Raw genomic sequence first — 117,359 nt, 5'->3', positions numbered from 1 at the left:
ATATATATAATTTACTGTTGCATCACTCATTCCGAGTCAGCAGAAGTAAAAATATTGTTGAAACCTCAAACTGCAGAAATAAGGTATTGGAGACTTTTGTTATTCTACCAACTGTCCACAAGAGGGCAGTACCGACCCATGAAAACACGAAGGGTAATCATTACACCTGTTTTACTCCCGAGCTCGGGTTCACCGCTTTCATTAAGCCTGATTTATGGTTCCGCGTTAAATCGACGGCGAAGCCTACGGCGTAGGGATGTGCGTCGACGCGCAGCCTACGCCGTATGCTCTGCGTTGGTGTAACGCGGAACCATAAATCATCTTCAGGAGTCCAGCATCCACCCCACATGAACGCGACTAATCTCATTTCTGTGGACTTTCTGGAGCGCTGGAAAAGCTTGATGTGCCACTGAAGCCGAGCACTTAACAATAGAGTCACGAGTTATTTGGCAGTCTCTGTAATCACCAGACTGCATGCCTTTGCAGGCCTAAATCTTCTGAGGAAAAGAGGTAATTATGGTTCAACGGAGAACGAGGCAGGATCCTCAATAATGTCCCACTTAAATAAATAAAAGGTGCCACACTCAACATGTCAGCCCAAGATCAGAGTAAGCAGCAAGGAAATGGCATGTGCAAATAACTGAAACATGTTCAGGTAGTCAGGATAACGAGCAATTTTGTTTTAGTGTTGAGGTATCTCATTCATCATGGAAACGCGTTAAGTTGAGGGTTGTTGGTTGCAGACGTCCTTAGCTAAGCCTCTGTCATGTGTGCAAACTGTGGTTTTGCATTGTCTTGTTGTACTTGAAGTGTTTACATGCAGCATTTGCAGCTGACGTGGTCTCGGCTACAAGCTCCCACTACTCCAACTGGAAGGCTAATCCCTGAACAATAACAGCATTGATGGGTGCAGACTCATGCTCGGGTCTTTCTAATAAGAGGAGTGGGGTTTGTGAGAATGTTTGCGCTTAACTCGAGCGTGAAAAGGATTGTCTGGGAGTATTTTTCTTGGCAGCCTCGTCTGGTCGAGATCAAGGCAGCTTTTGGCCGTATGAACTTGCTCAGCCGCTTTGGCTGGTGTCCGGACCTTGTGACTGGGCCTCAGCGACGAGCCGGTCTCACCAAAACTTTGAAATCAACCCAATAGGCAAGTTGTCTCCTGTTTCAATCAGTTTGGAATGTAAACTTTTCCCAGATCCTGGTGTTTCAGGATGTCATGGCTCAGTGATCCGCGTTGTGAAGTTCTCCCCCAGCGCTGCAGAGGGTCAGGAAATCATGACAGTGGTCTCAAGTGTCTCGCATCTACAGCCCCTTAACATTGAACTCTTGTACAAGTGCACTGCAACTGATTCTTTAACACACAACTGCTTCAGTCGTTCAGGCTTTTCATCCATGTTCTACACCCTCTTAATCCTACACAGGGTCATGGGTGGAGGAGCCCAGTGGCGTCAATTCAGTGGAAGCTAAGGTATGGCAAGGTTACGAGTCACAGAACTTAACTAGAGTATCAATCAACACGTCCAGCAAATACTCATCACACAAGTCTGCTATGGAGCTGATCTGTGTGGTCAAGAAAATTGGAACTTTTTCAAATGCAGTCTCGCTCACTGCAAAAACTCAAAATCTTACCAGGAATATTTGTCTTATTTCTAGTTAAAATGTCTCATTTTTAGTCAAAAAATCTCATTACACTTAAAACAAGAGTCATCACCAGAAAAAATAATTTGTTATTTGACCATTTTCACCTGTTTCAAGTAAATTTTCACTTGAAATAAGTAGAAAAATCTGCCAGTGGGACAAGATTTATCTTCTCATTACAAGCAAAACAATCTTGTTCCACTGGCAGATTTTTCTACTTATTTAAAGTGAAAATCTACTTGAAACAGGTGAAAATGGTTGTTTTTTGAGTCTTGTCTTAAATGTAATGAGATTTTTTTAACTAAAAATGAGACATTTTAACTAGAAATAAGACAAATATTCTTGTTAAGATGAGTTTTTGCAGTGTATAAGAACTAGTGAAATCAATCATGTTGTTCTGATTTGCATTTGTAGTTATTCTATATGTATTAAGTAATAGAATAATCAATACAAATAGACACAGAGTAATTCCATAAATGTATTTAAAAAACAAACATTTACATTTTCCCTTGAAGCCAAGGTGTGGCGGCTGCCGTACCTTGCCATACCCAATTAACGCCCCTGGAGGAGCCTATCCCGGCTCATCACAGGCCCACGTACGTAGACATGGAGGAATGGGAGGATGACGAGACGGCTCGGGAGTTGAACCGGGAACCATTTTTTTGCGTGTAGTTTCTGCTTCCAAAAACACCCTTTTTTTGGCTTCAGCTATAACAAACCTGAGGTTTTCCACATGGCCTGCTAATCATATCTTTTTATTACCATAATTACTGAAGATTGTTTGGTTTATTTAACCTCCGCCCTCCATGATTTCTAAAACCCACACACTTCATACAGTTTTTTTTATTTTAGGCTCTTGAATGTTTTTCAGTGTTTTTTTTTTTTATAGCTCCAAGTTGGGCGAAGGCTGTTTTCCATTGACGGAAGTGAGGAAGTGTTCTCTGACGTGTTTTCAGGACAAACATTCAGAGCTGCTGTGAGGAGGCCGCCACCTGCTCGGTCGCGTAGGGCAGGAGCGGTCGAACTGCCACACAAAGGATCTTTTGACCAGTCATGACTGAGCGAGGCCTCCTGCCAGAGACCAGTCGCCTTCTGACTCACTCGCCGGGTGTTGTAACCGGCGCTTACGCAGCCGTGTTGCTGAATGGCAGGCTGGGAGATTTACTAGCGGAGGGAAACTGCTCCGCGTCAGCTGACATTTCTGCAGCGACTACGTGATGGTTGGAGTGGATCGCTCACTGGGGGGTTCTCGCTCCAAACACAGCGCTGTTTGACAATGTCATTTCACCTCTCCAAAGACCATAACCAGACTTGTAACAACAACATGAACCCAACACAACACACACATTATATCAACAAATCTGCCCCCTCCCATACTCTTCCCCAGTCCCCCGCTCCACCGAGGCTTTCCATTAAGAAAGTTCTGTGTTAAAGAAGGAACCAGATGAAATGCAGAAGAGATTAAATAAAGACAAACAAGACCACGGTCTGGGAAAGCCATTAAGAGGCGTAAGTAAACGTCCAGCGGAAATAAAAGGTTGGTGGGGGTCAGGCGGAGCAATTTTGCACTCTAATACTTTGCAAATGCTGATGTGAGTATTTTTAAGTTCCCAGAGATTCCCTGAGTGCCTGTCGACTTCCGAAGCTCGACGGGCTCGGTGGGGCATGAGGGAAAGGAGTTAGGAGTTAACTGGGGAAAAAACCAACCCAGAGGGGAGAGGGTGGCGTGAGGGTGGCGTGAGGGAGGCAGGGCGGCACCTCCTCACGCTGGGCTCCACTGAAGTGACCCCCGGCTCTAATTCCACTCCTTCAAAAAGCTCTGCATGAGTGCCACTAAATCTGCATGAGAGAGTGTGGAAGGAGCTCTTCCTCATGGTTTTGTTTTCTATATTTGTCCAATCAAGCGCTTGTTTGCACGGTTCTGGCCACGCTCAGCTGTTGTGTGTTTGTCACATTACTGTTTAGAGCCAAGAGGTCGCTGCAGAGAGCCTCCTCCCAGATCAGACGTGTTGATTAGTGGGTGAAAGTCCTTCTAAAGCATGCCACTGTAATAGAAAGTGGGTGGCTTTGGCGCACTGAAAACGTTATTTTTAATCCCAGAGGGTGTGGGCAGAGCTGGCCTGTCTCTCCGCACCTTTGCCTCTGGCTGCCACCTGGCCCGGTTTTAACCGCGGAGACATAAAGAGGAGGAGATGACAGTGACACTGAGGGAGGGATGCTGTCGCATTCAAGTTTAGTGTGTTTGAAAGTTCATCATCGGGCGGTTACGTGTGACAAAACTATACTTTATTTTTCTGTAGTCTACATCGAAGAAAATGACCATTAGCCGGTAGACATACGTACGGAAGAGTATTAGGGTCAGGCAAGAGATAAAAAATTTTGAGTGGAAGATTTTTTTTTATTGTGCACTTCGAGAAAAAAGACGAAATGTCGAGATTAATGTTGAAATACAATTTCGAGAAAAAGTCGAAATTTCGTGAATAAAGTCGAAATTTCGCCTTTTTTCTCAACATTTCGTCTTTTTTTCCCGACATTTCGACTTTTTTCTCGAAATTATACTTCAACATTAATCTCAACTTTTTTCTCGACATTTCGACTTTTTTCTTAAAATCTCAACTTTTTTCTCGACATTTCGACTTTATTCAGGAAATTTCGACTTTTTTCTCAACATTTCGACTTTTTTCTCGAAATTCTACTTCAACATTAATCTCGACTTTTTGACTTTTTTCTCGACATTTCGACTTTTTTCTTGAAGTGCATAATGAAAAAAAAATCTTCCTCCTCTAAAATATTAATTTTTTTTTTTTCCTGCCTGGGCCTAATACTCCTCCGTACATACGCTAACATTTAAAAGAGAGAATTAAACTCCTTTTCTTAAAGGGCCAGGGTCACGATGAACCAAAATAAAGACGTCAAGTGCATCATGTTAAGTGAAATATAAGTATATGCCTTTTCTGTCATTGTGGGCCAGATTCCAACGCTATATTCCTGCAACATTAAATAACCTGGAACAGCTCGGAGGTTGCCTCCTCTCCCAGCCCAATGTCCTCCTTTGAACTTTTAAAGAAGGTGATCGGGATCCAAACCAAACTGAGCGGGACCTTCTTCTAATTAGCACTCAGACAGGAAAATGATAACATACCTGCATGAAGTGAGTGATGTGAAAATCATTTTGGTGTCTTTACAACAAATGATCCAAAAACTACAAATTCAAAAGCGCGGAGAAGAAAGTAAGAAAGGTTTCAATTCAATTCAACTCAATTTTATTTATATAGCATATATTACAACAGAAGTTGTCTCTATGGGCTTTCCAGAGACCCAGAACATGAGCAATTATTACATAAACATAAAATAAACACTGGCAGGTAAAAAAACTCCCCTAGTGGGAGAAAAACCTTAAGCCAAACAGTGGCAAGAAAAACTCCACTTTAGGAGGGAAGAAACCTTGAGCAGGACCTGGATCATAAGGGGGGACCCTCCTGCTGGAGCCCAGCTGGGCAGAGCAGGAAAAGAGAAAACAACAGACAGAGAGAATGAAGAACAGATAAAGGAGAGACACAGACACAATGGCTAACTGGTGCACTAAAGGGAAGACTACACAAGCAGATGTAGACAGCAGACACTGAGGCGGTCGACGGGGGGGCTGCAGGTCAGGATGCAGCTCCTGAAGCTCTGGCCTGCAAACATGCACAGAAGAGGGGGGGCAGACCAGCAAAACAAACTACAAGAACAATGGCCAACAATGATGGTTATGAGATACTTATATTAAATAACTGAAAAAGGAAAGAGAAGCAGGGGTGATGGGCACTGCTCAGTGGATCATGTTGGTGTCTTTGCTGCAGCGTAGGTTTATAGCAGCATATCTAGGATGACGCTCTGTTCTACTCTACTAGAGTTTACACTAGCTATAGGGTTTACTAAACACCAACTATAGGCTTTACTAAACAGAAAGGTTTTCAGTTTGGTTTTAAAGGAGGTGGTATCAGCCTCCTGAACTCAGATTGGAAGTTGGTTCCAAAGTAATGGTGCCTGATAGCAGAAGGTCCGTCCTCCAGATCTACATTTGTATAGCCTAGGAACTACAAATAAACCTGCACTCTGAGAACGGAGAGCTCTGTTAGGAACATATCAGGTCTTGCAAATATCGCGGCGCTAGGCCGTTTTGGGCTTTATATGCAAGTAATAAAATTTTGAATTGGATTCTGAGTTTTACGGGGAGCCAGTGAAGTGAGGCTAACACTGGAGAGACGTGGTCTCTCTTGCTGATTCCTGTCAGTACTCGTGCTGCTGCATTCTGGATCAGCTGGAGCCTATTATTGGGACATCCTGCTAATAACACATTGCAGTAATCTACAAACCGGATTTGGTTGAAGTTGGGAAATTGTGTAAAATGTAAATAAAAACAAAATACAACGATTTGAAAATCCTTCTCGACCTATATTCAATTGAATACACTACAAAGACAACATATTTAATGTTCAAACTGATAAACATCATTGTTTTTTGCCAAATAATAATTAACTTAGAATTTCATGGCTGCAACAAGTCCAGTAGAAGAATACTGAGAAAGCTGAGAAAATCTCATCAAACACCTATTTGGAACATCTCACATGTGATCAGGCTAATTGGGAACAGGTGGGTACCATGATTGGGTATAAAAGGAGCCTCCCCAAACATGCTCAGTCATTCACAAGCAAGAATGGGGCGAGGGTCACCACTTTGTCCACAACTGCGTGAGAAAAATAGTTGAGCAGTTTAAGAACAACATTTCTCAAAGCAAAATTGCAAGGAATTTAGGGATTTCAACATCTACGGTCCATTATATCATCAAAAGGTTCAGAGAATCTAGTGAAATCACTGCACGTAAGCGCCACGGCTGGAAACCAAAACTGAATGACCGTGACCTTCAATCCCTCAGACGGCATTGCCTTAAAAACCCACATGAGTGTGTAAAGGATATCACCAAATGGGCTCAGGAAAACTTCAGAAAACCACTGTCAGTAAATACAGTTCATCACTACATCAGTAAGTGCGGGTTAAAACTTTACCATGCAAAGCAAAAGCCGTTTATGAACAACATCCAGAAACGCTGCCGGGTTATCTGGGCCCGAGCTCATGTAAAATGGACTGATGCACAATGGAAAAGTGTTTTGTGGTCTGATGAGTCCACTTTTCAAATTGTTTTTGGAAACACTGGACTGGACAAAGAGGAAGCGGAACCATCCGGACTGTTATCAACGCAAAGTTCAAAAGCAGCATCTGTGATGGTTTGGGGGTGCATTAGTTCCCATGGCATGGGTGACTTACATTTCTGTGAAGGCAACATACCGTAAATGCTGAAAAGTACATACAGATTTTGGAGCAACATATGCTGCCATCCAAGCGACATCTTTTTCATGGACGCCGCTGCTTATTTCAGCAAGACAATGCCAAGCCACATTCTGCATTATGAAGCGTAAAATACGAGAGAGAAGACCCCGGACTGTTGAACAACTGAAGCGGCTCATCAAGCAAGAATGGGAAAGAATTCCACATGAGAAGCTAAGATAATTAGTCCCTTCTCTTCCAAAACATTTGAGTGTTATTAAAAGGAAAGGTGATGTAACGATGGCAAACATGCCCTTTGAAATTCTAAGTTAATTATTATTTAAAAAATAAAATAAAGTTTATGAGTTTGAGCATTAAATATGTTGTCTTTGTAGTGTATTCAATTGAATATGGGTTGAAAAGGATTGTCAAATCATTGTATTTTGTTTTTATTTACATTTTACACAATTTCCCAACTTCAACCAAATCCGGTTTGTAGCCTAGAAGATACAAATTCGTAAATTAGTTTTTCTGCATCACTCTGCAAGAGGATGTTCCTAATCTTTGCGAGATGGAAAACGCTGTTTTACAAAGCTGATTATTATACGGTTTAAACGACAAATCCTGATCGAAAAATAAACCCACGGTTGTACTGGAGGCAATTGCAACATCATCCAATCTCTTCCTAAAATGCTTGGGACAAAAGTAATAACCTCTGTTTTATTGAAATTTAGAAGCAAAAAATGTGCGGACATCCAGTCTATGATGTCCCTAAGACATGCCTGAAGTTCAGCTAACGTTTTTTTTTCATCTGGTTTCATAGACAATTAGAGCTGCGTATCATCAGCATAGTAATGAAAATATATGCCGTGATTGTGGATTATACTTCCCAAGGGCCGCGTGTACAAACTGAACAAGATTGGCCCTAGCACTGAACCCTGCGGAACACCATAACAGACCCTCGACTGTTCTGAAGAAACCTCATGTACATGAACAAACTGGAATCTGTCAGATAGATCTGATTTAAACCAATGTAGAGCTGTCCCTTTAATCCCAACATGCTCTAACCTGTGCAGTAAAATGCTGATCTACAGTGTCAAAAGCAGCACTGAGGTCCAGTAGAACCAGTATGGAAACTAATCCCTTATCTGAGGCCATAAGAAGGTCATTTGTGACTCGAACCAGTGCTGTCTCTGTGCTATGATGCATTCTGAACCCTGACTGAAAGACTTCAAACAGATCATTTCTATAAAAATGGTCACATAACTGGCTGCAACTACTTTTTCTAGAATTTTAGATACAAATGGAAGGTTGTAAATTGGTCTATAATTAGCTAAGATGTCTGGGTCAAGAGAAGGTTTTTTAAAGGGGACCTATTATGGCATCTAATACCTATTTTAAACAGGCCTTGAATGTATTAAAAACAAGCTTTTGATTGTTTTTGCTAAATAAATTAGACATTCTGCCTCTGAGCCATGTCTTTATCATCCGATTCTTTAACCTCATTATCTATGAGGGATTCTGAGTGGGCAGGGCTATGATAATGAGGCACTGTGCTGATTGGCTCGTAGAAGCCACATCACACTGGACGGATCATCCGGGCGGCTGTACAGACACTGCAGGATTTAGTTACTTTCCTCCTTCTCTGAGTTGTCAGGCTGAGGGGAGACCACTTTATATATGTTAAAACAAGAAAAAACCTGTTTTTCATAATAGGTCCCCTTTAAAGCAGCACAATGTGACTTTCAGCTTTTGTTGAGTTTGGCGGCTCCTTTGGACAAAAGCGGTAGTGCTTTACCAGAAAGAACACTTCATTTCCCATGAGCACCAGCGCGTACGGCCGGAAAACTCCTGTCCCCGTCACGTACATTTGTTTGATAGTGAATGAAATAAGACGGGAGAAGTTGTCTCTATGGGCTTTCCAGAGACCCAGAACATGAGCAATTATTACATAAACATAAAATAAACACTGGCAGGTAAAAAAACTCCCCTAGTGGGAGAAAAACCTTAAGCCAAACAGTGGCAAGAAAAACTCCACTTTAGGAGGGAAGAAACCTTGAGCAGGACCTGGATCATAAGGGGGGACCCTCCTGCTGGAGCCCAGCTGGGCAGAGCAGGAAAAGAGAAAACAACAGACAGAGAGAATGAAGAACAGATAAAGGAGAGACACAGACACAATGGCTAACTGGTGCACTAAAGGGAAGACTACACAAGCAGATGTAGACAGCAGACACTGAGGCGGTCGACGGGGGGGCTGCAGGTCAGGATGCAGCTCCTGAAGCTCTGGCCTGCAAACATGCACAGAAGAGGGGGGGCAGACCAGCAAAACAAACTACAAGAACAATGGCCAACAATGATGGTTATGAGATACTTATATTAAATAACTGAAAAAGGAAAGAGAAGCAGGGGTGATGGGCACTGCTCAGTGGATCATGTTGGTGTCTTTGCTGCAGCGTAGGTTTATAGCAGCATATCTAGGATGACGCTCTGTTCTACTCTACTAGAGTTTACACTAGCTATAGGGTTTACTAAACACCAACTATAGGCTTTACTAAACAGAAAGGTTTTCAGTTTGGTTTTAAAGGAGGTGGTATCAGCCTCCTGAACTCAGATTGGAAGTTGGTTCCAAAGTAATGGTGCCTGATAGCAGAAGGTCCGTCCTCCAGATCTACATTTGTATAGCCTAGGAACTACAAATAAACCTGCACTCTGAGAACGGAGAGCTCTGTTAGGAACATATCAGGTCTTGCAAATATCGCGGCGCTAGGCCGTTTTGGGCTTTATATGCAAGTAATAAAATTTTGAATTGGATTCTGAGTTTTACGGGGAGCCAGTGAAGTGAGGCTAACACTGGAGAGACGTGGTCTCTCTTGCTGATTCCTGTCAGTACTCGTGCTGCTGCATTCTGGATCAGCTGGAGCCTATTATTGGGACATCCTGCTAATAACACATTGCAGTAATCTACAAACCGGATTTGGTTGAAGTTGGGAAATTGTGTAAAATGTAAATAAAAACAAAATACAACGATTTGAAAATCCTTCTCGACCTATATTCAATTGAATACACTACAAAGACAACATATTTAATGTTCAAACTGATAAACATCATTGTTTTTTGCCAAATAATAATTAACTTAGAATTTCATGGCTGCAACAAGTCCAGTAGAAGAATACTGAGAAAGCTGAGAAAATCTCATCAAACACCTATTTGGAACATCTCACATGTGATCAGGCTAATTGGGAACAGGTGGGTACCATGATTGGGTATAAAAGGAGCCTCCCCAAACATGCTCAGTCATTCACAAGCAAGAATGGGGCGAGGGTCACCACTTTGTCCACAACTGCGTGAGAAAAATAGTTGAGCAGTTTAAGAACAACATTTCTCAAAGCAAAATTGCAAGGAATTTAGGGATTTCAACATCTACGGTCCATTATATCATCAAAAGGTTCAGAGAATCTAGTGAAATCACTGCACGTAAGCGCCACGGCTGGAAACCAAAACTGAATGACCGTGACCTTCAATCCCTCAGACGGCATTGCCTTAAAAACCCACATGAGTGTGTAAAGGATATCACCAAATGGGCTCAGGAAAACTTCAGAAAACCACTGTCAGTAAATACAGTTCATCACTACATCAGTAAGTGCGGGTTAAAACTTTACCATGCAAAGCAAAAGCCGTTTATGAACAACATCCAGAAACGCTGCCGGGTTATCTGGGCCCGAGCTCATGTAAAATGGACTGATGCACAATGGAAAAGTGTTTTGTGGTCTGATGAGTCCACTTTTCAAATTGTTTTTGGAAACACTGGACTGGACAAAGAGGAAGCGGAACCATCCGGACTGTTATCAACGCAAAGTTCAAAAGCAGCATCTGTGATGGTTTGGGGGTGCATTAGTTCCCATGGCATGGGTGACTTACATTTCTGTGAAGGCAACATACCGTAAATGCTGAAAAGTACATACAGATTTTGGAGCAACATATGCTGCCATCCAAGCGACATCTTTTTCATGGACGCCGCTGCTTATTTCAGCAAGACAATGCCAAGCCACATTCTGCATTATGAAGCGTAAAATACGAGAGAGAAGACCCCGGACTGTTGAACAACTGAAGCGGCTCATCAAGCAAGAATGGGAAAGAATTCCACATGAGAAGCTAAGATAATTAGTCCCTTCTCTTCCAAAACATTTGAGTGTTATTAAAAGGAAAGGTGATGTAACGATGGCAAACATGCCCTTTGAAATTCTAAGTTAATTATTATTTAAAAAATAAAATAAAGTTTATGAGTTTGAGCATTAAATATGTTGTCTTTGTAGTGTATTCAATTGAATATGGGTTGAAAAGGATTGTCAAATCATTGTATTTTGTTTTTATTTACATTTTACACAATTTCCCAACTTCAACCAAATCCGGTTTGTAGCCTAGAAGATACAAATTCGTAAATTAGTTTTTCTGCATCACTCTGCAAGAGGATGTTCCTAATCTTTGCGAGATGGAAAACGCTGTTTTACAAAGCTGATTATTATACGGTTTAAACGACAAATCCTGATCGAAAAATAAACCCACGGTTGTACTGGAGGCAATTGCAACATCATCCAATCTCTTCCTAAAATGCTTGGGACAAAAGTAATAACCTCTGTTTTATTGAAATTTAGAAGCAAAAAATGTGCGGACATCCAGTCTATGATGTCCCTAAGACATGCCTGAAGTTCAGCTAACGTTTTTTTTTCATCTGGTTTCATAGACAATTAGAGCTGCGTATCATCAGCATAGTAATGAAAATATATGCCGTGATTGTGGATTATACTTCCCAAGGGCCGCGTGTACAAACTGAACAAGATTGGCCCTAGCACTGAACCCTGCGGAACACCATAACAGACCCTCGACTGTTCTGAAGAAACCTCATGTACATGAACAAACTGGAATCTGTCAGATAGATCTGATTTAAACCAATGTAGAGCTGTCCCTTTAATCCCAACATGCTCTAACCTGTGCAGTAAAATGCTGATCTACAGTGTCAAAAGCAGCACTGAGGTCCAGTAGAACCAGTATGGAAACTAATCCCTTATCTGAGGCCATAAGAAGGTCATTTGTGACTCGAACCAGTGCTGTCTCTGTGCTATGATGCATTCTGAACCCTGACTGAAAGACTTCAAACAGATCATTTCTATAAAAATGGTCACATAACTGGCTGCAACTACTTTTTCTAGAATTTTAGATACAAATGGAAGGTTGTAAATTGGTCTATAATTAGCTAAGATGTCTGGGTCAAGAGAAGGTTTTTTAAAGGGGACCTATTATGGCATCTAATACCTATTTTAAACAGGCCTTGAATGTATTAAAAACAAGCTTTTGATTGTTTTTGCTAAATAAATTAGACATTCTGCCTCTGAGCCATGTCTTTATCATCCGATTCTTTAACCTCATTATCTATGAGGGATTCTGAGTGGGCAGGGCTATGATAATGAGGCACTGTGCTGATTGGCTCGTAGAAGCCACATCACACTGGACGGATCATCCGGGCGGCTGTACAGACACTGCAGGATTTAGTTACTTTCCTCCTTCTCTGAGTTGTCAGGCTGAGGGGAGACCACTTTATATATGTTAAAACAAGAAAAAACCTGTTTTTCATAATAGGTCCCCTTTAAAGCAGCACAATGTGACTTTCAGCTTTTGTTGAGTTTGGCGGCTCCTTTGGACAAAAGCGGTAGTGCTTTACCAGAAAGAACACTTCATTTCCCATGAGCACCAGCGCGTACGGCCGGAAAACTCCTGTCCCCGTCACGTACATTTGTTTGATAGTGAATGAAATAAGACGGGACGGACTTTCAAAACTACTTTTCTGTTTTCAGCGGTCGTTTGCAGGATGGATAGCGAAGAGGTAATGTATCTATTTTTGGCTAAACAATATAATATGACAATGTTGAAAATCACTAAGTTCAACTTGGTTTTATTAGTGAAGTCACCCCCGCCCCCCTGTCCTGTTTCAGCGAAATAATGCGCCCTACAAACTCATACGCTCTGGTTTTTTTAGAGGGACTTCATCATAAATTAGTAGTCCAACATACTTACTGACAAAATAAAAAAATACTTTATAACCTGTGAATAACTGAATGCCCATTCCTTATATTTTGCAGATCAGCCCTGCACAATTTTACAGTTCTCAGGAAAAATACTAGAAATTTTCTATACATTTTCTTTGCATTGCATTCTTTCCTCTAGTGCTGTAATTCTATTCAATTGTATTGTACATCCCTCCTCGTCTTTCAGCTCACGCCAGCGAGTGAACGCGGGGCCAATGTTTATTCTTGTCCGGGCATTTAGCTTGTTACTCTCCCGCTTTCTTTTTTTTGCTTCCTCCGATAAAACTTTTATTTTCTTCGGTTTTTTCGCTGCTTCGGCCATGATACCAGCTTCTGCTGAGCTCTGCGCTCCACGCCCCGCCCAGCTTTCGTCTCGACTACGAATGAAGGGAGGGGGAAGTGACATATGCCGTAAAGCAGTCAAAAGCCGTAAACATTTTTAGTTTTTTAGTTTGGAAGGGTTCCTACCATGCACCTCAAAGTTACATAGTGCCAGTGAAGGCGATACAGACCCCTCAGACCATGACAGAGGTGTCATTAAACCTGTTGTAAGTTGATGTACCATCACAATGACTCTGGAAATATTATATTAAGGTGGAAAAGTTACATAGTGCTGCTTTAAGTAAAGGTTTAATTACAGCAACTTTGAAAACCTGTTTTTATGATTTTACTGTTAATGAAGCTCATAAAGTCTTCACTACTGAGAGCTTCAGGAATGCACGGCTCAACAGAGTTGTGACTCTTTGTCAGCCTGGCTACAGCACTGAACAGAAAACGTGGGTTACTTTTGTTATCCTCTAAACTGTTGTAGCTTTACGAATGGCTTTTTTATATACTATTAGACTATCTTTCCATTCATGATAGGAGTCTACAGACTTACAAGAGTACCACTTCCTTTCCATTTTAAGCATTTTTTGTTTCAACATGCGGATATCTGAATTATACCAGGGAGTTAAGCTCCTATGGTACAATCAGAAGATGGAACGATGACAGGTGAAGATATCATAATAAAAAGAGCATGGAGCAACGCTTTGCTTTGTTCAGCGGGTACTCCATGGCGGAGGCCGTCCCCCCCGTGCAGTCAGCCTAGCCTCGACTCTCGAGCCGGGACCTTTTGTTGCATGATCCATTTCTCTCCGACCCGGTTTCCTGTCAATCTGCTTTCAATGAAGGCCATAAAAGACACAAAATATTAAAATGAAAACCTTTATAAATGTCAGGAGTCATTGTGAGCGACCCAAACAAAGTCATTGGACCGTTGGCTTGTCCGTCAAAATCTTTCTTTTTAGTTAAGTAGCTTTGTCCAATTGTGGGCTTTGGGGGTGTGGCTTCAGAGGCAGGAGGTTGTACTTTTAATTTTATGTCTTCAAACTCTTCAACTCTAACAGTTTTTCCAACATTTCAAACCGTTAAAAAGAGGAGACAGCTTACAGGTGTTTTAAGTTGTCTGGTCCCTGGAGACGCAACATAAACTGATCAAACTTTCCAACTTTTCAGAAAAGAGGGTTATTAATTCTTCCTCAGATTTTGGTGTTGGATAACCACATCCTGAGCAATCAATGTGTATTACTTGAAAATTATTTTTTTTAATTCATTTAAATCATTGATATCAACCATGCACCTGTGATGGACCGGCGACCTGCACAAGGTGTTCCTCCGCCTTTCACCCGAAATAAACTGGGACCGACTCCAGCACATCCCTGTGACCCTAAATAGGAATAAACAGGTATAAACTATGGATAGAAGCAAAAACAGACCATCAACATGTTAATCTGCTATAAAATGAATGACTTGAAAGACCACGTCTCAACGTACAGGGTGTGAAGCCACGCCAAGCGTTGAGGATTAGTGAGTGTTGCATCATGTAGTTGGGGAGGGACTGGGAATAATGTGTAGATTCTTTACTGGTGAAGGACTCCAGCTGCATTCCCACATGTCATTCCAGAGACGCCCCCGTCCATAAGTTGCTGCACAACAACTGACGGGAGAGCGCGTGGCTAACCCGACCAACCCTCTGCTAGTGGACAGTGTCAAACCTATGCATGTTTAACGGGGAAGGTCAGTTGTTTTAATACAGACACTCATAAACCTTTTTCCCTCCCCATGCACAAGATTGATTTATTTATGTTTTTGGAGGAAATGAGCAGATTTGTGCTTCTTCATTCACAAAAAAAAAACGCCAAACACTTCTAGTACCTCTAGTTTTAAATTCGGTGTTTAACTGAATAGAGCGATAGAAAACTCCTGTCATATTTTGGTTCAACTTTTGGTGGCTACATGGTGCAGCCGGCGGGAATCTGGGAACCCCCCCTCCCACACACACACACACACACATTCCTCAGTGGCCCGGGGACAGGTGACCCGCCACAGGTCACTTTACTCCATAACCCCAGGGAGAGTTATGTTTGTATCATAACCACAAGTATCTCTGTGTGTCACAGTCATAGATTTAGAAAGCAGTGTCCTCTGAAGAGGAGGAGGAGGAGGCTGTCACTTTTGCTGTGCCCCCCAGCACCTGTCTCTGCTGTCCCCAGCTCCCGTAGCCATGGGTTCAGTCCTCCTCCCACAATAAACACAACTGACATGTTCATTTTAAGAGTGTCAAGGCTAATTTCTAATAAGGATTGAAAAGTAGCCTTTTTTTTGCTGTTGTTGCCTGAGACAGAAACATTTTGAAAGTTCCAGCCCACACCCTCAGGATGGCATTCAACATTGAGGAGTATAATTATACATCCTGTGGGAAAGTTGGGGGCTCCGCTTGGCTCACTCAAGGCTGATTTATGGTTCCGCGTTACACCAACGCAGACCCTACGGCGTACAGTACGCGTCGCCCCGTACCCTACGGCGTAGGCTCTGCGTCGATTTGACGCAGAACCATAAATCAGGCTTCACTCCTCCCGGAAAGCTTCTTCAACAACAAATCCGTGTCTGTCTCCTTCGCCTGGACGCTGCAGCCTCCTCATCCCATCCTCATCCCATCCTCATCCCATCTTCATCCCATCCTCATCCCATCCTCATCCCATCTTCATCACATCCTCATCCCATCTTCATCCCATCCTCATCCCATCCTCATCCCATCCTCATCCCATCTTCATCCCATCCTCATCTCATCCTCATCCCATCCTCATCCCATCTTCATCCCATCCTCATCCCATCTTCATCCCATCTTCATCCCATCCTCATCCCATCCTCATCCCATCTTCATCCTATCTTTATCCCATCCTCATCCCATCCTCATCTCATCCTCATCCCATCCTCATCCCATCTTCATCCCATCCTCATCCCATCTTCATCCCATCTTTATCCCATCCTCATCCCATCCTCATCTCATCCTCATCTTCATCCCATCCTCATCCCATCTTCATCCCATCTTTATCCCATCCTCATCCCATCCTCATCTTCATCCCATCCTCATCCCATCCTCATCCCATCTTCATCCCATCCTCATCCCATCCTCATCCTATCTTCATCTCATCCTCATCTTCATCCCATCCTCATCCCATCTTCATCCCATCCTCATCCCATCCTCATCCCATCTTCATCCCATCTTCATCCAATCTTCATCCCATCTTTATCCCATCCTCATCTTCATCCCATCCTCATCCCATCTTCATCCCATCCTCATCCCATCTTCATCCCATCCTCATCCCATCCTCATCCTATCTTCATCTCATCCTCATCTTCATCCCATCCTCATCCCATCTTCATCTCATCCTCATCTCATCCTCATCTCATCCCATCCTCATCTTCATCCCATCCTCATCTTCATCCCATCCTCATCCCATCCTCATCTCATCCTCATCTCATCCTCATCTCATCCTCATCCCATCCTCATCCCATCTTCATCCCATCCTCATCCCATCTTCATCCCATCCTCATCCCATCTTCATTCCATCCTCATCCCATCCTCATCTCATCCTCATCTCATCCTCATCTCATCCCATCCTCATCCCATCCTCATCTTCATCCCATCCTCATCCCATCTTCATCCCATCCTCATCTCATCCTCATCTCATCCTCATCTTCATCCTCGTCCCGCACGCAGCGCGTCTAGCACGTCTCGCGCGTCACACCTCACCGGACGCACAGTTTAGATTTTTTTTTTTTTTTTTTCATTTTCATTTAAGTACCTTTGTGCGCACTTACAAAACAAGTCGCGGGCATCTTTTGTGCGCTTATTTGCGGAGTCTCGAGAGTGCTCGTCTTCGCGTGTTGACATACCGATGGTTGAGCGTCCTGCGCGCATTACATTACCCCGCCTGCCCGGAGCGGAGAGAGCTGGACCAGCCGGACTCCAGCAGGGGAGAGGGAGCTGATGTCAGCGGCGGTGGGAGGCTCAGTCTGCCTCCTCAATGAACAGAAACTCCCTGAAACAATTGCATTCTCGGATATAGATTTAAATACCACAGAATTAGTGCATGAGCATGACCCTAACGCGCGTTACAGTCTTGTTTAGTCCAGTTTCCTGCATGCTATGGTTTCCGCGAAGTGATATCAGGTCGTTATAGCTGCTTACTTTCAGTCTTCTTTGACTTCATGCATGTGTAATTATTAGTTGTTGACCACACCTGACTCTTATAGCGATGGTCACCGACGGACACGTTTCAGCGCGACGCACTTGTCCAACTATTGTGGAGTTTGTCTTTCGCGACTTGATTTACAGATAACTTTTCAAGCGTATATAGCCGATCAAGCACGACTGCAGAAACAGCAGAGATGGTGTAACCCCCACTCATCTCTTTTAGGTTGATTTTGACCAGTTTTAGTCCAAAATGAGCGCTCCCGGACTATGACTTGGTCAGGAGTAATAATAAGCGCTGCGCTCCCGCCGATGATCCAGTGAAAACAAAACGGAAAAAAAGTGGCACAACTGCATGTCACTGTAAGTCATCGGCAGCAGCCTGGAAATGCTGGGAAGTCCATCCAACAACGGCGGCATCAGAATGCTCGTGCCCCCGGCTCCCGACGACGAGCGGCGGGTGGAGTTCGTGGCTCTCACCGCCGTGCACACGGAGCGGAGCGAGCCGTCCACGCCGGAGCGCGGACTGCCGTCGCACCGCACGGGTCTGCTGGGCACCCCGCTGCAGGGGCCCCCGGGGCCCCGGGCCAACGCCTCCGCTTCCAGCAAGCGCTACAGAAAGTTGCAGAACTGTCTGTACAACGTGCTGGAAAGACCAAGAGGATGGGCGTTCATTTATCATGCATTCATGTAAGTGCAACATCTTGTTTCCCGTTTGACGCGCGTAAAACCAACGCTGTCTTTGTTTTCCAGTGTTTATTAGAAACTTTGTTAAAAGTTGCAGAACCCACGTGCTATGAAAGCCAAACTCTCAATCAACCTTTCTTTTCTTTTTTTTAAATAATCAAATCCAATAAGCTATAGTATTTGATGAATTTTCCAATTAACAAGCACAGTTGCTTATACTGCAATTAGGCAGAAAACATGCAATGCATCATCTCAGCATGGGGTCCGCTGTTCAATTTCCCCTTGTCTATGTCTCATTAGAGCATCAGGAGGACTTTGTATATTGGATTTAATTTACCAGCATCCACAGGGGGGAGAGGGGGGTGTTTTAAATGAAAGTCATTTTGTGAGCGCTTTATGTTTGTTGGAGTGCTTGATTACTGAGGTGTGACTGATGTCCTCAAAACGTTGTGACTACAGTGAATAAAAACACATGTCAGGGGGCACTAAGGGATCAGAAACTAAAACCAGTTTTATTACTATTGTTTTTACTCCAAAGGAACTAAAAAGGATGAGAATGTATTAAGCCAATGAAGGGAAGTCTGAATAATTACACACTTAAACCAAATATGCATCTCAGAGTAAAGCAGTTCCCCCACTAATGGTCGTACATGTCAGGGCTTTAACATACCCTTGTATCATGCACTCACATGTTTGTACGATATATAAACATTGGAAAATGATCTCACTGTTCTTGGTGGTGCTCGTTCCCCTCTGACACAGCGCCCAGGACTAGCATGTTCAATGTAAATCACTTGTTAGATCTGGATGCTGATCAAATGTCGCCCTCATGTAACAGAAATTGTAGGGTGAATTAGTGTATTGGGGCCTACGTAAAAGTTCCCTTAGTGCATATTTATCCTTGCTCAAGTGTTTCAGTCTCTTCTCAAGTGAAGAACACGACACTTGCGGACTAGCAGCTGTCCTCCAGCTGCATCTGGCAAGCAGTGAACAGTGTTATGTGTGGGAGCTCCTTGGACCGGCTCGTGCTTTCCCTATCATTGTTTGGACAAGCACAACTGTCTACCTGCCAATGCCATCGTGTGTTTGTAGCAGAGGGAAATCCCACTGCACGACCGCAACCCCTCGCGTGTGTCCCCCATCATCCCGCCGCTGCACTGGTGGGACCGGGCCGACAAACGCCCTGGAGCTTTCCCCTTCTCTTTGACTGTTTCTCCCTCTTTCCATTCCCACGGGGAGCTTGAACACGTCTCAGCGCTCGTCGTCCTCCTCTTCAACATGGTGTGTAATGAGAAATTCAGAGCTGTGGCCTTTTTTAAGGGTAGCTGCCTGCGACATTATCGCTGACATTACTGGGAGTGGATTTCAGTCCTCTCCTTTTGTTGTTATTTTTCTGTCAGGGAGGCACTTGGAGGTGTACAGATCATGTTTCAGATGCCACGGGCTCATGGACAGAGCTGGACTGGCCCTCGTGATGGCTTGTTTCATCTTAACAGACGAGAAAACCTGAGAGTCCTCGCAATTATGACACGACACATGTCTGATCCAGTGCGTCGTTCCCAGGATGCTGTATATGGGAGCTCTGCATTTGAGTTGATACACACTGGGCTGAGACCTTTGCCATGTCTGAGGAAGTAGCTGTACACAAAGTTCAATTAAGGTCCTGTTTATCTGTTGTAATTACAATAAAGCATATGCTCTGTAGGGTTCTTCACTAATGTTCTCTGATCCTCTAACCAGTCCGGCCTCGTTACAGGGGACCTGGTAAAACATCCTGAGCTCATGAAGAGCCTCTCTTTTATTTGGGTGTATATTAAAAAACGGATTCAACTCTTTTCTCACCATACTCCTTAAACCTTCTCACTTGTATCCGAGCTGCACATTCAATATCCTACTTTCTAAATGTTTTCCAATGCTTTATTGCAAACACATGTATCTTTACTGTCTCCTGTGGATAAAACACTGCCCGCACGTTCTCATCGCAGCTAATTCAGCGCTGGCACAAAAGGTCTCCTCTCTTCCTCCCTCCCTTCCTCCTGCTTAACTCGCTTACAAGAATTATTGCCTACCATGGAAGATAAGTAGATAAGAGTGTTAAAAAACAAATACCAGAAAAAAAAACAGACTTCCCAGGCAGTCCTGTAGAAAAAATCTGCAGCTATACAGAAGTGTGTTGCTCATGGACCTGATTGGTTTCTTCCAGCAGCGGATTCTTGTATTCGAAAAGGTGGATGGATTACCTGAAATGTTTATGTCTTGTAATGTTGACTCCAACCACTTCTTTCTTTCTTTAAATGTCTTCATTTGGCCTGGAGTGAACCAACGTCATCAGAAGGACAGTTGCTCCACTTGTCTGAGTCGGTTAAATCTATCCAAGTTTACAGAAACACCGAAGATGTCACGGATCAGTACGGAAGTTGAAAGTTAGATTTGAACACTTCCTCTGTTGCATCTTGGGTGTCTGCCTGCAAACTCATGTGTCGGAGAAATTTGAAAAACAATTTATGGAAACATTTAAGTGCATGAAAGGTAAAACTAGTGAGGATTTACCACATAATTTGCCCTCGGACCTTGGAGGTCTTATAAGGTTGAGAAAAGTGAGAAAACTCAGAATAAAACAATAAGAATCTTTTTTTATCTGACAGACATGAATGAATAATTCACCATTACGATTCTCACTGCTCCACTTTGCTGAGCCCTTAACTGATGAAACCCTTGGTTATACATTCAGGGCGCAGATATGTATGAACTTGACTTAAGACCTTGTCAGAGGGCCGGCAACATCCAAACATATCAGTTACAGTGTTTCCCCTCACCTTTAACCTTCCATCCTTTTTCAAGCATTGGCAGCACCACATATAGACCGCCGCATGAGGCCATCTGCTTTGCCCATATCAATTCATCCCAGGGGTGCTGTGGGAGCCCCAGTGTGTATGGAGGCCGATGGTCGGTAGTCGTGTTGTACTATCTACACAAAGCCAACTAAATCCAGCTCTGTTGAAATCCAGACGGTCATGTAATGTCTACATCTTTGCTTTGGCTGTATATACAGTATGTTAGCGTCTGGCTTAGTGCAACTTTCCACTGGACCCGTGTCTGGATACACAGCGAGACCGCGTGAGGGTGGACGGTAGAATGAGTGGAGAGTGAACACCGCCTCGCCACAGTGATTGATGGTTTGGAGGAGGGTGAAAATACACTAGTCATGTATTATTGATGACTCATAGAGGAGGTCCAGAGATGTGGTATAAAATTATAACGTGCAGATTTTAGACTTGAGCTTTTGCAGTTTCATCAGAATAAGTAAAATAGAGAGAAATATCTTTTAAAGTAGTTCTTGTGTGAGCTGGTCTGTGTTAATGCTCCTGACCTATTAGTATGTCCCTTTACTGCACCTCATAGTTTAGTTGTCTGAACCTAAATGAACGCTGATCCAGTGGAGATGAAATCGAACGTACACAGCTATAAAAAAGACAAGAATAAATAAAAACATAAAAGTAATTGGAAAATGAGGCTTTTAAAAGTATTTTAAAAGTAAATTAAGTTAAAAAAAATTAAAAAGTAATGTCAGCTGGATTTCATGCAAAAACAATGTTTGTGTCATAAAGTGTATAAGAAGAACTGGACAAACTCTCTGTGATGTCACCCATAGGTTTTCATAAATGGGTGAACCAAACTGCCCTGGGAACACACACTTTGTGTCAATCAACCCTGAGCTATTTTAACTTGGCTTAGTTTATGCTAAGCTATGATGCAAAATAATATTACTTTGCACTTATTCTAAACAAATCTGCCCAAACATTCTCATTTCAAGTATCGTTACTGAAATAACACGTGACAGGATCATCAATCACACATATATGTGTTGCTTTATGCCATTTTATAGGATGTGGCACATAAAAATCCACTCATTGTACGGTTGTCATGGATGTGAAATCCAGCTATGGCAACTAAAACCTTTTTTGAACCAGACTGTAAATACGTCTAATTCTGATGTGAAGTTAAACATTTAAACACGCAGGTCAAAGGAGGCGGTCATTTGAGGAATTGCAACATTTCTTACTTCCGTGTTGGACTCATTCAGGAAGCTGAGCAGGCATTTCATTGATTATACGTATATTTAAATTAAAATACTCCCAATTCTGTCTTTAACGGTTTTCTAATTAACATATTCTTTGTAGCTCTTTGAATACATTTGGTAAATGTATTTATTTTTTATTTGTTGTATCAATTTTTTTAGAAGTTTCTTTTAATTGTATAATCCGTATTTGTTATAGTTTTGATTTGGGGGCTGGTGCAGGGGTCTTAGACAGGTATGCATCAACAAGCAGCGTCGGGCATCAAGGGTTTTAAAATGTGTTTCCTGAATGCAGCCTCAGCCGTTCCATCCATGACGTTGTTTGTCAGATTCATTTGTACGGTTTAGTCGTGCCGTGGTTAAAGCTTGAATTGACTCCTTTATTTCTTTCATGTAGAAGAAATGGATTCATCAACTAAAGTATCAACTCACCCTTCTTTTCTTCGCTTCATTGAGATGTGCGGCGATCCATTTACGCACGACTCTTTAACAACTCTTCTGCAGCATTTCAGCCGGGCTGCTGTGGCAACACCTTCACTCTCTTCTTTCTGTCGTGGATCTGCTGCTGTACTTGGGATCCCCGTCCAGCTGCATGACCCGATTTCCCATATTTGAATCTGGTGGCTGCACATCAACCTTCCACCACCAGACTGGACCGTTGCTGTGTTTGTGCTGACAGAGAGTTTTTAACTCGCTCTCATCACATTAGATCAGTTTAAAAACAAAAAAAACAACATGTAATATGCTATGCGTTGTTGTCTGCAGTGATATTTGACTTTCAAGACCTGGTAAAGACCAGGTTATTTATTTGATCTCGCTCTGAGACAAACAAAAGGGGAATTGCCTTTCTGACATTATTAAACTGGTTCGGCTCAGACAGCTCGTCGATTGTTTTGCAGTTTTTCCTTCTTCTGAACCCGTTCAAGTTGGTTGATTCGGCTCTCTGACTGGTTCTTTGAAGCAGTTTCGTCTGCTTTTCTAAGTTTCTCAATCACGCAACATAAAATCCACCCAAGTCCACCACCCTCCCTCCGCCTTCCTCTCCAGAAACCATTGATGCGTTTGGTGTTAGACGTTCTTTATTATTAATACTTTGAGTAATGCCAGAAAATAGCTTTTTGTTTTTGTTGTCAGCACACAAATGTGTTTTTGTTGATGACTAAGAAAGTGAGAAAGGAAGGTGGGGTAGAGCGGGAAGTAGTCCCATAAAACCGTGCACTTTCGGAGGGTTTTGAACCTGCTCAAGCTCGGCACGCTGATTTTTTATCTGTTCACCTCAGCAGGATGTGTAAATTCTGCCTCATTAGTAATATTTTATAGCCCAAATGTCTTTCTCTCTCTGTCTTCTGTACCATCCCTCCTCAGAGGGTTTATCATCTCTCGTTTGCAGCAGTTCGCTGTCTGACTGACTCCCATCCTTCATCGCCTCGCGGCCTCTCTGCCTTTCTTCATCAACGTGTGAAAGATCTGCTAAAGCTCACACACGGAGGATAAATACTCAGCAAGTGGCCTAAAAGAGGGCTAATCATTACTCAGTTGGAAACCGTGTTCATTATTTGATCTTTTTATAAAGTATCATATATTTTCCAGTTTGAGCTTCTCACATGTGATCATTCACCGTTTTCTCATATTATACTTGTGTAATTGTCATGTTGTAATGAACTTTGCAAGGTTACAGACTATTCACACAAAAAACAGTCATCATATGCAGATGAAGGTCAGTAAAACAGTAAACATATTGACCCGCAGTCACGAGGAGGGGAAGCGGCGCTAGATGACAGGACTGGAACACGAGAATGTGGTCTCGCTCTAGTTTTAGGTCTCGCTACCGATCCATCATCTGAGGCTCGGTCTGAAGATCAGCCGCCAGTTTTGGTAAAGACTAAAAGAAGATTTTTGACCCATAAGAAGAATTATAAAATCTAATTTGGTGGAAAATCCAGCGTAGGAACCCTCTTGACCTGGTTCCTCTACCTTTTCCACAGTTTGGAGGTCCCCCCCACCTCGTTTACAAGCAGCCCCCGTGTGCCAGAGTCTGATGTCGCGTCACGTGTCCTGACGTCTTCTTCAGCGGCTTGTCTCAGTCTGCGGCGACGGCTTTGACCTTTTTGGCCGCTGCTTAGCTTTGTTTTTCCACGGACACGGACTTGACACCCCATCAAGACCTGAGTGTGACAAAGGACGAGCACAGGAAGGAGGAGAAGAGTGAGAGGCAGCTTGATTTTAGTTGCCGAGGATGAATGGTGATAATGATTACGTGATAGTACAGTATATTGATCTCCTCTGGAAAGATCTCTTTCCTCTCCTTCTACACTACAACAGCTGCAGCTGGCTGAGATCAACTGTCTTGCTCAAGGGCACAACAGATGCTTGCTAATGGTGACTTTGATATATATATATATGTATATATATATATATATATATATATATATATATATATATATATATATATACAAAGTGAGACGTGGTCTCTCTTTGAGAGGGACATATCAGGAGTAGACACAGTATCATCGACTTGGTCCAAAAACATCAAAATGAAAAGATTGAAATGTTCAAAACCAAATTGTCCTTCAAAGGAAGACGGGGCTTGTTACAGGAAAGGGGGAGTATATATAAAGGAGGAGCTGGGGGAGAGGAGAACGGGAGTGTGTCGGAGAGAGCAGCGAGTCGAGGTTAGCTGCTGTATTAATTTCTCCTTTCGGGGCAAAATATGTCTCCCCGGGGAGGGGACTGTCTGTCCTGGGACGGCCGACCAGGAATCAGGTTTCCCCCGATACCCAGGCCTCACTTTTATCCAGGAACAGGACAAATGCATGCACATATCTGTGCACAAAAAAAACATTTGCCATCAGGGAGAAGAGAGACTATTGTCTTCTTACATGACAGTCCAGAACATGCAGAGATAATGAAGACGACATTTTACACGTTCACCAACGGACAGCAGAGACAGCGGGCCACAGGTTACGCTTTTATTTTTACCCTTGCAGATAGCTGAGCGGTAAGGGTGCTGACATCCTTTAATTTGCAGTAATCCTGTGTTTGCTTGGTGTTATCGTTGCTGAAGTGGGTCAGGAATATTGTGGCGTTTAACAGAAATGCTGAGACTAAATGCGTTGTTTTGCTGCTAGAAAACCCAGGTAGACTCCCCCAGATTGACATTCCTGCACATCTTAGTGCTTTGTATCAATCCCTGCAGCGTGCATAAGCATCTCTTCAGTCTGCCCGGGTAATCTCGCCGCTCCAGTTTGTGCAAGCATGCAAACTTGACCATTTTATTGTGGCCATTATTCAGTGCAAAATGCTGCAGGTGGGGGATTTTCCTTTAATTTTCTGGGGTTTTTGCCAACGTATTCCCTTTGTTCTTTGGAGACGTTATTGTTCAAGTTTTGTTCAAGTTTTGTTTGGCTGCTGGCGCATTTCCTTGCACACAGTGATGCTGAGTGTGTGGGATAACTTCAGCTTTCTTCCCCCAATCCTCAACTCAGATATTACAAGTCATAAATTACAATCTTTATTGCAGCTATTAATAAATTAATTAAAATATACACTTTTAGCAAACCACAGCGCCTCCACTGAAACCCAAACCACACCCAAACCACACACGGATGATAAACCGCATGCACTCCTTCAAATTCGCTGAATGACTTTCCCTGTAGTCCTTCAGCCCTAACTTTTGTTTCGGTGGTTAATGCTAACTTCCCTTTATTTCACTCAAAGGTTTTGCCCGATACCCATGCTTGGCTCCTCTCGGCGCGTACTCCTTCTCTGACCCGTCGCTGCTTTGATTCTCAGATTACCCTGATCTGAATTAACCGGCCAGCCGAAACTCTGCAACCGAGCCGGTACTATGAGGAAAATGATGCAACACAGGCCTCCCAGTAAAGTCTGACCTCGGTCTGACTGGAAATCTGTCGCACACCACATGAAACCAGCTCTGCAGCATCAGCTCATGAAAGTGTTGCGCAGCTCCATTGAATATACTTCCATTTAAACCCGTTTGTAAACAAAGACAGAGCGCTGCCATGTGTTTGGGCACACTGTCACATTTTATACTGTTACCATCTCTAGCTGCTTGGTATCTGAGCCGCCAGAGACCCAGGATGCCGAGTTCGGAGGACAAAAGTGACAAAAAAGCACCAAATATTAGGATAAATTTGACTGATAAATTGCCATCAAGGTGTTTTCTGAGCGAGTGCTGAGGAAGAAGGAGCCTGCGTGTCGCCAGCAGCTGTGGAGACCATAAAGCAACAAGAAAATAAATCAATAACGTTAGCCATTATCTCGCAGCAGCACTCTTAAGCCCTGACCTTAATGGGTGGCTGCACCAGCGCAGATTATCTGCAGATGCTGAATAATGTGGAGACTAACTGCTGACATTAATTTAACATGTTGGTTTATACAAAAATGCAGTATAGGTAAATTCTTCTTATCTCATTCACTGTTTCAAATGTCAACACCACTGAAGCATTCAAGGATAAGCAATTAGAGAGGCGTTGAAGAGTGCCAGATGTTGTTTATAAGCATCATCCGACTTGATGTGTAAATTCTCTTATTTATTGTCAATTGCTGTGAGGCCACACAGAGAAAATTTAAGGTCATCCGTCCATTAACATGAACATATTTCATCTTGTGGACGGTCACCAGTTCATGAGGGAACACCTTCAGGTTGCTATTTTAACCCTCTGACAAGACTTAAACATGTAATTACACTTAATAGATATGTAGATCAGCTTCATACACACAAATCAAGATAAGTTTAACATTGTATCTATGTAGAAAGTGTTAAAAAAAAGGACACTTTCTGCTAAATTCTCCCTTATTTAAAAACCAGTACCAAAGAAACGTCAGTACGCGCAGAATGAGGAGTATGGAATGTCGTTCCATCTGTTTTTGGTGTAGGTAAATGGATGCAGATACATGATTTCATTCATTAAGTGCAGAGATGATTTTTTGAGAGAATATTCAGCTTTAAATGCAGCAATCATGCATCCAGTTCACTTTTAACAACATTGTGGATTGTCAACTGAAATCTGGTTGCAGTCCCTTTAAGAGAGAAGTCACTCTCAGTAACTGGTGAGTGAAAACCTTTGAACCTCAGATTCATTAGAAACATTTCCCAGGCCAGGGAAGGCTGGACTGGCTCTAACCTCGCTAGGGTCCTGCAGGACGCTCAGCTGGTTCATGTTCAGCTTTGTGGACTTGGAGGAAGGAGCTTGATCCTGTGGAGGCTACTCTGAACATGGGGCACTAGGTCTGTTGCTGCAGACCATTCAGTGCCTGTAAGAACTGGACGAGTCTTTGGTCTGCATTGCTGGAAGTAAGTCAGATTCGTTTCAAGAGGGATCAGCAACCCGCATCTTTTTCTTTTTTTTCCTTTTTTTCTCTTTTTTTTCTTTTTTCTTTTCTTTTTTCCTTTTCTTTTTTCTTTTTCCCTTTTTTTCTCTTTTTTTTTCCTTTTTCTTTTCTTTTTTTCTCTTCTTTTTTTCTTCTTTTTTTCCCTTTTTTTCTCTTTTTTTCTTCCTTTGTCCTTTCCTTTTTATTCTCGAGATTTTGACTTTTTTCTCGAAATTTTGACTTTTTTCTTGACATTTCAACTTTTTTCTCAACATTCAACTTTTTTCACAAAATTTTGACTATTTCCTCGACATTTCGACTTTTTTCTCAACATTTCGACTTTTTTCTCAACATTTCGACTTTTTTCTTGAAGTGCATAAGGAAAAACAAAAATCTTCCCCCAGTTCTAACTAATATAGAAACATGCAGCATGTGTTGCCTTCATTCTAAGGCTTATACAAGACTTTTCATTTTTTGCAGCTCCAGACATTTGTTTTTCGTGTTTTTGGTCCAATATGGCTCTTTCAACATTTTGGGTTGCCGACCCCTGGTATATACAATATAGTAGCCTATATATCTTGTCATTGACGTCAGTTGCCCACAACGTTAAAAACGTCACTATAGTCACACTAACGAGTGTCCTTGCAGAGGTGGGCCACTTCCATTGATGCAATTATTGATTGTAATTTCTTTGTCCGCAGAAAAAAAAAGATGTAACTTAAGCCACGTAAGCGGAGTTACCAGGCTGAGGGGACTGCATGACTGTGCAGCCTCGCCTGATGTGCGTTCACTGGTGTCGCGGATTGAAGGACACCACCAATAAAGTGGAGGTGCTCATGGAGGGGCGAGGCCTGAAATGGAAATGTCTCGTGAAGTTCAGATAGAAATGACAGAATCTAACTAATCTATAGCTCCTCCACAATGAGTCAAGTTCCTCATCACGTTGCCTAATTTATCGAAACACTTTACTTTACTTGCGCCTTTGCAAAATAAAGTTCTTAACGTACATGAACTCAGGATAATAAAGATAAATCCTACACAGAGGTTTCATTTAAGGTAGGGACGCCTAAATGTCATCCTTTTAGCTCAGATGTTATTCTCATAGTTTCAGAACAGATTAACCGAGAAAACAACTCGCAAACAACAACAAACCAAATTCATGTCGACGCACGGATGTGTGATGATATGAACGTAACAGTGTAAGAGTCAGAGCATGTAAAGGCATATTTGTAGAGGGTTGTCTTTCACTTACGTTCTGCTGACTGACACTACCACAGACTCAACTATCGGTGGACTCAAAACTGCTGAAAGAGGTCGTAGTAGCAGGGGGGATGTAATGTGATGTTTTTCATTAGGAGAATGATGCTGATACTGAATAAAGTGTTGAAAGCTGCTGCTGTTCCGCTGCCCTTTGAATGAGAGGATGAATGAACTGAAGGAAGTTTTGAGAGGCGTGATCGTTGCAGACGCCTGCCAGTCAGGGTAGGGCTGGGCGTTATGGACCAAAAGTCATATCTCGATATTTTCTAGCTGAATGGCGATACTCTATATATATCGATATTTTTTCTGTGACATAATTGGGGTTTCCCCCAAAGCATTATAGCATAGCATCTCTGTTAGCTTCATTTTTTTCTGAGGCAAACCCTTAAAAAAACAGTCAGTTTTAATACAAAGCCTCGTGCCAAATGTCACACAGGTTCCTTTATTAACAGAGGTCTGCACAATATCAAAATGTATAAAACAAATGAAATAAAAATAAACTGCCTGCATATATAGAATAAAAATGCTTCTTGAATAAAATAAAAAAAATATCCCTTTCCTGCATAACAATTAAATTAAAATACACTGTGCAATTAATACAATGTAGACAGTAACAGGCAGACTTTTCCACTGAGGTTGACAGTTGTGCAAATAACAAAACATTTGTGCAAATCTCAAATAAAACATTCAAGTCAATTTATCACAAAATAAGCTATATCAAAATCATAAAAAAAAAAAATAAAAAAAAAATTTAAATCGATATAAACGATATTGTCTCGTACCATATCGTTTGAAAATATATCGATATATATTAAAATCTCGATATATCGCCCAGCCCTAAGTCAGGGTCATGTGATGCAAAGAGGAGATGGGAAACTCTGCTTCCGACTTAATGAGGGGAAACATTATTTGACCAATCATGAAGTCTGAACGCTCCACCTGAAACCCATGAAGAGGGAGAAACACACTGCTTCTTAGTGTTTTCACTTCTCCTGTTTATCCTTTTGCAAAGCAGACGGGCAGGCCGCCCCAGACGCACAGAGAACCTCCAGCAGGACCCTCTCACGAGCCGCCGTGCTGTTTATGTTAGGGGCAAACCCGGTCCTCTCCTTCCTCTCCTTCCTCCCCTCTCCTCCTCGCCGTCAGTCCTCCCCCGCGGCGTCCAACGCCTCTGTCTCGCGTCTGTCTATATCCCGGGACGGGGCAGGGTTAGGGCGTCTCTGTCCCGTTGTCACTGCCTGCTTGCAGACGCGTGTGCAGCGCGGTTTAAGTGTTGTTAAGATGATTTTAATTTATAACGACAGCCGATATAAACATGTGAGGAAGCAGCACCATGGAGATGGAGCTCAAACAAAATCACAGTGTTGAAGAGTATTTACAAGGACTGCCTTGCCTGCGAAAAGCAATGTGAACACCTACAGTGTGTGTTTGTGTGTGTGTGTGTGTGTTTCTGCTGGTGTGTGCGTGTCATTGCTTATGGAGCTGCGTGTGTATGCTGTCAGAAAAGGTTTTAATTGGCATGAGCACCTTTACAAGATGTGTATACTTCCATGCGTGTGTGTACTTAAGGAGATAAGTGTGAGTGTGTGTGTGTGTGTGTGTGTGTGTTTGTGAACACGTGTCCACTGGCCCTGCAGGTGAAGCATAAACAATAATCAAATGCTGAAATAGAAAGCCATAATTATGAAAGCTGCCTGTTATTTCGTGAGATTTTGTTTTTTTGCTGCTTTGCATCCGGTCCTCCGAAAAGTCTTATTCTCATCCGCCTCTTCATGCTGCTGTTGGAGTCTTTATCATTCATTCTTCCCATTAATGACTGCATGAAATGTCAGGCGGCTTTTTAAGGAGAAAGGATGTGGAGGAAAGCCACGTTTCCCCCCCCTCCTAAACGTTCCCCCTTTCCAGCCCGTCGCTGATCTGGCCTCAAGTGCACTAATTCATCCCCCTTTATGCAGCGCCAGCTGAGTATAATGAATGGTTATTGGGGATCAAACGGTCTTGCTTGATGTCAAAACATGTTTTCTCAAAGAAAGCACACAAGATGTGTTTCAGGCAAAGTGTGAAATACAAATATATACATAAACCTGCCAAATTGAACAGTCCTCATTTTTGCAGAAGTCTTGGCTGCCACCGTATTTGCAAGAAACGGCAGCCAACGCTGCCTTGCACGCACGGTCACACACACACACACACACACACACACACACACACACACACACACACACACACACACACACACACACACACACACACACACACACACACACACACACACGCATACGCACACACACAATCCGTCCCTGCATGCCGGCAGCCACGCTGGCCCTGTAAACACGCGTGCACGTCTAAGTATGTGTACGGACCCTCTGGTCTTCTCTTGGCCCTGAGATTAAAGTAATGTCAGCAAGTGTGTGATGAGACCTCACAGACGATACCTTGCTTTTTTCCATCCTGGCTCTTCTTGTCTCGTTATCTCTCAGCTGTCCGATCCATTATTCAGCCACCTCTTTCTGTCTCTCGTCCACTATTTTTTCTCATTATCAATGTCTTTGTCAGACTGATACTAACTCCTCTGGGAGCTACTTTTTTCCTCCAGCCCGCACCCCGAATATTTCTGGCTGAATATTTATTACTGCACTTCTTTATCCATTCTTTTTTCTCTCTCTCTTACAAGGACTCTGAGCTCAATTGATCATTTTTGCCAGCAAACCCTAGCCGATCCCAGAGTGAACATGTATGTTTGATCACCTTCAGTCCTGTTAAGCCGTATACCTGTGTGTAATCCAAGCGTGACATGACCTGAGTAATGAGGGATGTCCGAATCTGCGACACCACCGACCATGAAGACCAAGGAGCTCTGCAGATCTAAAGATTAGTTTCAAGTTATTATTAGAAAATACAAAGAGCCTTGGGGGAAAAAAAGAAAGAGACTGAAAAACTGCGTCACCAAAAGTTACGGGCTGTGCGAGAAGTCAAAGGTGACTAAAGGGGCTTCAGATCTCCGCAGCGGTGGTTGGAGAGTCTGCCCTTTAGACCTGTTAAAGTGGTACACCCTCCAAAGATGGTCTTCGATATAAGACTACCCAGAATGAAATGCCCTCGCTTATTGAAAAAGCCACATTTGGACCTTGGGTGAGACGGCTGCGTGACCTCTCGACACCTCAGCGCCATCATCCACACAGTGAAACATAATGCTGGGGTGCGACAGGCACATGTTCTTGATCGGTACCATCTGGGAAACGGGTCAGAAATAGTGAAGGATGTTGCTAAATACAGAAAAATGCTTGAAGAAAAACACCTTCAGTCCTCCAGAGAACTGAGACCCGGAAGCAGGTTCAACTTTGGCTCCAAAACAAAGCGCGAGCGCACTCAGAGGAAACATTTCAATGTATTTGAATGGCCTCTTCACTACTTCATCATCAATAATGAATAAAAAACCAGAGTTCACTAATTAATAAAGCATATATTTTAATTTGCATTCAAAGATACAACTTTCTCTCTCTCATTTCCTCATGTCAAATAGAGTTCCATACAAGCGCTCAACATCACTGCCGTGCTAGAGTTGATCTAAGTCCAAACTTAGAGACTAAAGTGACTTAAAACATGTGCTGGTGCCGGCGTTATGGAGCAATAAATAATCGCCACGTGCAGAACTGCATAAAACCCGGTGGTTTAACTTCTCAAGTGGCTTTGTTTCATGTCTCTAATCTCGTCAGACGCAAAGAAATGGCAAGTTTAAATTGACAGTTTAATGTTTTTTCCAGGAAACGCTGAGGTTTAGGCCGAACAAAGGCTCTTGTCACCAGCTGGGAAAAGACCTCCTCTGTTGTGCAGGCCGGTCATCTTAATCTTGATTTGAGACATTCAGTTGGACTGGGATTACAAACGTTTTTATTCAAAGATAAAAGAAAGAGCGGGTGTGGCGATTGAGCGCTCCATCATGTCATATTGTTATATTTAGTCTTAAGATGATTTATTTTCATATATTAATATTTTAAGTGGCAGATTAAGGTAGAGTTTTGTCTAAATTGATGGTTTGATCCCTTATCACAGTCTAACATTAACTAGACAAGTTGAAATCACAGTTTTGTGGATGAGCTGAAGCGACAACAAGGAAAGAAGAGCAGCAGGAGGCGGAGCCGAGACGTCCGCAGCAACAGAGTATATCAGAGGTGGGGCGAGATCCAGATATGAGATGAATTATTGAGAAGAAAGTTATCTCGTCGTACTCGGCCGCCCGTCCCCTTCCTGGCCTATCACCTAATTGGCTGTTATGAGTTAAAGAGGAGAGTATGTGTGACTAAGTGGTCCACTCTCCTCTTGGCTCTGCTTCAGCAACACTGAAAGAGAGGTGGAGGAGGAGGAGAAGAAAGACGAATCGAACGCAGGGACAAATGTTAATCCTAATCCTTAGGATTTCTACATTACATGCATAACATAATTATATTGATATCTTTAAAGCAAATGCGGACTTCTCTGGCCGTTTCACATCTGGAACACGAAGTAGGAACTCGGCACCGGGACTGGAAGAATAAATGTGACGACTCCTCGCCATCCTGCCTCGTGTTTTTGGGCGTGTTAGAGGGGATGTGTGTCAGAGGGGAAAAAATAGCCCTATAGGCCTACTGTTCATGAATGAGATATTTATGACTCAAAATTTAGACAAACAGAAGAGCGATTTAGAGCATTGAAAGCACACTTCCTGTGCGCAGCTCGCTCTGTGAACCAATTTCAGACACGACTAGGACAGAGGTCAGAAAACGTCACAGCTCGTCTTGTCGTGCATCAATCCATTAATAAATGTTGCCTTAAGGGGTTTTAGCCCCCAGAAGAGTTTGCTAGGCACGTGTTTTCTGTGAATTTCGGAATATTCGGAAGTCGGCCTTTATCCCATTAAAAGTTCATCCAGCACTGGTGCCCTTTCACCCATTCTGCCGGTTTGTGTTATTGCTTTGTGCACACAAAGCACTTCAAACTCTCGACACTGGCCTCCGTATTGGCTGAGACATTTGTAGCTACGGGGATAATACAGGAACATGATACATGTGAGGTAGATTTATGAAGAAGGTGGACACCTCCAGGTAAATCTGTGATCTGGATGGTAACCACATCTGGATGACTCTTTATTTTTTTTATTATTCCCACTGGTAAAGGCTTGTTTTGATATTTTGATGATTGAATGAGTGACTGCTGTCCAGATCACCGAACATTTAAACTAATTAAACACCTTTTTCAGCGAGAACCGTTGTGGTCCATGCGTGTTTGGTGGAGTCTCGGCCTGACCGATACGCTGGAATAGTTTGTGCTTCGGGATTTCTAAGGTGCTCGGGCCGTCTGCTGCAGTTGATCTGCTCTCCTGCTTAAGTTTACTGAAATTTAGTGGCAAAACTTGAACTCTTGAGGTTGTCCATTGTGGATTCTGAGGTGTATCACAAAACCATCTTCCTTTCATCTTGAGCCTCTTGTTTGCTTCAGTAGTTTGCTGGTATTTGATTGAACATCCATCCGTCCGCCCGTCCGCCCGTCCGTCCGTCCGTCCGTCCGTCCGTCCATCCATCCATCCATCCATCCATCCATCCATCCATCCATCCATCCATCCATCCATCCATCCATCCCTCCCAGTTAGCTATTGTTAGTGTTAAAAAAAGAAAGGAAATCCCAAATCTCTATCCTTTGCTTTACCGTATTTACAGGTCAGAGTTTCTCCTCGCTGTAGTCCTCGCTCTCACAGTAAATCATCTTCCTGCCACTTGCTACAACACAAAAACTCTCTTTTTCACTCTTTTTTTTCTCCAGTGTGACCAAAACACAGATTTTCACAGTTTGTGATACTGTGAACAAGTGATATCTTCAACAAACTGCTTTGTGGTACAAATGGTCAAATCTCCTTTGGTACCCAAACATATACTTGGTCCTTCTTGCCTTTTTTCACTCTAAAGTTCAACAAAACAAACAAACAACAAAAAAGGCCCTAGTTACATTCAGGATAAAGTGAAGACAGTTTCATCCTTAACCTTTGGAGGTCATGTTAAACTGGTTTTTGCTCTTCAACATAAATGTAGCAGCCACTTGATCAGCGTGTGTAAATTCGACCGTCGTCCGGTGTGAGATCTGCTGACCACCGCGGGACCTCTGATCACTTTCTCACACCCTTTCCTTTAGACTTGTGGGCCAATCCTATTATTCCAGGTTCAAATGTTACAGTGGCCACTTTTTTTTGTGTGTCCCAGTCCACAGGAATTGCCCCCAACCTTAGATAATCCATCACTTGAGATCCCCGCTGCCATGGTAACAAGATTAGACATGTCACAGAGTAATGATGATTGGCCTCAAATTCAGTCTTAGCCTCAGTTGCGGGGGAAAGGGAATAATCAGAGAGTAGGTTGGGCATGTGTTTTGGGTCTGGTATGGGGGTGGGGGTTCGTTTCATATAAAGTCCTGAGAAGTTACACCGCTCTTTCCTGATTTCTGCTGGTACATCTCCTGGACAAAGTGTCATTCCCCCAAAGGAAAGCAGTTGTGTGGGCCTTTCCCTGTGGGGTTGCATTTGTAGCGCAGGTAGGAATGCTGAAGTGATGCAACAGCCAGCACATAGGTGGGAAATCAGGGAAATCAGGGAAATCAGGGACTCCTGGCACCATGAACGAGTGTTTATTTGGTCGTCTTTTCATCACTGTCCAGCTATGCCATCTAGATCAGTCGCCTTACAGTGTCAGAGATGGCTCACATCACTAAAAACACCCTATAAAAGAAATACCAGGAACTACACACAAAACAGGAGGGCAAGTTATATGGAGCCATTTTTAGTTTTCATTGATGACAACCCTGTAAGATCCGGAAGGAGGCCATGAACTTAATCGCATTTACAGACTGTATGTGTAAAGCCTGAATTATGGTTCTGCGTCAAACCAACGCAGAGCACACGCCGTCACGTGACGCCGTCGTGAACCTTCGGACTCCGTCACTCCATTTCGTCGCGGTGCAGTACCCTCCGTGACCGCTAATTCACGATCTTTTCCTGAATGGTTTATCCAACTTTTTCCGGTCACAGTGAATCAAAGAGATAAGGACAACTATTGTTCAAACCGGAAACCGGAAATGCGTTGCTACCAAGCGAACCAATCACAGCCCTCTCCGTCTGCGTGTGGTCTGGGTCGCCTCGACGCGTAGTTACAATTTTCGGGAGGTGCACGTCAGTGACGGCGTCAGTGACGGCGTATGGTCTACGGCGTCGTTTTGACGCAGAACCATAACTCAAGCTTAAGTGAGCACGAATCAGCATGTACACACGATTCTCAGCTCATTTAGCTCTTTATGATCAGCATTTATTCAGTATTCGTGGACAACTGCTGTCATTATTGTGGATATAAATTGCATCTGTTTCCACACTCACATAAATAGTTCTAATTAATGTGAATAATTAAGTTGTCCTGATCTTGTAAAATACCCATCTGATTCTGCCCCAGGTCAAAACACCCCCAATTACCAAGAAACTGCTATTAATGCAGTCCTGTTGGGTAAAACACACACAAACGCATACACTGAAACACTCACTTGAGCAGCAATCGTGAAACCAGTCATGAACCTATCCTCCCTCGGTGGTGGTTGGACTTTAATTTCAGCCAATTTACTGGTTAGATACGTCACGTCTGCAGACTCAAACCAGTCTCGCAGCATATTTGTACAGAATCAAAACAAACCATTTAAGTTGCAACATTTTCTGGATACTGGATCAATTGTATTCCAAGATAACAGTTATTCTTTTGTTTTCATCTCAGTAACATTTTCACACAAGCCGCTACCGTCAAGGACACAGTTGCCACAACGGTTTCATCACTTCTGTTGTGAAATACAAGTGAATTGAAAGTCACAACTGAAAAACACTAACATTTCCACGGAAATATGCATGCAATTATGATCTGGCCTTTTCTTTTTTAAAGATTTTTTTTATTGGAAGTAGTTTCACAACATAGAACAGTAGTACAGCAATATAACAGGAAATACTTCCCTTTTTCCCACTTTTGTTTTATCCCTCCCACATTCCCATCCCCACAACCGCACTCACAACAAACCCATAGACAATAAAAACAACCAAATATAAAGAGGAAAACAGAAACAAAAGCAAAACAAACAAAAAAAACAATAGTAATAATAAGAAAAAATAAAAATAAAAATATCAATAAAAAAAAAAAGATGAGGGGAAGGGGGGCTCAGTCAGCACATCACATCAGTCCAGTTTCTTTTAACAAAGTAACTGGACAGAAACTATTTCAGTTAGCAGCTTCAGTCCGAGGTCTCAGATTGGACAGGTGTTCCCTTTATCAAATGCATGCTGGGAAAGGCAGCAAAAAAAAAAGATTTAATAAAAATCAAATAGAGGTTGAGTGAAGTAATAGAGCCTGGAACAACTTCTGAAAGGATTAAAGGTAAACTCCAAGGTGGAGGTGAGACAGATCCCACCATCCATCTGCGTTTGAGCCAAAGTGCGGCTGAAGAAGACTCTGGACAGATGAGACACAACTGGAGATGTTTGGCAAGTCGCATCGGCTCCAAATACAAAAAAGAGGCATTAAAAACAAAACTAAACTAAAAGAAAAATAAAGAAGAGTGTAACTTCTGTGAAACACAGAGGAGGCTCAGTTATGCTCTGCAGGTGCCTGGCTGCGTTTGGTACTGGGTCTCATGAATCTGTGCAGGTGACAATGAAACTAAAAAAGAAAGTACAGCGAAAAATGCGCTGCCCAGTCCCAGAAAGCTTGGTCTCAGTTGAAGGTCATGGATGCTCCAACAGGATACAAATTTAACATTTAACACACTTTTAATTTATCATGATATATATATATATATATATATGGGTCAATGACGAATAAGGATTTTCAACAGGTCAATTTTAAAATAATAAAAAAAAGAATATCTATTGCAGTAGTTCAAACATTAAGAATGTTATGAATTGGCACTAGCCTTAAAAAAGGTCATGTGGTGCAACCATGATTCATATTAAAATTAATTAATTTCCTTAACATAACACAAGTTTTCAGTATTATACAAAAATGTTGTTTTTTTTTTAACGGTCGCGCCACATGATATTTCATAAAATGGACGTCAGTCAAACTTTGTTTGTATATTATGATGGAAATATAAATACAAATGTGTTCTAATCTTACACACTACAAGACATTTCTGAAAAATCATGCCAGATAGGGCAGAAGATTGATTTAAATACATTTACAGTGATTTCAAAAAAAGTTTTCAAAACAAGAGTCATGGTCGGACGGTCGCACCACATGACATTTTGACGCTTAAAACAACAACAAAATCCCAAATAACTAGTATTTTTTGTAAAATTGAAGTGAGTCCATATGTGGGACAGGTAGTTCATATATATGGTATTTTTTATCCATTTAAACCTTTTTTTAATTGAAAAAAAAAATCTGTTTTTCAGAAAATATACGCGTCACGTCATTGACCCATATATATATATATATATATATATATATTTATATATATATATATATATATAGTATTAGGTTACATATATATATATATATATATATATATATATATATATATATATATATATATATATATATATATATATATATATATATATATATATAGTATTAGGTTACATTTAGGCCATAAATGTAACAAGTCAGCATGATTGTTGTCTGTTTCCCAAAAGCATTTGGAGAAGTGGACTATAAATGTCTGGAAACGGTTTGAAAATAAACCATTAAAATGCTTTTAGAAGTTATGTTCTGTTGTCTTCATTTAATTAAGCCCCATACTCCAAAGAACGCGCATTTGAATTATTCTCTTTTTACTGGATGACTGAGCGCAGAGTGAAAACACTACAGTACCTTGACTCTCCTTCCTTCCCTCTTCCTCCATCATTTCATCACCTGAATGTAATCTCACCATGTGCAGCGTCATGACTAGTGTTTCCGTGAGAGTCGTGGATGAACGTCCAAGAGCATTGTTCATGATGCAAGTGGCCAGAGTTGCAAACCGCTGCTTCTCTCATGACCTCTCAAGATGTAAATAATTGATCCTATCATGTTATTTCCGAAGGTTGTGGCCTTCAGGAGAAAACAAACATGTTCCTCTTTTTATTTTTTTTTTGCACAGCACTTTCATGGCAGCCAACATCCCGCCCCCCCAGCACTCACTTCACCCTCGAATTATTCTTCCTGCGCTGGCGTCTTATGAGTCGCTCAGTCAGCTTCTTTCGCTCTGAAAAAGCACATTTAATCTCTTATTGGCTTTTCTCTGTGTGTGTTTTATTAATTCCTGCGTCTTGAAGTTTGCTGTCCCAGAAAGCGAGGGGAGGGCGGGTAAACGGAGCGCGCGGCCCGTTGTGAGGCGAGCAGCACTCGTGCTCGGCGGCCTACCTGGGCACATTTTTCTTGCAGTCACTATAGTGAGGAGAGTGAAATGCTATTTATATCTTTCTACAGTTTCCACCTTTCTCTGCTTTCCCTGCCTCTGCTGACAACGCTCGCCCTCTCCTTCCCCCTCCCCCTCGCTCACTGCTTCTTCACCTTTTTCCTTCACCTTTTTTATTTTTTTGCTCTCAATAGAGCTCATGTCCTAATACAGGTGTATTTGTTTAGGTGGGTCTATATGTTTACCCGTTCATGTCCTTGTCAGTGCACCTGTGTGTGTTCAATAACCGGACGGTGTTGTTGTTTGTGTTTACGCCCCACCAACACATTGTACACATTATTACGGACGACTCCTTCTCTCTCTTTGTGTCCGCTGCCATCCATCCTCACATTTTCCCACCACACTTATATCCGTTTCCCCACATCTTCCTCTTCGGCCTCCCTCTCTGTCCTCCCCTGTCTCCATCCTCCTCCTCCTCCTCCGTTGTGTGTAACTGATAGCTGCTTTATGCTCCGGTGGTGATTGAATAAAGCTGCATTTTCCCACAATACAGCAGGACCACTTTTCTCTTCTTTTGGTACGCTTGGAAAGTGCTGGCAGATACGTCTACACTCACACACACCAACACGCAGGCGGCGTAAAGCTGCAACAGACAATGTTTTATTCCCCTCTTATTCCCCCTTTTTTTAAGGTTTTACATGTAAGGAAATAATAAAAACAAGGAAGTCTTACAATCATGTAATAACAGTCTCAGAGGAAAAAGAATACACTCTTATATATTTATATATATATATTTATATATAATATATTTTATTTCTTTTCTATAGATATAATAAATATAAATAAATATATGTATGTATGTATGTATGTATGTATGTATGTATGTATGTATGTATGTATGTATGTATGTATGTATGTATGTATGTATGTATGTATGTATGTATGTATGTATGTATGTATGTATGTATATATATATATATATATATATATATATATATATATATATATATATATATATATATATATATATATATACATATATATATATACACAGGACTGTCTCATAAAATGTGAATATTGTGATAAAGTTCTTTATTTTCTGTAATGCAATTAAAAAAACAAAAATGTCATACATTCTGGATTCATTACAAATCAACTGAAATATTGCAAACCTTTTATTATTTTAATATTGCTGATTATGGTTTACAGTTTAAGATTAAGATTCCCAGAATATTCTAATTTTTTGAGATAGGATATTTGAGTTTTCTTAAGCTGTAAGCCATGATCAGCAATATTAAAATAATAAAAGGCTTGCAATATTTTAGTTGATTTGTAATGAATCCAGAATGTATCATATTTTTGCATTACAGAAAATAAAGGACTTTATCACAATATTCTAATTTTCTGAGACAGTTCTGTATATATATATATATATATATATATATATATATATATATATATATATATATATATATATATATATATATATATATATATGCAGATGCATATGTGTATGCATCTGTTTATATGAAGAGCAAACTCTGACTCAGCGATTACAACTCAGTGTGACGAGGCGAGCCCGTATTATCACCACTCCACCGCCGTGTTTGACGGTTGGTATGAGGCGTTTGTGGCGATTGGCTGTTTATAATTTCACGTATAATTTCTGCAGAAAGCCTTGTTATATTATCTATATATATATATATATATATATATAAACTTTATTACAGGCTCAAATGTCCCACAGGGTATAAAGACAACAACATACACTACATCAAATATAAAATATAAAATATATAGTTTTTTTTATTCTCTCAGGCAGCCAGAGTGATGGCAGATCTCCCTTTTCACTGATACATGGTTACAGGAAAACAGCAGTAAAAGCAGCCCTTTCGCAGCGTCCATTAAAAGCAATCTGGAGCGCTGATCTGCTCCTCCAGGAGTGCTTTGGCCCTCTGGAGTTTTGCAGGTCTGTGTGCGCTATAAACACGGCATCAGTTACATTTCTTTAACGTGAGTTCATATGAGGTGGTTATGCCTTCTTCCTGTCTTCCTATGTTGTTGTTGTTGTTTTTTCGCTGTGCTTGCATATTTCTTGATTCTCATGAGACAAATTACAATCAGCTGGATTTTGGAGTCACATGTGTCAAGATAAGACAAAAAGCAGGGTTTATTGGACAAAAACAAAACCAAAAGCGCTGCTTAGCAGGATCAAAAAAGGCAGAACAGAAAACAGGGAACCAGAGGAGAACATGGAGGGGCAGAACTGAAAACTGGGGGAAATGTCAAAACCCTGACATTACCCCCCCCCCTCAAGGGACAGATCCCAGATGTCCCAACAAACCCCCCAACCCAGGGTGGGCGGAGGGGGCCCGGAGGAGAGCCCAGGCCAACACACGGCCAAAGTTCCAGGGGCCGTCCTCGGGACCGGGCAGACAGTTCGGGGGGGAGCAGACGGGATGCGGGGAGCCGGTTTCGGGGAACCCGGGTCCTCGGCGCTGGCTGTGGGGGGTCCGGGACCATCACCGGAGCAGGGGCTGATGTGTCCAGGACCACCGCCGACACAGGAGCAAGCTGGGGCTGGCGCTAGGAATGGGCGATATTTTACCGTTCACGATATACCGTCAAAAAAATTCCCCACGGTAAGAATTTGTCATCTCGCGGTAAAAACGATAAATTCCTGTTGATGACGTTTTTGTGTAACAAACATGGCGGAAGGCGGATCTGAGAGCGAGGAGCTCATCGTTAAACGAGGCTCCAGCTCCGTTATCTGGAACTGGTTTGGATTTAAAAAGAGAGACGAGGAGCAAACATAATCTATTATATGCAGAATCTGCAAAAAACAGAAGGAAATGGTTGTTACATTTTGATATATATAACGTTTGACTATTACGAAAAAAAAATTGCAATAGTATCTAATTTGTGGCATGTTCCAACCACAGGTTAATTTGCACATTTTATTTATATTAGAAGAGGTCATCACTGATTGGATTTTATTTTCAGTGAACTTTTATTTATTTGTCCTGTTTCCTTATTTATCAAGTTGTATTTTTTTCTACTTTGTGATTTTATAAGCTAAGAAAACTTGTTTTGGGGGCTCCAAAGACTGAATGTGGTGATAGATTTATAGTTAAAAAGGTGGAGTTGAATTGGTATTTTTTTTAATCGTCATTTTTATCGTTATCGGGATAAATGCCAGAAATGATCGTGATACATTTTTTAGTCCATACCGCCCATCCCTAGCTGGCGCCGACGCCGTCGTCGTCGTCTCCCCTGAGCCTGACGGCTCCGGGGCCCACCCAGAGCCAGGCGTGTTCCCGGAAGTGGGGCTCCTCCTCCTCGACTCAGCGCATGTTCTTTGCCGATTCCCGGCAGAAGAACTCAAGCAGCGTGACCAGCTCTCCCGCTGGGTCCATTCTGGGTAGTCCGTTCTGTCAAGATGAGGTTTGTTGAGGACCCAAACGCAGGAGAGCAGGAGGCAGGAGTTCACAAAAAGCAGGGTTTATTGGACAAAAACAAAACCAAAAGCGCTGCTTAGCAGGATCAAAAAAGGCAGAACAGAAACAGGGATCCAAAACTAGAGGAGAACATGGAGGGGCAGAACTGAAAACTGGGGGAAATGTCAAAACCCTGACAGCATGCATTATTCTCTCAAAAAAATGTTCTGCCACATTTATTAAAACACAGACAGGGTTAAGGTAATCGTCCTGATTGCTTTCATTCATTTTATTTATACGTTTTAGGAAATCTGCGTTCTTGATTTATTTCAGGACACATGCACATGCTTCCCTCTTTTACCCTTCTTTGATTCATGTGTAGCCAGAAAACTGTGGAGTTTGTTTGAAACAATATCAAAGATGAAGGATCAGGACGGTGTCTCTTAACTCACACATGATTTAAATTTAAACTATTCTAATATCTACTTGCTCTCCGCTCTGATCTGAAGCATTTCTAAAGCCCTTCTTGAACTCAGAGGACAAGATCATATTTTGTTGGAGCAGGATTTTTTTGTAGAGTCAAGGCCAAGTCCATCTGATGAGCCATGAGACCAGTTAATCAGGTGGAAGTGATGCATTGATCTGACGTTTCCCTGAAAGGGAGGGGTTGATGGTGGGTGGTGGTCCTGTTGTGAAAGGAGGTGAAGAAAACAAGCCCTCGGCAGAAATCTGGCGCCAATGTGTCCACATTTATTTGATTTTACTCTATATTTATTCACGTACTTTATTGCATATGATTTCTTCAACATCTGACATCTCCTCTCTGTGGTTGAAGATACCACGGTGACTTATCTTTGGATACTAATTTCTCAGTGAACATTTGTCGTGATTCTTACACTTTTGTTGTATGCATGACAAAAGTGTACAATGTTTTTTTTTTATCTTCACTAGTTGAGGAAAAGGGAAACCAAGACTCGGTCGTGTGTAGATGTGTAAACTCTGGAAGAGTCCAAATTCCCAGATTGTGCTTCTTTTAAAGACGAGACGCTGACATTTACGCTGCGGTGACAGCTGATGTAAGTGGCCTTTTGGAGCCATTTGAGGTCTTTCTGCAGGTTGTGGACTGAACAAGATGCAGTTTCAGGGATTTCTCTCAAAGCACAAAAGCTTAGCAAGATTCATAAACTGACATGCCAATAAAAGGCTGCTTTATTGTTAAGCTTGTGCATATAACAGATTGTATTCAGGTAAAAACAGAGTTTCTTTCATAACTTGTTATTACAGGACTGTTAGGTCAGCATTTTCTAAAAGCCAAGCTGTCCGTCCAGCTATCGGTCCAGTTGGCCCGACTTGTTTGCCGTCGTAAAGCCCAAGTCAATGAAAGAAACCACCTGAGATGCCGGCCGGCCTAATCTCCTCCTTAAGGACGGGCACACATCGCCCAGAGTTAATTGAGGGGAAACAGACAGGCGCTTTACTCAGCACATTACTCAGCTGATGAATGACCAAAACGCATTGTTTGCACGGAGTCATCAGAGTGTATTTTTCAAAGTAACTCTTCCGTAGCTAAAGCACAAACTCTCCACTCCGCACGCGTCGCTGCGCTGGGAAATATATTGTGGTAATTGGGGGTGTTTACTCATGCTTGGGGTGATACGGTTCACGCTTGGTGTCTCCCTCACCGTCTGAGAGCGACTTTGTGCTTTTATTTGCGGCGTGTCACCAGTTGGAAACCGCCACCGGGCAGGCAGGCTACACAGCAACAGACTGGGGAAAAAAAAATAATGTAACTCTTCAAACCAGCGAACCGCGTAAACACTGATACGAAACGAGCCCACAACCCACACACGCCGCGCAGTATCGCTGCTCTTACCCACAGGACATTGACATTTTCTAATCAGCATCCTCTCTCATCTCTGCAGACTGCTGCTCACAAACACATGTTTGGGATGCATCTAAGAGTCTCTTGAACCCAGGAAACTACAAATGTGCATGCTGCTTTTGGTTGTCTCCTCCACCTTGTTTATAAAGCAGATTTTTATTGTGAGTTGCTCAAAATGCATTTCATTTTGCTGTCGTTAGTCTGCTGAGAGACCTGTTGATCGTATTACTAATGGAAGTGAAAGGGCACCATTGTGCGAGGCCGTGTAAACTGATTTTGTGTGCAACAAGTGTTCTCTAACTGTGACATGTAGTCCAGCTGGACCCTCAGCTGCCCCCTAATCCTGCCCCGCTGTTCTCACCCCAGGGCAGGGGTGGGGGGGCATGCACTGGTGTTTGCAATGCATGGACTTCTTCAAGGACATAAATATCTTACTATAATTAAGTTAATCACAAGAGAAGTCAGACAATGAAACGTTTTTTTGATTTTAATATCTGTTCAGGATTTTTTTTAATGTGGACTTGAAATCAGAGGATTACACACAGCTGGGGATCGATTCAAATGTCAAGAATCGATTCGATTTCGATTCTTAAGATTCAGAATCGATTATCAAGATTTGATTCGATCTGATTCGATTCGATTCCGATATTGATTTGGGTTAGCGTTATTAAAACTGTTTTTTGAGCTGTTGCATGAATTATATGACTGTAGTTCTGCAAAATATGAATACTAGTATTATATTGAGATTCAACAGCAAGTATTGGCAGCTAATGATGCTGTAAGGACCAATCAGCTCCCAGAATGCTGATAGAACTGCTTTCAGAAACATCATGTGGGTCAGAATTACCAAACAGATCCAGGGAGGAAACAGTCGGATGAAATCGGTTTTAATTTTTCCCACATTCCGTTTTTATTTGTTCCATTTTCGGTCTATTTTGGTTTTTCATTTTTGAGAATTTGGTTTTTAGCATTTTTTGCAAATGTAACCCTAAGACAGTATATAAAGTAATGAAATATAGACAATTTATGCAATTATAACTGAACACTTTAATGTTTTCATACCTTTAAACATATTTAAAGGCAAAAACATGGCACCAGTTATTCTCGTGTCCAACAAAACATTACTTTTTTGGGGATAAACAAAAAAATAACCAAAAGTTGTAATGTAATGATGAAAAAAAAATACATAAATGAATAAAAGAAAATTAACCCCCCCCCCCCCCAAAAAAAAAAAAAAAAAAAAAAAAAAATCGATCTTTAGACATATGAATCAATTTTTAGGAATTAATATGAGAATCGATTTAGAATTGGGAAATCGATTTTTTCAACACAGGCCTAACACACACGCCTGCAAACAGGCTGACTGCAACCCGTCAGCCTCAGAAAAGTCAGCCGTGAATCTGAAGACCAGCTGACAGAACTTTCACAAACTGGGCTTCATGCTTAAGATAATATGGAATAATGAGATGAAGGGAAATGTAGAACTTTTTGGGTGAGAAGTGGAAATGCTGCACCCAGGCGTAGAGAACCTGATTTATGCATTGAAGGACTTCTTGCCATGGCGGTTACGGGACTTCACGTGCAGGAGTACACTTGCGGTGTGTGGGTAACAAAATGTGCATTTATTCTAGAAGAGGCTATCGCCATTGTGCAGGCAGCGCAGGTCCGAATCCCTCCCTGTGCCCCTTTGCTGCAGGTCTTCCTCTTCTTTCTACCTCGGGTTTCACATCCAGCCACTTTCAAATAAATCCTGCTGGAGTCACAAAAAAATCTTAAAACAGGGGTGTAACATGTTTCAGTCAGTGCACTAAGGGGAACCTGCCCCCAGCATCTCCCAACAAACAGTATTGATAATTTTCCTTTGATTTTATTCATCAGTCATATTCGTCTGAGTTTAATCCCAGTTTCAAAAATAGGGGGGCATGTAAAATATAAATAAAAACAACATGCAATCAGTGCTAATCTCTCAAACCTATACACACGATTAAACTTGTTATATTAGCATGAACAAAAAAAAAGACGAGTGTGTTTCTAAGCAGACTGCTGGACTTGTTGGACATGAGATGTGTTTATACTAACATGGAACCACCGCCCACGTGAGAAGCAATCGATCAGGATTTATGTTGTGTTGTATTTTGTGGTTGCTCTGCAGCTGAAGCGTTCATTACTTCTGCGAGGCAGGAACTTCTGTCCCGGCCGAGCCGCGGGTTTCCACTCCTCTTTGGAAAGTGATGACAAACTGTAAAGAGCCTTTCAGCTGTTTATTCAAACACGCAATCACAAGATCGAGACCGACAGCGCTCGTCTTTACATTTTAGAAACATCGAGACTCTTGAAATCTCTTGGGTCAGGTAGTTTTTTTTTGTTTTTTTTTAAAGGGAACACGAGGGAGCAGTGGTCGCTTATTGTAAGCCAGATGTGCTGCTCCTGCTCGCATCCATGGCAGCAGGATGTTGTAAACAGGAACTGGCTCATAAATGTCGCTGCTACGCTGTCGGGGTTGTCGATGGTGAGGGAACATTTTCTCCAGTGCATCATGGGTAGAGTTTTTCTTCTGATTCTCTCACCATTTACATTAAATTATGACAAAATTATCAGTCTTTGTCATTTTATCTTGCGAAACATTCACAACTAAAGTCCCCTTAAGGCACTTTACATATTAAGTTAACAAGTTCATCACAGCCAAATTAAAAATAGTCCAATATCTTCTGTAGTTCCCCTGAAATAAAGTTTCCATTGCTCAGATTTTTTATCCTTCATCTGAATATCACTGTGCCGTGTTTGTATTGTGTCATGGATCAATGAATCTTTTACTGCCCATTTGCAATCTTGGTTATTCATGCAAAGAGTGAAGCGTGCATTTTTTAAATGAGCTTTCTTGAATCCCCTTGTGTCGAGGGGCGCAGTAAAAACCCAGAAGCTTTCTAATGTGTGAATATTTTGTAAATGCTTGTGACATGCGGGCGGTTCTGTGTGTTTCAGCTTTCTCCTGGTGTTCAGCTGCTTGGTGTTGTCCGTGTTCTCCACCATCCCCGACCACCAGAAGATGGCCAACCAAGGCCTATTCATCCTGGTAAGACCCCCCCCTCTCCTCTGCTGAAACGTGCACCTAAACAGCATCTCTCTTGCTGCGGTGCATCCCTACCAGCTCGCTGTTGCATAAACAGCCGTGTAAGCAGGTGTGAAGACTCAGGTGGTGTTGACGGTGCAGGAAATCACAGACATGATGCACTAATCCAAACAGCGACCCCTTCGTCTGCCCTCTTCCTCTACACCAGTGGTTCCGAAACTTTTTTCCATGGAGCCCCCCCTACTTGTGTCTAAGACCAGCCGGGCCCCCCGACCCGTACGTACTAGCAGCAAAAGAGTAAAGTTATTCGTTTCAATCCTTTAATTGAAAAAATGAACATTAATTATGTTTTTTTTATACATTTCTCTTTGGTTTACCCTGTATACATATGACTTTGTTTTTCTCACCTTCATTTTGTGTCACCAATGTATAAAATACGCACAAAAAATAATTGCAAGGACATAAAAATATTTCTGAAAACTGTCTCTTTTAATATGAGAGCAATTTTTCTTAAAACATTTTTCCTTTAACAACCTGTCGGAGTAGTATTATGATTAAATGTTGAATAATGATATAATAATATGTTTTTATACTGATAAATAACTTTATCCATACCAAAATATTTCTAAGTGGGTTTATACAGACTTGGATTACAGTATTCCATTAGGTGTGTTATTATGATTTTTTATCTATTTAATATGTGCAAATATAATTTTTACAACTGCATATCCTCAAAGCAGACAAAGTTTCGCGCCCCCCCCAGAGATCTCTGGCACCCCCCCAGGGGGGGCCCGGACCCCAGGTTGGGAGACACTGCTTTACACTTTAGCTCCTTCAGTGAAGAATAATGGACTCGTCCTCCTTTTCTCACCTGACCCGACCACCCTGGCGCCTCTGCGTGTTATTTAATGGCAACGCTGTTGACTTTCACATTCCCTCGGTTTACTCTTTCGATCAATCATCTACCCATTAGCATAGTTGGACTGGACTTACATTAACATTTGCTCTGAGCGCAGATTGGTTCAGTGAGTCTTAAGCTGCGTCTGCAGTGCAGAAACCAAGAAGTAGGACAAGCAAAGACAGCCTTTTGACTCGCGTTGTCAGTTTTTTTCAGAAATTGATTTTTTAATAGGTTTCAGTTGAAGTTGATTTATAAAAGAGAGGCGTGGCTCTCGTGTTGTCGGCCTCTGATTTTTGGGGAACCTTTTAGCCTAAAGTTAGTTTTTTTTCTGGAAAAAGAAAGATGTATTCATTTTCTTTTAGTTGCGTCGATTGCTACACTTGTGTTTATATATCTATATATATATACAGTATGTATATATATATATATACAGTATGTATATATATATATATATATATATATATATATATATATATATACAGTATGTATATATCTATATTATAACTATTCGTATTTCAAGCATTTAAAGCTCTTAACTAAAAAAAGGGAGATTGTCCAGTCTGCTCTGATCAGCTGACGCTGGAGGAGTAAGCAGGACTGCTCATTGTGCCACATCACAGGTACCAGTGTCTTTGCTTAGATAGTAGCTTTGCAGGAATAATATGAAGATTTAAGACAATGTTTTGGTTGCAAAATTAGTTTAGACCCCTGAGAGCTCAAGTTTCACCTGGAAACACCATCACAGGCTGTGCCTTTGATGTGCTGTATACCATGATATACATTGTGCTGCAAGTGCGTGTGTGTCTTTTGCAGGAGTTTGTCATGATTGTGGTGTTTGGCTTGGAGTACTTCATCAGGATCTGGGCAGCTGGCTGTTGTTGCAGATACCGTGGATGGCAGGGACGCCTGAGATTTGCTAGGAAGCCTTTCTGTGTCATAGGTCAGTGTCTGGATGATTGACAATACAACATATTCTCTTATTTTCCTGAGAAAAATATATGACTTCATATTACATTTTCCCATACCTTGTGTGTTTTCTATCTTCTTTTGGCTTGACGTTCTTTATCGTAGACTTCATAGTGTTTGTGGCTTCACTGGCGGTGATCGCTGCAGGGACGCAGGGCAACATCTTCGCCACTTCGGCGCTGCGCAGCATGCGCTTCCTGCAGATCTTGCGTATGGTTCGGATGGACCGGCGAGGAGGCACCTGGAAACTACTGGGCTCAGTTGTTTATGCTCACAGCAAGGTGGGAAACACGGCCTGTTATAGATGCTCTGCCACAAAACCATTTTTGATATATGTTGGGCACATTTAAAGTGACTAAGCTGTTGAATTAAAGCATATTTTTACACATTTGCCACATTAAGAATGATGTATTCTAAGATTAAAGAGGCTGAAGGCAGTCACTATATGGCTCATGGTGAAGGCCATGATGGCTACTCACTACAATCATGATGATGATGATGCATCAGCTGTCTGGTCAGAACAGTGCAGCCAAGTCAAAGTGCAAGCAAATATGATTATGCTGAAGACTTAGCCAGTGGGGATGATAGTTGTGTGATGATGACAGCGGGGGTTTCTGAATGTAAAGATGGTGCTGCTGACAGGCGTGATTATTAATAACCACCGTCTGCCTCTCAGGAGCTGATCACAGCCTGGTACATCGGTTTCCTCGTCCTCATCTTTGCCTCTTTCCTCGTCTACCTGGCTGAGAAAGACAACAACTCAGATTTTGGCACCTATGCAGACTCCCTCTGGTGGGGAACTGTGAGTACTGCACAACGCTGCACTAAGCCTATAACGGAGAGAATATTCTGTCTTTGGTCAACAGCTGTTTTGTCTTCTTTAGATTCAGCAGAGGTGTCAAAAGTATTCACATTCATTACTCAGGTAGAAGTATAGATACTAGAGTTTAAAAATACTCCTGTAGAAGTTGAAGTATCAACTCAAGTTTTTTACTCAAGTAAAAGTATAAAAGTACTGGTTTCAAAACTACTTAAAGTATAAAAGTAAAAGTAATGTAAGGGGGGGAAAAGCCATTAAGGACAAAAGCTATTGAAAATGAATGCATCTATATGTGTACTATTGAGCATCAACATTGTTTCAGAGAGCAGAAGATATGATGACTAGTTGCCTATAAGTATTGTAATGGTGCAAAAAGTCAAACTTCAGAGGCATGTTATCATTTATCCTAACCTTTATTGGAATGTACATCCAAGTTTAGTTGCAGGAATCTGAGGGAACAGATGTAAGAACAAAACTGGACAAGAACATCTGAAACAACCACAACCACATTCACTCTATCCGGATGGAGCAATTTAACTGGATAGTTGTTTTTTTAAAGGCCGAAATGAAATAGAGTAACGAGGCTGTTTTTAAAATGTAAGGAGTAAAAAGTACAGATAATTGCGTGAAAATGTAAGGAGTAAAAGTAAAAAGTGGTCTGAAAAATAATTACTCCAGTGAAGTATAGATAACCAAAATTTCTACTTAAGTAAGGTAACAAAGTATTTGTACTTTGTTACTTGACACCTCTGAGATTCAGGGGATTATTTTAAAGGGTTATTGCAGGTTAAGTGTAAAGAATGCTCCAAAGTTTCATTTTCCCCCTTATGAGCCATTAAAACTGCACCGGGGTTATAATAAACACCTGAATGATAAGGTTTGTGTGATGACGTGTAAATGTCTATTAAAACTTACACATATATCTGGACTGTGGTTTTATGCCAACTGTTTTGAAGGAAGTCAGCTTTCTGTGCTTGGTTTTAATATTTAAAAATAAAAGACAAAAGGCAACAGACAACATAATTTATTTTCTTGTTTTATTAGGATCCTGATCATATGCTCAGTGTGACATAGGGCTGGGCGATATGGACCAAAAGTCATATCTCGATATTCTCTAGCTGAATGGCGATACTCGATATATATCAATATTTTTTCTGTGACATAATTGGGGTTTCCCCCAAAGCATTATAGCATAGCATCTCTGTTAGCTTGCCTCTTGCCAGATGTCAGACTGGTACCTTTATTAACAGAGGTCTGCACAATATCAAAATGTATAAAACAAATGAAATAAAAATAAACTGCCTGCATATATAGAATAAAAATGATTCTTGAATAAAATAAAACAAATATCCCTTTCCTGCATAACAATTAAATTAAAATACACCTTGCAATTAATACAATGTAGACAGTAACAGGCAGACTTTTCCACTGAGGTTGACAGTTGTGCAAATAACAAAACATTTGTGCAAATCTCAAATAAAACATTCAAGTCAATTTGTCACAAAATAAGCTACCGTATATCAAAATCATAATTTTTTTTTTTTTTTTTTTTTTAAATTGATATAAACTATATTGTCTCGTACCATATCGCGTTTGAAAATATATCGATATATATTAAAATCTCGCTATATCGCCCAGCCCTAGTGTGACATCTGTTTTTCTTCATCCACCCAGATAACTTTGACTACTATTGGCTACGGTGACAAGACCCCCCGTACGTGGCAAGGGCGGCTCCTGGCCGCCGGCTTCGCTCTTCTGGGGGTCTCCTTCTTCGCCCTGCCCGCTGTAAGTCTCTCATCTCTCCTCGCGTCTCCGTCTGTGATTCCTCCAGCGCAGCCCCGAGTCTCCAGCCACATGCTTCTGACTCTGATCTTAACTTCCTCCCCTCAGGGAATTTTGGGTTCAGGCTTTGCCTTAAAGGTTCAAGAGCAGCACAGGCAGAAGCACTTTGAGAAGAGGAGGATGCCTGCTGCAAACCTCATACAAGTAATGGCCCCAGCTGAGCGCTCCTGGGGGGGTGGGGGGCTGATTTAATACTGAAACTCACCTGAGCGATGGTAACTTTCCCTGGACTATCTGTTTTTGTGTGTTTGTGTCGTTTGTCAAGGCTGCATGGCGTCTCTACTCCACAGATGCCAAACACTCATATCTAACAGCTACATGGTACTTCTACGACAGCATGCTGCCTTCCTTCAGGTAGGTGACCCCATCGGGAGTGGACTCAGCAGAATTACACATTTATCGTGGCCTTTACCGTTTAAAATCCAGGGATTTGACAATTGCTTCACAAAAGGCAGTTTGTAATTGTTTAAATGGTTTGAACCATCCATTTATTGTAGGCTGGGGGGTATCTGGGGTAGGATCGTAAGGATCACACATTGGTTCACATTGGTTTCTGCCACAACTGCTCAGTTACATCTTTGTTAATTTTGTCATTTGCGTTGGGGTTTTTGTGTCAATTCAGCCTTTTTTCTTTTTTTTAACATCTCCCCACTTCATGTGTTAATTTTCTGGTGGGGGGTCAATAACATCTTCTTTTTTTAAAGTCATTGTGGAAGTATTTATGAAGTAATAGCCACCATCACCCAGAGGAAGGTCAAAGGTGAATTTTCACTCAGAGTACAGAACAAGTTTGAAATGTCAAAAAGGCGTCTTGACAATCTTCACTTTTCTTTTTTCTTTTTTGTCAGATACAGGCACCTAAACATTTACCAAATGCTGAGGATGAAATTAAAACTGATTTTGTTTTAAAGCCTTTTTTCTTCTGATTTTAAAATTCTGCTGCTCAAGTCATAACAGCAACACCTACCTCACATTATTTATTTATTTATTATTTATTTAAGTCCAGATTTGCATTAAGTCTGTGCAGAGTGCCTTGCCTTTTTTGCAAGTGACGGGGCTGGGGTTCAATCTGGTGACCTTCTGCCTGTTTATAAAAGGGAAAGTTTGAACGTTTCAGGGGGAACTGTTTGTCTTGACATGCAATGCAACATTCATGTATTAATTTAACTAATTTTTATTTGCTTAAAAGGAGGGGGATGTGAGAAACACGCATCTGCTTTGTATAAACATCAAGTTAATGTTTCAACTCATAAGCTGGAGTTTTACTCTCCAGCACGTGCAACCAGGGTCCAAAATCAGCTCTGCAAAGGCCACATGTGGCTGTAAGACCGCTTGGGTTTTAAATTTAAAACTACAGAGCTGTTTGAACAGAAACTAGTTTGACCTTCGCTGCTCATCATCAGTCCAGCCCACTTCTAGGTGGAGCTTTTCACTCCACAGTTTTATGTGTTTTCAACATGTTTTTAAGATGAGAATAATTGTTTCAGCTGAGGAACAGAGATCTAATCCCGACACGGTGAGGAACTTCTCATCCCCTCAAAAATAAAAAACTCTGCAAACTTAACAACAAAATGCTATTACAACTGAGTTAAGAAAGGTCAATGTCTTCTGAATCCCATGAGGATAGTGGTGCACTTAGAGGAGAAATGTGGTCAGGTGATCAGAGGACACTCCAACATTCGATGAAATCTAAATGATAAAATCTGCTACGGAGTGGGTCGAGGGGTCAGTATTAGGGTCCGGGGATGCTTCAGTCGGTCCAGCTACAGCCACATGACTTTACCCCTAAAAAAGGTCAGCTGACTCCCTGAATATACGACAGAAACAGCTTTGTTTGGTGGCAGGATTAATCAGGTTTAAACCCGGGAGGAGTTGTGGTCCTGTGATAGGATCACACGGGTAGAGAACATGGATGGATGGATGGATGGATGGATGGATGGATGGATGGATGGATGGATGGATGGATGGATGGATGGATGGATGGATGGATGGATGGATGATGGATGGATGGATGGATGGATGGATGGATGGATGGATGGATGGATGGATGGATGGATGGATGATGGATGGATGGATGGATGGATGGATGGATGGATGATGGATGGATGGATGGATGGATGGATGGATGGATGGATGGATGGATAGATGGATGGATGGATGGATAGTCTGGGAGGCCCCAGGGACAAACTTTGGTGAAAACAATAAGGACAACAGTTTATTGGGCTCAGTTAAGCTCGAGTGAAACAATGCCACAACAAATTAAAGCTACATGCAGCGATGAACGGGCCCTCGCGTGTGCAATTTTCACCAATAAAAGTCAAGGACTCAAAATATGTCCGATGACACCACCCATGACTCTGTATGTCAAACCATTCAAAAGTTAAGATAAGATAAGATAAGATATCCTTTATTTTCTCCCTCAGTGGGGAAACTTATTTTTGTTTGGCAGAAAATAGGATCTATCAAATATCGACCAATCAGATGAAGGGGGGGGCGCGCTTTTTGGTGTCTAGCGTCGCCACGGTAACGCTTTTGACTGAGAAAAGTAATGCATGTCGTCGCAGGATGGAGACGCACATTTTGATGTATAACACACCTGGGAGCATGTTACGGTTCGGGCCGTATTAACGGCCAAAGAATGGGCATAAACTTCGCCAAAATTACACGATTAATTCAAAATGGCCGACTTCCTGTTTGGTTTCGGCCATGGCGCCAAGAGACATTTCTTTAAATTTTTCGCCAGGCCTGGCTTGCGTGCAAAATTTGGTGACTTTTGAGGCACGTTTAGGGGGGCAAAAAGGCCCTCCTTTCGTTGGAAAAATAAAAAGAACGAGAACTCCTACAGATAAAATAGGGCCTTCGCACTGTAAGTGCTCGGGCCCTAATTAATGCTAAACATGGTCCGACAAAATATTAGCACATGTTTTATTTTTTTTTGTTTTTATTCGTTTTTGGTCAGGCAGAATCATCCTATTTTGGACCCTGTGTACACCTTTTCTCTCAGGTATCCCTCTCCTTTTAAGTCTTTAATTTAGCCTTTTTGTGGCTTTTCCATTGTCTGTTTTTTTTCTTTTCGTTTCATCTGTCTTGTGTTTTTTTTTTGTTGTTGTTGTTTTTGTTTACTTTTGCACGTGGGTGTCAGAGAACTGACGCTACTGTTCAGTCACCTCCAGCGCCAGCGTAGCACCAAGAAGGTTCTCCAGAACTCCTACACGATGCTGTCTGGGCTGCGGCCCTGCAGCTCCCCCTACCTGTCGGGGGACAGGTACGCACCCCGCCACGTCTCACATCAGCACAGTTCACCCAGACAGGTGGCCCACAACGTTCCACAGGTGTTTACACAGAGAATTGAAGACTGACTGATCAGGGCCCGCTCCCTCTGCATGGAGGAGTTGATCTAACTGCACTAACATGACGGGAGACCGCCGTGTTGCAGGCCCTCCTGCGTCCGTGCACCTGTGTCTGCCACGCTCGTTCTCTCACCATCTTTCCCACCGTCTTGCTGTTCACTCACCAGTTTCCTCTTGCTCTCTTCCTTTTTTCTTTCCTTTTGTCCAATTGTGTCTTTTTTTTCACGGCATCCCATCACCCACCCTCCATCTATTCTCAGGAAGGCAGAAGTTCCATGCAGGTTTGTTCTTCATGTCATGAGCTATGCTTGTTAATGACAGGATATTAATAACTAGGACAGATTTGCACCAGCGCACTCCTGAGCATAAGTCTGAAATATTAACCAAGGTAACACGGGGCCCATGCTGACGTTGTTTGACACAGGCCTTGTGCATGCGTTAAGTAATAGAAGCATACTTGGTATTTGAAAGAGTTTTACTTGTAGAATGATCTTGTTTTTGAGGAGCCGCTGTCACATCATGATGGATATACTCCGGTGAAACATGATTTGCTACCTTGGCATGATGCTTCCCCACCCACTGATCCGATCCATCTCCTCACGTCTAACCGAGCGTGACGATGAAAGGGCTATTTGGACAGTTGAGACAGCACGCTTTACCCCCCTCCCCCACCCCGTTTTCACCTGACTCTTATCCTCCTGGGTTCATAAAGTACCCAGAACTTGTTCTCCTCCTCCACCCCCCCCACTTCCTCCACTCCTCTCCTCCCCTCACCCTGTCTCCCTCTGCCTTGTGTGTCTCCCCAGTCAGCTTCTTTCTAAAAAGAGGGGTCTCTTCCGGATTCATGCCGGCCGCAAGCAGAGGTATCCCCGGCCATCAGCCTGTGCACGGGGCACGCTGAGACGTTGCTGCTCGACGCACATTTTCAACATTTTAACTGCACCTTGCCTGAACTACTCAACGCCGTTGTGGACCAGTGTAACGGCTTGCTCAGGGATTATTATAATAATAATTATTATTATTTTCCTCTTAAAGCATAAAACGTGTGTATGTGGTTTCAAAAAGTAGTTAAAAGTTAAAACAATTGGCTGTAGTTATAACTTGAACAAAAGCTCTTTATCCTGGTCCACAAATGTTTGTGAAGATATATAGTATTTTTAGGTTGTTTAAAGTGAGAAACTAGAGTAAAGGGGGGGGTTGTGGTTGATTAGGCTTGAAGGTCCTGAAAAATGTCGTGCAGGAGTCACGTTAGAAGTCCCTGATGGTTGAAGACTGTGACAAGTGAAATGCATGTGATCACTCTCATCAGAGCTAAAATATTCCTTCCAAGACGAGAGGTTTGCAGATTTTAAAAGTCAGACGAGTCTTTTTAAGTATTGACGTTTTGTCTGTTTGTCTTTGGAGAAAAGAATCAAAACCTGAGCATGCGGCCTTGTTTCAGCCCGGCCGTGCAAACCTCCCCGCTGAATCGAGATGGTTGTGACATATTTTAACAAGTGCATCTGTTTGCATGCGATATTCTCCCCATGTTTTGCAAAGACTCAGTAAATTGTACAGTCCTGAATGGGTTTTCACTCGATCGCCCCCATTCCTTTCATTCCACCTGAAGCATTTCAGGATTGCTTGCATGAAATGCGTTTTCCGCTAACATTTCTTACCTATTTAAATTTTAATTTAAATGGCTGCCCGCTGCGTACGACACGCAACACGAAGAGTATATCATTGGGCGAGTGTGGGAGTGAACGACTGGGCCGGGATTGCTCTACGGTGCATGCCGTTTGCGTTGCCTTATGGATCCGTGACAGAATGAAACCCGTAAGTGGCTGCAGAGTGGGCGCTGTCCACGAGAGCATGTGATAACAGCAGCATTAGGACTCGGCCTTGTGTTCAGAGTGGCTGTATAGAGCTTTTTTTCTTTGTAAATGGAGGACCTCACATGTCTGCCTGACTTGGCTTGTGGTGAGTGCTTAACGAGACACCTTTTGTACGCCTGTACTTTGAAGCCAGTATTTTGATGCTTATACACTCTGCTGAAGGGATTAAGGTGGCTTCTCAGGTGGTGGGTGGAGCGTTTTCTGCTGTCCCAGCACTGCTGCAAATCTTGAAGCAGCTTTCAGGCTGATTTTGCTGATTCGGATACTAAGATAGCCACGTGAAATAAGCAAATCCGGAGTGCAGGATCAGTTTTTAGCAACGTTGAGTGGTGCGTTTGGTCAGACACTGCTATTAGTTTCTTACTCTCTTCTTCACTGAGATGAAATGTCAGCGTCTGTGTCCATGTTTTGTCTGTTTATGTCTTGGCTGTTATTCCAGTCAGGGGGGATATTTCTCTCTATAACTAACTAACTCCTCTTTAACAAGGTCAGGCTGCCATTCTGACTATATACTGATACTGATAACTGATTGTAATTGGACTAAAAGACCAAAAGTGGACAATGAGACAATTCAGTGCCTGTCATTACCCAAAAGTCGCACTACGTCTGCACGTATTTAACTGTTGAAACTTAACTGTCAGCAGTAAAATGGGCTTCAGGGATCGGATCAGGATGAACAATTCCCGTTCATCCCAAACCATTCGTAGCAAAGCGTCCCCGCTGCCTCCCGGCTCCGGCGTCCGCCGCTCCCCCAGCCAGGAGAACGTCCCAGAAGCCACCAGTCCCGGGAAGGTTCAAAAGAGCTGGAGTTTTAATGATCGCACACGCTTTCGCACCTCTCTTCGCCTCAAGCCACGCCCTCCTGTGGACGGTACGCCCCACGCACACTTCATCACTGACTCTGTGTAAAACCACCATGTGTCTGACGTATGTGCTTGCACTCTGGATTCAGTGGAGGGGGTTGGCGAGGAAAGCGTGGAAGACAAGCCATACTGTGACGTGGCCATGGAGGAGGTGATTCCAGCAGTGAAGACGCTTATACGGGCTGTGAGGTGAGTCCATCCATCAACAGGGTCGCTCGGCTCGGGACAGATCGTGATGCTCCTTTGTTTAGGCCAGGGGTCGGCAACCCGCTGCTCTTTAGCGCCGCCCTAGTGGCTCTCTGGAGCTTTTTTTTCCTTTTTTTCTTCTTTTTTTCCTGTTTTTTCTTTTTTCCTTTTCTTCTTTTTTCCCTTTTTTCTCTTTTTTTCTTCCTTTTTCCTTTCCTTTTTAATCTCAACATTTCAACTTTTTTCTCAAAATTTTGACTTTTTTCTCGACATTTCGACTTTTTTCTCGATATATCGACTTTTTTCTCGAGATTTTGAATTTTTTCTCAACATTTCGACTTTTTTCTCGAGATTGTACTTCAACATTAATCTCGACATTTTGACTTTTTTCTCAAAATTTAAACTTTTTTCTCGACATTTCAATTTTTTTCTCGACATTTCAATTTTTTTCTCGACATTTCAACTTTTTTCTCGAGATTGTACTTCAACATTAATCTCGACATTTCGACTTTTTTCTCAATATTTCAACTTTTTTCTCAACATTTCAACTTTTTTCTCGACATTTCAACTTTTTTCTCGAAGTGCATAATGAAAAAAAAATCTTCCCCCAGTTATAACTAATATAGCTACATGCAGCATGTGTTGCCTTCATTCTAAGGCTTATACAAGACTTTTCATTTTTAGCGGCTCCAGACATATTTGTTTTTTGTGTTTTTGGTCCAATATGGCTCTTTCAACATTTTGTGTTGCCGACCCCTGGTTTAGGCCTTCGCTCTGTCAGATTCAGCCGGCAGAGCAGAAATGTCCTCTTATGAGAGGTAACTGAGTCCTCCTGCAGACAGGGTTAGATATGTGACCTTGTCGCTCTGCAATCACACACATGCACACATGAACTCACAAGCACACGGTCCTGATGTCCAGAACGCAGCGAGAGGACCGGTGGGTACAAAATAGATATAAAATCATCTAGAGCTTTTACTCTTTTGCTCTTCTGTTTCTTGTGGAAATGCCCAAATATTTGTGGTATTGATATCAACTACAACAGTCATCTGGGGCCCTATGATGTATCGGTATTTTCCGTTAGATGACTGCCTGTCCTCTCCTGGATGCAGAAAAGAACAGGCTCAAATCATGACACTCCCACCTCCATGTGGGGTTCCTGTACTGGAATACAGTTCCTCCATTTCTGCAAAACATTATCCCTCTCATTTTAAACCAAAGGTTCCTGTTTGGTCAGATACTTTACACCCAGCAGCCATGTGACCTTCAGCAAACCGCAGACAGGAAGCTATGTTCTTTTTGAGGCAAAGTATCTTTTACCGTTCAGCCTGCCATGCACATCATTGCTTTTCTAATGGTAAACTATATGTATAAACATAAACAGTATCCACTGAATAAAAGCCTTTTAGTTGGAAGTTGTGACTTCCTGGTTGATTTTGCATACTGTCTAAATTCATTCTCCAATTCAGCACCAATCCTAGAGGTTTCCATAGTTTTGCCACACACACACATAAGCAATATCAACTAAAAAAAAGAGAAAAAAAAAGCCACACATGTGTGCAAACTTCCACAGAATAACTGTGGGGCTATTTTACTGATGGTGGCAGAAAAACTACAACTGCTAGCAAACAGCTGGTGTTGGGGCCGCCAGTCTCCTGGGGGGGTTTGATGAAAGTCGTTTATAATGATTCTGTTACGTGGTCCCTGAAGTCGGCGCTGCAACCACACATTTCTCAAGGTAACGTGACACTGTGGGGATTCAGATGGGCTCCGCCATGTTCCTAACGTTTACGGGCGTTATCAAGATAGTCCCTAAATGATTTAGAAAGCTTCTTTGATTTTGACTGCATAAAAAGAACTGGACAAACCCAATCTGATGTCACGCTTCCTGTCAAAATAATTGTGCATATATTTGTGGCCGTAAATAGTTTCATCTAATGAGCTACCACTGCTTCCTGTTATTTATTCAGCCGATTTCGTTGAACATAAAGGTGCGTTACCAATTACAGTGAAGTTTTCTCCCAAGATAGATGAATATGCAGCAAACATATGCTTACCATCTCAACAGTATGGCATGATATATTACTGTGTGACAACTTAATGCCACTGATAGGGTTTATACGGTATCCTCAGGTCTATGCTGACTCAGCGCGTAAGCGCTGACCGCGTGTGCTCCGTGCTGCAGACTCTGGAAGGGAGGGAGTTCCTATAGATAGCACAGGTGTGTCAACAGCAGGTGTTTTGTATTAACACACATACGTGTGTGTATGCATGCAGGGTTCCAGTAAGGCTGGTGATTGATGTCGCTGAAACGCAGAAAGGCATTAGTGCTGAGATTTCGCTTTGGGTGCATGTGGTTTTGTCAGTGCCTGCCGACCGGAATAAATGTGTACGGTCTCGTATTATGTTTTGAGGGATTGGTAGAGGGAGCAAGAGGTGCAGAAAAAGAGGATAAGAAATAAACCCTGTATTGTTTACTGTATCTCGTCCCACGCACAAATCCAATACTGCACAGAACACACTTTTTTCCTTTTCATTTTTCGCAAGTCTGCATTGTCCTAGGTGCTTACCTAAATAAATAAATAGGTTGGACATGCTTACCTTTTAGGGCCATTACCTTTTGTTGCTTTCATCTGTAACATTTTTAAGCATAATGTTAATCTATTATACTTTAGGTTATGTATTGTTATTGTTTTATCTCGCAAATAATCAGACCTGCCCCCCACAATGGCTCATCCTACTTGGCCCTACTTGGGTCCATGTCAGCAAAACAGTCATTTTCAATTTCCTGATAAAGCCGTGCCACTGGATACTTTCAGGAATCTCCCTTTGCAGACTTGCAAAAACGTTTGCATTGGCTTTGCAAGCACTTTGAGGCTGAGGCTGACACTTCCTGTCCCAACAATCGTGCATTTTTACATCTCAGCTTCCTGTTATGGAGAAGTTATAATATCTTTCACCGAGCTGTGCTAACTCTACTGCATAGTGACTGGGAGATGCCTAGAGGGAGAGGTGGGGGTCCATTCAAACCTGCCTCTGTGTTATTAAAGCCATTTTCAGTGACCATAAAGGAAAGTCAGCATTTCGAAGAAGCCCTTGGAGAATCCATATCTAAAGCAAGCCCCCCCCCCCCCCCCCCCCTTTCTCTTTCAACCTTTTCTTCAACCCACACCTGAGACCCGCCCTGGCAAAAAAGAAAAATCTGCATCCACCTGCAAAATAAGAAAAGACCGCCTGCAAAAATACTCCAAACGCAGAAGTCATCAAGAAACAGAGTGCTGCATGAAAGGAGCGGGGGGGGGACCAGCTATGGACCAGCTCTTCTCCTTCGCTTGCACCTTCTCTCCTTTATTTGTCACTACTGTGTGTGCTGTGTGCGGCAGATCTCAAAAGCTGTAGTGGTTTGGGGTGAAAATGAACCCTTCACGATCGCAGTTGTCACATTGAAGGGACTTTTCATTGGACAGGTTTTTAAAGACTATAATGAATATCGTTAAGTGTTCACCACAAAAATACACATAAAACAATTATGTTAAAACCCAAAGACACACACAAAAAAACCCATGATATGTGTTAAATATGCACCTATAAAAACTGCACGTGTGCAGTATTGCAATCTGATCATCAACTTACTCAGAATCGATTTCATGGTCTCAAATATCTGCTGCTCAAGAAGAGAATATCTGATACTCGAAGGCAGGAAACTGGATGATTCTGCGAAACTGGACATTTACTTCACGTCAAGATGCTTACAAGCTTTTAAAACCAGGATTGCAGTTGGGCTAATGCAGTGATTAGGGCTTTAGCCACATTAAGAAAAAGAAAGAAGCTTCTTTGGGTGGTTTGGCTTTTAAACACAGAGAAACATGCCAATGCGAACATGGCGTGTTTTATTCACAATCAGTGCGTGCACTTACACTTGATGTTGAGCGGTCGACATCTCCGGCGAGAAGGGAGTTGAAGTCCCAGTTGACGTAGAAGCTCCGGCACACACATCTTTAAACCCCCCCACTTCTCCACATCCAGCAGGAACGGCTCTGGTGGAGGATGTTGTCAGTGGTGTGTGTACTTTCTGCAGGAGTGATAGGTCAACAATCCTCGGAGGGGTTCCCCCACACTGGGCTGGTGGGAAGTGATTACGGACTGCGTGCAGTGGAGAGCAGGAACAGCTGGGGTCCACCGCTGGCCCGTCACAGCTGGCACGCTGACAAAAGAGCGGGAACGGCCTGGAACCGAAGCGTACGCGCTATCGTTTCTGAGGAAATGTGCTAATTGCTGAAACGGCATATAGTGATAAGAAAATGTCTGTAGGAGACGCTCTCCTTATCTCAGTGTATCCATGTGGTTTCATAGGTTTGTGAGAGCTCTCTTTATGGGCCCGTGAGTGAATAATGAGGTCACGCAGACGTTAATTAATTTTCTGTCATTCCCAGGATGGGCCGCAGTATTTGATAGCCTCCTGTCCTTGCAGTTTTACAAAGGTTCACTGTGCTTCCGTATGTGCTACTCTGCACGATGTAGGTCTTTAAGGGTTCACAAAATTGCAATAACAGAAGATGTCGTGTGTTTGTGTGTGTGTAGGATCTTGAAGTTCCTTGTGGCTAAGAGGAAGTTTAAGGAGACGCTACGTCCATACGATGTGAAAGACGTCATAGAGCAGTATTCTGCAGGGCACCTGGATATGCTGGGGCGCATCAAGAGCTTGCAGATGAGGTAGGTTTTCTGCAAATGATCCTCTCTATTTTTGAAACTAACCTTTTGTTTTGGAAGAGCCAAACAAAGATGTGCTTGCTATCCAGATGTGGTGAGTAGCTCTGCCCCTCTGGTGCTCAGTGTTCTTTAATCACACGCTGCCTTTCTTGATACCTAATTAGAAAATACATTTACAAACAACCTGTTATGGAAATGAATTCCCTTTGGTGTGGACTCAGGGGCGTCAATTGGGTATGGCAAGGTACGGCAGCCGCCACACCTTGGCTTCAAGGGAAAATGTAAATGTTTGTTTTTTAAATACATTTATGGAATTACTCTGTGTCTATTTGTATTGATTATTCTATTACTTAATACATATAGAATAACTAAAAATGCAAATCAGAACAACATGATCGATTTCACTAATTATTTTACACTGCAAAAACTCAAAATCTTAACAAGAATATTTGTCTTATTTCTAGTTAAAATGTCAAATCTTTAGTCAAAAAAAATCTCATTACATTTAAGACAAGACTCAAAAACAACCATTTTCACTTGTTTCAAGTATATTTTGACTTAAAATAAGTGGAAAAATCTGCCAGGGGAATAAGATTTTTTTGCTTGTAATGAGAAGATAAATCTTGTTCCACTGGCAGATTTTTCTACTTATTTCAAGTGAAAATTTACTTGAAACAGGTGAAAATGGTAAAATAACAAGGTTTTTTTCTGGTGATGACTCTTGTTTTAAGTGTAATGAATTTTTTTGACTAAAAAAGAGACATTTTAACTAGAAATAAGCCAAATATTCCTGGTAAGATTTTGAGTTTTTGCAGTGAGCGAGACTGCATTTGAAAAAGTTCCAATTTTCTTGACCACACAGATAAGCTACATAAACTTCTGTGATGAGTATTTGCTGGACGTGTTGATTGATACTCTAGTTAAGTTCTGTGACTCGTAACCTTGCCATACCTTAGCTTTGACTGAATTGATGCCACTGTGTACACTTTGTAACGTTCACACAAAGATCTATGACAAATTTAAGATCAGATAAAAAATGATCTGTACAGCACGATGGCTCTTAAATTCCCCCCCCGTGTCCCGCTCTGCTCGTGTGAAAGGGTGGACCAGATAATTGGGCGAGGGACCGTTCAGCCCGATAAGAAGGTGCGCCCCGAAAAGGGAGAGAAGACGCCGCCAGAACTGGACCCACTGGATGAGCTAAGCATGATGGGACGTGTAGTCAAAGTGGAGAAACAGGTAACGGAGAGGGAGAGAGTTTATGTGGGGCAGGTTCGATGGGCATGTTCAAAGCTACGCCTGAAACATTTCGCAGGTAAGATCTCACGGTCCGATGTTTGCTTGCATTTGTTCAGGTACAGTCCATAGAAAACAAGCTGGACCTTCTACTCAGCTTCTACTCCCAGTGCCTCAAGAAAGGCTCATCCCATGTCACCCTGTCCTCCCTCCTGGAGCCTGACCTGACATCTGACTACCACAGCCCCACGGACCAAAGAGACCTCTTCCCCTCCGCCAACACCCTCAACATCTCTCAGTCTGACAGCGGCAACTTGGAATGACAATAAGCCGAATGTTCGAAAACAGACATAAACACTTTAAAGTACGTCTTCCCTCGGGCTGAGTCCCCACCCTGACCAGCCCGACCTAACTGTCGTCACCTCATTTCGTATCCGTCTGCTATGATCGCCCCTCCCCATCTCAAATCTGCATCCTCAGCTCTTTTCATGGAGTGAATGTTTCCACGGCCGATACGGGGCCGAGGCCGCCTGATGCCTCAGCCCAAGCTGCTCACCGCGCACGCCTCTCAACTCACTGGATGAGCGTAGACGAAGGACGCGTGAAGAACTAGTTCTTAACTAGTTCTTAACTACTGAAACACTCTCACAAAAACTTTAGATCAATAGAAAGTGCAAAGAGGATGTTTTTTTTTAATCTTTGGAGCAATCTTGTAAATCTTGTCTTTTTTTTTTCTTACTTTTGGCCAGTTTGGTGTCGTCTGAATCTGGAGATGTCCCAGTCATTTCCTTAGCCAGACATACTTTGGGATATTATGAGTCTAACTGATCCCTTCAGCAGTTTCACGCTGGTACCAGGCAACCTGACAGACGCTGATGGAGTTATTGACACAGAAGAAGGTCCTTGCATGGGTCTGTATTGGCGGGCGGAGGTGTCGGCCACCACGGTACACAGCCCCACGCAAACAAGGGAATTTTTGATTCAATTAATTTAAATGCCCAGATTTGTCCCATGAAAACGGAGCGGAAAGCATGTGTTGGACTCACTGATGTGTGTTTTACGTTGTTGGTTTTGGTCTCCGACTTTGTTCTCCATCAAGCCCACTTGCAAAAAAAAAACAACAAAAAAACACAATGATCTCCCTTTAGCTGTTGTCCGTGAGAGGATATTGTTCCAAATTAGTTGGGATTTAATAGAGCCACGGTGTTCTTTCATAGGTGGGAAATCCCTGAGTTTCAATATTTTGAAGTTGACCTGAATGTCTGTTTTTAACTCGGCCTTTAAACCTCCCTGTCTTGCAGCCCCACCCCCTGCCTTGCATGCTCATCAGACCAGCCTGTTAGATTCAATCTTACAGACCAATCAACACTTTTTTTCTTGGCTTGGGACAGGTTTCCAGCACTGGCACCGTTGCTCAAGGCGCTAACAGTCCATCCAAACCTCTCCGACATGAGGCCAGTTCTCACGCCTCCTGTTGTCAGAAGGCACGTGGACTCGCATAAAAAGTTACGATCAGTCTTGTGCGACTCTAAGCGATTAATAATGCAATAAGGCGTGTGAGTGAAACGCATGGATCCAGATCGTTGTGGTCACGAATGCATGCTTCGGAGACTTGTGACTTTTACTCTTTGCTCCCTAAATGCCCCGCGCTGACGGGCAAAACTGGAGGGTTCACGAATGCAGACGAACACGTTAACGATGAAAGGATTTCCCTTTACTTAAATCCTTTGGCACTTGATAAATGTAACACTTTTTCATCTTGTGTAATCGTGTTATTCTTTTGTGTTGATTTCTTTACCGTTGCGCCATCCATGCACTTGATTTTTATGTAACGTGCAACTTATGTAACTGTAAGTTGTTGTTTTTTTTTTTTAAATGATTTTGGTTGTTAACATAAATGTAGGGTATAAGTTGATATATTTAAACATGATCTTTAGAAACGTGGCATTTATTTCTTCCTGCAAGGTAAATCGTGGAGAACACAACCTTGACATGTAGCCGATCAGGTTTCCTCGCTCACTTAGTCCAGATGTTCGTTTTTTTTTTTTTTTATGTCTCCACACGAATGGCAGTTACGGCGGAGTGGTGAAAACATTCATCACTGCGTTTTTTGGCCAGTGACAATTTCTTCTGTCCAAGTCAAGCCAGTTGACTCAGGTGCTCCACTTTTCCATTTAAGGGAGACTTTTGAACAGTGAATATACTTAATTGTCTGATCTGTTGAGATCTACGTATGGCCCAGCTATGGGCTCTTGCTATCGAGACAAGAAAAAAAATAAAATAAAACCCAACCCAGCCCTTTGAAGCTTGCTGTTGGCACCATGCACGTTTTGTGTTCAATCATTAGTAGCTTTATTCTTTAAGCTAGCTCGTTAGAAGCATCTTTGCACTTATCGGTGCTCATATTTAATCTTCACCTAGAATGTCGAGCTTCATGAAAATGTATCTGAATCACTGTAACGCATGTTGTAGATTTATGTTGGCCCCAGTCTTAGAAAAAAAAAACTCAAACAACAATGTCTCCTGTTAGATGTTGAGTGGAGACATGAAAGCGTACGACCTGTGCCTTCTAGCCTTCCTCCTGTCCACGACACGGTGCAGCTTTCTATCTCCGTCTTAAACATTTATCCAGCTATGACCAGGAATCTTTCGTAGAAATATGCCTTTTTTCTTGCAAAACCTTTAACTAACGAAAGAAACATTGTTTGAAAGATTTAGACCTTTGCTGCTGCTGTAAACTTTGATATTTTTTGAGGATATTACTGCACATTCAGCGTATCATTGTACCCCCTTCTCTTTGACACCCAGTACTTTACCTTAACACCCGTGATACATGGAGGTTGGAGGCATGGACATTTGCATCATCACAGGAAAGTCTGCAGGCATGTGCGCTTTCGTGAGCATGTCACGTAGATCAGAATGGCTTCAACACAACTACCTCTGAGGCCACTGGGGGCGCTAGTTTAGGAATCTTTTTAGGAGAATTTAGTAACTGATTGTCCAACTGACTAAATGCTATGCATGACTCGATTTGCACGTTCTTTTTATCGCTTCATGATGCCCTGTCATCCACCCATCCGTCACTGACTTGCAGATATTCGACATTCCAGCTCATCGCTCTTTACCGGCTCTCTTATATGTTTTGGAACTGTTGTTTAAAATGAAACATAAACCAATCAAGCAATAGGAAAAATGCTTTATCAACATAAAGTCTTCCAATTCTAATTGATAAGGCAACTGGTGAAAAAAAGAAAGAAGAGAATATGGCACTGATTTGTTTTCTAATCTCACCTATATTTGATCTATCAAAGAGGTACGAAGATACATTTCTGCTGAGGATATAATTAGATCAAGTAACTAACTTATTAATTTATTTGTTTCAATAAAGCTCTTTGGACTGTATGATGTTTTTGTGTTTTTATTGAAATAATAACATGAAACTTTAGCATATGATGTTCTGGATGATTGTCTTCTGTTGCAAATGATGCCACAACATTTAATTGCAGTGAACATTTTTACTCAGAGGCATTTATGAGCTGCGTTTTATGAATCAGGTGTGCTGATGGGATGAAACAGCTGCTTTTCATATGTGACTCAAGTCAGTGTTACATGGTGAACACTTCACATGGTAACAACTTCTGACCGAGCTTCTCTCGCCATTCTCATGACAAGAAAAATATCTCAACTTGATGAAAATCATTGCAAATAAACTTGCCTTGACTTGCCATTAGAAAAATACCTAAAATGTGATGTTCATTAACTGAAGCTCAGAATGTATTTCTGGGACAAGAGGTTGTGGTCCTATGTTTGTCACTGTCACTGTTTGAAGTCCCCCACACCGTAGAAGTGGTAGAACAAAGTCACGTGTCTTTTGAAAGGGTCGATAATCAGATAGGCAAACGTCTGCTCTTCCTCCCGTCTCCCGGGGTAACATTGACCAGACTCATCCTGCAGAAGATAAACAACACAGCGTGTTTAAGAGATCAATCCCTGTGTTTTCAGGAAGAGTTGGAAACAAAAAGAAATGTTGGTAAAAGCAAAACACTATGATTCGCAGGTGATTTCAAAGCGACGCAGACACACTGAACCAGGTACTTACAAAGGCGTACACTTTGAGCACTGTGGAGACGACACTGATCTTCTTTGTGTCTGGATCTTTCTGCATGCTACAAAAGAAAGTACTTCTCAGTCCACAAAACTCTTTTTTTTTTTAACTCATATATGACTTTTTTCCCCTCAATATGGAGTAGTGTGGGACACCAGCTGGCAGGTGCTGCTCACCTGATCAGGCCTTTGTACATTTGTGTTGTGGTGGTGAGGTAAGGACCAACCGTGTCCTCGTACTGACAGAGCTCTCCTCCAAGACAAAGGTGCTTGAAAATGCGAAACAGAAACTCTTCTCGCTCCTCTCTCCCAACTGCATAGTAGTGCTCTGAGTCCTCCTCCAGCAACATCTGGAGGAAGGGATGACGTTATGAAGTAATGACTCCACAGCAGGATTTATGGACATGAGCAATCCGCGGAGGAGAGGAAAGAGTCACCTGTCGGAGCTCATCAAAGTCAGGGTGGACGTCGTGAAAACATTTCACCACATGACCTGAGGGTCTCGTGATGCCGCAAGTAGAGATGGGATCAAACATCTCCATGGAGACCTTGGTGCATGGCACGGGCTCCACACGGACCGACATCACTGGCTTCTCTACAACACATGCACAAGTTAAAACAACAAAACATAATGAATACACTGCAAAAACTCAAAATCTTACCAGGAATATGTTCTTATTTTTTGTTAAAATGTCTCATTTTTAGTCAAAAAAATCTCACCTAAAACAAGAGACATTACCAGAAAAATAACTTGACAATTATCAATTATCATTAGTTATTTGACAATTTTCACCTGTTTCAAGTAAATTTTCACTTGAAATAAGTAGAAAAATCTGCCAGTGGGACAAGATTTATCTTCTCATTACAAGCAAAAAAAATCTTGTTCCACTGGCAGATTTTTCTACTTATTTTAAGTGAAAATCTACTTGAAACTGGTGAAAATTGTTGTTTTTTCCAGTGATGAGTCTTGTTTTAAGTGTAATGAGATTTTTTTTTACTAATAATGGGACATTTTAACTAGAAATAAGACATATTCTTGTTAAGATTTTGAGTTTTTGCAGTGTAGGTGTGACTGCAGAACATGTGCAGCAGATTTGATCAATACTATTGATGATAAAAGAGGAGGACTGCCATACCAAGCGGTACCCAGACCCCGGCCTGCAGGTTTCTTAGATTAGAAATCACCTCGGGGTCCCTGAAGAAACACTACAAAGTAATGAAGAGTACATTAGCATTAGTGCTAAATAAATAAGACTGAAACATTAAAAAAAACACAGAAGTAAGTAAGCCTTACCGATGCAAACCTTTCACTGTTGTAAGAACAGAAGTTGAGGTCAAAGCTGTAAAACTGAGCAGAGATCCTCCCCAGCATAGACCTGGATCCAACACAAACAAACATGTATTAATATAACAAACACACACATCGGCTGAAGACTGAGCTTCCCACGTCACCATTTCATCAACAGCGTCAGAGTGTCCTTGTCCTGGAGAAAAGGCAACTCTTTGGTAAGAAGACGACTGAAGGAGAAAGTCTGCTCAAACGGATGCTCATGTCCTGCCATCCTCAGAGATAACAAACAAACAAACACCGGTGATTACTGTTGATTTAAAAACGAAATAAAACCAAGCAAAAAACCAAGAGGTCTTATTTTAAGATACTTTTTATGACACTTTAAAACAAAGTGAACATTCGTGTGTGTCGTCTCCCCGGACTGGCCCTCGGGCTCTGTGGTGCCGTTACCATGGCAACAGACGCCATGGTAACAAACAGAGCTCATGCTGTAAAACTTTCTCTTTTAAACGAGAGAACACGAAGACTGTTGTCTTTCATTTATTGTTATATGTATTACATTATGTACTTCATACATTTGTTATTTACTTAATGTTTTCTGTTTTTTCTTTTAACTCAAAACGGAAAAAAAAAAATTGTAAAATGTATATAAACCTCCACAAGAGGGCGACCTTGTCCGCTTTAAAAGGAGGCTGTTTGAAAATAAAAGTGCAAAAAAACAAACATTTTTACCCCCCTTTTGGGATCAAATCCAATCAAATGCCTTTATTGTCATTGAATGAAATCTGAATGCATCTCCTACAGTGGAATGCAACAATGATAAAAGATAAGAAAACAATAAAAACAGACAAGAAACGAGAAGCAGACAGCTTGGTATCTTACAATACAAAAACAAAAACAAAAAAAAGTAGTCTAAAGCTGCAGGTGGAATAAATTTAGTCTAAAAACTATAACAGGATACTGTTAAAGTTAAAAATGTACAAAGATATTGCACAAACCATATTACATTGTGTTGCATTATTTGTATGAGAAGTGCTATATAAATAAAGTTTGATTTGATTTGATTTGATGATACATTATATATTATATTTGTCTACAGACTTTTCCCCAAATGCAATCTTAAGGCTTATTATTTATCTATTTATTAGATAGTTAAGACAAAAAAGAAAGGAAAAACAGCAGCCCATCTGTAGACCTTGTGTGGAGAAAATCCACACTTTAGCTGTTGAAGAAGACCTTGGTTTAATATATTTTTGACACATGAAATTGAACAGCTTTTCTCGTGCTTAAGATTGTTTCTCTGTTTATAGAGATTTCCTGTGTTTCTCCTAAATGAGCTTTGGTCGTGTGGTTCTCCTGAGCTCAAACTAGTAAAACACTAAAATTTCCTTTAAAACATGTTGCCGTGTGTAGGGGAAAAAAAAAAATGTATTGTTTTTGATAACTCGCCTGTGAAACACAGATTAGATCAAACGTTCTCTTGTAAAAGTTTCAATCTCCCAGCAGCACCTGGGGCACGGCCAGGAGGAGCGTCCTTTCATCTCAATCCTCACATCTGCAGATAAACCCGCTCCTGTTTTCATCTGTCTGTGCATCTTACTCCACAATACATGGACCAGCTCAAGTAAAACCCAGCCTTAACCTTAAAACTTATATTCAGAGTTTTGTTAAAAACGTTTGTAACCCGTCCTTTTGATATCCAATTACAGTCTCAATTACAGCACGTTAGTCCAGCCTCGTCGAGTAACATGCTAACACTCTGATGAAGGCTGCTCAAGTGCTTTCTGACAAGACCTAATGAATTGATGACAGGGAGGCCAGAAGCATGCATGTGCTACCTGTCTACTTTTGGAGACTCTACAAATATTTGAGTTGCACGTCCATAAATACTCTTACCATTCCCGCCATGCTCCACATTCCAGGATGAACCAGGATGTGGGATCCTTTAGATGCACATTCCAGACCTGGATACCCACACCCTGACATTCCTAACGAAGGGAGCCATTATTATCCGGGCAGAGCTCATCCTGAGGTGTGTTTTAACTTGGCTTTGGTCTCAGGTAGGTTTGCATGGGATGTTACAGAGACCCCACATAAAAAAGCACAGTATAGATGTAAAACCACCATCTCATCTTCCAGAGCATTGTACAAACTACACTGGATTATTGGACCATTTACATTGAGAAAAGTGCATAAAGTGTATATTTTTTAACAATCCTGACATACTTTTATTATATCTGCTTCAATGAGTGATGAAGATAATTACAATGGCAGTCATTCAAATCTTATCTGACAGTAAAATGACAGTAAAAATCAGTCCTGTTTTACTTACGGCGCCAAACCGAATTGAGAAAAAGCTCAAATGAATAAATTGCATGGTGATGTAATACTGATAAAAACATTATCTGCCATATACGTTCATCGTTGAAACAGTAATGATAATTGGACTGACAAATTTAAAATGTTAAGCTGTCAAAGATGACTCGATGTTTCGACGGTGAAGAACCGAGGGAAACAGATCCAGGGGTCCAAAATGCGACCAGATGTAAAGAACTGACTGGAGGAAGGAGAAAATTAATGTTTTGACACTCAACAGCCAGGGTATGACACCAGCCAGATTCAACACAATGAAAATATGCTCACTTTCTACTGATTGCTTCAAGGTAATAAGACTTGATTCCTGCTCATTAGAGCCGTCAGGATGAAAACAGGCAGAAACCCGAGACGGGTCTGAAGATGTAATGGCTGAGAAATGCTGGTTACGTGATTGTGGTCTGTGATCGTATCTGCCTCTGCCTCTATGCCTCTGAGGCATCTCTGCCCCCCGAGCAACCGACACCGGCGTCTTTCCAAATCCTTTCCCTGGAAGAGGTTGAGGAATGAACTTGTGCACAATCTTAGCGACTTCTGATGAGGCTGAAGCTTCGCTGTCTGTGTTCTCAACCGTCACGCTGAAAAGTATAAAACAACTACAACAAACAAACAGGAGATACAGTATATAGAGAAGTGCCGTGAACACAATCAAAATATGTAGCAGAATGCTCCAACTTGTTATGACTTTATTTAAATTTGTTATCACCTTAGCATCACAATGCATCACAGCTCACAGCGAGAGATAATAGTCTCAGAGGTTTTATGCACCTGATGCATACTCAACTGTGAAGAAGGGAGATAGCGAAAGCAGACACAATTAGAAAAGGGAAAAGTCAAGGTCTGCAGCGCAGAGGGATAAAATAATCAAGCAGAATCTCTGGGGCGTGGAAAAGGCCCGCAGCGGCAGAGCACTAAGTTGGGCAACTGAACCCATCCGACCTGGGCTCTGTCGGCGCAGGCTGTTCTCTCTCCACAAACGTCACTCAGAAGATTAAAAGTCTTAATAATGCTCCAGCTCGTATTTAAAATGAGGTAGATAATTAAAACATCAAGGAGGGATCTTACAGACCACAAAGCAAGGTAGGGTTTTCACACATACGCAACAGATTTGCTCTATTAGAGCGAATTGTGTTCAGACTTGACGAACAATGGAAACATCGTGCTCGAGTGTTTTGACAGAAGATGAATTGGTTTGTGAGACGTTTCCCGGTGACGACATGGTTGGAGAGAGCTGCTGCATGCTTGCGCCGGTCTTTTCTGCTGCAGGCCTCGTGGGAGCCTGCTCATTCTCAGTCCCTCTGCGGCCAGCTCCTGTTTCTGGATGTCATGTAGTAATGCGGAGCAGTGTGGGTCATGTCAACAATAATCGCATCACTGGAGCCAAACACTGCAATTCATCACAGGACTTATATTTGTGTATATTTCACTTACTTCACTTTTTTTTTTTTTTTTTTAAATAAACAGCAAAAGTTAACTAATGTAGTAAGTGTTAACGTGTCTGATAATATTATTCTGGATGTCTTTAAATATATTTATAGTTTCCTCATATTTGTGATAAAGAGAAAAAAGAAAGCCCGGCTTAGAGGGGTTCTTTAAAACGTAATATTTCTTTTAAAACGTATCATTTCACCTTATTATTTCCAGAAGACAATCTCTGATGTTTAGATGTGAGCGCGCCTCGCTAGCAAACACGGCACACAATGTTTTACTTAAAGCAGCACAACGTAACTTTCAGCTTTTCTGAGTTTGGCGGCATCTTTTGGACAAAAGCGGTAGTGCTTTACCAGAAAGAACACTACGTTTCCCATGAGCACCAGCGCGTACTGCCGGAAAGATCCTGTCCCGTCACTGCATTTGTTTTGATGAGAGAACACGGGACGCTTTTCTGTTTCACCAAGTGAACAGACGGAACGCAAAAAAAAAAGATGTTAAACTGCTCGAAAGGAACTGGAATTTACCGGGATACCTTAAACAAGAAAGCCAGGGAGCGGTATATGGAGAAAATAATGATTATTAACGGTCTGGATCCATATGAAATCACTACTGAAGACCCATGTGTTTCAATAAATTTGTATAATAGTACAACATACACTACATGTTTTGTATCCTTCTTACTTCTCTTTTCTTTTTTTTGACCGCTATATTATGTTTAAGAGGCTCCGAGGCGTGGTTATTTTTGTTTTCCTCGTGAGATTATTTTTTTCCTCTGCAGCTACAAATAAGAGTTAATATTTTTTCCTCAACAAACTAGTTTTATCTGAAGATTGGGGTTAATTGCACCGCAGAGAGCTGGCCAACAACTGCGTTTAGCTGGAGAAGTGGGGAATAAAACCCGTGTGAATGACCCGACGCCCGTCTGTGTGAGTGTTTGTGGTTTAAGGCTGTTTATGGTTCTGCGTTAAATCGACGCAGAGCCTACGGCGTAAGGTACGCGGCGACACGCACCGTACGTTGCGCTGCGCCACGTACCCTACGCCGTAAGTGTGCGTCGATTTAACGCAGAACCATAATTCAGGCTTTACTGTGTGGAAGCCGGTGTTTGGTCGTTACAGCCGCGATCCAAAGCGAGCCGACGACTCTTTCACTCTTTTACTTTGTTATATCAGATACTTGGCCTGCGTGGTTCTGCCTCCGAGCAGGAAACCGGTGAAAAGTTAAACCATTATGATCTTTTCCCCACGTCTGTTATGTGGAGCTGCTGCAGCTACAACGCAGCAACAGCTTCTGCAGAGCTCTGCGCTCCAAGCCCCGCCCATTTCCGTCTCGACTGCGAATCGGGAAGGAGGGGGAAGTGACGTATGCCGTAAAGCAGTCAAAGTCGTAACGATTTGTAGTTTTTTAGTGTGGCAGGGTTCCTACCATGCTCCTCAAAGTTACATAGTGCCAGTGAAGGAGATACAGACCCCTCAGACCATGACAGAGGTGTCATTAAACCTGTTGGAAGTTGATGTACCATCACAATGACTCTGGAAATATGATATTAAGGTGGAAAAGTTACGTAGTGTCGCTTTAAATGCCTAATGAATATATGACATGATGGACAAGAAACCCCGCAGGAGCCGCAGTTTGTCTTTACATGGGAAGAGTTAGGTTGCAAGTATAATTTCTGACATGTGGTCTCAATCAAGAAATGTCTCCCTGGCTGAACATGGGTATATAGATAGACTTAAATTAAATGACATTACTCACTGATTTGTGAACATCGGTTTTGGAAACAGATTTCTGGCAGTCACTGTTTCTGTCTTATATTTTTAGCCAGACGTGATAATATTTGGTGAAGAAAAAAGAGAAAGAGACACTTCAACTTGTAAACTATATAAAACTTTGTATTTCATGAGAAAATTTGACACTTTCTGAAGATTTTTTTTGAGGATATTGTAGTGCTTAGCATTAGCTGTGGGAGCTCTAATTAGTTTGATGTTATCACCGATACAGGATATATAAATAAACACAGTCCGCTTCCTTTCAGTTTGGGCGTTGGGAGGCGTTAGGTTAGTAGCTGATCAACAATCTCAGAAAAAGAAAACAACCTTTGGCGATCATTTATTGTTCTTGAAGACCAGGAACCAGAGGAACCTTGTCACGCCTCTAATTGAGGACATACAGTACAGTACTCTCACCTTATTTGTCATTGTTTATTGATTTCTTCCAATGCCCTGCGTGATTGTGTATCTAAAATATTCTGGGAATCTCGGAGGAGCCTTGCAGGGACACGCTAAGGAGGATGTCTAAGAGGGAGAACTGAAAAGGGGGATGGAGGTGGAATGGCAGGGAGCCACAGGCATGAACAGTCTGATGAGATAAGCCCCCCGGTCGTTACACATGTTTGTATGTTTAACATATGTGTGGCTGCCTGCTCGGAACCTCGTCATCACACGACGCCTTTTCAGTTGAACTCTGCTGACGACGTAACATAACACACTTCAGAGGATCAGGACCGGTGTCTGCAGATGGTGCTGGTCATTACTGACGAGTGTTGATGGTCTGACGGCAGTAGTGCTGAGGTCAGCGCTGTGGGGGTCAGAGGTCACAACCATTACAGGCAGTGGCTAATGCACACTTGTTCTGCGTGCTGAGGGGAGCATATTTCTCTCCTAGCGTTGCTGTTGTTTACTCACAACAAGTTTATTCCACAGTTTACAAATCTGGGCATTTCACATAATTCAGGTGTTTCAAATAAACATCCACTTGACTGCAACTTCTGGGGCTGGAAGCAAAAAAAAATCACATCCATCCATCCATCCATTATCTATACCCGCTTTAACCTTTGCAGGGTCACGGGGGTCTGCTGGAGCCTATCCCAGCTCATTAAAGGCGAGAGGCAGGGGTTACACCCTGGACAGGTCCCCAGTCTATCCTAGGGCCACATATACAGACAGACAACTTAGAATCACCAATTAACCTAGCATGCATGTTTTCGAACTGTGGGAGGAAGCTGGAGTACCTGGAAGGAACCCACGCAAAAAATCACAATAAAATGCATTTCTTTACGTGGCCCCCCTTCTGTACTGAAAGGACGTTAATGCTCATGTTTACCCCTAATTTTTAGTTGAAATCATATTGAACAATCTCATTTAACAGCTGGAGTGTAGTTAGAAAAAAAAGCTTGCTGAAGCACAATCTTGGAACCATCTGCTAATTTATTTTTTTAACAGCAATTTCTCTTTTAATAGATTTCTAGATAGATGTGAACTGAGTCAGCCAATGTCACCCGACTGATACAGGCCTTATACGGACAGATCCCTGGAGGCCTGCCAAAAAACCCAGCTTTATACCACCACCGTGGTAAGGATAATACTGGAGGATAACCACTCACAACTGTGGTCGCATCTTATGTCTGTAATACCAACTATTTTATACATGTACTTGACAAGTGTATAATTTTCAAAGTTTGACAGCAATGTCAAGGAAATGAGCAACTGCTTAATTCAAGATTGAAAAACAAACGTGAATTAGGACGAATACAAACCTCTACTACAGACATCGTCCGTGCAATTTGTACCGCTCACACGTATCACAGAATTTTGAATTGTGTTAGTTATGGTTGGGAATTTTAAAGGTAGGGTAAGCCGCCTGCTGTGTGCTTGGGTGAATCCTTGATGGGAAGTGTTTTCTCCCAGAGTGCTATGAGACGGGGAGGAGGAGCTACAGGTGTTTTGTCGATCTTTTTTCCGATCAGATTAATTGTGTAATTAAGATTATGATCAGGAGTACCACAGTAATTTGCTCAAAATATGGCAGCCGAGTCACCTGTTGATCCCAATCTGCGCAAGTCAGTCAACATCATAAAAACAGCGAGTACAACTTATGGAAACCTGATGTTTAATGGGAGCAGAGTTTCATGTAGTTCACTTGTTTCAATGGTGTGAATGCTTTAAATTGAGTACAATTAAGTTTGTGACTAGTTTGTAGTTATTGTGGCTTTTAGTATCCTTGGATTCTCAATGGGATGCATCACTGTCGTATCACCTCTGGTTTTATCAGATGCATCACTTGTGAATCACCTCTGGTTTTATCGGATGCATCACTTTCGTATCACTTCTGGTTTTATTGGATGCAAAAACACATCAATTACGAGCAACATTTTTTTTTAAAAAAAGCATCACTTTGGACAAAAGCTTTAAACTGATCAAGGGAAAAGTGTTAATGGATGATGATTTGTGAACATGAACACAGAAGCATCGGATGTAAGTTTGTATGTTTATCACATTTATGTCATTCTGGCTCCAAGCCGATAGCCGAATTTCTCGCACAAATCTCTCCCCCCCTCTTTTTCTTGACAATTGTCAGACAGTCCAAATGCTCCTTATCCTCCTTTGCAACACTTCAGTTAGGCCTGTTTTTGTCCCCGTCTCCGTGGTTACGGTCCACACAGTTGCCTGACATGGAACATGATGCTGGATGTTCCGCAGGCGTCCAGGAATGCACCGTCTCTGCCAGCTTGTTGCAGCCTCTGACAGAGACAATCTTCCTCCTGTGAGATGGCATCAAGAGCTCATACAACGCATCCTGCTGCATCTCTGCCTCAAACACATCATGTCTGATTATTTATTGTGCTCAAAGATACTTCCTGTAAGCAAATGTCCCGTCATGCTTGTGTACAAACCATTTGACAAGTCTCTAAACTAGGAAAGATTAATGGAAACAACCAGAGAATGTCTAATACTGGCCTAAAACAACATTCAGCATGTCCTTTAGTCTTAATTTAAATATAAAAACACAAATTGTTCCAAAGCATGTTATGTTTCTTAAGTCTAACATCCCTCTGGAGCTTGCTGGATCACTTGTGTCAGAGCCGTGGGAGTAAAACAGGATAAACAAAGGCTAAAAGCTGAGGTGGGTCTCTGATGCTGTAGCCCCCGGGGCTCCGTGCCGGCCCTCTGAACTCTACTCTGCTCCAAATAAAATAAAACTCCCCCTCAGGGCCATCCTACCTCCACTGTATTTATTAGTGGAGAAGAGGAGCTGCTTTTGTCCTCTCTTCTCGTCATTATCCGAACAGAGATCGAACAGTTTTAAAGGGGGGCATATTATAAAAACAAAAGTCTTTTTGAAGTGACCATCAACTTAAAAGCTCTGACGTAACGACATCACAGACCCAGATGGGACCAGAACTATCCAGCCTCTCCATTTTTTTCTTCAACATTATAAAACATTTCCTGTACTTTTGGCAGCATGGAAATGTGGGTAGCACAAAGCTTCAGGAACGATTTCAAAACAGGAATATCCTGCATAAAAGGAGGAGGAGTGGAAGAGAGCGTCTGACTCCAACCTCTGAGATGATCACCGGTCCTAACACTAAAACTCCCAGCATTCCTGAGTTCTACTCATCATAGACTGCATAGACATATATATCGAGTGTTCTTCAAAAAGCGCCTTTCTACAAAGAAATTTACATTTTACGTCTCTTTTATTCATTCACACACGCACTAATATAATTGGGAAACAGTTAGGCACCAAATATAATATATTTAATTTTCTCAGATGGCAAAAATAAGAACTTTATTGATCCCACATAGAAGTAATTCATGTTATCAGCTATAGAGAACAAGGTAGGTAGTGCCCAAAAACAATATATACCCCCCTCACAAAAATAAAAAAAATAGGGAAACATATTTTCTCATCAACAAAACATATTTAAACATTTTCAAGTAAAGAAATAACATATTTGAACCATTTTTCAGACAACAAAATAACATTTGAACCATTTTTCAGACAATAAAAGCTGTTCTGCTGCTCTGCTCTGTAGACACGTCGCGTTTTCCTCGTTACAGTATCAAATCAAATCAAATGGTTCAAATGTTATTTTGTCGTCTGAAAAATTGTTAAAATGTTATTTTATTGTCTGAAAAATCGTTCAAATATGTGATTTTTTTACTTGAAAATGTTAAAATATGTTTTGTTGATGAGAAAATATGTTTCTCTATTTTTCTTATTTTGTTAACTGTTTCCTAAGTATATAAGTGCGTGTGTGAATAAATAAATGAGACGTAAAACGTATATTTCTTTGTAGAAAGGCGCTTTATGAAAATAGGTCAATTTACTTGTATTAGTTTACAGCGCAGTCTTGCCACATCCAATATGGCGGCGACGTTGACGTATCGCAGCAGCGCTCGATTGGGCGTCTACGTATATATGTCTATGATGGACTGCACCTGTGCCCTCATCATCTTCATCCACTTCACCTGGTCTCATGCCTGCTTATACTCTGCACACTTCCCTGCTCTTTGTGTAGCATTGTTTGGTTCATGTGTCTTTGACTTCTGGATTAAATCCTACTTTAGTTAGCCTTTGCTTGTGCTACTTTAAACCCCTGACATTTTAAAAGAAGATTTAAAAGCAGGAAGTGAGTGTATGCTGTCTGATGTACAGAGGCAAGCTCGTCCCAAAGTGAAGAGATGAGCTGCAGCATTTTGAACCAGCTGTGATCGTGGAAATAACGTCTGACTCATCACGGTGGTCTAATCAAGCTGTGATGAAAGTATGGGTTCAAATCTAAAAAATGATCCAGAGAGAGAGATGGTCAGTTGTCTCAGATGACTTCACAACTGATTTAATCTGTGACTGGAGTGTTAGGTCACTGTCCAGTCTGACACCCAGGTTTCCTGCAGTTGGTGTCATAAGGGTTCAGAAGGCCCAGATCAGCCTCACTGGGCCCGAACAACATGACCCCTGTCTTGTCATTATTGAGGTGCAAGTGTGGCTAACATGCATTTAGAGAGGGTGTTAAAGGTATTGTGACATCATTTTTAACATGCTTTTAACACTATTTAAAGTCTTGGCCAACATCCCTCAAATGTGTCTAAAAGGGTGTAACAAGAAAAACTTCACTCCAGTACTCCATTCCTGGCTTTTTATGACGGTGTTTTTTTGCGCCGTGAAAAACGCTTCCTTTTCCCCCTTTCCTGTCAATCATTGCCCCGCTCCTCCTCCAAACCTCCTCCAACCCGTAGCTCCCTGCAAGCCATACGCTCACAGCGGCGTCGGAGAGTTAAGCCGGGAGCGACAGGCGAAGCATGCACGGAAAAGCAGCAGGGCGAAGCAGTCCACAGCAAACAATCATAAAAATAAAGGCATGCAAGCAGCAGTGTCCCCTTATCTTAAGTCCAGTCAGTGGCCGTGGGTCTTCTTGGCAGTTTTCCTCCGGTGATGAGAACAAAAGAGGCTCTAAACAGCTCTGTGTTAAGCCTGATTTATGGTTCCGCGTTAAATCGACGCAGAGTCTACGCCGTAGGGTTCAGCGTACGGTGCGCGTCGCCGCGTAACCCTACGCTGTAGGCTCTGCGTCGGTGTAACGCTGAACCATAAATCAGCCTTTATGGTGCGCTGGAGAGGAGAGGAGGCAGGGAGCTGGGTGGAGGGGGCGGTGATTTAGCGGGTCTATACGTAACGGCCCGCCACCAAACCACATGTGCCGTTTTTGCATAGTTATGCGGAAAATCCCAGAAAGCACACAATACACTGAATGTTAAAAGTTCGTTGTTTTTTGGGTGTAATTGATGTCAAGACACCCAACAAAACACAAAAAATCCAGAAAAATGTGTTTTTCATGTCACAATACCTTTAAGACTGCTTGCCCATGTCAGTCTCCATGGTGATACAGCAGCATGGGCGAGGGTGTAAATATACCATGTGAGGCCACTTTTCTTATGATTCTGAAGTGAGGTGGTAACATCATCAGTAAGAGAGAGTTGTGTGCATCAACAGCAGAGTCTACTCTACAATGTGCTTCCTCCTAGTGGATCTGAGATCTTGTCATCTGCTTATGTGTTGCCTTCACTGTCCAGTGTTTTGTTTCCAGTGTTTGGAAGTCTTCAAATCTGGTTTTTCAAAGCCACGTGTTTAAATTAAAGGGAACCTATTATGAAAAACACGTTTTTTCTTGCTTTAACATACGGTATATAAAGTGGTCTCCCCTCAGCCTGTCAAATCAGAGAAGGAGGAAAGCAACCAAATTCTGCAGTGTCTGTACAGCCACCCGGATGATCCATCCAGTCTGATGTGGCTTCTACGAGCCGTTCAGATTCTGCTCCCGTTGTTATGTAACGACAGGAGCGATGCGTGAAACCACACCCACAACTAACTCCGCCGGCCGGAGCTTCCACCATTTTTTCGTAATGGTGTATCGCGTCATTCAGGCAGCCAATCAGCACAGAGCCTCATTATCATAGCCGCCCGCCCACTCAGAATCCCGCATAGAGAAGGAGGTTAGAAACGGGGAAGATGTGAATTGTGAAAATTATTGTGAAATAAAAAGATATATATATATATATATATATATATATATATATATATATATATATATATATATATATATATATATATATATAAAAAAAAAGAAACGGGGAAGATAAAGACATTGCTTCAGAGCAATTGCTCATTGCTCTGAATTTCTAATTTATTTATCAAAAACAATCAAAAGCTTGTTTTTAAGACATTCAAGACCTGTTTAAAATAGGTAGTAGATGCCATAATAGGTCCCCTTTAAGTTTTGTTGTTATTATGGAAGGCGCAGTGTTTGCAACACAGTGAAAACACCCAGAAATGTTTTGGTGGCTCACGTCTTTCTCACATGGCGGATGTGCAGCTGAAATCCACAGAAGAAAAGAAGGTGACAGGTCTCTGCACGCCACACAGAGCAGCGCGCGCTCATGGTTTTTATTAGATAAAACAGAAATGCCCGCAGGTACTGACTTTGCTCCACTATTTGTGATCTTACGTTCAGAAGATACCACATCATTAAACTTTTAGTGATAAACATCATAGGGATTCGAGAAAAGCAAACACACACACACACACACACACACACACACACACACACACACACACACACACACACACACACACACACACACACACACACACACATGCTCTGTGGGAAATTAAGTTCCTGCATATTTCAGAAAGACCTCGCTGAACCACATCCTGCATCCATCGCAGCAGCATCGCTTCACAGGAGAAGAGTCTGGGTGCCGACCCGGCCCGTCTGCAGTGCAGGGCAGCACCAAAGGCCCAGGGCTGTGTAGCAGCTGAATCCTGCATCAGACAAAAATGGGACCACATCCAACGACTGCTCTCCTCACTTTCCAGAGGTTTACAGGCAGTCGTTAAAAAAAGTAAACTCAAAAGCAAACATCACCCAGTTCCAACTTTTTTGATTTCACTGAAAAGTTTTTTTTTGCTCCCATCAAATCTAAAATGAGTAATATTTTCCATGAAATACAAAAATATCTCAGCATCTGAGGTGTCGTTTATGTTCTTTTGGGAAAATGTGAGTTTTTTTGAGATTTCAGGGTCTTTATTTTTATTTTTACAGCACATTTGACACAGAGTTCCAGCTTTTCTGGTTGACTTTGTCCACATGTGGCGCTGCGATGGACCGGAGACCTGTCCATGGTGCATCCCTGCCTTCTGCTAGAAGCGTGATAGACTCCAGTGAACCTCCTTGATCCATAACTGAGTATAGATTATGGATAAATGATAATATCAGCGCTTTCTTGTAATAGCATGTTTGTGTGTTTTTTTAGCTTTCAAAACTGTAAGTGAGTTAATTATTTGTCATTTTATTTCACAAAAGTTGATACTGTTCCTCAAAATATTTAAAAAATCTTGTGGTTCTGTTATTTTCCTTGACATATCAACTGCTGATAAAAGTAGTTTGATGCCAAGTTTAGTACATTTGTTGCTGATGTCGGTGGAATCATCTTTTCCTGAGTCAGCGTACCTACATTCATTATCCGTGATTGGCACATTTCTGCTGTCTGTGTGGTCGCTAAGATTCCACTACGATAACAAAGGCCTCATACAGCATCCGCTGAACTGAGGAACCCGATCAAGCAGAACTTGTGATTGACTTTCACATGAACGGAGGTTTTAGAGGTTCAGTTCTCGTTACGCTTGAATGATTCAGAATCTGTCACTTCTCAGTCAGCAGTAATCAGTCTGAAAGTCAGTGGTTTCACAATCAATATGCAGCTGAGGTGACAGACGTATGGACTAGGGCAGGGGTGGCCAACCCGCGGCTCGCGAGCCGCATGCGGCTCTTTGGCCGGTGTCATGCGGCTCTTGCGACTTTATTTGAGAGGTGCAGGGAAAGACAGACACGTAGGTAGTGGGGGCAAAATATGCCGCGACTGGAATCCAACCCGCATCGCTGTACAGGGGAAGGTGTAGATAAGTCGCCTGCTCAACCCGTTGAGCTATACGGGCGCTAGCGCTCGTGTTTGTAACGGAAATAACTTGGAGGGAAAAAAATCCACTCTCAAAATGGCAGGGAAAAAAAGCACGGCCAAACAAAAATATGAAGATAAACACAGGACGTTTTTAACAGAGTGGGAGAGTTTAATATATATAATATAAATTAAATATTAATATTTCAGCAATACATCACGACAGACCATGGTATACAATCACACAGCTGAGGGCCGTCTCCAGCCCGACGGGAAGGGATGGATTGCTTTTATAAAACGGTTACCAATAATGTAAATATGAAAGAGGAATACACAATCTATTTTATGTAGTTTTTAATTAATCAGAAATACATATTATCCAGTAAAAATAGCCCCACTGTGGAAAAAAAAAAAGTCCCATCTCTCCAGATGTAGCTCCGCATGTCGTCTTTTGCTTGTCTTTTTTTTCGGAGACAAGCACTCGTCAGTCCATTCATCCATCGTTAGCTCCTCCCCGGTGATCAAAGTTTACCGTCAACATGCCAAATTAATGGTTAACGAAAATGAAAAAATAAACTTTAACACCAGCTACTTTTTGCTACCTGCTGTAACCATCAAAAAATATGTGACAGTTGGTTGTTGTCATGGATACATTGTTGCTTCCTTGATGTGGAATGATATGCTGTGATAAGGCTTTAGAATAGAAGTCGTGGTATATAAGATAAGATAAGATAAGATTGTCCTTTATTTCTCCCTCAATGAGGAAATTCACTTTGTGCAGCAGCAGTACACTCAACACACATGCAGGGAAAGAGTAAAAAAAAGTAAAAAATATATAATTACGAAATATAAACAGTATACTGTATACATTGGAATGAAAAATGATATGCTCATTATACCGCAGTTAACAACCAATCAGATTGCAGGATTTCACCTTTCCGTTTTATAATGGTATTTTTATGTCTCAGAGAGAGCAGGGAGTGAGGGATGGGGTAGTTGATGTGTGCATGTGGACGATGTGGCTCTTTGCAGTAACAGTAACCAATTGTGGCTGTTAGCCTCTGACTGGTTGGCCACCCCTGGACTAGGACATGCAAGGATGACAGAGGTGACAGATAAACTGACCTTTAACGTCCTCTGGATCTTATTGTTTGTTAGTTTTTTCCATTTTAAGCCCTAATGACCATCATTCATAGACACACTTTGACTTTGTTCCAAGTGCTCTAACTTGTTCCTCAATAAATCAGGAGAAATGAGGAGAAATAAAACATAATTGTGTTAGAGGCTCACAATGTGTTAAAATGATATCCTGCAACAGCAGAAACAAGGGCAGCTAGACTTACTCTTAACTGTTCTTATAGATCTAGTGTTGACCGAATGCATTCTTGTCTCAGTTGGCTGAAGGTGAATCATAGGTTATCTACCAGTTTATTATTATTTATTCGAAACATTATTCATAGCAGGCATCCCACTGCCTTCTCAAATCAGATTAGTTATAGTTCAGATGTTCATCATTACAGTACCAGAGCTTCAACTCAGTGTCAACTTACATTACCAAGACCAAGAACTAATTCAATGAAAAACACTCTTGTATATAGAGCAATTTCATCATGGAACACTCTTCCTTTAAATATTAGGAGCATTCCAAACAAGAAATCATTTAAAAAACATGTTAAGTCATTTTTTAGATTGGAGAGTTAATAGTTTATGTTATCATTTTGGGAACTGTGATTTATTCTTTTCTTTTTCTTCTTTTCTTCTCTTTTTAATTGCAATTGGATCTGTGTATGTTTTGTAACTGGAATTGTATGTTATTGTGTATTGTTGTTTATATTGTACTTTTTAAATAGGTCAGGGTCAGGGTGACAAATCCTGTCCTGGGCAACGGTGACCATCACTGCTTCTGGGCAGATGGATGTTCACAGGACTAAAAAGCTAGTTCAAGGTTCACAAGGGAGGGATTTGAAAGTATCTACAGATTTAAGGCATCTAATTTCAGTGGGCAGACAGGTAAATTTAAATAGAGTTTCAATGGCCTGATTTTTTTTGTTGCAAACTGTGACCTGGGAATCCAGTCTGTGAGTAAGGAAGATGCATAACCCGGTCAATCCATCTGAGATGAGCCGAGGGCCGAGGACTTTAAGGCTTTGAAGATGAACTGTGAGATTCAGAAATCAATATGAGATGTAATGTGAAGCCAGCGTTGAGGGGCTTGGGGTGGATGGGGTGTGGCTGGAGAAAGTCTCAGACCAGCATGGGGTGTATAAATAGTCCTGATTTTAGAATCAATATCAATAGTTGGAAACAACTATTATTACTAGACTATTAGCAGCCTGAATAAATGAATTTGACAGCCAGGATTAGTGACATTTGTCCTGCAGCTCCCAGTTGGGTTAACTCTTCATTCATTTGATATTTGTCATTATATTTAGTAAAACCGCTGCTGCAGTCCTGTGTGAACCTCTTTAAAGGTATTTAAAGGCCCATCTCGAAAGGAATTGGACGGATTTCAAGGAAATGTTGCAAGATAGCGTAAAGCTTACTGAGTTCGAGTCACTTCCTCCATGATTCATGACAGCGTTTAACATGGTGCAATATTTGTGGACACATACACACAAAGTGATTAACATTTGCAGAAAGTTCCATTTTAAAAAGCTTTTACATTCCAGGAACTAATCATGTGATGGCAAAAAGAGAGAACCGTGACAAGTGACATCACGGAGGTCTGTGCAAAGACATGAACAGACGTTAACTTTGAAACCTCACACTACAGACTCCATCAGAGATTTAATACAGACAATTTTTAACAATACAAAATGCGTTTCTTTAAATTATCGTGGGTGCACGCAAATATCTACGCTGGCCGACAAGGACAGACACACGGGATGTAGAGAGAGACCGAACAGCTGACTGTAACGTTACAATATAATAAAGAAACGTCTCGTAATGTACAGCGTTGTACAGTGATATAAACCACATTATATCACATTACCGTTCCCGCTGTATGTTTAAACCATGGATGTAAACATTGTGGTTCAGTCAGCTGTTCGGTCTCTCTCTACATGCTGTGTGTCTGTCCATTGAGCTGTTACGCTGAGAGCGCCCCCTGCAGGTTTGGTAACTGGTTATGAAGCGTTTTTCTTTTGAAGATGGTTTCTTGTTTTATATCGTTTTGTGTTTTGCATCGTTTCTCTATTTGCAGCGCGTTTGATGATGCTGCATTTGTCTTTGTTTTTTGCAGCACGTTTTTTCATTTGCACCACGTTCCTCTTTTTGTACCTCGTTTTGAGTTTGTGAATTTGAATCGTTTCTGTACTTGAAGCCGTTTTCCTTAACTGAGACGCATTAGGCCGTTGCAGTGCGTTTGGCCCTTATCGGCCACCGTAGATATCAGTCCTGACTTGCAACTTTTGTCTTATTTGCTTCTTACTCAGTCTTTTTAAGCAACTGATGTCCTTCCTCTCTGCACAGTTTCTCATCTTCTCAAAACAGCTGTGTCATTAGTGTGCTTGCCTTTGCCGTTCTTGTGAAGATTCGTCTTGTCAAGCCCTGCATCTCCTTGCAGGGGCAGTGCGGTATTTGGATGGGTGTGTCTCTCTTTCTTTTGTCCTTATTGTCTTCTTGTGCGTGTGCTTGGAAGAAAGGCCCACATGCTGGGTCTTTAAGGGGGTCCGCTTAGAAGTCCAATCATGGGTGTTTCATTTTGAGATTAATTAACTCCTGGGTGTGTTTGTTTTGCACTTTAGCTTGTGAGTATTGTGGTATGTTAAACCTGAGGGATAAGTATTGCATAGTTATTGCAAATATTCAAAGCTGTGTGAGTTATTTCCTTTGGGTCAAGGCGCCACGTCTCTCAAAAAACAAAACATCAAGTGTCACAAGTCCAGCTGCAGCGAAGGAGAACAAACAGTACAATGAAATCTTCATCAGCCCGAGCACGTGGGTGTTTTTTCTGCATACACCTGCTGCTGACGGCCTCCAAAACAGGGACAGCCGAAGCATCCCGCGCTCAGTCCAGATGTGTCCTGGCAGCACATGCCTTCTTATTTACTATCAGCAGCACACGTTCTGCAAGTTCCTGGAACAGAAAATACACCAGAGAGAGATGCTGATGGACGTGTGCCCGCTCCTCCTCAGGCCCCGGAGAGCAGACTTCCACCCTGACACCACGCAGCTGGGATTCCGCTCCTCGCAACGGCCGGGAAAAAGACGGGGATTGTTCTACATGACGACTCTGTGTGTATGTACGTGTGTGTGATTGGCCCACGCTGCCAATGCCAGTTGCAATGTTTCCTTGTTTTTCTTGAATCTTCCCGTAATAAACAAAGTTCAAGCACGTGTACGTGAATGCGTGCGCATGCGTGGCTTTTCCTGACAGCGCGGCCCCTGACAGCTCCTCTTGGATGTATGGGCTCTATTGTTGCAGCGTGTGTCCTCAGCCTCCGCAGTTCAATCTATTTTCAGGAAATTACCTCAGAAGAAGAAGAACCGCTCATCTGATAGCTTTTATGTTTCTGCCTTCTGTTCTTGTGAATCGAGCGTCGCGTATAAACATCTGCAGGGCTTGTTGGAGCTTGAGTCACGGCGGTGAGGGCCAGGCCAGTGTGTGAAATGTACACCCATACATGAGTGTTGCAACACACCGCCTACAGATGCTGTGGAGCACATCTCATAGGAGCATCCATCAATGATTCACGCTCCTTATCTTCACCGATGAACCGCGAGTGAATCACGCTCTCAGTCCTCCCTCGTCTGCTGACTCCTTCCCCTTATTCTCCGGTCTGTTAATCGTAGCGGCGGCCGCTCGCAGGCTCAAACAAACACCTTCTCATGTAGACGGCTACAATCAAGCTCTTGTGTGTTTATGGTCAACGGAGCGTCAGAGCCGTGCTCCTGCATGAATCACTGAAACACTCACTTCGTGCCAGCAGCTTCTCCGAATTCTTTACATGTTAGCACAACTGCATCCTGTACATTCAAGGTATAATAATGTTTGGGAGGGTGGTGAGAATCAAACACAGTAAACATACCTGCGGGCGCCTCGCTCCGGGAGGCACCAGGTTGTGTAAGAAGTGTTAAAACCATAATTACACCGTGGTCTCTGCTCACTTTACTGAAACAAACCGTCTGCCAGCTTCTCAAATCTGTTGTGTTTTTGAAACGCTTGAATCTTGCAGATGACTGGCACAAGATTGAATGCCAGAAATGGCATCTCCTAATAAAATGAAGCAGCCAAAGTGAAGCGGTTTCGTGCTCATCTTTGTATGGCTTTAGCCACATTTTAGTTGATCTATTAATCAATCTAACTGTTGTTTTTTTTTAATAACCTTAAATTAGCGGGTTTCGTAGTGGTTCCTGATTTCACTTCAGATTTGTTTTGCCACAGTCACATACCCAGAGATAATTACACAGGATAAAAAAGAAAAAACCCAGTGGTATTCCCTTTCCGAAGGTGTCTGAGGTCTACGCTGCTGAGCAGCACCAGATCCCGTTGAGATGTTTTTTCACTGCCCTCACTTTTCAGATTAAGGAGCTACATCCAGCTGTTGATGCAGGGTTTTGGTCGTGTACGATCTAAACGTGACGCGGTGTCTTAAAACAGCAAAAATGTCAAACAAGTCTGAATCGTTTCATGTCATTTATGACTAGGGATGAGAATTGATAAGATTTTTTCGATTCCGATTCCATTTTCGATTCTGCTTAACGATTCGATTCTTTATCGATTCTCTTATCGATTCTCATTTGGAAAAAAAGAGAACAAACAATTTTAGTATCAACTTTGTTTCATATCTTTGTACGGTGTATGGTGCGTGTCGCCGCGTACCCTACGCCGTGGCTCTGCGTTGGTGTAACGCGAACCATAAATCAGCCTTACCACACGCCGGCTGACTCCGCGCTCCCAGCGCATCAGCCGGCCGAGTCCTAACAGTTTCCCCCCTCTGTTGAAATGTCCACATTGCAAGTATTGTCGCCCTGTTGTTATTCTTTTTGGTAAAATGTAACCAAACTTTCAAGCGTTTATGCTGCTTTGTCCCCATGTTTTCCTGCTGGGCGCGAATGCGCACGTTGCGCAACGTGCTTGGTGACGTCATTCGCGCCGACTGGAATCGATAAGGGAATCGTTTGCAAAAAAGGCAAACGATTCCAAGGAATTGAAACACTGGGAACCGGTTCTCGATTCTCATCCCTATTTATGACTATTTTCCAATATCACAAAGTTGGAAAAAGGACATAGCATATTACACACACGATAGTGACACAGAAGTACCTCAGTGTGGTCCCTGTTGATTTCTTTTCTAATCCTTTACTCTTTCAGTCTAACACCCTGCTGTGTCCCACTTATTGATTCGGCCTTCACCGTATCGATCGAGTCAGAAAGCGGGTTGATGGCACAGCTGCGTCCTTCTGCACCACCAAGTCGCTTGCTTTAATTGAACAGTCATGTCCGGGAAAGCAGAAGACGTCTTTTCAGCACGCTGATCCCCGTGATTATGACAGGGTCAAGAGTTAGCTCCGACCCAGAGATGCTCTAAAAAGTAATTTTTTCTTATTTGTGTAACTCGTATTTGTCCCTTGTTTAACAAGTAAAACTGGCTCTAAATGTTTAAAGGAGCATGAGGCAAGAATAAGAAATGAGACTCATTAGCGCCCGACGACCGTTGGGGTTACTGCAAGCAACAGCGAAGCCGGCTCGGGAACGCGCACGGACTCCTCACAGCACTTTTAAAATCAAGCTCTAAATATGTAGGAAATGAGCCATTGCATCTGTTTTCCGTCCCAATTCAAGTTAAAGCTGCCGTTTTTGCTCGTAATTTCTTTTCGACTCGCGACTTGTCTCTGATAAAGGCTTCGTTTTCTTCTTGGTAGCACTTTTTAGTTGGCTTTGAGTGGTGCTGGGTCCTTTGCCGGCTGTGGAAGAATCCATGTCTACCCAAACAGAAGTTCGGATCCACCGATTCTTCGGGCCCAGAATTGCAGCACATTTTGCAGCACACAGCCTGTTCAAGGCAACGGAGAGATACACTAGAGGGCTCACTCTTTTTGGTTTGGAACGCTTCATCTGACATTATTACTAGAAAACTTAAAACGTATACGCATTTTTTTCATAAATCCTGCCTCATGCTTCTTTAACTTTCACTGTTTCCAAAGTTCGAAAAAGTTGTTGTTCAGCCCAGAAAACAGAGGCTGACGATTTAAACAGATTCAGAATATCGGATGGATTCTGCAGAAAACAAAAACATTCAGAAATGTTGCACATTCAGAGAATTTCGCCTCCCTCTAATTGCTGCCAAGACGACACCTCCAGGGGCTTGTTTGTACGTTTCTGGAAGCTGGGAGTTCTTCCACGAGCCTATCCCATAATTCACTGACTGACTGAGGTGAAGTTATGCAACCTGCGTCCAGGAGGAGGAGCAGGAGGTCAGTCGTGCTCGCCACCGTGTGCACCTCAAGTAGGTGTGACCCTGCAGGAGCAGAGCCACAGATAACTGAGGGCATCACCACGACTGTGTGTGTGTGTGTGTGTGAGAGAGAGAGAGAAACAGAGAGGGAGAGAGTGGCAGCAGAGAGATACTGTGGGAGAAACAGCAGCCTGAATATAGATGTGTCTGAGTGCATTCAACTCTGAAGGTTTCAGTCTGATAAGAAGAGGAAAAGCTTAAAGAGATAGCCAACCTGTGGGAGCGACAGGGAAAGTGTGTGTGAGACACAGAGGGAGGCAGTGAAGCAGGGGACAGGGGCTCAGCGTGTGTGTGTGTGTGTGTGTGTGTGTGTGTGTGTGTGTGTGTTGGGGGGGCTGGGGGAGTGGTTAGCCGTGCTGACTGCCTGTATATAGAGAAGGCAGACTCTGACAGAGCAGATCCTGTGAGAGCGTGAGGGACAGAGAAAAGTGAGGCTGACCTTTCAGACCTGTGAATTACTTCCAAGCAACGCGCCAGTTTTCTGTCGGATTACAGGACAAGTATTTCTCTGTCTCATCTTGAGGTAAACGCAGTTCTCCTTCTGGTCTCTTTTCAACAGCAGCTCTCTCTGTCGTGGGCCGATTGCGGGCAGGTGCAGCTCAAAAGTGAGCGATGATCATCTCCAGGAAACTCTTGCTTTCTCTGCATCGTTGTTTCAACACAGAGCTCTTTTTAGATCCTGACTGTAATGACATATTCCCCCTCGGGGGCGACACTTTTTTTTTATTAAGATTGAGTGTAGTGAGTGTGTGGCTCATTTTCCTGTGTAACTCAGCGAGACCACAGAGAGCGGTAGTCAGTCACCTGCAGGGCTGAAAGCCTTATCAGACACCTGAATTTGAAAATAAAAGCTCTGTCTGCCACACTAGCTGGTCTTTTAGAGCTTAACGGCAACTGAACAGGGAGGGAAAAGTAGCGGGAGGGACTTTTATGGGATAAATAAACTGAGCGTAGCAGGAATCATCTGCTGGGTGAAGCAGCGACATCTCAAAGTTCAAGTGGGACGAGGAAAATAGATCATGATAAATGTAAGCAGGGCAAGTGAAAAGTTCGAAGTACACAACATATATTATTAAGTTTATAGCCTTGGAGTAAAATGTATTGATTTGGTTTCAATATTTCCATGTGAATGGTTTTAAGTGTTATCACATATAGCTTTTAAAGACCTTTATATATTTTTCCTTTCGATGATTCCGTTCAGTTCACTTTCTTAAAGAGACCATTGTTGCTGAATTATATCCAAGACAAAACTAAAGGCATGGCTGATCGCTTCTGAATGGAGTTCATCTAGTGTGGACGCTGTGGTCCTGAAGCAGTGGTGAATCTGCCCGTCTGGAGAAGGGCCGTGTGATGTGTGCACACGCACAAGTGTGCGCTTGTCAGGGTGCATCTGTCCAGCGTCAGCTCCGCGGCCCGGCGGCAGCTGTCCTGAGCACCGGTGGCCCATATGGCAGCTTATGTGACCCCCGTGAGACTAAAATTCAGTGAGACGTCAGCCTTTCATGCTTTAAAAGCTCTGAGATCTTTTGCTCAGTAGCTTGTGATAGCCTTTATTTTCTGTTCACTTTGGATTTGTATTTTGCAAGGTATAATGGGACAGGATATGGACTGAAATGAAAACCAATATGTCGGGGAGGAAGCCGCCAAGCAGAAAAAAAAACCTCATGAATTTATCTCACCAGAAGTGAAGCATTTTAGGGCCTAAAACTACAGCGCCTGATCGCCAGCGACAGTTTGACGTGGAGACGTCAGCAGCAGCTCTGTGATCAGCCTGGTGGGTGTTTTATTGTAGCGCTGCTCTGAGTCTGACACAACAAAACACTTGTGTAGAGAAGGTGGCCTGCCCATCCCATGCTGCCATATGGCTTTGTGTGAGTGCATTTCAGCCGAAGGCCCAGTCATGCAGAAGTCAGTTGCAGCAAAGATCTTTCCTGGAACGTCGCTTTTATGCACAGAGCTTTCATCATAGCCGCAGATCTGATTGGATATTTTTTTTAATGATTGGAAAATTAATGATACTATTTATGTAAGCTCTCCTCTTGGCCCGGACCTGGTTCGACACACACGTTCAGAAACCTGAGACCGACCGTCAAACACACACACATCCAGGCAGTACACCATATGGACGACTGATTTCTGTTTAGCTTTGGTTAAGAATGACACACACACACACACACACACACACACAAACACACACACACACACACACACACACACACACACACACACACACACACACACACACACACACACTGAACAATAAAGTGAACATTTTAATAAAAACACTCCTTTACAGTATTAAGAGGAAGTAAAGAGTGAAACGACAGACCTGCGATGATAACCTCATTACCCACCATTCTTCCTTTTACAACAACTCTGTGGTTTAGTCCTTGAGAGGTTCTTTCCCCATCTTTCCTCCTGAGCGTATTTTCATATTTAACTGCTGTTTGTCTTGGCTGCTTGAAGGGAAAGTTGTAAAAAAAATGGTAGACGATAACCAAGGAGGGGTTTCTGTTTGGTTCATTAACTGCAGCCTCTGCTTGAACATATCTCCAGAGTAAATGTGTGTGTTGGTATGAGTTCTACTGAGGATTAAAGAGGACTTTGCATGGCATATCAGCAGGATTCATGCTAAATTCCTCTAACTTCTGCACTTGTTAATTACAGGTCACCAGGTCTTCCTGAATGAACTAATATCCACCTATAAACCTTTAATGTTTGATCCCCTTGCTGCTTCCTTGCACAGATAGATCATGAAGCTCCTCCTGTTGGCGCTGCTGCTCCTGGTGGTGGAAGAAGGTTCTGCAGGTAGAACCTCCTCCAGAAGAAGCAAGAGGGAGCTTGCCAGCCCGCTGCACGCCGGCGGCATCAGGGACCCATATGGGTCCTACTGCCAGAGGAGAGGAGGCTGCTGCCCCGGCAGAGACGACCTGTGCACGGTGCCCTACCTGGACACCATCTGCTACTGTGACTTGTTCTGCAACCGCACGGTTTCTGACTGCTGCCCTGACTTCTGGGGGCATTGCCTGGGCATCCAGCCACCGTTCATTGGTAGGTAAAGATGAAAATGTGTCTGTGAATCAGTGACTTTTGCAGGAATGTGTGGCTAAGCAGGGTAACAGTGGGGTGACCCCGCTGAACTCAATCGGTTACTCGCCGGTTTTGTTTTAACTGTCTTTTTAAACCTTTTGGGAACTTGGCTGTGCCAAAATCACTGTTTTCCATGAATATCTCCAAATAATATAGTGCAGTGCCAAAAAAGTGAAACTCCAAACACCCTCAGGGGGATGTGTGGGTGCCGTTGCTTCTCAAACACAGAATAAACTGAGCTTGCAGAAATGAATAACGAAGGAACAGCCGCTGATGCGCTGAAATGACACGCTGACACAACAGAATCAATAAAGAGAGAAATGTTTGTGCTCTCACCTGTTGCTCTGAGATTCTGGCATGTCACATTTATACATTATTATATAGTTATATTTGTATCAGACAAGCCTGCTGAATGAAAAAGATTTCAGTCTAATGAGGCAGTCGGATGGTAGAAAGGATATTAAAGCTTGTTAGCAGCTCCCCATTAAGTCAGAGTCTCTCTGATTTATTCAAGAAAGTAAAATGAAAGAAAAACATGTTTTTATGTACAACTAGTGCACCTTTGTGACCTTTGCTGCATTATAATGTGTATAGTTTTGATGGCATCTTCTGCAGAAAAACACTTCATTCAAGGCGGAGCCACCAGCGTGCGCCAAGGATTTGATTGAGTTAAATTATTCAGTCAGAACTCGTTTTTACAGCCTCCCTCAGTTAGATATTTGTAAAACCCAAAGGGTGACCAAAACCATTGGTTAATGAAATAAAGTGATCTGACAAGTGATGGCTTTAAAAAAAAAAAAAAGATATTTGTTATCGTATTCGTTATCTGGTGATCTTTGAAAAAAGAAAAGAAAAAAAGAACTGAATATGTTTTTCTGAGAACACACTGAAACCGGACTTTTCCTCTTTTATTCTCTTGAAAATCTCCACACAGTCCCTGCCGAGGGAAGCTTGAGCTCATTTCCCCGCAATTACATAACTGGTCACCTGACTGCAGTTGGACTCCATTCTCTCAGAGGTGTTAGACGTGCCAGGGGGCGCGAAGGCCTCCGGTACTCCGGTACCTGGGAACAAAGCAGGGAACAGTGGGCTTCTTATCAATCTAGACACAGACAAAGAGCGGGAGGTGGAAGGAGGGACTAATGGAGGTCAGGAGTAAGAATGTGGACTATGTGGAGGGTGGGAGAGGCGGTCAGTGGGAGGTACAGGGGTCTCTGCAGGTATGTGCTCCTTCAATGACAAGGTAGGGAACTTTTGAGGTGTGACACTACCTGAATCCGCCAACTGAATCCGTAACAAAAACACTTCAGAATGGAAAGAAGAAGAATCACTTCAACAATAATTTCTCCAAATCACAGATTGTTCATTAAACAGTTTGTTCTGCAGCTCATTCTTTTCTGTATTAATGTGTAACTGGTGACATGTTGACCGCCTGCAGTAAGTGAGTTATGAAGGGCCGAGTTAAACAGCTGTGACGTGGGAGACGGGAGTCTGGGGCCCCGATCGTAAATCACACCATCAGCTCGGGGCCTCACACGGAGCCACTGATAAATTCTCAGCCCGCCAAACCCGTCAGTTCCGCGTGAAAGCTGCACAAAAGCCCCATTTTACTGCAAATCAGGTGGTAGACAAACCTCTCAAACGTCAGTCTGCTGCAGAGTGCTCATGATGGCTGAGCGTCAACCCGGAAGCAGATACGTTTTTAAATGCCGTGATTTGATGGTTGGAGACGATGCTGAGAGGAATATACATCCTTGGAAACGTCAATGCCTCCTGGTTTAGGCAATAAGGAGGGCTTTCCCTTTCATCCCAGCAGAGGTGCTGAAGTGTACGCTGGGTAAAGCATGATGTGAGCCCAGGAGGCCTGGGAAGAGAGGAAAGAAGCTAAAACCACATTCCTACACTGGATTACGGGAGCTCAGAGCTCCTTACACATCACATAATCTGTGTGTATGTGTGCGTGTGTGTGTATGTGGGAACATACCCTACCCCCCGTACCACCACAACACACACACACACACACACACACACACACTAGTCAGTATTAACAGTACCTATTGTGACGTAAAGTGGGTGAATATGGCCACTGTGTTTACACTATATCAAGTGTGAGTGTGGTATGTAGTCTGTAAATCCTCGGCAGCTCCGGCTATATTTCTATAAGATTAGAGACTGGATTATTTGTGTTTAGCCATATCAAGGCCATGTATATTCAACCACCCCCCTTTTGTCTTTTCTCAGGCGTCTGTGAGAGAAACGGGCACAAGTTCCTAACAGGCCAAACGTACAAAGAGAGCTGCAACTTATGGTACGTCCTCTGCTTTCTTTTTCACTCACAAGCATCCCGGAATATCACTTTCTCTTATGTAGTTTATAATTTAAATATTGCCTCCCCCTCCGGCTGCTTTTTGTTTCATACCATATCTAACAAAATATGATGCACATCTTTGCTTTCCTATGAATGCTTTACTGTTTAACAGCCACACCCGGCACCTTTGTCTGATTTGCAAAGTTTGTAATGAAACTGTGCAGCTTGTGTTTCAAATAATAAATCCACCCGTAGAGTTATTGAGCAATTTTTCTACAGGAATCTTCCTCTAATCTCATGGCCTCTAAACACAAGCACACTCACAAAAACCCACTAACCCTCCGTTTACTTCCACTACTTCAACCTTCTTTCCATTTTTGATGAGTTTCATGTAAGTTGTCCTTTAAATGACTCGTCACCAGCATCAGATTCACAGCTTTGGTGGCACTGTCACAGTAGTTTAGCATGATGCTAATACATGATGAAAACTAAAAAAGAGATCGGACTAACTCCAAAACGTCAACTTTCTCATTCAGTTTGTTTCTGTACCAGCTTTTCACGGTTAGTGAACGGTTGTGTCGAACGTTGTAGGTGCTTTAGAGAACAGTCATGTTCACTCCATCATGTGTCAGCTGATCCAGACTGTAAAACCTCCGCCACTGAATATCATACAGGTGCTCATGCTCAGGCTGCTTCTTTGAAATAACGTAATATACTCAAAGAGTGACAGTTTAATCATAATTGAAGCAGTTTTCCTGTTTGAGTCCACTTTAATGAAGAAAAACGCGAGAGGATGTGTGTGACGGACACGAATGAAAGACGTGTTTTTGACCTTTTTGATTTTCCTTAGGTTCTTAGTACGTGTGCGAATGTGCACTGTGTTCGCACAGAAATGTAACTTGCCAGCTCATATTTGCTTCAATGCAACAAGAAAATGTCTCAACTAAACCATTCTGACCCCACTGGTCCCAACAGCATGTGTTCAACACAAACCATTATTCTCTGCTCATGCCATGAGTGTGAAGAGTCCTGTCAGGGCAGCAACAGAGGCGATAAAAGTCATTTTTTACATTGTAAATAGCCTGCATGTTCGAGACTGGTAAAGTAGAGACTTGTGAGGAAAATATGGGAACTTTTTTATTTTATTGCGTTTTTGTTTTACTGTTGTAGATCAAACTGATTAAAGTTGGGTTTAATTCCTAATTGGTGCATTTTCTGGAATCTTGATCCTTTGTTCTTTGCATATTTCCTAAAGTTTTCCTCAAAGAGACAAAAGTGAAATGTGCAGGAAAGACGGGTTGCGTGGAAATAAGAAACAACCTCTTAAAGCGTTTAAGGTGCCGTAAGAAAGCAGCGCTTGCATTGTGACTCCCCTGCTTTCACCAGAAAAGAAAAGACTCTTATGTACAGTACAAGTGCTCTCACACGTGCTTGTTGCAGCAGTGTGCATGGGCACATTGCGCCACAGCTTTGGCACAGACGAGGACAAACATTCCCTTTCCTTACTCCTACTCCCTCCACTTATTAACGTGCCTCCTCCATCTCCTTCGCAAGCGTCTCGTTAGCGCTGCCGAGCCTCTGCATACTCTAATCTGTTCCTCCGTTGTGCTGTTAACTATTTAAGCATTTCAACAAACTTGCAAGTGAAAACCCTGCGGAACAACTGGAGTCTATCGTAAGCGGATCGCAGCTGGACTGGATCCGATGAATTCGAGCGGGCCGTGTGTTTACTGCTGTGTGTTTATAGATGTACTGCGATATATTTGGCAGGCCTTTGTTGCCTTAATAGGATTACCAACGGAGGCCTTTTCCTCCCTGATAACACTATCTGCCCCAAACAATCTGAGATTTTGCACCTCCTCCTCACACTGATGATTTTGAACAGCCTAAAAGGACAATGAGCTGTACTTTGATACGGTAGCACCTTCTGTCATCAGCGTTTGTTTTCTCTGGAGACGTTAGTTCGGCCGTACGTCCTCCTGCTGTCCTTACAGCTCTTATATTTTATCATTGCCCATTTGCTGCTCTGCATCAGTCCGCCACTAATCATCCCTGTGCGTCTAGTGCTGTTACCCCGTGAAAATAAGGTGTTCTTTTGGGGAGGGGGTTTGGGACCTCCTGGCACTGGGCCGCACGCCCGTACTCCAGATCACACGAGCAAGAGGCAAAAGGTCATTTTTGCTTCCCTTTAATCAAAAGTCCAGAGAGCAGAAACGCTCGCTGGCTTTAAACAAACTATTGTGAATATATTTACGAGAAGCTGCACTTGAACCTTGTGTCCGTGCGCGTATCTGAGCAGGAAAGAGTGCCGTTTGAGATGTGAGGCGGTTCGTAGACTTCAGTGTGTGTCGCTGTGTGTATTTAATGATTGTCTTCGGCGGGTCTTCCTGTCAGAGGACAGCCAGTCCCAGTTATATTTATCGTTCTTGGCCCTTGAATACCTACAGTATATTGGAAATACACGTCACTGCATCTCACCATCAAGACACATCCTTATAACCGTCCTCTAAGCGCTGCTCCTTGTTACTCTCTAGTTTAAAGTTAGTGCATCATCTTAATAACTTATTTAACAAGGTCTTTTTCAATAAATGAGTAAAGGCTTAAAAAAAACAACCCTATCTAAATATTAACGTGGTATTTTCAATGTGTATATCTGAAAGCCGGACTGCCAAGATGTTCAAGTATTACATTTGGTAAATGTTTTTCTAGGTTTTAGTGAGAAATATAAAGTATTGTTTTGTGGATATTTGTATGAAGAGGCTGATCTATAATATCATTTCTGTATGCATATACATATATATACAGTATATATCTATATAGGAAGGTTTTGATGCAATCAGTTGTTTTTCTTAGCTTATTTATTATTATTATTATTATTATTATTATTATTTTTATTATTGGCTTTATATTAATTGAACTTATTTGTAGTTGGATTCTATTTTTGGGTGCCTTAAAGCTGAATTGAATTGAATTATCTGTTTCGTTGTGACACGTTTTAGAAAAGTGCTATACAAATATAGTTTATTATGATTGTGATTGTGATTATGATTATGATTATGATTATACTGCTAATTTGGTTTTTATAAACTATAACTGTATTGGCACAAGATTTGACTCGTTTTTCCTCTACTTGTATGACCGCACACTCACACACAGATACACTCTGAGTCATCAGAAAGTAAATTATTTCTGAGCTTCCACCAAAACAAACATCTGTGCGTCATCAATAATATCCTGCTGTCTCAAGACTAAAAATGGGTCGGCTTTCTGCAGCTGAACGTTCCCTTTAATGTTTCCAAGCTTGCCTCATTTGTACTTTTGTCCATTTTTCTTTTCTTTTTTTCCACTTATTGGCCTCCGTCTTTATTTTCTTATTTGGGCATACCAGGGAGCCTCCACATACTGTTCTCTGAAGGGGTCTCTCTGGTTTAGCTGCTGCCTTTCAATGCTTTCAGCATAATTACTCCAGTTTGGTGCAGCTGCCATTGAACTCGAATGACCTCTGCTCTCTGCCTTTTCTCTCTCTCGTAGCACATGCGGCTCCTTGGGACGCTGGGAGTGTGAGCAGAATGCTTGTCTGATAGAGCCCAACATTATCCAAGCTGTCAACAGAGGGAATTATGGGTAAGAAACAAACCTGCACCAAAGCAGCCGTTCACCTGGTACTATTTGAAGACTTATATTCATGCCTCGTGTACAAATGTGTGTTTTTTATTATTTGCCTTAAGGTGGAAAGCTGCTAATTACAGTCAGTTCTACGGCATGACTCTGGATGAAGGCATCCGGTACCGCCTGGGCACGCAGAGACCCTCCAGAACCATCATGAACATGAATGAGATTCAGGTACGGGGCAGTCTTTATTCTTCTGTTCGGGTCCAAACAGTGGATATCTCTTAAAAAAATAGAAAATATTAAAATACCAGTTAAAGAACAACCTGAAAACACAACATATGATCACATATTTTTACTGATTCTACTGACACTGGGGTGGTTGCAACTCGGGAGGTCAAAGTGTCCAGAGGGGAGACACTGAACTCCACATTGACCCAATGCTTTCTTTGGCAGCGAGAGCATGACAGAAAAATGTTCTTCGAAGGCCGTGACCTTATAAACCTTATAACCTGAGACGTGCCCGGCTTTGCGAGCTCAACTGTCCATTTCTCTGCCCAAACTCAGAAAAAGCCTCCACCGCCGTCAGGTGTTCACAGATGTTTTGAGAATGTGTTCTCAACGATAAAACACTTGAGTCAGTTTCCTACAAGTTAATTGGGATCAGGACCGGACTGACCTGAGGCCCCACTAAATAAAAACTACCTTGAGCCTGCGGACTGAGATGAAGTGTGAGGCAGGATTGTGGGAGGGGGCGCACATGGAAGATGGATGCAGGAAGTTTTCATGTCAGGTAGAGTATCCACACACAAAAGTGAGCTTGTTACGGCTCAGCTGCGTTCTTTTCAGTCCTTTACAAGCTTTTGCAGTCTTGCTGTGAATTTGATACCATGTGGTTTCAAAACCCCCCACGAAGGGCTGATCAAAACATCTTCCTCTTAACTATAGCGTCTTGGCGGTACGCGACAGCAGCCACGTCTGGGACAGCGGCCTGCATGGATCCGCTCAGTCTTTGTTTACATTTTAACCAGACAGATTACATAAGACGGAAGCAAAACACCGGACGAGAAGATACTGTAGGGGGAGGGATGAAGGCTGGCTGGAAAATAAAGAGCAACCTCCTTTTACTCTCTTCTTCTTCCACCCATCCACCGGTCCCCACCCAAAAAACAATAAAAAGGAAACTCCTCTGTTGGCAGTGTGTCTCTACCTGTGCACAGATATTGCAACTCATTCAGAAATCTCTCCTCCTTGCCCATTTCCATTCAGTTTCTACTGATTTCAAGGATTTAAATTCTTTTAGAGAGCCTCACACTCTCAGACACACCATGTCCTTGCAGCATTTCTTCACACAGGTGGCGCTTTTTTTTTTTTTTTTTCTTGGACTATGACCCCCTACAACTACAAATCTTGGACCCACAGCACATTCTTTAGTTGTGCATCAGGTGGCTGTCTGTGCTCTAAATACCTCCCCATTAATCAGAGGAATGCGGCGCTGGCAGCCGAGGCCTTTGTGTGCATGAGTGAAGTCAGCCGTACGGGTCTTTCCTCTGATATCACAAGTCGCTGGCTTCACCCAACCTCGAGTGCAGATTAATGTGGAGCACGTCTGGCCTCTGAAAATTACCTGAGAGTGAATGTGCGCTAGCCTGCCAAGAAAATGGATTCAAATGGACACTGATGTAACCGCCGAGCCGCATGGTCTTCACGGAGCGGGCCGGGATTAAAGGTTCCTGCCTGAACTTTGGCCAAATGGTCCTAATTGCCCATGAAGAAGTCCCTTCTTCTGGTGAGCTGATTAGGGGACTTATGTAATCCGCCTGTGATCAGGGGTAGAAATATCAGTTCTTGTTGGGGGAGGGGAGGAAAGAGAAAATACCGAGGATAGCTCATCAATGCTGAATGACCCGCGCTTTAAAATGTCTCTCACTCACAGTCGTAGAACAAGTTTGTTTTATATGCACTCTATGATACACAAGCACCTTGTTTCTAATGACCATATCGAGGGAAAATGTGGTGTTCAGCATCTTGGCCAACTGGGGGAGGACACTTCGGGGGACACCTAGACACCTGGATCCACTCTGAATCTAAATGAACATTATCTTAAAATGGATAGAATAATTTGAAGAAGAAAAATGATGATAAAAAAGTACATGCTCACAACTTGACTATTTATGAAGGGAAATAAAAGGAACGACGTCCACATATTTAGCCGATATTACATATTAAAGTCTGGCTCTTTCTTGCACAACAAAACACTTGATATTGGCAGAAAAGTTGTGTTTCGGTTATTTCCGTTGTGTCCACCAGTATGCTTCCTCACAAGTTCACGATGGAGCACGTTTCCTCCATGAGGGAGGGAGGACAAGGGAAGCGGTTCATCTCTCCGTGTTTTGTTTCACATCGACCGGCATGACTTTATCCAGAAATTGCTTAATATGCCTTTAATGTGATTTAGTCATTTTCAGCTGATATCGGTTCACTCAATGAAGGAAAGTGGGAAATGAAACGATGTCTCACTTACAGATGAACATGGATCCTGAGAAGGACCGTCTGCCACGCTACTTCAACTCCGTAGAGAAGTGGCCAGGCAAGATTCACGAACCCCTTGATCAGGGCAACTGTGCTGCATCCTGGGCTTTCTCAACTGCAGGTGGGTCCTAAAAGTATATATAACATTATCAGGGAAACGTGCAGGTATAACAACTGTCTGCATCTTTGGCCATGCCCCATTTCAATCCCAATCTGTCCATCTCTTTAGCTGTCGCATCAGACAGAATCTCCATCCAGTCCATGGGTCACATGACCCCTCAGCTGTCCCCCCAAAATCTCATCTCCTGTGACACGCGCAACCAGGGAGGTTGTGCTGGAGGTCGCGTTGATGGAGCGTGGTGGTACCTCCGGCGGCGCGGGTGAGCACTTTTTTTACTCTTTATTAGGCTCTAAATGAACAATGTTGCACCCAGGTAAATGTCTGAAGATTCATACCTTTTTCCACCCGGTTATCAGAGTGGTGACAGAGGACTGCTACCCGTACCGACTCCCGCAGCAAACACCAGTAGAAGTCGCCCGCTGCATGATGCAGAGTCGATCCGTTGGCCGGGGCAAGAGACAGGCCACACAGCGCTGCCCCAACACACACAACTACCACAACGACATCTACCAGTCCACACCACCTTACAGGCTCTCGTCCGATGTAAGCGCCGCACAAGCACCACAACATCTGCTGACAAACACCATTCACACGTATTGTTTTCTGTGCATTTAAATCCCCTGCCTCTTCTGCAAACACGACCTCCTTCACATGGCAATCGCACACTCAGCAAGCAAATGTCACGCTTGTGAAGAAACACGAGAAAGTGATGGATTAAGTTCAAATTTAGACTGTATGAAGGCAAGAAGATGGGCTTCAGGGCTGAGAAATTTACTGTTAACATAATTCATGCCAAACACCAATGAGATACTAATAATATATAAATCTATATAAACAATTTAGAAGCAATTGCTTTGAATTATAGTGGATAAACATATCAGATAGTACAATTAAGCCAATTTACGGACTATACTTTCAATTTCAGTTCCCATAATCATTACCTGATGTCTATGTACACTCAGAAGTGCATCTGGAATTAGATTTGTGTGTTTACCTCTCATCAAATGATTCTTGTGTTCCTGCTGGTCATCGACCGATGCTCAGCTACAATAACAGTCAACCAGAATCAGCTGAGCATGAAAGGAGAGCAGTTATTGACAATGAAGGAGAGGAAGCTTGAGGGGTAATAAAAGGTAGTTTACGACAAGAGAAAGACCTTCAAACTGGGGATAGAAGTCAAAGAAAATCTTAATTTTGAATGGATGAATCTAAAGTGTAAATAACTAAATCATTTTAGTCCAGTTCCCTTTGAAAACCCCATGCCCTCTTTTCATACAGTGTCTTGGGATGAGGGGGGAGAGGACCCAGGAGGCGATAGGAGTACCAAACAAAACTCTTATTTAAAACTAAAGTCACTACGCAGGCAGGAAGAGCAGAACTGAAACAAAAACCAATGATTGTATCTAACGACAGTCGAATACAGGAAACATCAAGAGATGGAAAACTGGCGGAGCAGCAGGGAAAGGTGTAAAGACAGGACTTTATATACCGGTACTCGCAGGGCCTGAGGGGACAGAGGTGTGAACAATCGGTAAGAGACTGGATCAAGTGACGCCAGGACTTAACACACCAAGAAACAAACTATCAACCCTAAACAGGAACTAGCAAAACTAAACCAGGAAACACCTTTTTTGACCAACGGTCAGAGGTGTCAAGTAACAAAGTACAAATACTTCGTTACCTTACTTAAGTAGAAATTTTGGTTATCTATACTTCACTGGAGTAATTATTTTACTTTTTACTTTTACTCCTTACGTTTTCACGCAATTATCTGTACTTTTTACTCCTTACATTTTAAAAACAGCCTCATTACTCTATTTCATTTCGGCCTTTAAAAAAAAACTATCCAGTTAAATTGCTCCATCCGGATAGAGTGAATTTGGTTGTGGTTGTTTCAGATGTTCTTGTCCAGTTTTGTTCTTACATCCGTTCCCTCAGATTCCTGCAACTAAACTTGGATGTACATTCCAATAAAGGTTAGGATAAATGATAACATGCCTCTGAAGTTTGACTTTTTGCACCATTACAATACTTATAGGCAACTAGTCATCATATCTCCTGCTCTCTGAAACACATGTTAATGCTCAATAGTACACATATGGTTCTTTCATATATTTGCATTATACTAAGATGCATTCATTTTCAATGGCTTTTGTCCTTAATGGCTTTTTTCCCCCTTACATTACTTTTACTTTTATACTTTAATTCGTTTTGAAACCAGTACTTTTATACTTTTACTTGAGTAAAAAACTTGAGTTGATACTTCAACTTCTACAGGAGTATTTTTAAACTCTAGTATCTATACTTCTACCTGAGTAATGAATGTGAATACTTTTGACACCTCTGCCAACGGTACAATTGTCATGTGATGCAAACTTAAACTGCCCCCAGTAGCCGTCTCTCTCTCTCTCTCTCTCTCTGCTGCTTGTGTTTCTAGCAGCAAACATCCATCAGCACTAAATGACAGCCAAAGCCTCTTAAAATCATTACAGTGTATTGTTTCTCCCTCCTGGTAGTATGTGAAGTCAATAAGGCCGACGTTTAGAGCAGCAGGCCCTGCTGAACTCAATCTTGTTATCTGACTTTTACCATCAGAGATGGGGGGGGTTGATTTCATCCTCTCTGTTTCACTGGCATGTACTGATCTGTCTGTCTCACTCTTCTTTGCTTATAAATTGTTGCCTATTTCTGCTCTCCCAGCAAAAGGAGATTATGAAGGAGATCATGGATAATGGCCCTGTGCAAGGTAAGACAATACCTTCATGTGTGTGTGTTTTCTTTGAAAAGCCGCGTGAATGACACTTGGAGGTCTATATCTCTTCCCTCAGTGAGTTTGATGTTTTTAAAGCTCAAATCACTTCATCAAACCTGCGGGACGCACAAATTTAAACCTGCGCACCTAGAAAGCAGTGTCTCAAGTGTCTGAGCTGATGATTTAAGGTTTCAATCCCGATGGCTTTGTCCGAGGTTTCAACTCTCACCCTGGTCACCAGATCACAAATGATGGACTTTCATGCCATTGAGGTTGAAGTAACTTTCCTGTAATAGCTCACCTCATTGTCCAGCGCTCGTTTGGACCCAGTTCATACACAACAGAACAGATGAGTGACATATGCATGCGTGTGTGTGTGTGTGTGTGTGTGTGTGTGTGTGTGTGTGTGTGTGTGTGTGTGTGTCCTCTGTGAGCCTTCGCCCGCTTTTTGTCTTATTGTTCAGAAGAGCAGGCAGGAAGACTAACTGGCTTTGAATCAAGTTGGCTTTTCCCCCCATTTGAGGCGTCTCTTTGACACACGCGTGTGAGCGAACCTGTTTCGGTTCTGGTGTGTGTTTTTTAACTTTGTCACTGCAAGCCGTTGATAAGAGTGGAGGTCCACGTGATGTTTTCAGACAGGAAAACCTGGACATTGTGCACATTAGTCTTCAGAAGTCTCCCCACGACAAGGGTTCGTGCAGCATCGGTGTGTGCACACAAACCAAAGCACGCACCCACACCGCTGGAATTTGCTTGAAAAAATTGTTTAATTATTCTTAGATGAATCAAGGTTTGAATAAGGTTTTCATCCCCCTCCTCTACAACAGGCCCAACAGATTTTAGAACATAGACCTTGAACAGTTATAGCCGCGTGCGTGTGTGACTTTAACCCCCCCGCCAACTAATTCTCTCCGTTCATTTGTTCTCGCAGCTATTATGGAGGTCCACGAGGACTTCTTTGTCTACAAGAGTGGGATCTACAAACACACTGACGTCAGCTTCACCAAACCGCCTCAATACCGCAAACATGGCACACACTCAGTCAGGATCGTTGGGTAAGTTCCTGCCGTGCAAGAATTCTGCTTTTGTCCTGTTTCGTGAACTTTGTCGCATCACATCACTCTGAAACACACGAAACTTACTGCATTCTGAGCGTAATCAACATAGAAACATTAAAATAAATGAAGGTGTTTTGAGAGAAAGGTTCCCCTTTTCCTCAATGAAAGCTTCCTGTATCTCTTTCATCGTTGCTACACGCTCAACAGATGTCTCATTGGCAGCGGGAGGTTTATAAAGGATGAATAAAGGCTTTATTGAGTAGCTGCTGGTATTAGGTTTGATTCAGATCACCTGCATGTGTTTGCACACAGTCAAGACTGTCCACGTGACTAAGCTTCCCAGACTATTGCTCTTGGAGACACACCTTGGCTCCACTCCTTCATCTGGGCCAGACAGACCCCCCCTCCCCCACGTAGTAACTCCAGCCACCGCAAATATGCAGGCAGGTAGACAGCTGACACACCTGGAGCTGCTCGCCCCCACCCTCCGTCTCTCATTAGCCCCTCACTTTCCTGCTTTGCAGCCACATCTCCCTCCTCTGCTCTGTTGTGTCTACATCACCTCCCTTCATCTCGACGGCGGTCCCTCTTCCCCTCTTTTTCTCCCGATGGCGTCCAGCTGAGTGTACCTACACTCGTCCTCATTCAGACAATCCCCAGACAGACAGATAACTGTTTGATGCTCTTTCATGCGTTGTCTGGAGAACACCAAGCGGCCAGCCGACGTTTATAACCCGCGCAATGTCATAAACAACCATTTCACCTGTGAATATTTGACCGGGCTCTTCTCTGGAGTTTACTCAGCTGGCACTCAATGTTGTGACAGTGATACGCTCCCGGTCACGTCTCGCTCTACAAATCTGAAAAATGAGCTGTTAGCTCGCGTGGGACTTAAGAAATAAGCCCTGAGGAACATTTGCTCATTACTCTGTTATCTGATCATGATCTAGATGACTGTTTCAGAAAGAAAGAAAGAAAGAAAAAGCTCCGGGGGTTGATTAAAAATGCTTCCCTGACTTCTGATAAATGCAAAACACAATCTAGCTACTTTTAGAGACTCTTTTTTTATTTTGTCCACTACTTCTTAACTATTTTATTACATTTAATGTAATGTCATTACATTAAGAATAGGCATGTGCTGATAGACGTGCAGGCTAGTGGTAACTTGCTTTATTAAATAAAGGGCTTCATAAGACCATAATGTTCTGATATGTCTCTTTAAGAATTCTACTTCCATGTTTGTGGCCCATGCTCACACCAAGGTCACACCTTTGGGGTGAAATTACATCATCACCTTCTGTGCACATGACAACTACAACTCCTCAAATGATTTGCATGTGGCTTAAATTGTAAAAAATCATGATGTGATAATGTGGAGTTAAAGCTCAGGTATGTAGTTCTACGATCTAACAGAAATTACCACTTTTTTTCAGAAGCAACTCTTTTGACAAAAAACGTCACAGGACTGCCAATTTCCTACGGAGTGTCATGTCCAAAAGTTAGTGAGGTTCACTTTGTCTTGCTTACCGGAGCGTCTCACACCTGGGCACAAAAACTGACCGGGAGGACAATGGACCAACCTTCTTTGTCAGGATTATGGAAGCAGGACCCAAATGTTGGAGACCAGAGGGGTATTCCAGGAAGCAGGTTCAACAAATTCTGAGTTTAAACCTGAACTCCGAGTTGACTTATCCTGAGAAAGGAAACTCAGAGTTTTGGGTTCCAGAACAGTGGATATGAGTTAGTTCAATCAACTCTGAGTTTGTTAAGCTCGAGCTAAGCGCGTGCGTGAAGAAAATCAAAAGCCATCATCAATAGAGCCCTGATACGATTCACCATGGCAACCGGCGACAACAAAAGAGCCACATACTTTTTCTTTTTTTTTTTAAACTTTATTTAACATTTCAATTTACAAAATCCCTTTAAGGAAACATTAGTTTGCATCTGAAGATCCACATACTTCACGCCACTGGAGTTGTATTAACACTGAAGTGTTAATACATGTGTATGGCGAGTATGAGAGCAGATTTCGGAGAAAAAAAAACAGCTGCAGCAGCAAAGGAGAGAATTGGCGTGGGAGAAAGTTGCTGCAGTCAATGTGTAAGTTTGAATGCAGTATTAATTTAACATTTAAGCACACTGTCTTTTAATAATACAGATGAAAACAGTGGTGGAACGGTATTGAATGAAATTTTATTGTCATTTAGATCAGGGGCAGCCGCCACACCTCGGCTTCAGGGGAAAATGTAAATGTTTTTTTTATTTTTTTTTATACATTTATGGAATTACTCTGTCTATTTGTGAGAGTGAGAGTTTGAGTTAAATCGCTTTCTGGAACTGAAAACTCCGGATTTCCCTCATCTCAGGCTTAACAAAATCAGAGTTTTCACAAAACCCGCTTCCTGGAATACCGCTCTGGAGGCAGAAGTGATAAACAAACCTCTTTGATTTCAACAACAACAACTAAATCGTGGCAGGATATTCCTAAAACAACCTAAAATCTGAAACGGGCGAGAACAAGAACACGTGGTACGAGATACACGAGCAGAGGTGGACAGAGTACTCGACCCCAGTACTTGAGTAAGAGTACAAATACTACTGGTCAAAATTTACTCTGTTACAAGTAAAAGTAGCTCAGACAAAATATTACTCGAGTAAGAGTAGAAAAGTACTTGCTTTTAAAGGTACTTAAGTATCCAAAAGTAAATGCTTTTAAATTTACTTTAATTAAAAGTAAGAGTAAGAGTAAGAGTAAATTTCTTATTTTCCACATCAGTAAATTACTATATTTTTTCTAAATTAATTTAAGGATCTTTTAACTCTTGTTTCTGAGAATTAACTCTTTGAAACCAGCTGCACTGATGCGCTGCTTTTAGAACCACAATGTTATATAAAACCTGGAGTCTTGACTTGTTGCGGCTCTGTCTTGACAAACGCAGGCTACTTTGGCGGTATCGTTTTGAGGAGGCTTGACGTATTTCCGCTTTACGTACATCCCAGTGGAGAGCGTGCACTGTGATAGGTCTCCTCCTTTGACAAAAACAGCTTGTGTCCAATAGGATTTTAGGGAAGAAGAAAAAAGAGCAGACCTGAAAGTAACGAGTACTTTTCAGCCTTCCTAGAAATTTACTCGAGTAAAAGTAAAAATATTTGTCTTGGAAATGTATTCAAGTAAGAGTAATAAGTACCAAAGAAATCTAATACTCAAGTAAAGTACAAATCCTCTGAATATGTACTTAAGTACAGTACTCAAGTAAATTTACTCCGTTGCTGTCCACCACTGTACACGAGACAACAAGTGGAATAACATCAGACGTGCAGGGAAAAGAAAGGAGAGCAGGATAATATACATACGAACAGGCGATGACAAGTGCGTACAATCAGGAGACACAAGCAACCTCAAAGTAGCGCACGAGGAAGAACAAAAATGTAACATGAACCCTTATTGACAGCTTTTAATGTGCAAAGTTGTCTTACAACCTTCAGCAAAAGACCCTCAATGTCTGAAATGGACACAATGACACAGGGACACAGATCCACGGAGGAGAGGTGACGGAGGGATACGGAGTGGCGGCGTATTTCGAGCTCCAACCTGCTAATCGCAGACATCAGTGTGTTTACATAGGCCAAATCCCATAGCTGTGCGTTCCTTTAAGCCCGGGCCCTGGGAAAGTTTGTGGAAAAGCATTGAGATCCACTGTGGTGGAAAGAGCATTGTCTGGGTTGCTGATCCTCACCGCACCGGACAGAGAAAGGGATCAATGCGCCGGAGGAGAGGTTCGGGATGGGATGACGGGCGCTGGGCAAGGGTGGGGAGGACGGGCACAGTGGTATGCCCATCATTGTCCACATCAGAGCAAGTGAGCTTATTGGGAGCCCGATAAGTAATCAGCAGTGATGTGAATCCATCGGTTTCTGGATAAACTATTAAATATACAGACAGGCATGCGAATTGGATCCTGCAAACATATACAGAGGAAGGTGTCTTACTGTCACAAATCCTGTTTTTCCGCTCCATGTTAGACCTTAGTTAGAGGTATTTGTTGTTTATGCAGCTGTTTTTAAAGAAAAACATCCACTGATGGGACCGCCTGCCAGAGCCGTGGTGGCAGGTTGGCAGAGGCTGAGACCGTCCAGTCTTTTCCCAGCATTCCTTTCTCCTATAAAAAGATAACAAGCGATTGGGCACAGGGAGTCTCTCGGGAAACTGAAAGCATGGAATGAAAAAACAGGATGGGAATTGGGCTTTGGGGGAATATTTGGATCATATCGCGTACGAGGGTTGGCCGCTAAGATAAGACCAAAGTGCACGGGCGATGGCAATATAAGGGCTGTTGCCAAGGTTTCCTGGAGGGGAAAAAAAAAAAAATCTGCTGGTGTGAGAAGAGGAGAGCAAAGGTTTATGTTTGGGGTTTGTTTGTTTAGAAATGTCCTGCCCCGTGTGTGGGTGCTGGTGGACTGAGGTGTTGTTCACTTCCTCATAACCTATCCTCCCCTTCCCGTTTCTTGACGGGAGGGCGGAAATGCCAGAGGAAATGGGGAATTCCGTGTTTTTCGACGTGGGAGTGTAACAAGAGTGTGCCCAGCTATAAATAATTGGCTTTCAAGATGTTGTGAACGAGATGAAGGCAATTTTCTAGCCCTCCAACGCTATTTATAGCTCTCATTACTCAATAACGCCGACGTTTACCAGGATGAACACGTTCCTCGCGAGTATTCGCATCCGACAGAAATCTTATGCAGCACTGTTATACTTCGCAACATCATACCTGTTTTTCTCTTTTATTTGAATGTTCCTGATTTACCGTGGTGTCTGTTGTGTGCACAGGTGGGGTGAAGACAGAGACGTTAACGGGACACCAAGAAAATACTGGGTATGTTCTCTTTCAGCGTAAAAAACACAAAAGACAAACCATTGAAGCCGATTCAGTTTATGTACGAGTGATGCACATTTACCTGAACAACGAGCTCTGTGATGACTACAGTATCAGTTCAGTGGGGTTGCTTTGAGTGTAACTAGATAAAACTTATTTCCAGATTGCTGCCAACTCCTGGGGAAAGAACTGGGGAGAAGAAGGCTTCTTCCGCATCGCTCGTGGGGAGAACGAGTGCGAGATCGAGGCGTTTGTGATTGGCGCCTGGGGCAGAATCACCATGGAGGACATGCAGAATCACCATCACCACCATCGCCGCAGGCACACTTAAAGACTGCAGACGTGACCTTCGCTGTCGCATCGTCGTCAGTTTGGCTTTTTTTTTTTTTTTTTTTAACACACAACTGAACCACAATAAGTCTCATTACTTCGCTTTATCCAACAACTTGGCTGGGATGGCCCAGCCAAAAGAGAACACTCTCCTCTCTTTCCCTTTAAGGAAAGACTACGAAAAACCAAGCTAAAATTCTTCCATTTCAAATGTTTCAATCAGACACCTCAGGTACCCGACACTCCAAAGACCCCACATCCCAGAATCCTCCGCCTGATCAAAGACGGAGCGAGATCGTGTCAAAGATGGGTGGTGACAGAAGGAGAAGCTCGATCTGACCCTTTCATTCTTTAGTCTTTTCCAGCTCCAGACCTCTAACCCAGAGGGGCCCCCTTAACCTGAGGGACATCGCCGAAAAAGTGGAAATCTTAGAGCCGCGTTGTCAGACATCAGTCTGTGTCCGAGGGACACGCCCCTGCTCAGCGGCGTAACCTGATAATACATCACAGACGACCTTTCTGACTTCCACCTGTCAGCCGCACAAAAGCGGTGTTTTACTCGCTCTGCTGGCTCTGAGAGGAGATGTAACGAACTTCTCACACACCGCAGTTAAAACCCCACGCCAGAAACACGAGAAGGTTTGATGCGGACCACGCCATCCCAACAACGGCAAGAAAGACTTTTAACGTTATTACTATTGGACCTTTTAAGGTTCATTTTCAACTGCTTTTGATCCTATTAGCGACATGCATATGCTTAGTATTTGGCAGCAGGTGAAACCGTATTTATGCAATATATACAAAAAAGGAAGAAATAATCATTTCTGTGAGCATTTGAGAAGCTAGAACAAAGTAAAAGGCGCCGCTGCCGCCTGCCCCCACGTTTTAACACTGAAACAGACGCCATCAAGCCTTTGAAAAGACTGCAATGCCTTAAAGAAAAAGATGAGCGCTGCAAAAGAAAGTATTTATAGTCGTCTTAATTTACTCTGTTTTCTGTACACTGTTGCAATTTGAGCTGAAAATGTTATTTTTGTTGCATTTATATTTTAAAGTTATATTTTATCACGTTTTAAAGATGTACTGTATGTAGACGCCTTCATAAAACACACACACACACACACACATTACTCTGCCACTTCTCCACTTATTTGGTTATAAAACAGCAAAGAGGATCAGAAAGCACATTCTGCTGCTACGTCCAGTCTTGGCCCTGATATTCACCTTTGTGCATTTTAAATGTAATAAACATGAAACTCCACCAATTTAAATCACAAAGGCTGCAAATGAGCTGTATTTATGTCTTCAAGTTGTTCATTTCATCCATTTTTTGTTCCTCAACCTCCATCCAGGTCTTTGTTACAGCATCAAAGTGCTTTTGTACATCATTCTCTCTGCGGGCCGTGTTTTTGAGCCCAGCCTCGCTTGAAAAGGAAAAGCTCGACGGTTATTACCGCGTACCTTAAATTACATCCTGGCCCACTTCAGCTACGACTTCAAAAGGATTCTTCACTTCTGTGTAAAAATGTCTTGTGATCTTGAACCTTTTTTTCCAACATTTCCTTCAGGCATGAATAAGCAGGAAGATGAAAAAAAAAAAAAAAAGGGAAATTTCTGGGCGGAGAAGCTGTGTGGTGCAGACGCTGGAGATGACTGTTCTTGAGTTTTTGCTTTCGTTTACCAGCAGCAGAGGCAACGGTGGACTGAGAGCCACCCGTCAACATGACGCACAAAAGGTTTACGGCCACTGACGATACACACACGTAAAAATGTGACAATCCAAATAATCCAGAGATTTTTTTATTTTTTTTTATTTTTTTATATGGCTGTGTTGCAGTCATCACTGCCAGAACCACCAGTACCACCGGTAGCTTAGTGAGCTGCTGAAGAAGAGGCAGAAAGATTTGACCGAAGCTGGAAATGTTCTGTTGACCGGAGACATCTTACTCCTTAATTTTTTGCTTTGAACAAAATCTGATTCAATGACACTGAGTATAAAGAAAAGTAAAAAAAAGAATTGAAAAAATTAAAAAAAAAAATGTATATATATATATATATATATATATATATATATATATATATATATAAATTAATTGTATTCAGCGTCAAATAGCAGTTGGCTGTAATCCAAGTCTAACGATATTTAGATAAAGATTCAGATGGGACCAATCAAACGTTCTCTTCACATTTTATCTTAAACCAAAAGGTTTTCTTCAGCGACGTGACCTCTCCACCAAAAACCTCCCAGGATCTGCAGCGGACACCTCCAGAAGTTGTGTATTTCCTGTTAAATGAACCACTCCATATCCACTCGTGTGTAGGCTTTATTTATGACAATATGTGTAAATTATGAACTTTATTCTTCTTTGTTGTCCTGTGCAAAATTGTATTATCTCTATTTCTCTGTCTCTCCTACGTGCACTAAATGCATTACCACATTAGTGTTCACTCATACAATAAAGTCTTTCCAAAACCATATTTGTGTGTGTGTGTGTGTGTGTGTGTCTGTGTGTGTGTGTGTGTGTGTGTACGTGTGTGTGTGTGGGAGCGCTTGCAGGGTGAGATGAGGACGGTTTTTCAAAGGTCCTGCTGCCGTCAGCATCCCCTTATGTCACTAAGCAAAGAGAACTCCCTCCCAAAGGTTCATGTTATATGCCACATATTTGTGTTTGTTGGAGTCATTAAATCTTCAGTGATTACAGTCATAGTTAAGAACAAACAACAACATGAACCAGCTCCACTGAGTGCTTCTACTCTGTTCGCTTCACAGATTTTTTTCAGAGATAATCTATTTCCCTTTCAGCCAAAAATCTTTAAATAACATGGAAATGGATGAAACTGTCTTTATTAGGCTGACACGGACTGACGCGTGACATGAATTTACCTGTATCTATTTTTAGAGGGTTAAACTGGATAACTCAGAGATAAAATCTTGCATCTATTATCAGGGCAGTACTTTAACTTTCTACTGTTTCTGCTGTTGATTACATACTGCCTAAACACCAGAAAAAATCCTGCTTTGAAAAAGGTAGAAATTGAAGGTCTACAACTGTTTCTATGGGGAAAGTTGTCGTGGATCCCGCCTGCCAGGTGTTTTTGCTCAGTGACAAACACGGGAGACCTTCTGTTTTCAGCACAGAGACCTTGGAAGGGTGGTCTTTTCCTTGCATTCCTGCATTAAATCACTCACCTATAAAGCAGTTTATTGAATGAAGAGTGGGTGGACTCGTCACCTCCTGTTCACATGCAAGAGACCCTTTAACCCTCCACAACCTGCACTTACGCAGCGGACACAGCCTTGAAGTGTTTATTCCTGTCTGAGCACAGACAACACCTGGATTTATAGCATGGCAGCATTTTTTTTAAATATGTTAAATAAAGATGTTTGGTGATAAAATAGGTTGTCGAGCAAATAAGATAAACATGACTTTGGTGGATTTTTTTAATTTAATGTTTAAAACTTTCTTTGTGGTGTTGCAGGAGTCACAAACACAGCTGGGGTCCACCCAGAACAGCAGTCCTCACACATCACACGTATATTTATTGTCCTCAGACATCATAAATAAATTGTTTTCAGACTGCAAATATGCAGGATGTAGATGATAGACGTGATCAAATTCCTATTTTGCAATAAGGCAAGTTTATTAGTGTAACACATTTCGTGTACAAGATAATTGAAACGTGCTTCACATAAAAAGACTGCATAAAAAAATGCATTAAAAAGTAAAAGAGTTTAAAAGCAGAAATTAAAGACAGAAATAAGTTAAAAGGAATAAAACAAATGAAATGCTAGAAATAAATGTTGTAGTGCATTGTGGGAGATTACTGAAATGCCGCAGTAAATAAAAATATTTTCAGCCTTGACTTAAAGGAGCCCTGATGCATTCTGGGAGTTTGTTCCACAGGTGAGGAGAATAAAAGCTGAATGCCGCCTCACCGTGTTTGGTTGTAACTCTGGGTGTAGAAAAGTAGGCGTGACCCTGATGACCTGAGGGTTCTCATTGGTTCTTCATGGACCAGATCAGAGATATATTTTGGTCTGAGATCATCCAGAGATTTAAAAACCAACAGCAGGATTTAACATCTTTTCTGGGACAGACAGGAAGCCAGTGTACAGATCTCTGAGGTCTTAGTGAGGACTCGGGTCTCCTGTTAGTCTGTCAACAGACGTGAACAAAGCATTATTGTTGTTTCTGACAATAATATCAGATGAATATGATTGCCTTGCATCCCTCAGCTCCGTATTATATCTGCTCAGTCTCTTTTTATAGATGTTATAATGAACTTGTAATTTAGTTTTCCTGCTGCGTTCAGCTCTTGGACTCTTGTTCCAGCTCTGACCCGTTCAGCATTTCTCCAGGGAGGTTTCTCTTCAGCAGTGATCACCTTCACCTTGGTGGGGGCAATGGTATCAATAATACTCATAATTTTACCCCTGAATGTATCCACAAACTCATGAACTGAAGGTGAGAGGAGGAGGGGGGAAGAGGAAATCTGATTTCACTGGTATTTTCATCTGTGTACCATTTCTTTATGATCTCTGTCTGGAAGCTTCTGTTTACATTAATAAAGCTCAAGAAAACACAAGAACGGTCAGACAGAGCAACATCTGTCACCATAACCTTACAGATGTTCAGACCTTTGGACATTATTAACTCCAGACGATGTCTTTTGTTGTCTGTTTTTCCATCACATGTTGAGTTGGTCCAAAATGATCAAGAACACATCACAATCCCTTTATCCACATGTCCCTAGGGTTGTCAACATGGATGTTAAAATCCCCAACAACAGTTACACGATCAAAGTCAGCACGGATGACAGACAGAAGTCCAGGAATCTCATCAACGAAGGTCCCTGGTACTTAGATGGTCTGGAGACGTTCAGAAACAAGCATCAAGACCTGCTTTTACATTTCTGTCCCTCTTCTGTTTTACAGACTTTTGTAAGTCTGTCTTTATTTCAAACTTCAAAACCAAGCTATAAAAGTACAGCTGAGATAAACACTAAAGATTTTCATACGCAGAAGTTAAGTGTCTCAAGTTATGTTTGGAGTTTTTCTCGGCCTCCAAAGTTGACATGCATACAGAGGAATTAATCAAAACATAACCATTGTGGATTATTTTGACCCCCATTTTTATGGCCATCCACTCTATAGAATATTAATAAGTTGTATTCAGCAAATATTAGCTTTAATTTCTTATGTCTTGTTGTTTTTTATTTTTTGATTTTTTGTAATTACTGTTTTACTTCCTAAATTGAGGGGAGGTCCGTTGCATAAGCATGTTGGCTTTTTGACCTCTCCTGTAACATTTGCTTTACTATTTTGATTGCAAGTGTTAATTTTATTGTGTGCAAACTAATA

General features: G+C 42.2%; 3 protein-coding genes across 9 annotated transcripts; 2 read left to right on the top strand and 1 right to left on the bottom strand.

Annotated features, from left to right (window-relative positions):
* Positions 1-17,297: 17,297 nt before the first annotated feature.
* Positions 17,298-67,818, top strand: LOC133461532 (potassium voltage-gated channel subfamily KQT member 4). Of its 5 annotated transcripts, XM_061742514.1 has the most exons (15): positions 17,298-18,234; positions 47,591-47,681; positions 49,393-49,519; positions 49,651-49,826; positions 50,222-50,347; positions 52,040-52,150; positions 52,256-52,351; positions 52,473-52,561; positions 55,818-55,838; positions 56,364-56,420; positions 58,073-58,302; positions 58,384-58,483; positions 63,062-63,193; positions 64,291-64,429; positions 64,546-67,818. In XM_061742514.1, exons 1-15 carry the CDS (start codon positions 17,933-17,935, stop codon positions 64,747-64,749), a joined length of 2,001 nt encoding a protein of 666 aa, XP_061598498.1. In that variant the 5' UTR covers positions 17,298-17,932; the 3' UTR covers positions 64,750-67,818. The 5 variants fall into 5 exon arrangements, with proteins under 5 accessions (XP_061598498.1, XP_061598499.1, XP_061598497.1 ...); XM_061742515.1 differs by lacking the exon at positions 55,818-55,838; XM_061742513.1 differs by lacking the exons at positions 55,818-55,838; positions 56,364-56,420 and adding an exon at positions 55,350-55,472 and having other exon boundaries at positions 58,076-58,302.
* Positions 67,819-68,198: 380 nt separating this feature from the next.
* On the bottom strand, positions 68,199-70,113 carry cfap300 (cilia and flagella associated protein 300). The gene is made up of 7 exons (XM_061741859.1): positions 69,983-70,113; positions 69,825-69,906; positions 69,667-69,736; positions 68,968-69,125; positions 68,708-68,880; positions 68,526-68,592; positions 68,199-68,374 (listed from the first exon to the last, which is right to left on the bottom strand). Exons 1-7 carry the CDS (start codon positions 70,090-70,092, stop codon positions 68,243-68,245), a joined length of 792 nt encoding a protein of 263 aa, XP_061597843.1. The 5' UTR covers positions 70,093-70,113; the 3' UTR covers positions 68,199-68,242.
* Positions 70,114-73,134: 3,021 nt separating this feature from the next.
* tinagl1 (tubulointerstitial nephritis antigen-like 1) lies at positions 73,135-114,473 on the top strand. 3 transcript variants are annotated; one of them, XM_061742529.1, is made up of 12 exons: positions 73,135-73,274; positions 94,070-94,374; positions 96,655-96,721; positions 100,253-100,345; positions 100,450-100,564; positions 102,857-102,983; positions 103,092-103,242; positions 103,340-103,526; positions 105,684-105,729; positions 106,667-106,790; positions 111,622-111,667; positions 111,831-114,473. In XM_061742529.1, exons 2-12 carry the CDS (start codon positions 94,077-94,079, stop codon positions 111,996-111,998), a joined length of 1,422 nt encoding a protein of 473 aa, XP_061598513.1. In that variant the 5' UTR covers positions 73,135-73,274; positions 94,070-94,076; the 3' UTR covers positions 111,999-114,473. The 3 variants fall into 3 exon arrangements, with proteins under 3 accessions (XP_061598513.1, XP_061598511.1, XP_061598512.1); XM_061742527.1 differs by lacking the exon at positions 73,135-73,274 and adding an exon at positions 91,690-91,846; XM_061742528.1 differs by lacking the exon at positions 73,135-73,274 and adding an exon at positions 91,699-91,846 and having other exon boundaries at positions 94,074-94,374.
* Positions 114,474-117,359: the final 2,886 nt, after the last annotated feature.

The sequence above is a fragment of the Cololabis saira genome, chromosome 15, assembly GCF_033807715.1.
Source record: "Cololabis saira isolate AMF1-May2022 chromosome 15, fColSai1.1, whole genome shotgun sequence".
Taxonomy (NCBI): domain Eukaryota; kingdom Metazoa; phylum Chordata; class Actinopteri; order Beloniformes; family Belonidae; genus Cololabis; species Cololabis saira.
This window is presented reverse-complemented; position numbering and strand designations above follow the sequence as displayed.

Coding starts and splice junctions, on each gene's coding strand:
- tinagl1 (XM_061742529.1), top strand. CDS start 94,077: ATGAAGCTCCTCCTGTTGGCGCTGCTGCTCCTGGTGGTGGAAGAAGGT. Junction 103,243..103,339: donor TGGTACCTCCGGCGGCGCGG/GTGAGCACTTTT, acceptor CCCGGTTATCAG/AGTGGTGACAGAGGACTGCT. Junction 106,791..111,621: donor CACTCAGTCAGGATCGTTGG/GTAAGTTCCTGC, acceptor TTGTGTGCACAG/GTGGGGTGAAGACAGAGACG.
- cfap300 (XM_061741859.1), bottom strand. CDS start 70,092: ATGGCAGGACATGAGCATCCGTTTGAGCAGACTTTCTCCTTCAGTCGT. Junction 69,126..69,666: donor CGGGGTCTGGGTACCGCTTG/GTATGGCAGTCC, acceptor CATGTGTTGTAG/AGAAGCCAGTGATGTCGGTC. Junction 68,593..68,707: donor ATGTACAAAGGCCTGATCAG/GTGAGCAGCACC, acceptor TTTCTTTTGTAG/CATGCAGAAAGATCCAGACA.
- LOC133461532 (XM_061742512.1), top strand. CDS start 17,933: ATGCTGGGAAGTCCATCCAACAACGGCGGCATCAGAATGCTCGTGCCC. Junction 52,562..55,349: donor AGCATGCTGCCTTCCTTCAG/GTAGGTGACCCC, acceptor CGTGGGTGTCAG/AGAACTGACGCTACTGTTCA. Junction 55,473..58,072: donor CCCTACCTGTCGGGGGACAG/GTACGCACCCCG, acceptor CTTAACTGTCAG/CAGTAAAATGGGCTTCAGGG.